The 144,179-nt window shown below is 44.2% G+C and overlaps 1 protein-coding gene across 2 annotated transcripts; it reads left to right on the top strand.

The window, feature by feature from the left end:
• Positions 1–60,703: 60,703 nt before the first annotated feature.
• Positions 60,704–138,877, top strand: ST3GAL1 (ST3 beta-galactoside alpha-2,3-sialyltransferase 1). Of its 2 annotated transcripts, none has more exons than XM_009088263.4 (7): positions 60,704–60,920; positions 113,083–113,879; positions 123,590–123,786; positions 126,989–127,168; positions 131,813–131,858; positions 134,105–134,224; positions 135,654–138,877. In XM_009088263.4, exons 2-7 carry the CDS (start codon positions 113,568–113,570, stop codon positions 135,825–135,827), a joined length of 1,029 nt encoding a protein of 342 aa, XP_009086511.1. In that variant the 5' UTR covers positions 60,704–60,920; positions 113,083–113,567; the 3' UTR covers positions 135,828–138,877. The 2 variants fall into 2 exon arrangements, with proteins under 2 accessions (XP_009086511.1, XP_050826842.1); XM_050970885.1 differs by lacking the exon at positions 60,704–60,920 and adding an exon at positions 84,019–84,302.
• Positions 138,878–144,179: the final 5,302 nt, after the last annotated feature.

Raw genomic sequence — 144,179 nt, 5'->3', positions numbered from 1 at the left:
CGTCCTGTAAATACCAATATCTTCCAGCTGACTGAGGATGACCCCAATGAGCTCTGATGGATGCATTCATATGGTACATACAACACCTCTAAGGCAATATAGTTTTTGCTGTTGACCCACAGTTTCACAAGAAAAATGTTCTCAAGAACTGACCCCAGACTCACAGAGAGTGCAACTTTCTCAAGTCTGTTTTTTGTTCTCCCACAAAAGAAGGTCTTTTCGTAAGGAACTGATTATGTGAATTTGATAGTTTCTGAATAAATAGTTCACAGTTTGATATTTTGGAGACATTTAATCCCACCAAGTGAACCCTTTATTGCTCATTCACAATAGCAGGCTGGGAGACTTTCCCATCCAAAGACTCTACACCATTTAAAATATGTATGTATCCTATGGAAGAAGAGAACAGTACTCATATTTTACTGGTAAGGTGTGTGAAACAGAAAACAGTAACAGTTATACAATTTAAACAGTGTCACAATGTCAGCAATGAGTTGGCAGAGATAAGCAGGCACTAGAACCCTCTGGCATTTATGAACTCAAAACTTCTTCCTCCTGTTGATCTAGGAGGTCAGGGGTTTTATCATTGTAACTGAGTTCTTTTAAATGCTTTGCAAGACAGGAGTAGAGAAGCAATTCCTCAGAAACATTTCTCTATTTCTTTTCTGTTTTGAAAAATCTACCCACATTCTTCAGAAGCAGGACAATTGTCCAATAGTGTTTGCATCACCATGGAGTGCTTGGCAGCCATCAGCACTTTGGAAGCACCTCAGCAATGTACATTTGGGAATACTTTCCCCACAGGTTTCTCTTTCATGTACATTCTTTTCAGTTGATATATACTGGAACATTAAAAGATGTGAAATAACCCATCCAAAGATGATACTGCTACCTTTAATTTATCCTTTACACTGAATCCCAGAAGAGCAACTTGAAGAAAAAATGTGGAGGTGTCAGGTTATTAAACCATATTGTCTTTTAAACTGTTTTTCCTCTCCTTTGCAATTTGCAAATCCTGTTCATAAAGGAGGTATTAAAAGCAATCAGTCTGGTTTCCTGAAAGAGTACAATATTAATCATTCAGATCAAGCTCCTTGAAGAACAGATGAGGTCAGACAGCAACAAGTGCAAGGGGAAGGGGAACTAAATGTGTCCAGGCACCGTGCAGAAAATGAGGATGTCTGCATTTCTGAAGGCAAACAGAACAGTGATGTCTCCAGTAAGAGATGTGGGACATTGACCCCACAAACGTGGCCCTACACCCACGTTATCTGATGGGCTTTCTTGCCTGGAATTTTGGGAAGTGACACATATAATACACATTGAATTCCTGCTTTATGTACCAAGCCTATTTGAAGTAATTTGATACATGCCATCAACTCTAATAGCCTGAGAAATCTGGGTTTCATTGTCCTATAAGTGCTCTGCCTTTTCTACCTTTTTTTATGATGCTTCTTTTTAAAGCATCTCAAATAGTCTATGAATTAAGCAAACTCATCTTATTAGAGGAGTCCCCAGGGTGCCTTCAGTACTTCAGTTTCCAACTTCAGACCCTGGACACAATCAATGAATGAATCAATAATAATCAATGCACAGAGCATTTCAGCAGGATTAATGACTGGCTGGGAGGTGCTGATGGGCAGAAATTAAGTCAAGGGCCATTAATCCCAGCTGGTCATTTGCCTCAAGGCAGTGCTTTGTGCCAAGGTCATTACTGCTATTCTAAGACAAAAATAAAAGGAAGCTGACATCGGCACATGGATATTTTTAACCTGGCTTTTGCAGAGTCAGTGGCTCTGTATGACTCTTTCTATTAAATGTGAACCCAATTCCAGCAGGCATTTCCCTTGCATAAGGTGTCCCAGCAGCATTTTCTCCATTCAGTGAATCAGCAGGTGTTTTCAACCACCTGCAGGTTGCACAGAGATGTCCTAGGGTTTATGAAGCCTGGCAGACCACCATCTCCTGCAGTGAGGATTTACTCACTCCCTCTCTACACTCAGCTGTGGGTAGGATAACACTTCTGCATGGACCAAATTCTAAGGATTTTGTCAACCATATATCATGTCTACTTGGGCCTCAAAAATCCTGTCAGCTCAAGACAGAGAAGGATCACAGAAGGACAAGGACTTCTAAAGTTCTTGGATAAGCCCCAGGATGTTCATCTATCCATACAGACACACACACACACAAACAGATGGGGTGACATTAGAACTATAAACTTAGACTCATAGAATGCTTTGGGTTGGCAGAGATTAAAGATCATTGAGTCCCAACATTCCTGCCGTGGGCAGGGACACCTTCTGCTAGACCAGGTCGCTCCAAAGCTCCACCCAAAATGGCCTTGAATACTTCCAGAGATGGGGCTCTGATAAACCTGTTTCAGTTCCTTACCACCCTCAAAGTAAAGAAATTTCTTCCTGACTTTTAATCCAAACCTACATTCTTTCGGTTCAAAGCCATTACCCCTTCTTCTATCATTGAGTGCCCTTCTTAAAAGTTGTTCTCCAGTTCTCCAAAGCATTCCAAAACTTTCCAGTGTGTATCCTGAGTGTGCATTCCTAAGGCTCAAGGCTGTCCCTCATTCCCTGTGCTTGCAGACTGTGTAAATGGAGCTATAACAAGACCAGAAGTGAGGGGACAATCCAAGTCAAGCTCCTTCACATCAGGATGCAGCTGTTTCTTTTTGCAAGGCACACATATTATGGATGGCTCTATATTGCTCTTGGTTGCTTGCCATGAGAAAGGAGCTAGGCAGTCCTGATCATGCTAAATCATAACGTTACAGCGGCCAGGAGATTGCCTTGTTTTACTTGCTGTAAATTGCACTGAGGTGCATTCAGAACACTGCTTGAAATTTCTCCCCATTTCAGGCTGTTCATGTCATTCAAACAGGAAACTGATTAAATTGAAGTGCCCCTCTGTTCCATGCAAAAGCAACATTAAGCTAAAACGATAGTCTGAGCCTTCCCATGTGCTGTACAACACCACAGGTGGACTAATTTTCCTCTCAAAATGCAAAAGTTCTAAAAAGTGTTTAAATTGACATGGATCTTTTGAAGGTAAAGATGCTAGATGAAAATACCTGAGACAGCAGCTTCTACTTTCTGATAATTGGGCAAGTTTACCAGAGGTGTTGCTTGTTTTCCAGGAATTTTGGAAAACTTGTATCCCAGGGAACACAGTCCAGAAAAAAAAAAAAAAAAAAAAAAAAGAAAGGATAGAGAGCATTTGGCTCAAGAGACAATGTGAAAAATCTCATGAGGGAAGGAATTTTTGTTTGTTTCATTTGGGCAGAAGAAGTAAAAAACAGATGAAGTTTGTATTCAGTACAAACATGGTGTCAGTAGCAGTAGTCTACAGATTGGAATCCCTCCATGTGCTGTGTGAATAGTAGTTACTTTCTGTGTGTTATTTGATGTAATCCAGGTTTTGCTAAACAAAAACCACCTGGACAAACTGGTTCCTGTTCACATTCTGTAGGCATTTAATGTTTTATAGATATTGCCTACACCCCTCTTATGGTCTGTCATAGAATGGATGTCAGAAAGAACTATATATATATGTGTATTTTTCTCTCTAGCAGAGCAAATTTTCTGTTGAAACATTAACAAGGCAGGCTGTGTGTTGCAAGAGAAGCTGATCAGTGCTATTTTAATGCTTGAAAAAATTAATGGTTGGCAAATAAAGCAGTTTTCTGCACACAGTTTGTGTCATATTGTTTAATGAAAGTAAGAGAAAAAAATGGTTCACTTAATGACTTGAAATCCTGAGGAAATTATGCAGAACTAGGTAGAAATCTGGATACTGTGGGCTGGAAAATGTAACCTCTGTAGCTTCAAGAGAAGCAATGACAGTCTAGTGTTGGCCTAATTATCTTCACTAATAACTGAATCATTCTCAGCCTATGGCTACAGACATGCTGTAAGATGTTTCTGGTGTGACTTGGAAGTTGTTGTTAACACCATTCAATTAGCAAATTGCTACCTCAGCCAGTACAGACCCATACTAAGTACAATGTGTAACTGCAGCAGTACCCTGGGTTTTCTCCCAGATCCACCTCCAGGGCTGAAGGCCAAGGTGTGTATCTAGACAGTCATATTCAATGAGATGGGGTGTTTTGGGGGCTTTCTGGAGTGCCAGCTGCACTGCAGGTCCCTCTCTTGTTGCCCCTGCCAGCTCACACCGACCCAGGCAGTACTGCAAGCAGCATCCTGTTCCAGAGGAACTCCAGTTGCTTCCAGGGGATATGTGTCTGGAGTCAGAGAGAGACTGTGGAGAAGCTAAATGAGAAAGGGACCCCAAGAACATGGTTCAAGAATGTGGTGTCATGGTGGGTGGGTGTCCAGAGTGCTGCAACCCTCCCAAAAAAGCACCTTGAGAAAGACATCTTGGGGGCACAGGCACATTTGGGCTCACACCACGTGAATTCAGCTCTACTGGGATCGGGGGGAACACAGAAGGAGAGATGGGGTTTCTGTGTTGGGTTTCAAGGAGAGCTTTATTGAGCTTCTTCCTCAAAGAGATCCATGGACAAGAGCCACTAAAGCTGGGAAATCAGGGTTTTTATATGGATTTTGAGGGGCAGGAAAAAACACCAGGGCCAATGGGAGGAGGGCACAGGGGTGGAGAGAGGAGAAAGAGCCAATGGGATACATTAAATCTGCATGTCACAACAAGGCTTGCTGGGAGAAGCATTTTTCCTCACCCTTACCTTGTGGTTATGGCTTGAGGGGTTTTCCTTCCAGGGGAGGGCAGTGGCTTCTCTCCCTGTCGGCCCAGTGGCCTCCATGAAGAGGTGCAGGGGTGACTCTGCAGCTGCCATTGGAGGAGTTCCCGTGGGGAATTCTGTGCCAGTGTTGTCATTTACCTCAGCAGTACATCTGCGGGCTCAGGAAGCTTTGAGTCCAGGAGGGGAGCAGTGCCCAAGCCCAAGCTCCCTTGCCATCATTGCAGTCACTCCTGGGAGCTGGGGTGTCCTTAACCAGGCTGCAGAGGGTGGAAGGAGAGGTGGCCAAGCTAGATTAGATGGCATTGAAGCAGGGCTTGGCAACAAGGAAGGAGAAGATGAAACAGTCAGGCAGGAAGCAAAGTCTAGCAGCTCAAAGTGCAGTTAAAACATCAGCCTGGAATGATTTCTTACCTCACAAATATTTGAAATCGCTTCCCAGGAGGGAAGATATGAGATATCTTATGTTGTTTCTGATGAGAGAGGAACTCTGTTCCTGGTTGACTAAACTGTGTTTGCTTAGAGACAGGGAGAAAAGAGACTTTTAAAGCTAAAGCTGTAATTAAATGTGCAGCAATTCTGAGAGTATTCATACTGGTAAATGTTATTGACATTTCCTTTCTGCTTTTTCCAGCGGAAACAAATTATTAATACCCTATTGTTGCAATAATGAGTTCTTGATAGACATGGAATTTATTTTTTCTTGTACGGCTTTAGCCCTGGATCTGTTCTCACAAGTAAAAAATAGAGATAATTTTGTTTTAGCATCATTGGTAGTGACAGAAAGAGAAGCACAATGTGGGAACACCATGAAATGTATGGCAAGGCTGTTCTGGAATCAAGGAATAAAAGGCACCTGTGCAACTTGTCACCTTCCTGTCCCTGGAATGGGATGGGATGATCTGGGTGAGCTGTGAAAGCAGTAACTAAAAACCTGACCCAAATCAGTCATGATATAGAAACCAGATTTTAAAATATTTCCTTTCCTACTCCAGGTAGTTGGTTAGACTTGGAGTTCCAGTTGTTAACTTGGAGTTCCTGGATCTACTGCCTCCATGGTGCTTTGGTATCTGAGCTGTTCTACCACAACTACTACACCTGTCCCCTGAGCAATTACAGGCTTGCTTTCTCCTTTAGGTCAGTTGGTTTTCTTTCTTTCAATTTTCTAGGTACAGATACTTTAGAACATTTAGCAATGAACTCTAGAAATCTGGATAACTACTAAATTATACTGCTCAGCCTCTCTCCAGTTTACCACTAATTAAATGTTCTTATGATGCACTGGGACAATTATAATAATTGATGGGTTTTTAAAAGGAGCTGAGTCAAAAATACTTTTCTGCTGGAACATGCCTCATTGTGGAGCTGGAAAATAATAAAAAAAAAAAGTGATAATATTTTATCATGCAAGAATATAGAAAATAAAACTGTCTAAATTAAAAAATACAAAATTCAGCAGTTTGATCTGAGCAGCACAAATCACATCAGTAATGAAATGGGGTTGTTGTTGTTATTTGTTTTGAAAAATATTTTATGGATTTGCATGAAGAATTAATGTCTTTTATTACATGGAATGATGCAAGTGGAAAACAATATTTTCATAGGCCATGCAGTATTTCCTTTTCTTATAAAAATTCTAACAAAGCAGAAGAGATGTTATGTCAAAATCCAAACAGATTGTTTCCACTTTTTTGGAAACAAGACATTCAAAATCATCTGAATACTCCTTTAGCCTGGTTGCCTTCATTGCTGGTTTGGAATGGAAATAAGTGTTACCTGGGAGAAAAAAGGGTTTTCAATTCAGCCATACCAGTACATTAGGGATGAAAAAATTCCAGACACCAGCTTTAGATCAAACTGGAACCCTCTGCCTGGGCACTGAGGTGTCTGCCAGCAGAGCAGCATCCCCAAGCTTCGATCCATTGATTGGGAAGTTGGCAGCCATGGCCAAAGGACCCGACTGAAGGAGTGCCATGAACAGCCCAGGAGTGCCATTAACATGGTGGCTGTGCCCTGCTGGGGGCTGATGGACAGGGTGCTAAGTGTGCCTTGGCACAACACCCACCCTGACAGCTTCCCAGGCTGCTCACATCACTGCCTCCTTCCTTCTGCCCTGGAGCAGGGCTCTCCTGGGCTGCTTGGGAGTGTTTACACTTCCCTGCGAACACAGGCCCCCAGTGTTTATCCACACAGCCAGAAATAAAGGCAAGCAAATAAAAAAGAGGCTGGGACTGTTTCCATCTGCTGTGCCCCAGAGCACTGAGCATCCTGCATGCAGCACAGCTGAGACCTGCTGCTCCTGCTCCTCTCTGCTGGGAACAGCCTGCCTTGCAGGGGCTTCAAGCTGTTTCAGGAGCTGGTACCCACACCACACAGAAATACAAAGTCCTTTGTGCCTAATTTACCACTGTGCCTGGCTTTGAAGAAACGTGGGATGTGGAGATTTTTGCACAAGGCACTGTTTTCTTTCATAATTTTCTTTATTCTGTGCAGGTTGATTTGAGGCATTTCTGGAACTTAAAAATTCCAAGAAGGAACTTTTTGCTCATTTGCACTATCTCTAATTACTAACTTCCTAATGGGAAAAAAAAAAAAAAAAGAAAAGAAGCTTGGAAACTTTATTTTTCTGTGCATAGAGATTTGTTTGACACAGGTAGACATCACTACCTGGCTACTATAAAGCTGCATTTATTGACTCTTATTTCCTCTCTAGTCCAGGTTTTTTTAGGGCACCTTGGGAATAGCTGGGGCTCTGCAAATCACTCAGAGCTACTTGCAAAATGACTTGTTGGCCATGCTGCCCTAATGGCCACTCCCCAGGCTGATCTTCCTGCTTTTCCAGGTCCTTGTCCATTGCTCTCCTGATGCCGTGGGAAGCACGAAATAACAGCACAAACTTGCCCTGACTTGAAACCCTTTGGGTTGAAGGCAAATTGAAACGATTTTTGTTCCGTGGCTCCTTTGGATGGGCCATCTCTTACTGTGTTTCTTTTCATGTGCTTTGAAAGCTTTCCCCAGAGATGCCAGTATAGAACAGAAATAATTACTAATTTTAAAGTGATGTATATTTTGGATGTGAGCAGTGCAATTCAAACTGTATCCCACAGCTTTCCCCCAGAAGCAGATGACAAAATACTATGTGCAAAATGGAGCATGAAAGCACTGCCAGAATCCTTTTCCAATGGGTCTGGTGGGCCTCCTAATTAGCAAGGAAAACTGCTGAGAATGAGGGTTTGATAGGTGAGCCTGTCTTAGTGCTGGTGAGTATCTGTGCAGAGTGCCCTGTTGTGCAGAGGTGCTGTTACATTTGCATGCACTCTGCAATGTTATCTACATCTAAAAACTCAACTGCAAATTATTTCTGGCTGCCCTCTCTGCTTCAGGGGAGCACATGGATGCCCTTCCTTACCCAGTATTAAACCATAGTCAGGGAGTGGGCAGTGCAAATGTGTTTGGCTCTCATTTTGAGGTCCCCATGATTGATGGCCTCTGAAGTGTCATGATGAGCCCCCCAGCCATTGGGAATGCAGCAGATATTGTTTGACCAACCTAGAGGCTTGGAAAGAGAACAAAGTAGCTGTGATGGGAAGAAGGGAAGAGGAGAGACATGAGGAAACACAGATTATTTCTGTGTAGAAGAGATGGGGAATGTGCTTGAAGAAAAAGCCAGTACATACAGGAAAGGAAATTATGGCACAGTTTTGAAGAATTGAAGACATATTGGTCCATTCAGGGAGGTGCATTTGAGACCCTCCTCTTATTCTGCTATAGGGTGGCAATATGAAGGAAGACAAATGTTACAAATGTGGGTGCTAATATTTCTACTGCTCTGTGGAAATATGCACCTTCTTGTTCTCTGAGACAACTGGTGAGGACAGCACTCAGAAGTTTTTCCTGGAGCAGACCCACCACACTCATGGGCAGAGCCAGAAAATTTCTCTATTCCCAGTCCAAGCTTCAAATCAGAAGACACTGGAGAGAACACAGGTGTGTGATATCCTCTCATCCATAACACATCAGAAATTTTAATGCTTAACCTAAGGTACCTGCTATGTGTTAGAGAGAAAAACAGTGTTGGTTATGCTTTACTGAAAAAAACCCACACTTTTAAAATGTTTGTTCTGTTTATTTTTACTTAAAAAGAATAAAACCTCAGGGGTAATGGGGACTGCCTGCCTCTACAGAGTATTTTGTGCCTAATTAATTTTATGTATGGACATGAGCTGCTTTATCTGCTAGATTAGGCATCAGTTCTAATGTAACATTTCTTGCTTGTAGTTTGGGGCACAGGGCACCATTTTATTAGCTATTTTAGATTGCTTGTTTCATTTTTTTATACTTCAATAAAACTTCTGGCATAGTTGCCATTTTCCCTTTTCTCATAGTTGAACAGACAACAATGTAAAGTTTTCAGACAAAAACCCTGGAGGTTTTACTGAGCTCCCAAAGATGAACAAAAGCAATGAGCACAGTCAGACCTGTCAGCAGAAGTTGTTTTGTTTCAATGATCACTCCACCATGTAGAATTCTTGCCGCATAACAAACTGAAAAGCAGCATCTCTCAGAGACTCTCTCTGACTCCACCAAGATGTACCCAAGGAGAGGTGGAACAAGATTAATGGTTTGTACCTTACCCCTAAAGAGAGACTGGTGATTGCCTGGAAGGGACCACAGAAGGCACTGCCAGTCAAAAAAATCTTCCTTCCTGCAGCCATCCCACAATCTCTGTGCCAATGCCCTTGTGAGGATAAGACAAACTCTGTCACTCACTGAAAGGACTGAATAGCTCAATAACAGCTTTTACTTAAACTCCAATATATGGAAAAAATGTTCATCAGGAAAACCTGATGCACAGCATCACACAGAGCAGGAGCAGAAGAGTCCAAAAAGGATGAGACCATGGCAGGCCAGAGGAGGCACTCCTTGCATCCAAGCTCAGCAACAATCTTCTCAGAGACATACTCAAACCACTCTGCAAAGAGCTTTGACATCAGTAGAGCTTAAGGGTTTAGGCTGAAACTGAGCTGCAAGTGCTCATCTCTGAACTGAGGACAATGGAGTAGTTTAGGAAGCAATAGGAGCTTGAATATGATACACAATATGATATAGACTTCACCTAAGAAAACCAGAGGAGCAGCAGAACTCCCACTGTATACAAATTACTGGCTCTATATATGCCAAAGTATGACCTCCAGCTAGGATATAATAACCAGCTTTCATGAACAGCACTCATTATATGGTGTCCATTATAAAAGTGCAGCTACATGACAGTGCCAAAGGCTATAATGTTCTCACTTAGAAGAATTTCAATTTTCTTCCAAGAGACAACGTCTCCCTTTTGCAGGCTTGTTTTGTGCATCCTGTGCTCATTTTTATTTTATAGGATGGGATGTGGGGTACATTTTTTGAGGTTTTTTTCTCCTAAAGAAACAAAGGAACTGCACACAAAAAAATCTGTCTGGATTTGGGAGGCACAGCAAGGCAAGGATTCAACCAGCGTAAATCAGCATGATGAACACCAGCTGAGGACTTTTGCCAGACAACTATAAATCTGCTGCATCAAAGTGTTTGTCAGTGACCAAAAGCACCTCACAGAAATGCCCTGGCTGACCCTCTGTTGACACAACAGAAATATATTGCTAAATCAGCAAGAAACCTTGGATTTGTTTGTGATGACTTCAAAGAGCTTTTCTCAATTATTCTCTCAGCTCTTCTTCCTAAGTGTGAGATAACTCAAGGAGCAGAAGTATCTGGCTAAGGAGTGGGAGAAACACCTGTGGGATTTTGGATAAAATACTGAATGGCATAGGCAGATCCTGGCAGTCTGGCAGAATTTATCAGCTGTGAGTTACTGCACTTCATCTGCTCCAACACACCCAGGAAGCCACAAAGATGCCTCCACATGCTTCTAGGCCTGTCTTAAGAGAACCCACAGATCTCTACCATACAGAAAGCTACATCTGACAGTCTTCCTCAGCACCCTCCATTCAATGGTGTGGAGATGAGATAAGGGAGAGCAGGATGCCACTCTTCTAATCCTGCAATACCTAAAAACAACTGGGGAGAACAGCATCTCCCCACTGCCTAGTTCCTTCTTAGTAGCCAAAAAGGAAGTGGAAAGGAACAAACTCCAATGGTTTTGGTGGTTTATAGTTATAGTTTTCATAAAGGCCTGAGACTTGGCACTTTCCCTAAAGAGATGCCAGTCTAGGTGAGTTCATGGCCCAGGTTTTCACAGAGTGTGGGGAAAAGCATGGGAAAGTCTGCCCCCAGAGAGACAGGACGAGCAGGTTTCCACTCCAGCTGCAGCAGCTGTTATCTCTTAGCCCAGGCAGACACAAATATTCTGTGATACATCCTGCACTGAAGGCAAAGAGCCCTCCTGAGGACTCTCTCTAGGATACTCAAGTTCTCCACACAGCCAGGAAATATTGTCCAAGGCTGCCTTGAGGGCACATTCCTGTGAAACCCAAGGCGGAGTTCACACCAGTCCCTGTCTTCCATATCACAGCAGGGAGCAAGTACTCCCCAAAGCCTTGGCAGGGATGGCAGCTGGGTTAAATCTGAGGAACATTTCCCAGACCAGCTCACTGTAGAGGCACCCCTGATCAGCCTGGCTTTTCTGTGGGGCCGTGGTGGGTCTGTCTGGGCTGGAATTAACTTTCCCCACAGCAGCCCTGCTAGTGCTGTGCTCTGTGTTTGTGACTGCCACAGAGCTGAGAACACACTGGTTGCTGTTGCAGATCCCACAGCATCAAATCTTTCTTTCAGTTCCTCCCTCAAGGACCCACAGGCTGGCTGTGGACAAGACCCAGGGCAGTGATACAGCCAGGACAGATGACCAAGATGACCAAAAGGCTGTCCCGTACCATTCCATGTTCAACAAAAAGATCCTATAGAAAGGGTAAGGGCAGGGCATATGTTATTAAGGTGTTTGTGTTCCAAAGCAACCACTACACATATTAAAATCTACTTTCCAGAAAGCAGCTGAACATCATATGGGATGTAGTGAATTTATATTTTTTTATGGCCTTTGCTTTCTTTCATAAAACTGTACTGACCAACAAGTTTTTCAGCTTATTTTCTCGCTCTGTCCTGTTGAAGAGAGGATCAGAGAGAGGAATTGGGTGGGCACCTGACAGACAGACAAGAGCAACACACCACACAGAGGACCTTATCAATCAATGGTGCCAGATCTAGACATAAAAAAGAGGTTGTAAAAGTTAAATGGCCAGTGGTAAATGAACCTGGCAAAGAATCAAAAAATCACTACACAGGAAGGAGGAAAGACTGGGGAAGGCAGACTCATGTCTAAATCATCAGTAGGAAAGCCATTAATGGAGAGTTTGTGATTTCCTGGGTCATTGCTGATTGGAGAGCTTCAAACAGGCATGTTAACAGAGACATCACACTGTTGTCTTCTCCTCTCCAGGATGAGAGCCCTGCTCTGCCTGCTTGGTGGTCCTACTGTCCTCTCTCTGCCTGGCTTGTGGGACACATCCCTAGATCAGATTTCTCTGCTCTGTCCAATGCTAGCAGCCCTTGCCAAAGTATCCCAGCAACAACCATACAAACTTTGGGGAGTGATGGGAAGACCACAGAAATTGTCTCACACTCCCTGAGTAATACCAGTCCTTACTTGCAGTCCCAATTTCCAGCTAAACCTTTTTTGCCAGTCTCGACTTTTCTTTAAAGCCCACTGTTACCAATGCAGTTCAGTTTTTCTGATTAGGCTCTGTGTGTCTGTGTGGTTTGTACTGACAACCTCTGAACCCGCTGGCCAAAAATATTGACAGATGTCAGAGCTATGAAGTTCTAACACTTTATGAAACCCTGTCAATCCTTCCAGTGAGAAAATCTTGGCATGAGGCTAACTTTAATGAGTAAATGCTTCAAAAAGCTTTGCTGGGCCACTGGTGGGTTTTTATTTCACTCAAGTCATCTCCGTCTTTGCAGCACGTTTGGGTAAGATTTTTTTTTCCCACTGAGCTAAGAATTTGCTTGTGCAAGTAACCCTGTGAAAACATTAGGAAATTTTCATGATGGCAAGCTTTGGAGGAAGGATACCCCAAAGACACCCCATACTCTGTACAGGTGGTGTCGGAGACATAGAGGTTTATATTATCATTTTTGGCTGGTTTACTCATCTCCTTCACACAGGAGCATTTTATTTACAGACTGGGTGAGATGGCAGACCTTTAGCATATGGCTGACCATTAGGATTCATGGTTGATTCATGACACAAGATGAAATTAAAAACTGTTTCCAGAGTCCCTGAGCTCTTCCTCTCCCACATTTGCCATGATGGTTGTTACAGCAGTGCCTGCCCTAGTGAAAAAGCATCAGCTGGGGATTCACTAAAAAGTTCAAGTGTCCAGGAGAGGTGTGGGAGGATGTGCTTGTTGCAGGTATCTCCTGTCTCCAGGAGGAAACACACCAAATGCATTTTAGAAAAGGTCTTTCCATGCATTAATTAGAGCAACACTGAGTCACCCATCTCATTAAACTTCTGATAGAGATCAGCAAATACTTCCTTCACAAGATTTTGACATCTTCCAGGGCCTGCAGGAAACAGTACAAAGAGACATATATACACCCCCTGTTTTACTGAGAACTTCTGTGAACTGTTTTATGATGGATCCAAATGTTTGCTATCAGCTTCTGCAGGATTAAACACGGAGGCTGGATCCTCTTCCCTGTATCCAGGACAGATTTTTGGGAGTTGTAAGCTTGATGCCCTCCCCATCTGGCCTGGTGGCACAAGGATGTGAGTGCAGTGGCATGTTCAGTTGGTAATGTCCAGTTCCTGTAGATTGTTTCAAGCCAGTGGGAGGAGGAAAAAAAAAAAGAGGAGAAAAAAAGGCCATCAACATCAAACCCTCAGCTCTCTTTAGGTGATAGTGTTTCTCCATATTTAAATTCTAGGAGAGGTGAAATGGCAGTTTTGTGAGTCTCAGGCCTTACTGATTAATTAACCCCACTAAATCTTCCAGGCTGGCCAGAGGGTGAGAATGCTCCTTCTTCACACCTCCTCTTGCTGCTGGAAGGGGAGCAAAGGAAGGAGATTCACTGTCCCTTCTGTAATCCTAGGCTGTCTGCAGTTTCCTTAGCTGGAATTCTCATGAGAGGTTTGACGTCCTCTTTGACTGCTGGGAGATTGTAAAACAGCTTTTCCTGGTGAAACATCAAACTGTCTTGAAAAACTTACATTTTTCAGTGGAAAAAAAATCATTTGCCCATGTCCATTAGAAGTTTTTTTAAACAAGTCTAACAAAAAAGAAGCTGGAGTTGGTGATTTCATTTCTTATAAATTTTTAAATCAAATTTCTGCTTAATTTATAGAATATGTGATATGCTGTTATGCAGAAACTGAGGACCATGTCATAGCTCATTTAAGATTTAGTTTAGTATCTTAGGAATCATGAAGTTGTCTGTGTTAAAAAAGAGTATTTTCATAATGGGCAGTAATGTGCACTTGAGTCTTATAGGACAGCACTTGTGTGTGTGTCCCCCACCCTTTTTTTCTTCTTATAAGTCAAAGCACAAGCTAGCCTAAGTAATATTTCAGAACATCACAAAACTCCCTTTGGCAGACAACTTACTCACACTGGAGAAAAAGCAATTTGCCAGGTTCAAAAATTAATTAAAAATGCCTAATGTGACTCAAGAACTCACACACTGAACCCCTGTGATACATTTTTAATGAAAAAATACTCCTGAAATTCATTCAATGTTATAGATTTATACCCTCCAAATAATTCAAAGCAACATCTCCAGAACTACCAATGATCTAATCTCCCAAACTGAAAATTATATGAAGTAAGGCATTTGACATTCAGTAAATTCTCCGAGATATTGTTCAAAAAAAAAAAAAAAAAACAAACCCAGGGAATAATAAAAAATACTGGCAATTAGGAAGACTGAAGGGGAATATGTTATTTGATCTAAATCAGAAGTGACAGTTCACAAATAATTCAGTGCTTCCATTCTTACACTTTAAGGGTTTTGTAGGGCGTGCAGTGCTGCTTGCTACCAAATAACTCCACCCCAGATGCAGTTATTTGGGATAGCAGGTGTGGAGTTTCTGTATTGATTTGGTACAGGATGACAGCAGCTATTTAGAAACAGTAAAAGATCTGTGAAGTGACTTGTGCTCCAAATTGACTGTATTTTTGATGGGTGTCTTGAGACACCTTGGAGGGACTTGGGTTTTTAGGATTCACCATGCTCAGTGCTCTCTCAAGTGTGTCTGATAAAAGAAGTTGTGTACCCAGAATTACTAATGAGGCTTTGAAGATTTGGAATAGAAATGTGCATATTAATCCTTAAAAGGGCTCCATTTTTAAGTCTACCATTGCTGCCTCCTTCTAGAAAAACATCAGTTTCTCACCCTGAAAAATCATGTCATGTTTTTTTCATGATTCATGTTCTTTAAAAAATTAAATTTAGCACTTCGATCCCAGCGTCATTGAGGGGTTAGATGTGTCTTTTAAGTCATCCTTTAAAAATTTGGATCCTGGTTTTGTTTGGGCAACCACAGAAGCAATGAACCTCTACAGGAATGAATTGAACTCCCCTCACTGAACTTCAGGGGATTCCTTCCATGAAACCCTGCTCCCCAGCAGGGAAAGGATGGATGCATAAATGAGACTTTATCACAGGAGAAGACAATATTTGTAAAATGTGGCCAAGATGACAATATTTGGGAGTTACATGCTGGCTGTGGATGAGTTACTGGCATCACACTCAGGATAAATGGTCTCTGGTTAAACAGGGTTTTGCAGCATCTGTCAGGGCTGCACCTGCACATTCCTGGGCAAAGCAGGGCAATGAGAAGGGGATTGAACATATTGTTTCCTCAGACAGAATTAGTGCTACCCACTGCCCTGTTCTTGCTGCCCATGCACTTTTATCCATCAGTCTTACTCTCCAGTTAAAAACAATCCAGTAGAAAATTCAGAATTCTCAGGAATGTTGTCTATGTGTGTGGTGTTCCTTTTCCTTTCATGCATATTCTTCTTCTTTTTAAAATGTTGATAATATACAATTGAGGCCATATCGTAAAGATGACTTTGTGTTCGTCATTGCTACTGCTAAGGAAGTCCAGGGTTTTGAGTGATTTTAAGTTCTCCTGTGTAAAAGATGACCTATCTGGCATTTAATAGAAAATCAAAATTTTTATGAGCCATTATGAGTCAGGGAAGTGAGAAAGGGAGAAACAGATACATATACACAGTGGCTTGTAGCATGTGACATGGGTTGCAGTCAGGCTGGTGGAACATCCTGACCTCAATGATGTAAGTGAGGCCACAGAATTCAACCCTTGAAATGCCTAAGATGAAAATGATTAAGAGAGAAAAAAATTAAAAAAAAATTTAAAAAAAAGAAAAAAAGAAAAACGAAAGAAAAATGAAGAAAAAAAAAAAAAAGAAGAAAACCCCCAAACACTTCCCTTCTCAGAAATGAGGCAACAGGAAACTAGTGGGTAAAATTTCACCTTTCACTGTAGCAGATGCAGCCTTGCTGAAGATGGTGAAACCATGCACAGGGTGCATGAAGAGCAATATGTGCACTTAGCTGGTGCAAGGTAAATCCAGGCAGAAGAGAGAGGTAAGAGGAGGGGAGAGAAGAAAATAGAAATACAATTCCCATATCTCTGGAAGTAAAAATTTTTAACATTTCTTTTTGAATAGCAACATTAAAAAAAAAAAAATCACCCTAAATCTTCCATATTGAGTCAAAAGAGCAATCCTCAGCTTTTTCTGCAAGGAGATTAAAGAACCATCTCCAAGAAGGCAGAGCTGTTGTTTTTGGCCTCCCACAGAGTGTGAAGCAACTTCTCAGCACTGGCAGGGCACGAGCAAAGCCCAACTCACCTGGCCTGAGGTTCTGTCCCTGCTCCCCCCAGGGATCTGGACAACCTTCCTTCCCACCTCACAGTAAATCCCAGGCAGAGCTGAGCCTGCCCCATGGCAAGCAGTGGGCATTAAAACTCCAAAGATCTCAGCTGGCTCTGCTGTGTGTTTGTTTGTGCCAGCTGGAGATCATTTCTCCATAGCTTCCTGATCCAGAAATATTCAACGTTGTAACTTCTTGAAATCCCCCTCCTCATGTTGAAATATGGCATTTTAAAAACCATTTCCTTTATCTGGAGACCTCTGTGGGTTTTGAAAACATGCCATGCGTTTAAAATATTTCTTTTAATGGTTATTCTTTTTTTACTGAAACAAAAGTCAATTTTCACAAAACCACAAATGTCTGTGGTCACTCAGGCTTACTAATACTTTCCACAAATATCTCAGACAGTAGTTAAAATAAAGGAATTTGTTTTAAATCCTGGCACTTGAAAACAGCTGCCGTGATTTTTTGATATTTTTCATTAATTGCTTGGGAAAAAGAAATTGGGTGCACTCTTGCAGTATTTCTTGAAGGTTCCATCAGCCTACCAAGTGATAGCAGATTAATAATTGTGGGAAATTCAGTGCAAATTGACAGACAAAATTTAATTATCTCAGAAGGTCACCTCCTAGAGTCAGGCATTAGACAAATACATTGTTTATGCTACCTGAGCAGGACAATGAATGAATGCTTGTTGCTTTACTGGTAAACAAATGTCATTTCTGGGATGAAAAAGCAAAAATCTCTACATGGAATGGGGTGGGCTGTGCAACAAAGGATGCTGGCACAGCCTGGCCCTGCTGAGCAGGTGGGAGGACAGTGAGCATCAGTCCAGGCACTGTGGGAAGTGTGGTGGTGGCAGAGGACACTCCCAAAAAAGGCGTCACCTGAGAGCCCATGGTGAAACCCTCCTGGCTTCTCCTGCACCCCAGCTGCCTTAGGGAGCAGGGAAATGCACTTCCCAAGAAAACAGGACTTGACACAGATAATTGACTCTGGGCTGTAAATCCTGGGAACCCTGCACTGCTCTGTTGCTTCACCTTGAGCACTAAGCTTGACATTCAAGTGATTTATGGCAGTTTCCTGCACAAGGCAGGGACCAGGGGCTGAGGAGCCCCTCTCGAAGGAAGCTGGGCTGAATGCAAAGCTGCTGGGGGTGCTGACTTGTTCAGAGCAGATGTTCATAATGCTCTCTCACAGAACTACTGATCCTCAAGCTTTTGTTCACACATCATGTGGTCTTCATGACATTTTTACTTTGTGTTATCCCTTCCTGGAAAACTGAGCTCTAAAAGCCTCTCTTGTTGTCAGCAGCTGCCCTGGGTTACTGTGGGGAGAACCCTTGAGAGTGAGCAGCACATGATCCCTACTCTGGGCAGATGTGAAGGTCCCCAATCTGTGCCTGTTGCCACCACAGCTGTGCTGCAGCTGCTGCCACCAGCACCCAGCACTGCTGTCTGCAGCACACCAAAAGGGATTTGTCAGGTGGGACAGAGTGAGGCTCGATTTGAGCTGACAGCAACATCTTGGACAGGCTGAGAGGGTGCTTTGCTTCAAACATTCCTGTTGAAGAAACTTGCTATTCCCTTCACTACCTGTGCAATCAGTTCTCATGCTTCTATTTCCAGCAGGCAGCTCCCACTGCCAGCCCAGTGCTGCTGAGCCCAGCCTGCCACTCCACAGAACCAGAGCTGCAAAGTCTCTTAGAGAGGAGCCAGGGCCTGGCTGGCCATGAAAATTGAATTGTTTCATCCTGCCTGAAGCATGGAGAGCTCTCTCAAAGGCATGGTATGGGGAAGAAGGTCTCTGCCTCTGGGAATCTATGGCTGCTGCCTATTCATAAGGAATCTTTTTTCTTTTTTTTTCTTCTAAAAAGGAAAAAGTACAGAGCAGCATATGCATTTCTACAGTATAAATCACAGAACCACACAAAGGCTGAGGATGCAGGAGACTTTGGGAGGTCATCCAGCCCAAACCCCTTGCTCAGGCAAGGCCACCCACAGCCAGTTCCTGAGGACCATGTCCAGATGACTCTTGAGTATCTCCAATGAGGAAAACTGCCAGATCAGCCCGGGTAATCTGTGTCAGCATTCAGTCAGCCTTGCAGTAAAGAACTGTTTCCTGGTGTTCACAGGGAACCTCCACTGTTTCAGTCTTTGCCCATTGCCTCTGGTCCTAGCACTGGGCAGCACGAAAAGAATCTGGCTCCATCTAATTTGCACCCTACATTCAGGTATTTATCTGTATTTATAAGATCCTTTCAAGCCTTCCCTTCTCCAGGCTGAAGAGTCCCAGTTCTCTCAGCCTTTCTGTATTGTATTTGTGGGGAGTGTCCCGACAAAAGCAGGAATGATGCATCTGACTCCATGTTCTCAGAAGGCTAATTTATTACTTTATGATACTTTATTATATATTAAAGAATACTAAACTATACTATACTACACTAAAGAATACAGAAAGGATACTCACTGAATGCTAAAAGGATAATAATGAAGACTTGTGACTCTTTCAAGTCCTGACACAGCTTGGCCCCAGTTGGCCAATGAGTCAAAACAATCACACCAGAATCCAATCAGGCAATCACCTGTGGCTAAACAATCTCCAAACACATCCCACATGAGCAAAACAGAGGAGAAGCAAATGAGATAAGAATTGTTTTCGTTTTCTCTGAGGCTTCTTAGCTTCCCAGGAGAAAAATCACGGGTGAAGGGCTTTTTCCAGAGAATGTGAATGCCAAATTTCTGCATATCAAAAATGCTACATTGCTTTAATCATCTTCATGGTCTTTTGTTTGACTCTCTTGAATATGTCCATGTTTGGCAGCTCAGCTCTGGATACAACATTGCGGATGTGTCTCACCCAGTGCTCAGTAGAAAAGAAGGGTCACATCCCTCATCCTGCTGGCAGTGCTCTGCCTGACCAGGCCCAGGACACCATTGCCCTCTCTGTTGCAAGCACACTTTGCTGGCTCATGTTCAACTTGGAAATCACCTGTGCACTACAGGACCCCCCTGTAGTGCACAGGTGATTTCCATCTGTGGTTTCCACCATGCATTGGTGCAGGAGGTTGTTCCTTCCCAGGTACAGGAATTTTTCCTTCCTTTTCTAGAATAACTGATCCCATCTTTCAGAAATTAGTCCTTTAAGTAACCTTAAAACAGAGAAGAAACTCAACAAGAGGCAGAAATACATGCCAAAGCATGGGAATAAATGGAGCATCACTGAGGGCATCCCTGCAGGGGAACAGAGAGTGAGGAGCACAGAGGAAGAGGAGCTGTGTCCCTTTCCCTGCCCTGCCTGGGTCTGTTCCAGTGTGCTGTGTTAAGGCTGCAGCCAGACCACACCCTCACAAGAAATGACACGAGGTTTGCTCCAGGACAAAAAACTTGACCACAATGAAAGTTGTTGAGGGCCCTTCTGCTACTTGCTGGGAATTGCAGGGGAAGAGCTGCCACCAGGCATGCAGCCAGATGGAAAAATCCAGGGAGAGCCATGAATGCTGTCATGGCTATTTCTGCCCAGGAAAGTCCCCCTTGGAGCTGACTCTGGAGGAGTTGTGACAGTATAACTTCCCTGGCAGAAAAGGTCTTGCTTTTCCAATAAAAAATTTCACAAGTGGTCATCAGTTTACCATATTACCAATTTTGAAGGCATTTTTAATGTGAGAGAAATAGAAACAACTTTCAACTTTCCCATACTTAGTCATCCAGTGTTGACAGATTAGATGAGTTTATGTCATATTTTATTGTGCTGTGTATGTGTTAGAGCAATATTGCAGTAATCTGGACTATAAACTCCTTGCTTTATCTTGTTTAATGTCCTAAATCTTTGGGAGTAGAACTGTCATTTTAGACCAGTCCAGAACATTTCCCATTAGTCTCAGTCCATCCTCTGGGAATGTTAAATGGAGTCAAGGGAGAGAGAGGGAAAAGAGCACAGACCCAGTTATAAATATAGGACATTCTTTTTTTCTTTAACTGCAAACTTTTACACAATAAATGATGTCTTCTGAGTCTGGTGTGGTTTATATTGGGCACATATATTGTCAGTAAGAGGAACTCTGGAGTTTTCTGCAGGGAGTTCCTCTGCTTTTATTAAGATTAAAAGAAATTCACTTATAACTATGCTTAATTGCCTGCTGTCTTGACATAGCCTTTGAGAAGAATGAGGGTTCCTCTTGCTTTCCAACAGCAGAGCATCCCCAGAGACCCCACTACCACGTTTTCCTTCATCTGCAGAGGTGCACTGAAAATTGAGGATAAGAGCTTTCAGAGTCAAGCTATGCTATAAAGAAGGTGAAAGCTGAAGACTAATGAGGCTTAGGGAGAAAACCCTGTGCCTTGGTCCATAGATCTGAAGGGCTAAAAATATCTACATTTCTTCACTAAGGGGGAAAATTATGTCTGATCTATCTGGTGACATTATATGATGGAGTGACTGCAGCAGGTAAGAAGGGAAGTCTGATTGATGCCACCTGCCAAGAGTACTGTGAGGTCTTTGACGCAGCATGACATGATTATCTCCAGATGGAGACACATGGATTTGATGTGGATATGGAATTGTCTGGATGGAGGCAGCCAGAGAGTTGTGGTGAATGGCTCCTGTGTCCAGGTAGAGTCTGGTGAGGAGTGGTGTCCCTCAGGCTGTGTCTTGGGACTCTTCCATACCTTCCACACCTTCATCAGTGGCACAGAAAGGGAAATAGGGTGTACCTTCAGTAAATTTGCAGGTGACACCAAGCTGAGCAGGGCAGTTGACACAACAGAAGGATGGGGTGAACATCCAAAGGCACCTGGACAAAGCTGAGATATGGGCCCACAAGAACCTCATGAGGTTCAACAAGTCCAAGTGCAAAGTGCTGCAACTTTATAGGGGCAATCCAAGAGTCAAGTTCAGACTGGGAAGAGAACTCATTGAAAGCAGTCCTGCAGAGAGGTTTTGGGTTCCGTTCAGGTGAAAAGCTGGACATGACTTGGAAATGTGTGCTGGTAGTCCAGAAAGCCAAGCACATCCTGGGCTGCATCCAAAGCACCAAGGGAGGGGATTCTGTCCCTCTCCTCTGCTCTTGTGAGACCTTCCTCTGGACCTGCTCTTACAGGTGCTGTTAGAGCAGGTCCAGAGGAGGGCTGCAGCACCTCCCCTGTGAAGACAGGCTGGGAGAGCTGAGGTTGTTCAGCTTGGTGAAGAGAAGGGTCAAGGAAGACCTTATGGAAGCTTTCCAGTGCCTAAAGGAAACTACTAGAAAAGATGGAGAGAAACTCTTTACATGAGCAGATAGAGACATGACAAGGGGAAATAATTTTAGACTTAAAAATGGGGAGATTTAGATTGGATGTTAGGGAAAAATTGTTTACTGTGAGGCTGATGAGACACTGGATCAGGTTGCTCGGAGAAGTGGGCATCCCTGGAAGTGTTTAAGACCAGGTTGGACTGGGCTCTGAGCAACCTGGTGTGGTGTCCTTGCCCTTGGCAAAGAGGTTGGAAGGAGCTGATCTTTAACTTTCCTTCCAACCCATTCTATGATTGTAGCTGAGCAGGCAGATGAGGCTCACCTGGAGAGGCAGAAGGCTAAGGGATGCCTGAGAAACACAAAGCAGTTGTAATTTCATCAGTTTTCCTCCAATCTAATAAATGCACTGCCTCAGTAGCTTTCTGTAAATGTTGTAGCACTTGGTCTCCTGCAGAGACTTTTCCCCAGAGTTTTCTGCCAGTGCATGCCCTTCATGTAAGGCCACAGGGCGAAATGTTGATTTTCCAGGACACCTGCTGCTCAGGAAAGCTCTTTGCCATGCCCAGGTATTCTTCTGCAGCATGCCCCTCTCAGGTGAATGACCTCACAGAGAGCCAGGCAGACTAAAACTCCCTTCAGATGTCTCCTTTTCCTCCTGATGATCCAGGTGTTGAAGGAAGTAGGCTGCTCACACCCACAACTCACAGGGAAAGAGAGAACAGGCTAAATCTTTGGGAGTAGAACTGTCATTTTAGACCAGTCCAGAACATTTCCCATTAGTCTCAGTCCATCCTAAAAAATCTGAAGCTATAGTTCAGACAAAGAGAACTGCAGTAGTTAACTGGATACCTCTGGTGACATCTTAAGTGACCCAGAGAGACAGGTCTCCAGAGGCAGTTGAAGTGCCTGCTGTCACAAGTGAAACATCTAAGTCTTAAGATGTCTCTTGCACCAAACTTGGATCTCTGGTTCCTCTGTGGAGAGGTCAGCTGTGTTTCAAGCCACCAGAGAAGCTGCAGCAGCAGACAGTGATCTGCACCAGGGGAGGCTGGGAACAGTGAACAAGGAAAGAAGAGGTGAAGGGGATTGTGCAGAAGACAAAGCTGATAAAGAGAGATGGAAGATCAAAGTGAGATGACAGAGGGAGGAGGACAGCAAACCATGGCAAGAGACAAAGAGGCAGAAAATGGGAGGAGACTGAAAGAAGATAGAAACTGGGGCAAGAGAGAGGGGTAGGGAAATTAATTCAAAAAGAGTATGGAAAAGTGCTGCCTGAAAAAGGAGATGGAGAGAGGAGCAGAACACAGTGGACCAGAGGAGAAAACAAACAATACTTCCAAAACAGCAAATGCTTCCATGGAAATAAGATGTAATTGGAACATGGTATGGACCTTACTTCTCCCCAAATTGAATTAATAGAAAGCTATGCCCTCCCCAGCAGCAGTCCATCAGCAGCAAAATGATATCTCAGACCAAATCATCATAAATGCTTCTCTTGTTCCCTTGTGCTATGGGAGAGGCACTGCCTCTCCTGAGAATAAAATAGTCAAAGCAGTCTCTTTGAGACTTGAGAACGTGTTTCAGCCTCATATTTCTAAGGATTCGAGAAGGACAGAATGAAATTAAAGCCCCTTCTGCCCTCAGCAGGAACTAACAGACAATTTTTCCTGTAGGGGCTTGGTTTCCTTCTAGCTCTTACACCCAGCTGTCATCATAGTGGCAGCAGGACGATTACAGTTGATTGAACCCATTGCTATTCTGTGTCAGAGATGGTTAAAGGTCTTGCAATCATTTTACTCAGCTCAGTTAGGAGGTGAATTACTCCAGGGCAGGATTCCTTGATAGCTTCAGTAGTTTGAGTTTTAGTAAGAACCTCTCTTCCCTATGACAGATGCTATTTCTGTTCTTTCTTCTTGGGAGCAAACCCTTGCCATCTTCTTACCCCTCCCCCTTTTTTGTAGTCCCGATCAGAAAGTTGAAATAAAAACCTCCCTCTGTGGCTCTGGTTGCATTTGTCCAATCCTTCCTTGCTCCTGTCAAAACATACAGCATCCCAAAGCTTGTTTCTCTCTGTCTAACAAATCTCACACATCAGTCAAGCGTGTCCACCTCCCATCTCCATTTCCTGTTGACTTTATGTCCTTTTGCTTCTCTTCCCTTTGAACTTTGCTGCCAGGTACAGGAACCAAGTCATGACTGGTACAGCTTGGAGCCCAGAGCTTGGCAGATCTCTCTTCTTCCCTGTGGTGCCCAGCTCTGTGGCTTGAGGCAGAGCACATCACTGCAGCAGAAGTCAAGAAACATCCTCCACAGTAAATTATCTAGTTAGAACTGCCCTGCACCAAGAAACAGAGCAGTGATGGCTTCTCAATTCTTAGTTCAGAGTCTCCCATACCAATTCTTTTTCAGGCTGTCTAATTATGTGGTGTTTTCCATTTTCTGAGTCCATTCCCTTCACCTCAAAACTGCAGTAGCAGATTGAGACACCCATGAGCTAAGCACCACATCATCTCCCAGTAAAAGTAATTCCTCAGCTCTATTGTCCTCTTTCATACTGCATCACTGTAGTCCAGAAATCCACCTTGCTCATATCATATATCAAATGCACATATCATCCAACAGAGTAGATCCTACAGAAAAAATGTCAGTCTGTCATTACAGTCTAATTGAGGAATAAATTAAAATTTGGATGACAGCTGCAAGGAGCAAAGAACACTGCTCAAAACTCCACCTGCAAACAAGGCTGAGCTAGAGCATGTCCTACGAGTTGTATGGCTCATCTCAGGCCTGGTACAGCAAATGCAGATGCAATAAACGTACTGCAGAGCAATAAAGCCTTTAGTCCTAAATGCTATCAAGAAAGATGGCAACACAGTGAGGCCACAAAGAAGGAGGGAATTTCAGGATGAACAATGGGACCACAATGAGCTACTGCTTTCTTGCTGACTCCCCCAAGTCAGTTAAAACCAAGCAGAAATGCCTACCTGCACAAACACCTTGGCCATTAGGTTTAGCTTTTTGATCCACCTCTCTTATTTGCTGGATTTAGTGTCAGACCCTGACAATTTCTCAGCCAGGTTTCCCCTCTCCATCTCTACAATTATTCAGGCTACAGGGTGTATGTGGTATAGATATACTTAGTCTTGTAATTATTAAAAATACTTAAATATATTCTCTTCGCTGTTCCTATTTTTCTTTTCTGCAAAGGATTGACATATAGAACTTCTTGAAATTTAAATTTACAATCAGTTTAGATTCAGGGGCTTTAATATGAAAACTCTAAAGTACATTGAAAATCCTGTCCTTCCATCTCTCTACAACTACAGTTATCAGGACTGTTTACTGATAGAAAGGAATCCACATGAATCCTGGAATGTGCAACAATAGAAATTAAATTAAATACATCTCAAAAGAGGTCATTCAGGAAGTGGCCCTTATTTTATTTTAAACAATCAAACAAACACCACTGCCCCACAAAAGGCAAGTTAACAACAACCACACCAAAAATCAAAATACAACAACAACAAAAACCCAAACTACTAAAAAGTGTGCAGATCCTAAATAGAATTCTTTGTTTTGCTGCCTGTTCAGAGTAGCTGGGTGGCAATAACCAGTGCATCCAGCTTGCTGCAGCCGACAACACTCGACCCATTTTCTATGTGAGGACACTGAAGAATACATCAGATTTATAGTGCTTTGAAAGCACACACAGGAGACCTTTAATTACCAAGGCCCCAAAAGAGATATAATTGGTTTCAGAATTTATGGGCAACAAATCCTTCAGCTTGGTTATTTGTTTGTAAGTTCTGTTGATAATACTTTGCAGTGCCTTTAGTGCCTCCCCTGTGTGTTGTGGTGATGGAAGTCTGAGTTTTGTGTGTTGGACAGCTGGGGCATCAGTAACCCTGCAATCCTAGGTATGAAAAGGGTGATGTCTCATGCTGAGGCCAGAAAATAGTGGTCTGGGGGGGGTCAGGAAGAGTCCTGCATCTCTGCACCTTTCTGCTGAGCTGTGGTCTGTACAAATGGTGAGGCAAAGGATCAGGTGTTTCTTATTTTGGGAAGGCACATGAGTAGGCAGTGTTGGAAACATCCAGCTGTAGGAGGAATGGCTTGTTTTTGTAATTTGCTAGTATTTCTGCTGACTAGCAAAGTAGATCTGTAAAACAAGTCCCAGTTTTGCCCCCCTATATCTGTTCTACCATTCGGTCTGCATGAAATCTCCAAGCAAGTTCATCTCACAAGCAACAGCTCTCCATGAACTGTGGCAAGGTGAGTCCATCCCACAGGCAGCACTGGGTACCTTAAGTGTCTTAACACCTTGGTGTCTCTCAGACACTGATAGTGTGTCCAAGCACACCTGATCCCTCCCAAAGACATTCTGAACCCCAGGAGAACAAACAGTGATGTTCACATGTCACTGAGCCCCCCAGGTGAGGTGAAGAGCACACAGGTCATTCTCTGGCTGCTCTCTCTGTAAGGATTAGACAGAGCCACTATCACAGAACAAAACCATAGCAATCACAGGTAATTTCCAGGTGAAGAATGCTCTGGTTCATCATCATCATTACATCAGCAGGGAATCCCTTGGGGATCAGACGTGAGCAGAACAGAATTAGATGACAAGGAAATCCTTTACCAAAAAAAGGGTTTGGTTTAGTGTTGGTTTAAAAAAGAAGGTGCAATGAATTGTAGGGTTACATTCAAGAATGTTTTCCTGAAAGCTGATTCCACAGAGGTTTTGATTATTGTCTGTTACCAAATCACTTCTTATTTGTAACCTTTTATGTCTATAGCATGCCCTTGCCAAATTTAGACTGGAAGATCACTTATATTTTATAAGAAGATATGTCAGGGCAGGAAAAAACTGGATTTTTATGGTGAGTTACAGCCTTAAAACATTGGAAAATAAATGGATGATAAAACCCTACCACTGCACATTTATCACAGCCACCCAGCCTAGGAAAAGGATCTCACTGCCTTGACATTGTTCCCTGCAGCTCTCTTTCTCCAACCAGCCCTTTGTGCAACAGGAACCATACCCACTGATAAAACAGCAAGAATTTGACTTCTCAGAATCTAATTTATGGCTGCCAGTAGTGCTCTTTCACTAGTGAGTCTTTTGTTTCATTTATGTTGGAAAGGGAAAAATAATCCTCATCTTCCTGTGCTGCTGGCTACATCTGTGAAAGAGGGAAGGGAAGGGAAGGGAAGGGAAGGGAAGGGAAGGGAAGGGAAGGGAAGGGAAGGGAAGGGAAGGGAAGGGAAGGGAAGGGAAGGGAAGGGAAGGGAAGGGAAGGGAAGGGAAGGGAAGGGAAGGGAAGGGAAGGGAAGGGAAGGGAAGGGAAGGGAAGGGAAGGGAAGGGAAGGGAAGGGAAGGGAAGGGAAGGGAAGGGAAGGGAAGGGAAGGGAAGGGAAGGGAAATCAGCAGAAATTTCATCTTTGTGGAAAGTATATTAGGGAAATAGTCCCTCCAAATAAAACCTGTGAGACCTTATTGGAGTATTATGAAAGACATGCCCTCTCTCATTGCCCAGCTGTGTGGGGTCCCTTAGTCTCCTTTGCCTATCCATTTTTAGAAGTGACATATGGTAGCAGTCACAGACTCTCTTTCAGTATCAAATGTTGCTTTTCCTTTGGTCCTAGAGACACATATTTTGAATTTGTTTCCCATATATAACTGAAATGACTGAAATGTCCTCTGTCACTTCAGTGTGAATTGGGCTGGAAAGACAGCCTTCAATCACACCAGTGCCAGTGAAAAGGGAAGGAGGAAGTGCACAAGGCTCCCCTTAAAAGACTCTCATACCATTCCTTGTAGTGCAGTTTTGCAATACATTTGGAGGTGAGCTGGAGATGAGACAGAAAGATCCTGACAGGATTTAACTTCAGCCCAGAGAGGAGTCAGTCTCAGAGACCTGTTTCTGAGCTGGCAACAAGAGAGCCTTGTTGTCATAGGTGTGAACACTAGCAATGGCAAAGGCTCACAAGGGCCTAAGCCAGATCCAGTAATCAGGTTGTTCAGCTGTATCCGCTGATTTCAAACAAAACCTAAGCCACCTCCAATACTTGGTCAAAAGAGGGCACAGGAAGAAGATAAAATGAGTCTTGATTAAGTAGAATGTAAAGAAAACAAACCCTGAAAGTTTAGTCAAACAGAGAGGAGAGGGGCTTTTTCTGGACAGCTGTCAAATCCTGATCCTCTTTCACATCTACAGCAGCAAAGGAATAGCCAGGTGCTCTGACCTGTGCCCTGAATCACATCAGTGGGCATCACTTGCAGCTTGTGCCTCCAGCACCTGGACCAAGCTGATCTGCTGGAAGGTGAAGCTTAATCCTCTGTCTAATGAGCTGAAACAGCAGAGTGCTCCATTTCCTTCAGCCATAATCCAATTTCCACATATGGAATAATCCACTTTACCTTCAGACAATAGTTTTATCCGTCAAGGGTGAAAGAATGAAGCAGATCATCACTTTACTGAATGAAACAACCTCTTGGTCCTTAAAAAAGCCCATGTCCACATGTGGCTCTAGCTGCTAACAGAGGATGACTCTTTGTCACTGTTCTTGTCCTCTAATGCATGTCTGTATTCCTGCTCCACTGTGATGTCACTGTCACCTATTTCCCAGACTCCCTTTTAATCTGATTGTCAAGAAAGAAGCTTGATCACAACCCCTTAAAGTAGATTCTGGCTCCTCACTCAGCAGAGATCAGGGTTGCTTTGTCTAGTTTTGCTCAGACAACTGGCAGAACTTTGCTTACATATTGGCTAAGAAGCTCACAACCCCCTGGATGTCCGAGGTTAAGGATGGAGTGAGTCAGTGCTCACCACGAACAAGATTATTTTATCCACCTGCCTTTCTGAAGGTGCAGACAATGAGAAGACCAGATTGCTGTGTGTCCTGGAGTTTATGTACTGCCATGGTATAGAATTTCTACTGTGCATCAGAGACTACTTAGAATAAAATAGAGGCACTCCTGTCCTCCTTTTGCAGAACAGGATATGTCACTAGGGTGTGGGGAGTGATCCAGGACCTTCACAGGACCTGCCAGGACCTTCCCTTTCACAGAGTGACAATGGTTTTACAACTTCAAAGAACTGTCTCCAAGAGGCTTTGCTACAATTGCTACAGCAATTAAGACAAGGGGCTGCACCACAGCTTTCTTCTTAGAAACAAACATGGACACATTTGTGGGGTGTTCTTTAAGGTGTCCCGGGAGAACTACATCTAGGCTGGTTCAGGCATTGCTTCTAGTTATCTGGATGTATACCACGGTTTTAAAATCCATACAATACTTCTCCTTTGTGTATAACAACATGAGTGCAAGAAACTGGTCACTGAACTTTGATTAAAAGGGAGCATAAAACACATCAAACTTGGTTTGGGGAGCTTTGGCAAAGTCTGTCACACAGTTGTTCAGATGCTTGCACCAAGTCTCAGCTGTTGATCAGAAAGTCACTGTGTTATTTTAAAACAGTTAATCTATGTCCTTTGAAGGAAGGGAATGATTCATAAGCTTGGTCTGGCCTCTGATGCTACCTACTATGAATTTTTTTAATATTGAAATAACCCATAGGTTCTAGACAGGATGGCTGGAGATAGACTGAATCATGAACAGATATACAGATATGAGCTGCCTATACGCACACATACTGGTTTTTTTTCTTCCATAATGCTCATTACTTCAGTATCAAAGCATGCATTTGCTTAGCAGCAATTCAAAGACCTGGAAGATCTTTGAAGGAGGCAGGGAGGAGAAAATTTAAGAAACTCCATTGCTGGAGGACATGGAGAGAGTTGGTAACAGTCACCTACTTCTCACAGGAAGGAGCAGGAGGAGCATCATCTTAATAATGAACCTATACAGTTTGCATTTTATATTAGTGAAATTACACTGCAGTTGGAGTAACTTAACCCTGTCCTGACCCAGTGTTGGTATGTATGAGCAGTGTGGCACACCAACTTAAATAGCAGGTGAGAAACTTCCTCCTCAGTCCATGTGCCTTTTCCTTTTCCCACAGGAGCCTGGTCCACACAGAGTGAGCTGGTCCAAAGCAGCAGTGGAGGAAACCCTGGCAAGAGTTGCAAGCTGAAGATTAGATTTAATTGAACGACATTTTGATTTGTAAAGATCACACAGATGGAGAAGCCCGATTTAAAAGAAAACTAAAGGTCATGCACTACTTAGGCAGCAGTGGAATTTGTCCATCCTGCTAACTCTAAAAATAAACTTTTAAGAATGTAATAAAATTGGACTTAGGACCAGAGGCATTTTGTATATTTTGAAATGCTTATGTACGAGCCATGTGGGACAGATGTGCCTAATGAAGGGAAGTGGGAATTTGCATAATGATTAAAAACATGGGCATGAACACTGTAAGTCTGCAAGATGGAAACCACATTGCTGTCCCAAGTTCACCCATACATTAAGCCAATTATTTCACTGCCCTTGATTTGAGACCTCTCAGCACCAGATCAGCAGCAATGTTTGTAACCTTTGAGCAGTGGGTATATATGATCCAATCACTGAGACTGGAAAGGGCTATAGGACCTTATCCATCGACTTCAGAGGGCTTAGGAAAAACCCTTTTACCCTTTTTCAGCTTGTTTATTATTTTTTTTCCTAATTAAATTCCATGATAGATAAAATTTGGGATAATGAAAAAACTCAGTCTTCCACCCGCAAAGGATGATATATGGCCCCACATCAGTTTCAATTAGTGTTACCAGGAAAGGCAAGCCCTTCTGAAAACCTGGCTCAGGAATACTGATTTCTCTATAATGGGTAATGACCATGAAAGGGTGGGAATACAGCTGGAGAGCAGACTCAGAGCACTGCTCAGCTCGTGACTGAGGTGGATGTGTTAAATCTAGGGAGCCACAAGCCCTGGCAAGTCAAGGCAGAACCCTGAATGAGAAAGCAAAATGTGTGCTTGGTATGCTTTGAAGAAATGTGATTGTTGCTAATTTTATCTATAGCTGAAGAGGTATATATTGAGCTTTTGGAATCAATGAAATTGGCTTCATGCGTCCAAACCATGGAGTCCATGTCTCTATCAACCACCATCATGGAAGAGCTCAGAGCTCACAAAAATTAAACCAGCTCTTTTTCTAAGAGAAATATTTACAAAGTTTCTGCAGCTTTCAAGCCGTGCATGCATTGAGTGATAGTATGGATATCTCTATTTCTCATGCCTACTAATCTTGCTTACCTCCTTCTGAGCCCCAAGATTATTACCAAAGGCACCAATGACACAAGATTTGGTGGGAGATTTGCCTGAGCCACCAGTGCAGGTGACACATAAGTGCCACATAAGTAGGTCCTGTAGGGGATGAAAAAGAAGGAGAGCTTAAAGCAATTCTCACTGTCATGATAAAATATGAAGCAGTCATCACATGCAGTACAAGCCTTCCTTGAAGGTTATCAATCCAATGTGATATTTTGAGAAGACCAGCTGCTACAGAGAAACATTAGATATATTATATCATCTGAACAGACTTCCACCCTAAGGGAGGCATATTGTTACCAGTTGTTTGAGGAAAGCATAGCTTAATGCAAAAATAAATACTCTAAGGCCTTTTAATATACAAGCATGAAATGAGGCTTCATCCTACAATGCTCCAAGCAAACACCAAACCATTTTTATTGCCTGTGCCCTCCAGTGAGAGCTGAGGGCCTCAATTTCCTTGAGGAGCTTAGTGTGCATACAGAGGAAGGTTGCCAGTGTGAGGATGGACACGTATTCAAAACTGAATTTTGTTTCACAGAAGCAGAAGGACTTTTCCTACACAAATAGGATTTACCCTGATCATGATTTGAAACCCAGAAAGCAAATGCCAGTGAGATAAACTGGCAAGTTCTGTCTTTCAGTGGGACTTGCACACATCACTGTGGGAAGAAGGGTGATATTTTGAGAGGCAAAACTGCCTACATACCTCAAATATACTTCTTTTTTATTGCATTATAATTTGTCTATAACTGTTTGATTCAAGGAGTCACTTCACCATGTATGAGAACAGAGTGGTATAAATCAGGCTGCTTCAGGAGCAGGTTTGGTGTGAAACTATGCTTGAGATCTGTGCAACAGAAAAGATGGCTTCTTAAAGCAATTGCAAATACTTAGAAGCTATCCAAAGAAAAAAAATTTACACTGGTGATTGTGGGTTTCCTGCGTAACCATCTCATTGCAGGTCTTTCCATACAGAGCCCAGACATTCAGTGAAATTTGGAAGTTCATGAACACATCTGCCATCTGAGAAGAAAGCTGCAGTAATCCAAGGCAGGGCATCAGCACAGTGGGTCTTCCCTCTGCCCCTGTGACTCTGAACACACAGAGCTCCCTTTCACTGCATCTGATCTTTGCTGTGAACCACACAAGGACATCAGTCTGGTGGCAAGCAGAGATTGGAAAGCTTCCAGATTCAGAAATCATGGTTTTCATCCTGGCAGGAGCCAAACACAGTAAAAGCAGACCCAAAGAAATGATAGCCAACAGGAAATTCCAATCATCCTTTGGCTATATCCATCAGTTCCTCAGAGTCATAACCCAAACCCTTGTATGTATGTAGCAACTCTAGTTGTCATCTTCTAAATAATTAGCACAGACAGAATTTATGTGTTTGCTGATTATGGGGACTTGCATTTCATGATAAGCTTTTTGTAGGCTCTTAGACTTCTAACTAGCAAATTCAGAACTGAATTTAAGTTACTTCAAGACTGAAGGTTCCTTATATGGTCAAATTGGCTTAGAGTCTGTCTCTGATTTAAATACAAATGACTCCCTTTGGACTTTGCTCTCAGTGAGACTTTTAGAGACAGAATCAGAACAAAGTCTAAGGAATTCAGAGACTGAACTCCTCAGTCTGTTCTGTTAACAGTATCCCTACATACATACAAAAGGAATGTAGAATGGAAAAGTAAGATGCATTCCTGTCTTCACCACTCATTAGTGCTGCTTTGGGGTGAGAATAGCACCTCACTTGTGCTATGCCAGAGCAAGGTGTGAAGCAATTACCAAAAGAAAGATCTTCCTGCAATTCCATCTCCTTGCTAACAGCTCCCCAAAAATCTCTTCCCCTGGTCTCACTGCTTGGGAGCATGTGCTGCATACAAGCACACCAACCAGCAGCCTATTTACTTGGGACTGGCCACTAAATCCTCTTTTCCCTCTATTTTCCCACCTTTGTTCCTTTCTAAACCAGTTATACCCTTCCCTTTTCCTGCCTTTGCTTTCTCCCCCAGCCTATCCCATACCAGGTCTTGTGGAATCCCCAACTGATCTTCCTCCACATCCTCTCATGTGTCCCATTCCCAGGCAGGATGCCTCTCCCGGCTGTGAGATGAGCTGGGCAGCTGTTTCCCCTGGGAAGGCTGTTACTTCCTGCCCATGAGGCTCTCCTGGAACAGCCCCTGCCCAGTTTAGAGTCTTGTGTCTCTGACTGGGATATTGTGGTTCCATGGCTTGTCCTTCTGTCTGTGTGTGTGGAGATGAGCCTTCAATCACACACCATAATAGAGTTCTTCCAAAATACATCACATCAGATGAAAGAAGATCCTGAGGACAACCCTCTGGCTCTGCATCTGTAGGTGCAACTTTTCTGCATGGCTTTGAACAAAACACTTTCTTGGTCTGTACCATGGGACATAACACACTGGGTGAAGTGGAGGAGGGTGATGATGTTGGGCACTTTTTTAATTGGTTGTGAGATACTGCCAAAGACTTGGTTGAGAAAAAGTTTAAAGAAGGGAACACAGAGGGCTGTGCTTATCTGGATCATGTAAGAAACACAAAGGGAAGAGAGAAACTGTTCTGTTCTCAGAAAAGAAACTGTTCTCAGAAACTACTGTTCTGAGAGAAGGATACTTTGTGGGCACTTGGACATCCGTATTAATTTAAAGAGCACTGGAAAATCTTGGCTGTATGGAAGTGATCTGCACTCTCTGCATCGTGGAATAAGCCTCCATGGGGACATGGGACAGGACAAAACCAGAACTCTGGACCTGTGCTACCTTGTGCTACCACACATCCTTCATCCCCTGCTGCACAACTTCCAATGCCAGCCTTGCTGCCCTGGAGGGCTGTACTCTTCCTCATTTGGGGCATTAAATGCAGGTATTGATGCTTATTTCCTCTTCTCCCTTGAGGCCAAGGTAAAGCACTACTACACTTGCTGAATTCATCACTTCGTGCAAACTACATTTATATGACAGCAAATCTATATAACTTTCCTGTGTCCATTTACTCTGTTGTTCAGCTGTCAAGAAAAGGCAGCCCATCAGGTCCTTGCCAAAGGGCACAGCAGCTGCATCCTTCTCCTGCCTCAGTAGGATCCTCTGCCCTACATGAAGCCAGACCCTAGAGCAGAAGCCTCCTTGGGATTTTCCTCAGAGATGGAAAAAAAAAATTAAAATAAAATTTAAAAACATTTTTTAAAAATCCAAAGCCCAAAGCCCCAGATCTCTGTTCTAATAAATTATTTAGGTTATTTCCTCCCAGTAGTTAATCTTTAACTTTTGGCAATCAGTCTGGTTCCCCTTTATATTTTCTGTTTTCCATAAGCCATAAACATTACTTAAACCAGGAAAATAAAAGGAATGGAAGATAAGTCCCAAGAACAGACACCAGTGTGAGGGAGGGAAAATCTTTGTCTATCTGTGCCTTGTTATCAGTCATGAGATGATGAAAAAACATCCCTGTGAAAACAGGCTTTGAGTCTAATGTACTCTTTATAGGGCAATGGAAATAAAAGTTGCCCCAGAAGAGAAATCTGAGATTGCCTGATAGGTTCAGATTGAAAAGAGGTCTGGTAGATCTCATATTACACTGAATACACTTCTCGTCCTAGGGGATTCAAAATACCCTAGAAGATTTTCTAATTTCTGTTGCTGTTTGTCACTTTGGTCTTTCCACACCATAACAGAAGAAAAATATAGTTTAGTGTTTTAAATTGAGTACAACCAGAAGAACATAAAGATGATGCTGTTTGTAGAACTGAGTTTTGTTAGAAAATGCTGATTTGAAATATCCATGGAAATGGATTGCATGGATAATATTGAAATATTCACTGCAGCAATCTTCCATTAAAGTCTAAACTTGCATGGTACCTTTGAATTTGGAGGCCATAGTGGGTCCCAATGCTCTCCCCTCTACTCTTAGGTATTAGGGTATTATAACCAAGTATCAGTTACCAAGTAGTCCCAAATCCTTAAAAACTTCATCCTGGATTTTGGTGCCACTCCCAGTTCTATCATAAAGTTTGGAAATCATGGGCATTCCTGGCTGACAGGGGATTTTCAGACATTCTGTGTTATCTGAGGTGGATGGAGGAATCTGAAAACTAAGAGACAATATTCCAATGGGAAAGATCAGCAGCAAAATCCAATCAGGCTGAAGTTGATTAACTTGAGCATTACCCTAATAATTACATTTTTTATGAGACATAGCATCTCTGGACCCTGCATTGCTAAATCCACCCTATGCACAGATTGGAGTTATTTGAAACAGTTCATTTTAATTAGAATTCAGTAAGCATTTCTTCACAATTTTTCTAGTACCACTTTAGGAAAGAAGATGCTGGCAGGACAGTAGATGTTTGGTTGTGGATTGAAAACCAACAGATGTGACCCAGCAGGCTGCTGATCCCTTTTTCCGCTCCTTGTTATCTTGCCCATGTCTCACAGCTCAGCAAACAAATCCCACATGGATGGAATGAGGCAGAATTTTACTGGTGGCCAAATCTCTTCTTATGCTGTGAAGAAGACTCAGAGACAGCTTTTTTAAGTCATTTTTTTCAGTGAAAGTTTAATATCTAAACATCCTGAAAATTTGTCCTATGCTAGTGTGAAAAATGAGCCTTAGTCAAGCCAAGTGTTAACTTGGGCTTGCTGCAGCATACAAGGGAGTAGTTGTAGGCTCCAGTTTTAAACAAAACAATACAGGAGTCCCCAAATCTCAGCTCTGCTCACAGTGTCCTTTTTACTCCTGGGATTCCCATTCCACCCACTCTCATGATTAATTTTCTCCACCCACCTCGCTGCAGCAACACTGTCAGGTGTTGGGAGGAAGCACATTTGCACAAAGGCTACACAGCACAGTAGGATGACAGCCCTTGTCACCTGAGACCAAGCAGGAGTGTGGAGACTCAGTGGGTTGGGATAGTCAGACCCTTCACTAAAGCCCTTATGATTAATAAAAAAATATTAGAAGTGTGCAAGCATGTTTTATCATTATTGCTGTTGTTGTTGTTGCTCGTTTTGTTTGGTTTTTTTTAGAGGTTTTGGTTCTTTGTACTTAACCTTGGATTTGCTATTATGGTGCCCCATGAGCAGTGCAGAACCCCCATGCTAGGACATTCCATTCTTGCCTTCTTCCATCCCCTCCTTGCAACTGTTCATCACAAAAAGCTCATCTCCACACCCACAGGGGGCACAAGGGATGTGGGGGAGCCCCAGTGCCCCAGCCGAGGCACAAACACCTACCAGGGCTGTCCAAAAGGAGCTTTGGCTCCAAAGGTTGGCACCCCTGCTGTGGGCAGCACCTCTCTGAGTCTCCTCATTGATTGAGGAGGGTCTCTGCACAGAGATGCGTGGGAACAACATCTTTGGATTGTGCAAGGCTTGTTAAGGGGTGCTGAGGGGGGAAACCAAGGCAGGGAAAAGAAAGCTTTGCAAGGATTAGGGAGGAACAAGCATTGGAAAATAGATGGATATGTGGATAAAGTGGCAGGCCAAGTGTAAACAGGCTGCTGGACACTATGCTTGCCTGGCCATGCTCTGCGCCTCATGAATGCTATCTGTCCTGTCTTCTCCACTTCAAACTTAATTGAAATCCCTTTTCTTTGTGAGAGACTCTGCCTGTATATGGGGACAGCAGCAACTGGAATGGGGCCAGGAGCCAAGGGATCCCTGTGTAGGTGGTGCAGGGGTTGGAGTCTGTGGTCACCAGGGAAACTGGAGCTGGACCAGCCAGGGAGTAGGTGACATGGCCTGGGAACAAGGGGGTCAGAAAGCCTCTGAGGTCAAGACCAAAGGAGTCTGGAGAGACCAGAGGAGTCCCAGGGAGTTTCTGTGTGAGCAAACTGGTCTGTGATAGCAACTGAGCTGGGGCTGTGATCCCAGGGACTGGCATCTCCAAGTGCCAGTACTGGTGCTTACTGTGTCATGTGTGCTCTCTGTGTCTGTAACCTGGGTGTCCAGGATTTATGTACATGTGTAAATGTGTGGTGTGAAGGTGTGCCCTGTGTGTGTGCCTGCAGGGAGTGCGTGCCCAGGGATGCTGCTGGGACCTGGGGCACGGAGCTGGGCCAGACTCTCCTCCCCCTGACTGCTGGAGCCAGCCTCCCCCAGCAGCAGCCACTGCCCCTGCCATGACACCTCCAGGCATAGATGGGAAAGGATTTCCAACTCTGCCAGCCCAACATCACTGCCTCAGCAGAAAAGCCACAGAAAGAAGGAAATGGAGAGCACAGCTATAAGCCCCAGGATGCTGTAGAAGCTGTATCCATCAGTCCTGAGTCTGATCTGTGGATTCCATAGCCCCTCTTCCCTTTCTCTCTCCTCCATTTGCATCCCACCAATCTCCTCTCTTCTGAAGGGAGCATGTGTAATTACTCCTCAAATCTAGCCAACGTTTTGCTGCCTCCCTCCTTCTTGCCTTCTCAAACCCAACCTGTGATCAAATCCACCCACCAAAGCCAAATGTCCTTCCAGGGATGAACTTTCACACAATCTCAGGAGCAGTTTCTACTTTTGTGGTTGGTGAGAATAAAAAATTAATGTGTTTTTTTCCTGTGTAGAAGCATCAGTCACGCATTGTGTGTACACTAAATTCACAGGGTCATAGAAATTAGAGACTGGAGAGCCCAGGGGAGAGAACTGCTCCAGCTAAGGAGCTGTGCAAAATTGTACTCTGCATTGCATTAAGGTGAGGAAGGTCTTTGAGCATTCCTGAAATGTCATGTCATCCTTGTTTTCTTGTCACCTTCTTCCTTAAACACAGGTGTGGGCATTGTCTTTCCATGAGAAAGTAGCCTATTAATTTTAATGAGCAAGGAAGATGTGTGCTGTTGAGGAACAAGCTCAAATTAAAATATTATTATTATGTAATCAAATATGGGCCTTTCACAGTGACATTTAAAGAGCCATGTCCTTATTTTTAGTTAAAACCTGCACTAAACTGGCTTATGATCCATCAACATCCCTGTCTGAGGATCTGACCCAGATTAGATTTATTTGATTCTATTCTCAGGCTATTATATACTCTCCCATTATGGATCGAGTCTTAATGCCAATCAAATGGCATTGGAAAACCTCCAAATGGCTTCAGCTGAGTGGCAATGGCCCTGTTCAGACCATGTGCTTAAGGTCAGTGTCTGCTCTCAGGTATAAATCCAGCAGAATGTCACTGAAATCAATTGAGATATAGCTGATTTACAGAGATGACATTGGCAGTAGCAACTGACTGCCTCCAAGAACCTGTCTGTGGCCTCAACTCAGCCCTGAGCTCCCAGGATGCTCACACAGGTGCTGAAGTCAATGCACTAGAGGACCTGCAGTCTAGTTATCTTCTGACTCTCCTTTGAGCTCTTTTGGTTTAATTTTCTGAAAAAACAGACATTGGGTGTGCAGAATCTGGGGTGGAACATCATGATGTGATTGAAAAATGCCAGGCTTGCTATAAACTCGTTGTCATACGTTTGCCTATCTCTGCACAAGTGGGAGCAACAGGAAGAAAGTTTCCTCCTTTCCTTTGGCACATCAGCTGAGGGGCAGCCAAAACATCCCCAAATTTCTGTGTTTGGAAATGGGGACTTGCCCTGTGCTGTGCTGCTGCCACCATCCCACATCCTTATCCAGCCCCTGCAGAGATCCTGAGATGCCCTCAGAAATTCCTTCTCTTTCATGATGCCTCCTCCAGACTTCCCAGCATGGGGTGTGACTTTGCAGCTCACCTTGTTCACGTCCTGAATTCACCCCCACCTTGTGGATTTAAAAGTTCAGCAAAAGGGCAGCCCCATGCAAAGATTTAGAGGGTTCCTAAGATACAGCTGCAACAAATCTTTTACTCCCACTCCAAGCAGCAGAGGTCTGGACATAAGAAGAAATGCACAAGGAGGAAGAAAAAACCATTTTCATTAGCAGTGACTTGCTGACAATGTGGTTTCTCTGTCAAAACCTGTGACCTGAATTATCACTGCCTGTGCTGCTGGAGGGTTTATTGGAAAATGGATAGCTTTGCAGGGAAAAGAAATCAGGCTGGTGCACATGACATTTTTCTAAATAAAAGGAAAAAACCCCACTTCCTTATATTGCATATAAGCAAAGGGGACATGATCAGAATACTCTCAATGATGAATAAAGTTGCAGAGTTCATCTGGTCCATGTGAATCACAGGTCAGGGATGTTCCAAACTACCTTCGTGCCCTCTGCAGCTAAAGCCCCCAAAATGCATTCTCCAACCCGTAGTTATTTAGATGCTTCCGGAGTTTCCAGTAACCTGAAAAAAACCAACATTCAAAGGAATGTCATGTCTGAGGGCTGTCCTCACACCATTTCCCATTTTGTATGAACATTATCCCAGTGGAGTTCTGCAGCTAGCAGAGGCTTAAGGCTTCTGGCAGTCTAGAGCCCTCATGCAGATGATGTTCCCAAGTCACTGCCAAAATATCAGGGGTGGAGGAACTTCTTGAGCAGCTGTGAGCATGATAGGTGTGTCCTGCCCCACTTCTGGGTGAATGCACTGCCAGGAGGACAATGAACAGGCTCAGCTATATAATCCTTTTGGAGGTCTGAAGGACAGAGCTCCTGGAAAAACTCAAACCAAAAAAGACAACACAGGGTGGGCAGCAAGGCCAAGTGCAAGGTCCTGCACGTGAGTCAAGGTGCACATGACATTTTTTTCCCAAGCACAAACACAGGCTGGGAAAAGCATGGATTGAGAGCAGCCCTGAGGAGAACAGCTTGGGTGTGTTAGAAAGCTTGACATGGCCTGGCAATGTGCTCTGGCAGCCCAGGAAACCAACTGTGCCCTGGTCTGCATCCCAAGCAGCGTGGGCAACAGGTCCACAAAGGGATAATTTTCCCCTTCTACTCTGCTCCAGTGAGACTCCCCTGCAGTGCTGCATCCAGCTCTGGGACCCTAGCAGAAGAAGGGTGGGGACTTCTTGGAATGAGTCCTGAGGGTGAAGAGCAGGGGCTAAAGTACCTCTGTTATGGATAAAGGCTGATATAATTGGGGCTGTTCAGCCTGGATATTAGAAGGCTCTCAAGGGACATTAAAACACCTACCAGTAACTAAAGGAGGCCTACAAGAGAGCTGGAGAGGGACTTTTTTCCATGGGTAGATGGAGACAGGACAAGTAGCAATGTCTGTAAACTAAAGGAGAATAGGTTAAATTAGATCTTATAAAGAAATTCCTCCCTGTGAGGGTGGTAAGGCACTGGAACAAGTTGCCCAGAGAACTTGTGGATGCCCCATCTCTGGAACATCTGCCATCTTCAGAATATTTATTATTTATGCCAATAGTTCTGCTCATCTTCATTCTTTTCAATGTTGTGGTGGGTTGACTTTGGCTGAACACCAGATGCCCACTCTATCACTCCTCCTTCTCAGCAGAGGGAAAATAAGATGGAAAATAACTTACAGGTTGAGATAAGACAATTTACCAAAGCAAAAGTAAAAGTTTACATGCACTGAAGCAAAGAGAAAAAAAAAAAAATTATATTCTCTACTTCCCACCAGCAAGTGATGTTCAGCCACTTTCCAGGAAGCCAGACTTCTGCATGGGTGGCAGTTTTTTCCAGACAGCAAATATTGTAAATAACAAAAGCACCCTGTTTGTCCTCCTTTTCTTAGCTTTTATATCAGAGCTGATTTTGTACAGTATGGAATATTCCTGTGGTTAATTTGGGTCAACTGGCCTGCTCATGTTCCTTCCTGGGATCTTGCCCACTCCCAGCCCCTTGATGGGGGGATTCTGGGGAGACAATGCTGATGCTGTGCCAGCTCTGCTCTGCAGGAATCAAACACTGCTGTCTTACCAACACCTTTCCAGCTATCAATGCCCAGCAGAGCACCAGGAGGGCTGCCATGGGAAAATGAGCTCAACCTCAGACAGACCCAATAAAAATGCTTTTCTTCCTTCTGACTCCAGCGTTCCTGGATTAGTCAGATTCTCCTTTTTTATGACTTCTGCAAACATGTGACTAAAGGGGAAGTCAACAACCTGCACACACAGATGAGTTTAGGCAGTCAGAGTGGCCAACAAGCCGAGTGCTGCTTGTTGCTCCCCTCCCAGCCAGGCTGTCTTTAAGTCAGCTTGGATGAACCAGAACTTTGTACCTGTGTTTGCCCCTGGTGAGTATTTTTTTTTTCATTTTCTAAAGAATGGTGGGTGGGCTTTTGGCAACAAAATGAGGATCCTAGCCCTAAGTTCTTGCTTTCTTCATAAACAACTCATTCCATCTTTTTCAATATGTAAAAGCTCCTAAGCAAACATCACCAGTCAGAAGGGAAATACTCAAACCTGCTAAATTTTTCTACAGCAACTTCAGGTTTTGAAAATGTGCACATTACTGTGGGAGCTTTTTCATACTTCTGGTTGGTCCTACATGGTTCAGTGTTGTGCTGTGTAGATACACCCAGGTCGTGTCTGAAAACACCACATCAAATACAGAAAGCAGGCTGATCATATTGATGGAATCTTCTAACCAGACAATCAGTCCTCCTGCAAAGCAGGATGAAGAAGCCAGGGAAGCCTGGCTGCCTCATTCAGGACTGTTGGCAGTTTCTGTGTGTGCTCCTGCACTGCTCTGTATAAACACCCCTTGACTTACAAGCTTCATTTATTTGCTGAAATTAATGCAACAGCATGCAGTTACTATGGTGATGTGGGCTCCCTGACTATCTTAGGCTAAATCCATACCCATGTGTGAGCTGGTTCTTGCAGTGCCTGAAGTTTGCTGGCTCTGGAGTACAACCAGACTGGAAGCCAACACGTAGGAAAGGCTGGGTGATCAGGGAATGTGGATATCACTGACACAGAGACATTGGCTCTGCAGTAGCTGCGGACTTTGTTTGGGTGTCTCCATGTCCTACATGCTCTATGCATGGAGGGGATAAGCACAGACGACCTTTAATCTTTATGAAGAAAGCGATGACACAATTTGTGTCTCCCAGCCTTGTTGCTCGTACTCTGCATGATGCTTTCCTTTTGCCAGGCTCCTGCCTTGAGAGACAGGAGATAAGGATAGTTCTGCCTTATTCTCTTGACTGTAAAAGGCAAGACTTCAAAAGTAGGTTGAATTCATGCACTGACAAGGTCCTCAAAGTCTCTGAAACACCTTGAATGCTGTGACATCCTCTGTTTCCAGGGCTTCAGGGCATTTCACTGATGCACAGATTTTTCACTGGTCTTCTGCATAAAGGGCTCCATTTGTAGTTACTAGAAGCAAGCAGGGAACTTCCAAGAGCTTCAACAATTTCTCTGTGGTTGGGAAAAGAGTGCACTTAATCAAAGCTGTGGTTTGCTGTGAATTACCCACTCAGCTGTTGATGGTGACTGGCTTTACCCTGCAGCTTGCTCGTGTTCCCTGGAGCCTCAGATACCTCTATGCTGCCATGAGGACTTTATCTTGTTCAACCTTTTCTTCAGGAATAAATCTGTGTCCAGTGGTGTCTCAGTCAGCAGGTTTGTCTGCCTGGTGCAGCTCTCCATGGCACACAAAGATGTGCTGTAGCATATTCTGGAAAAGAGCAAAGTTGCTCAGATGTGCTATAACAAAGATGGTTTCCCTGCTAGGGTGGCACAGAAATGTTTGCTCTGTTGAGAGATTAAAGAGCATCTGCAGAGTTTTCCTCTGACAGGAATGTGTCACTTCACAGCTGGCTGTTTGCAGAAGTACCCTGTCATTACCCAAGCACCCTGCCTGCAGCTGTGTGCTGCCCAGGGAAGGAAAGAGAAGTGGGCTCATGCTGCACAGTCTCCCTGGCAGATGACTTACCTGCTGCTTGCAGCACTAATCAGTGTCAGAACAACAGGGACTACCAGGCTGGAAACATATTTATGGGTAGATTTTGCACTGTCTGTAGATGTAGAAATTTTGGTTAAATTAGGGAAGAAAAAGAAAAGGGGATAAAAAAAGGAAGACTCAGGGATAAAGAGAATTTATTTGACTGAGAAATTGGGAATCTTAAAGTTCCCTTTTTTTTTAAGTAACTTTAAAAACCACAATTGAGATCCATGGATGTATTTGAGCTCTTTATCTATGGAGGGTTATATCTTTGGATGTTCTCTCTGTTCCCACTGAGTCTGAAGCTCTCCAGGTGGTCTCCAACACCTGATGCAGAGAGAGGAGGGGGCTGTGAGCTGCAGGGATAGCTCTTCATGGAGACCTGTGAGGCTGACAAAACGCTCATCCATGGGTATTGTGGAGGAGAATGAGTGTCTCAAGCTGTTTTGATGCCTTGAGAGGCTACCTGGAACAGAGGCTAGACAGTGTTAAAGGAATAAAGTAGGTATTTATTAAAAGGCCTTCAAAGGATACACCCTGGGCAGTACAAGAGCCCAGCCAAGGCTCCACCCAAGATGGACCCCAGGTCATGAGTTTTCACACTTTTATAAGTTTTGGTCCATTTACATATTGGGTTAATTGTCCAATTACAGCTTCAGGTCATGAAGTCCCATCTTCCCAGATTTCTCTCCTCAATTCACTGTTGTTTCTACTTTTTGGGCCTGAAGCTGCAATGGTGTCCCTGGTTCTCAGGCTGGAAAAGGATTGTTTTGTCTGACAAAACTGTGAAGAGAACTTGCTAAGACTTTATATGAAGTTCAGAGTTCTATACTAATGCAGTACAGAATCTGGAAAACATGAAAGCTAAAACTTAAGGCATCAGTTTCAAAGGTCTTTCCTGGCAATGGGAGATTCATAAGAAAGGGGAAAGACTGCAAAAAGAGAGGTTTCAACATATCAAGTTCTCTAGCAACATCAAGGCAACAACTTTAGAATAAATTTGCAGATTGTTTTAACCAGTCTACAGCAGCACAGCTATCATGCAACAACAAGCCCACTGGGACAGGCACTGATGCATCTGAGCTTTCAGCTCTGTCACACCTCTGCATTTTGAAGAGAACTGTCTCCCATGAAACTTCCCTTTGCAGAGGACAGAACAGACCCAGCTGGTTAACATGCCATGCTCCCTCACCCAGGCTTTCCTCTTAGCCTTCCTTGTTCTGTTTTTCTTGCAAGGAAAGAATTATTTTAATGCCATTTAAGCTGAAGGAATCTGGTTGCTGTTACTGTGCACTGTAATTCTGCTGCCTTTCTGGCACAGCACAGCCTTTCCCAGGCCATGGCAGCCAAAGGAAAAGGAGAGGGGAATGAGATCTGGGCTACACTGAGGTGATTACTTTAAAAAGCTCATTGAACAGATCATTTGGCAGTACAGATGTCAGCTGCCATTAAAATGGGAATTGAATTTGCTATTTTCTCTAGCACACAGCAGTGGGTTTTGTTTCATTGAAATGTAACAAAGGTAACTGCCCCACCCAGGATGTACTTCCAACCCTGCAGTTTGGGAGTTACAGCTCTCTTTGACTCCTTAGGTAAACAAAGACAGTGAACTGTTCCCCAAAATAAGTAGGAAGCAGAAGACTTGACCTCAAAGCTAAAGAACATCCTGTGTAACCACGCAATGCCTCTTCCCTTATCTCTGTCTGTATGTCCACATTGTCTCTGTGTGACGTGCACAGCTCACCCCACCAGCACAGGGAGATGGGTGGGTGTGGGCTTTGTGCTCACTGGCCAGTCCAGCTCACCCCACTTCATAGCCATGGCAGTCAGCAATTAACTGGGAATGCTCTTTTCTTTCAGGTGTTGGAACTAGACTACAGCTAGCAAGAAAAGTAATTAAACCCCAGATGCAGGAACTAGTAAGACTTTTCAAGGGTGTGATGCTGGAGAATTAAGGTCAGAGTCAGTGAAGGCTTAGATGCTAGCAGGCACTCTGCAGGCCACAGGAGAGGCGCTTCCTCCCTCTAACAATTTTGGTGCCTCCTTTGGACTTGCTCCAACAGATCAATGTTCTTCCTCTGCTGGGGCCCCAGAGATGGATGCAGTGCTTATGAGTGTGAATACAGGATCCTTAGGTTGTTCTTAGGGTAATATAACTGCATTTGTACTGAATTTTAAAAATTTCTCTTATATCAGAGAATCACAGAACAATTTAGGTTGGAAAAGATGCCCAAGATCAAGGTCAAGAGGGTAAATAGTGGCTGTAAGGCCAGCAGGAGCCTTTGTGGTCATCTCTGCTGAACTCCTGCAGGAGGCACAGCAGCGTTTCCTCAGCGCTTCCCACGCCAAGCCCACGGCTCCTGCCTGAGCAGGAATCCTTTCCAAGGGCACAGAGCCAGCCTGAACTCTGGGGTAAAGGACCAAGGGATGGAGAGCACCCCACTGCCCTCAAGGAGGAGATGTTAGAGGAGGAGCTTCGATTTGGCCTGGAAAACCTCTCGTCCCACTGCTCTCACGTCCTAGCTAGGACTAACACCCTCTAGGACCAAAAATTGTCAGGGCAGATATGAGGCCTTGAGCTTGTTCAGAATTTAAGCTGTTAGTTGATGTCTCTCAGCTGAGAGAAAAGGCTCCAGACACATCACAAACCCCAGCCCTAAGGAGCCAATCCTCTTGGAGGAGAATGTTCCAGAGGTGGTCTCCATCCCTCAGCAGCTCATGGCCCCCTCTCACAGCTGCAAGGAGCTGAGTGTTTGTGTGGGTCACTGTCAGCATCAGAGCTGGGACAAAACCTCCTTGGTGTTCACTTTGACCCTCTGGCAAAGCTCTGTTCTCCTTTTCCTGAAAAGTTTCCAAGTCTCACCGGGGTGACACAGTGTTAAAACCAGCATTCAGAGATGCTTAAGCACTGAGTGAAATATGAATCAGGACCCACCCTCTGTCCCAAAGGCAGGTTTAGCTGGCAGCACACCTCCCCTCTTTGTGCTGCTTATTCATTGGCCTTGTTGTGATGAACTTTCACCTTACAAATATATTTAGATTCACTTTTCAGACACTGTTTCTCACTGGATACAGTGAACCTGGAGCTGTACATGGAAGTATAAAGCAAGTTGTAACTCCAAAATACCCCACACCTGCATAAGGAATCATGCAAACAGGTTGGTTAAAGGTGAATTCAAGAGCTCAAGGCAAAATCTGTTTGGGCTGCAGATGTGTGAGGCATTTAGAACCCCGTGCTTTGCCTGATTTCTGTTTCTTGACTTCTAACTGAGCATCTGAAGCCTCTCCTTAGATCTTCAATATGCTGTGATCTGCAGGCACAGAACCCTGCTTGCTCCATGGGAACTCCCTGCAGGGCTCCCAGTCTGCCACATGGCTCCCAAATGCACCCAAGAGATCCTCATTGATTTTAACATTAATGCAAAATTCAAACCAGGTGAATCATTCCCAAATCTCCAAGTCAATACTAAAATAGCATTCAGTATTGTAATAAATTTTGGAATGCTTTGAGTTGCATTCTGGTTTCTGAACCTTCAGGGCGCATTCAGTACATGTTCCTAGCAAAATTAGAAATAGTGTATATATAAATTAAAATACAATTAAAATACATTTACATTATATTTAAGTATTACTTGATAAACATTTAAATACATAAATGTTAATATAATTCATCAAACCTAGAAATATTATTTTTCTAAATTGTAAGATATTCCTTGCCTATTTTTTTCCTGTGATAGTGTTAATTTTCTTTATAGCAGCTCATATGGTGCTGCTGTGTTTTGGATTTATTCTGAAAGCCAATGTTTTCATTGCTGCTGAGCAGAGCCTACACAGAGTCCAGGGCTTTTCTGCTCCCCACCCCACCAGTGAGGAGGCTGGGGGGGAACAAGGAGCTGGGAGGGGACACAGCAGGGACAGCTGACCCCAAGTGACCCAAGGGGTGTCACAGACCATTTGGGGTCACACTCAGTGTATAAATCTGGGGAAGAAGAAGGAAGAAGGTACATTCCTTGTGATGGTGTTTGTCTTCCCAGGTAGGCAGATGAATCCCAGCTTTCCTGGGGATGGCTGAACACCTGCCTGCCAATGGGAAGTGGGGAATGAATTCCTTTCCTTGGGCATGCAGCTTTTGCTTTACCTGTTAAACTGTTTTTAACTCAACCCACGAATCTTCTCACTTTTACCCTTCCCCTTCTCTCCCCTATCCCACATGAGGGGATGAGCTGACTATCAGGGTTAAACCACAACACCCTCAAAAAAGCTATTTCCAGAAATGGGGGATTTCAGTGAAACAGCAACACTTCTGTGCACTGTGTTTGCTCAAATAGTGACAGTGATTTTTCTCCCCTTCAGATTTTGTTAGGGATGAAGCCTTAGCACAGATCAGTTTTAGAATTGCCACACAAATATTGCTTTTTACATCCATAATTTAAATGCTGGGTCTTCAGAAATGACAATTCAGCTTTCTAAAACTGAGGACTAAAAAGTAAATGCTATTTCCAAAAGTCCATGAATAACTTGCTTATGCAATAACATCCCCAAATCCAGTGTCAGAGTTAAACTTTGAATTCCACAGAATTTAACTTGCAGAAACACACTCAGCCTCTGCATATGCTACCTTGGGAGACGAAGATCCATCTGAAAAAGTCTATAAATTTGAAAAATAACTCTCATAAAAACGAATGTGATTTATGTAAGCACATTAAGGGGAAAATACCCTGAACAGTTGGTTTAAGTGCTTAGACTTCTTTAACTTAATATTTCCATATGGTTCCATTGTAATTTTAGAAATTTTTTTGTTGCTTCATACTCTTCTTTGTTAAATTTGAGAAACAAATCAAGGTACTGGCACAAAGAAATTAAGCAGCAAAGATGCCTCCAAAGAGTGCTTGATTGTTCCCACATGAAGCAATGATTCTTTCTACAAATTCCCCTAATCCTCCAGGAAACATCATTCCAATTGTCACAGGGTTGTTTGTATGATTGTCTGTGAACAGACAATCATCAAAATTTTCTGATATAAAAAGCAGGAAAATAGTGAAGAAATGAACAAACTACTTTTTTTTTTTTTTAAAGCAGGATTACATTAGCTAAGTAAAGATTAGTTTCAAAATGCCAGACATGGTTTGAATTCTTAGTGAATTGTTTCATGTTTTTAACACTTTCACATTTATCCCACAAGATTTTCACTTTTGCCTAGACTTTACTACCCCTGCAATGATCCACCACTAAAAATACTCAGTTTATCTGGAGCTCTCAAACTGGCTTCTGTGCTGTTTTTTAGCTACAGCTTCCAAAGATCTTGAAAATGATTATTTAAACCAGCACAACACATTGTGTCAACCTTCTCAAACCAATGCAAGCCCGCATTATATTGATTTAACTGAAGTTGATTCCCACCAACTAAAACTAAAAGGATACAAATCACTTTTAGAGCAATGTGGAGCTGCAGGGGAGTGGTGTGATCTCACCTGCACATCTCAGCTCGCTGACTGCAATAGTGTACAGCAAAATTCAACAAGAAATATCTTTTTTGAGGGGAATTTCTTCTCTGCTGCAATTCATTCTTCCTGTCCCAAAAGAATGTGGTAAGAGCAAGTGCTAAGACAAAGTAATAAATGCCATCATGAATTTGCTTTCATTATCTGTATCAGACCAGTTTATGGGTGAAGAGGAGGCTGATGCTCAGATGCTAGAGCAAGTGTCAGCTGAAACTTGGCTCTAGGATGGCCTGAACATCTGTGGGGACACAGAGCTAAGTAAAAATGGCAACACTTGTCCAAAAGTGCTGTTCATTTTCCTGGAAGTATCTGCAATCAGATCTAGTAAGTGAATGGGGGGAAGACAGGGATGGAGAGAGAATGGGCAAAACAGAGGGATGAGAGAGACAGATGGGAATAGGACTCACCTGAACTGCTCCTGCAGCTTGTGGTGGGAGACCTCCATAAGGAACAGCAGGATTCTCTTTGGAAAACTCCTTACTTCTCCCAGCCTGAAAGACTGGAAGATCCCCCTTAGCCCTACATGCCACCCATGCAAGTAGGCAATATATAAACACATCAATCATATTTATCATGTGTGAACATTCCAACCAATCTTTCTTAACACAGAGATAAGATGCTGGGCAGGAGAAAGGATTTTCATTACATTTCTTTCCTTCAGACCTAATAAGCCACAATGGGTTGATGGTCAACACCCCAACACTTAACACACTTTGTACAAATTAAGGGGAACCTGCTGAGATACACAAATGTTTGAGTGTGTAATTCTTAGCATGTCTTATTCAAGTGACAGCCAAAATAAAAAGCTATCAAGAATGGATTCATTGCTTTCTGCTTTATAACTGGACAGATGTAAGAATTTATTTAACAATAAAACACCTGGCAGCTGTCTGGCAGGGCTAGTGGCTGAGCCTGGTACAAGTAGATACAGCTGAATGGCTAATGCTGGAAACCAAGCTGGATGGAAAGAGCTGAAACCTGTGATGTAGCAATGCTTTTTAGTATCAGAAAAAGGGAAAACACTTATGGAACAAAAATATCAAGATCAATAGTTACATAATCTGCTCTTTTTCCAGGGGACCATAATTACTAAGGCATTTTCTCATCTGAGACACATGCAACTCATTAAAAAGGTACAATCAATAGCAAGCACAGACTGTGGACAGCATAAGTATTGAAATCCAGCTCTATCTCCCTAACCAGCTTTTCAGTGAGCTGCCCCTGTGTGCACCCCCAGCACTTGAGACTGAGTCCTCTCTCATACATAGGCAATAACACCATGCATCTGCTGGAGATCTGCAAAGCCTCATCAGTGTGATGTGCAGAGGAGGATGCCAAGGAAATGATTCAAACCTGGGAAAATGCCTCAGTCCAAAAGTCAGACTCATCTTGCCTAAATACAGAAGTCTATAATGCAGGCTGTGATATGAGAGATAGCCAGCACAGGGTTCCTTCACTGTTGCTAGAGAGAAATAGGAATGCTGTGAGGGACATTTATCCAGTCTGGTTTAAAGACTCACTCTGGGATGAGATGAACTTCACTGTGAAAGGGCTCATTGCTCTGAGCTGACTCCAAGGGGAGGGTGACTAGTGCTATACAGCCATCTGTTGGGTAGAGGTGCACATCTGGCCAGATATATCCATGTGAGAGACCAGAAAAGTTCCATCTACCTAATTTGTCAGAAGCAGATCTCAGTGCTAACATATCAAGGAGACCTTCATGTAAAGACAGTTTTGTTTCCAATGGGCATTGTTAACAGCAGACAGAAACAGGAATCAACAGGTGTAGGCTGAAGCCAGATATATGCAAGGAAAATACAAAGTGAAGGGCTTTGTACAATGAATAAAGCCACTGCTCAACAGTAGAAGAGGTGGCTTCTTGATCTCTGGGAGCCTCCAATGTCTTTATGAAACATCAGAGCTCCAGTTCCACTTAATGTAGGCTAAATGAATAAACCTATTAACCTGAATATTAACCTGTGTTGTTCCATAAATCAGACCAAATCAAATTACTGCAGAACGTCTGGCTGGTCCCTCTCTTAAATTTGTTTTAAAACCTGCATACTTTTCTGTAACTAACAGTCTTCTCCTCTGTTCTGCAGGGGAAATAAATAAACACAAAGAAATACAATCTTTCTTCTTTAGAAGAGAGATAATACTTTTCAAAAATAACTGCATTCTACACAGTCACAGCAGTGAGCACAAGGATTTCATCTGCAAAGGCAGGAACAATTTTGCAAGCCAAACAGAGTAAGTCACCTGAGCTGCTGCCCCCAGAATCAATGGTTCTTCAGTCTTATACTTACTCCAAGTGACAAATGTAGGTTAGAGGGGTTGGGCTTGTTCAGCCCCCTCCAGGTGGTACTGGTGTCCATAACCACCTGGTTTCTGAGATAACGAGAAATATTTGCCCTGAGCTCTGCATTGCTGGCTCAGTTTAGATCTCGGAGAATTCAGTAGAACATGTTCTATTGCCTCACATGAACTGCTGCCAGCTCCTCTGACTCCTTTGTGAAGCAGAGTTAGAGCATCACAGGGGCAGCTGGGAGGTGATGCATGCACTGTGCTATGTCCTCATTTCTTTACATGTGTTGTTTCTTGCTTTGCACATTTTCCTTGATGTAAAACGAGAAATAGTTTTGTAGAAACATCAAGCTAGCCTTCTTTATATAAGGAAATGTGGGTCTAATGTATTAAGGCAGGTTATTTTCTCAAACAGGACACCATACAATATATTTGTCAGGAATGCATCAAACCCCATATGCAAACTTCGGAGAATTTGTTCATCCTTGCATCTTTTTGACTTTTGATATGGTGGTTACCAACATTATTTTAATTTACAGCCTGAATACCTTCACTTGCACATGATACTCTTTTCTCCTTCATCTGCTATACATCCTCCCTTCCCTGACATTTACTTCCCTATCAATCAGCAGCAATAGGATCCTACCTCAGCTTTCCTTTTACAAGGCTGAGCAAATCTCCTTCTCCCATTTCAGGGCTGCATCCTGCCAGCAGCTTGAAGTCATCATGTGCATCACAATCTTTCTCCTCCTACACTGGAAGTAAGCAAAGGGTTCTTATCCCAGGGCAGATTGTTTTAAAAATTTCTAAGGATGAGGTTCACTCGGTTGCCTTGCCCTAAAGGACATCTTGACAGCCCCTCAAATGTGCTGACTATTTTCCAGCAGTTAATCTCTCAGCCAGGTAACTCTTTCTACACAAATCTTGGAGAGAATTTCCAGTATGAATGTTTCCAAGGCTCTGTTCTGTGCTTTATTTGGATACCTTCTCTTCCCAAGCAGTGGGCTTACCTGTTCTCTTGGGTGACGTTGCAGCCTGCCTCATGGAGGTGTGCTGTGCAGCACTTTGAGCTCCACTGGCCATGAGCCTTGCTCCAGGGGCCTGTTTCTGCACCCTGGCTGCAGGCACAGCCTTGTACATCAGCTGAGCTGCTGCAGCAGTGAAGGTGAACACCTCAACATCAGGAAAAAGCCAGTACATGCAATGGGATCCTGGGAGATTGGGAAATGTTCCCATGTATCCTTAGGAAGATATTTTGAATCCGCTTTCACTAAAAGCTCCAAAGGCTCTGTCTGCACCTTCACAGAACCATAGTTTGATTTGGGCTGGAAAGGACCATAAAGATCATCTAATTCCAACCCACCTGACATGAGCAGGGAGACCTCTCACTACTTTAGGTTGCTCAGATTCCCATCCAGCCTGGACTTGAAGACTTCCAGGGATGGGGCATCCACAACTTCTCTGGACAACCTATTCCAGTGCTCCACCATCCTCACAGGGTGGTTTATTTATAATACATAATATAGATCTACTTTGCCTTAACTCAAAGCCATTTTCCCTTGTCCTATCACTACATGACTTTAGAAAAAGTCCCTCTCCAGCTCCCTTGTAGCTCCTTGAGGTCCCCAAAGGTGCCTAAGTTCTTTTCATTGACTTTTCTTATTTGGGCTGAACAACTCCAACTCTCTCAGCCTGTCTTGATAGGAATGGTGCTCCAATTCTCTGATCATCTTCAAGGCCTCATTTGGAATTCCAGTAAGTCCACATCCCTTTCATGTTGGGGACCCCAGAGCTGGATGCAGTACCCCAAGTGGGACCTCACCAGAGCAGAGCAGAGGGGCAGAATCCCCTCCCTCACCTGCTGCCCACGGGGCTTTAGATGCAGCCCAGGACATGTTTGGTTCCTGGGCTGCAGCCAGAGCACATTGCTGGGTCATGTTCAGCTTCCCCTCCATGAGCACCCCAAGCCCTTCTCCCCAGGGCTGCTCTCAATCTGCTCATCCTGCAGTCTGTGTTTGTGCTTGGGACAGACCATGCTTAGCACACACAGACTCTGCACCACCACTCTGGTTTCTTTGCCCCCAAGAAAACAGCCAATTATCTGGGTATCTCTTTTTCTGCTAAAGTCCAGGTAAACACAAGATATTATATTAATCTTTTCCTGATAATAATTTCTTGTCTCAATAAATGTACAAGGTAATCTGGTTTATTGAATCTCCAGTAAATACAGATTTGTATTTTATCCAACTTTGCATTTATTTCCGGATGGTAAATTTTTTTTCCCTTCTAGATTTACTCTAAGAAATCACACTGTATTAAACTCAGATTAACTGCTCCTTGGTTTTTGAAATCTTTTAAATATCCTATTTCTTAGATGTAGGCTATACTCTGAATGCAGCACCTGTCTGGTTTACAATAAGACCATTTTCAAGTCTTTGAAATCTTTTGTCCAGGTTTTGTATCTAATCATTAAATTCCTTAGTCTACTCAACTTCACTCTTCTGCCGTCAGGGAAGTGTTCTCCAAAGTGACCTCTGATGACAAGATTTTCTCTAAACATTGATTTGTTAATATCAGATCTAAAACAGCATTGCAGGTGACTTAGTGCTGCTTTAATGAAACATTCTACTAGCTTTTGCACGCAGAAATAATGTGACATAGGTATTTTCTAGGCAACAACTGGGCAATTGATTTCTAAACATTTTTAGGGTTTTTTTTCTTTATCAGCATTTCAGCTGGTCTGTCCTGCACTGAGCTCCAAGCTGTGGGTTAACAGCAGAATTTCAGAATTATCCTTGCACAAGCACTCACCATCCCTCCTTGAAGGGATTCTGCTCAGACCATTTATCCCTTCCCAGCCTATCTCAGTAGCTGGAATGGACTGAAAAGTTATTTTAACCTATATATCTGGCAAGAAAGCAAAAACACACAAACTTTTCTATCCTACCTGTGTTATCAAATTGCTTTTCTACCATTCAAAATAAATGCCTATCCATACTAAATTTAAATGTGTGGCTAACATCTGCCAGATGTGCCTCAGTGTTTTATTCACAATCTTCCCTGGGGATGAAGTCCACCTGCAATTGCCATTTTGTGTAATTTGTGTTTAAGTGAATACAGAATGTACGGCCCCTGGTATGTGTGTGATGTCCTTTGAGGAAAAGAATATGAGAACTGCATGGTGGCACAGCTCGTGTGCTTCTGTGACATTCAGGAGAGATGAAACTGGTAGCTGGTGCTGATCAGACAAGCACATAAGCCTGACTTTTAAAAGGTTCATCTGTGTTACTATATTTATTTTGTTGGAGCCACAGAAAACTGCGTTCTTGTCAAAATGTCTTTAACAGGCTTTGCTTGCCATTCTTCTTGTGGGCTGGAAACTCAAACAGAAGCCTAATAAACACTTCAACCTAATCAACAACATTTATTTTCTGGATCTAATTTCACCTTCTAGTTTATTCCTGACTTTCCTGGGGACAAGTGAAATAAAATAAAATTACATTATGCTAATAACTTCCCAATCACTTAACACACATATTTTCAAGTCTGTGCTTGGGAATAGACAGTACTCAAGGCATTGTGAGATCCAGATGGCCAGAGGTAAATTAGGTTTATTTTACTTCAGTGATGTTCTGTAGGTGACATCTGAACTGCAAAGAAGGGTCATTTGTATTGGAGAGATTGAATGTGCTACATGTTCAATCTGTGAAACACACAAAGTACACATGGCTGCCTCTCTTTGCCATGTAGTTACTTACCTTTATCCTCATTGTAGGTCCTTAAGCCATTTCTTCCTTCTGCAGTAAAATATTTATGGCAAATTGTTTTTATATTGTTTCAATCTTCCTGTATCCTGACAGGAGCAGAATTATGGAATCATTAAGGTTGGAAAAGACCTCCAGGATCGTCAAGTCCAACCTTTGGCCCTGCCCACTAAGCCATACCATGAAGTGCTATATAACCTTGTTTTTTGAACACTTTCAAAGATGGTGATTCCACCCCTACCTGTGTTATGATTTTTTTCTATTTTCATATCCCATCAGTGCCTTTTAAATTTTTTTAATAAGTGTTTATTATTCCTCTCAGGCTTTGTACTGTCTTATAGCAAAACTTGCATTTATCTAAGAGTACAAAAGTGAAGAAGTATTTCATAGCACAGAGAGGTTTTTATCTGAGTTTTTGGGAGCTCCAGATTTGCTGAATAATTCTTTAAATCCAGCTTTTGGTGTTTACTGTGTGTTTTTATGTGCTGCAATACTGAAAGGTTTCCCTGACTTTCACAGACATTTATTGAGAGCAGATTGTACCAAATCACAACCTTTACCCATAGCCAGTGCTCCCATATACAGCACTAATGAGTCCTGGCAGGTAAAAACATGTCTGTGCAATAGTTTAGCCTCACAAGAAATCTTCCTCTGATGTCACAGCTGTCTCTGATGTGGGCCTGCACCCTGGTCCTGTGAAGCAGAGGCTGACACCACTGACTGTGTGTCAGTACCACTGAGCTCTTGCAACTCCTCACCATTTGAATTCCAAGAGCAAGCAGGGAAGGATGTTGTTTATTGTTTCTCTTTTCTTTTCTCCTAATGCACCTCACTGCCAGAGCCTGGCCGTGTGAAGTGTGGAGGCTGAGGATGTGATCTAAAAGCCTGCTTTAAGCCTGCACTCTTACCACTTGCTTTTAGAAGACTCTGGAACAGGAAAGGCTGTTACAGTCCTGTGACATCTGTCAGAAGTGTGGGATGTGGTTTGCAAAAAAAAACAGCAAGAAGACCAAGCCAGACATGATAAAGCTTTGTGTCATTTATGGCAAAGTCTACAGCCACCAAAAAGACTTATCAAGTTTGTTAGCACAGTGTATCAAGTGCCACTGTTGCAAGTTATACAGAATAAGGGCAGTGACTCTTCCACATTTGAATACAGAACACGATGTACCTCTACACTGGAGGTAAGGTAGGTATACATATATCACCTGTCTTATGTTCATGGACTATCTGTCTCTTCTGCCAGTCAGAACAAATAAGTTGTTCACAGTCCATCTGTGGTCAATCTTCTTATATTGATATCTGTACATTTTGGGAGTATTTAATCTCTTTCACATCTAGTCATACTGCTCCACAGGTGTGTTCTGTATGGTGTAAAATAATACAAATCATTAGCTAATATAAATGTATTGATTACCACTTTTAAAGGGAACCACATGTGGATCTTGGTCCTGACCTGGGGGCATGAGCAGCAAGGTCAGTAATCACTCCTGCCCTGTTCACTGAGACAGGAACTGTCCAATGGCATTTTGGCCTGTGCAAAGAACAGTCCCATTCAACAGATCGAGTGGGAGATGCTGGGGATGGGGCACCAGCTGGCCACACTCCTGGATCCTCTCCTCTTTCCTCCCACTGGGAGCACAGTACAGTACTTAGCACATCTTTTAGAGCAAGCCAACCATTTTTGAATGACAATTTATTTACATAGGCAAGGAGAAATAGCTTCTTGGCAACTGTGTACATGCCAAATGCTGATTTTCTATTTTAACTTCTAGACACAATGGCAACTGACTTGTTTGAAAGATGATGGATTGTGAACTGAAGGGAGAGCTAATGAGGGGGGAGCACACATGAGCCCAAACTTGCACTTCCCCAGTGCACTGCCTCAATTTACAGCTTGGTGAAACACTTGAAATTGGGTTTGGGCCCAAGAAGCTTCTGAAATAACCAAATCAATTTATTTTTAGCTGCAAATATGGAGTAACTTTAAAATAGAAATGAAAAGCTGGACAATCCAGGAAAACAAGGAAGAGTGTGGGAACCAGACAATAAGGTTGAAAGCCAGGCTGTCTTTGAGCATCTGCAAGGTAGATGCCTCCTCCCTTTCTTGCTGCAGGCAGTCAGGAAGGGACAAGAAATGAAATCCATAAAAGGTTGTTATTCACCATCTATTAGCTTTGCCTATTCAAACTGTCAAGAATTACTCAGATGGCGTTCCTAGCACAATATTTAGGGAGTTAACAGGAGGTTGGCAAAAAAATACTCCAGCCATCAAGCCATTTAAAAAATAAACAACATGTTTCATGGCTCCTTCTCCAGCATCACCTAGGTCCATCCCTTTTGGAGCCTTAGAGCAAACAAATCACAGCTCCTCTACCTCTGCCTTGGGATGAGGTTTCTCAAGATGGGAGAGCCATAGTTCTGTTTTAGCAGTGTGTGTAAGAGGAAAAAAGTTCTGCAATTGCTTCATTTCTTCCCTTTTCTGATCAGTGCTGGTGATAATGGTTTCCTTGTTATGACTTGTGGACTCCAGCACACTGCTGTGTTGAAGCATAGGCGGGCTCAAATCTAACTCTTAAATAAAAAAGGTTTTGGTTCCAGCACAGCATGTTTGTAAAATATCTACTGACAAGTCAAAAAAGTGTTCCACATGGCCTGTAAAACATATGTTAAAAATTACGCCTCATAGACCAGCTTTAAATTATTCATTTTTAATTCCTTCAGCCTTGAAGGGCCTTTAAACATTGACTACTGAGAAACAATCCTGCCACTGAGGGAACATCTATAAAATAAAAAACTGGCTACTTAAAAATATAGAGAAAAATGCTTTACCTAGGCACAGTTTCTGAATTTTAAAATATGAATAAAGGTCTGGATCCCCACTTGGTAAAAGCTGATACAGCTCCTTTGAAGTCTGCATAACTATCCCCCATCAGCAGTTGAAAGCCCTGGCCCAGTCTTTGGAATAGTTTCCCTACATAAGATTACAAGCAAGATTTGCATGGTTAGTTCAAACTATTCTATATTCACTGAGCTGTTGAGGAAATACTGTATGTGAAACAAATCCTGGATTCTTTCCCAAAACCATCTAAATGACACTTGCTAGTGAAATGCTACAGCATGAGGGGATCAGATCCAGCACACTGGGCTGGACCCTGCTGTAATTCCGATGGCATTATCAGAGAGCACTTGTTACCTCCACGCTCCTTGGGGTGCATCAGGGAACTTGAAAGCATCTAAAGGAATTAAGTGAGTGTAACAGTGATATAAAAAGGAGAAATAGGCTCCAGGCTTGCTGTTTCAGGTGGATTTGGTCTTGTTCTCTGCTCTTGGCTCAGCCGTGTGCTGGCAGAGACCTGCAGATCTTCTCCATGCTCTGCACTCCTCCATGCTACACCCCTGTCACTGTGTCATGCCTCCCTGAAACACCTCTGGGGCAAACACACTCCTCTTCTGCCTTGCTTTACAGAAAGGAGCCTTTCTGAGCAAACCTGACCACTGCAGAGCTCTCCTCCATATCTGCTCCTTGCAGCTTGTGACCAAGCTTGGTGTGGCTGGAGGGAAGCACCATATCCTATCTTGTGTGCTCCAGAGAAATGGCACAGAGATGGGACTGAAAACACAGAAAAAAAAATCTCTCACTCCCTGTCTTCAGTCACAGAATCCTAGAGTAGTTTGGGTTGGAAGGGAACTTAAAGACCATCTCATCTCAACCCTCCTGCCATGGTCGGGGACATTTTCCCCTATCCCAGGTTGCTCAAAGCCCCACCCAGCCCAGTCTTGAGCAGTTCCAGGGATGGGGCATCCACAGCTTCTCTGGGCAACCTGTGCCAGCGTCAACTTGATTAGCTATTAACAATTAGGACATTCTTGGCTGCTGGGTTAAGCTTTCCTTGATACAACCTAGTGAAACTTTATACATTGTATGATGAGAAATCAGCTGTTTTACTAGATACTTTTTTTTTCTTTTGAACTCATGGACAGCCCAGGTGTCGTACAACAAGTAGTGAAATGCAGAGTTCTCAGGCTCTTCTTTCTCATCACTCTCTCACTCCCTCCCTCTCCCCAGAAATGCTTGGCAGAAATCCCCAAACCTGATGCACAGCCCTATTACTGGTGAGCTGTTCCCCAGAGGTTCTTTTTTGTAAACAGTCCCAGTCACTCACTATTATTGTGAAGCAAATGAAGCACCAAATTCAACCAATTTGCCTGAAAGTAGGAGAGTGTCAAGGCAAAAAGGTAGCAGAGACATTAAAAGATGATCAAATTGGAGCTCCTCATCCCACCTCCAGAAAAGTGTCAAGCAGCTCCTGGGAAAAAGCACTGAACAGCTCTTTAATAGACTGTTTCCACCACACAGTAATTCCTTGTGTTGATACATTCCTCGTAAAAGAAGACTAATGTGCTTTTTTTTTTTTTTTAATGCTCATTACTGTAGATTAAATCCCTTCCAAACCCTGTTTATGAAGGATATAACACTATGCTGCTCTTCAGGATCCAGAGGCAGGATTTAGTGATGGGGTGAGTCCCTTGAAGGGCTTGTTTGGGCTTATGCTCCCTAAGCAGAAAGCTCAGGCTGTCACAGGTGCTCTCAGCTGCATGCAAATGTCTGCAGAGCGCAGTACATGATGTGACACTGGTCTAAATCCACACTCAAGCTTTTACTAACACAACTCTATGGAAACAAGCTCAGTGGTGATTGATGAATTACAGCTCCTACATAGCACGTTACAGTTTCCACTGGAAGTAACTGGTGCTGGATTTAATAACCCAACAATATGGGCAGTTTCAGTAACTAGATTAATCACCTGTAAACTCATCTGCTTTACAAAGCGAGTTGTGCACCGGCTGTCCAGTGTTACAGAACATGTTTTTCAGAGCTCAGGAATGCACTCTCCCCTCTGATATGTGCTGTGCATGTTCACTGTGCATACTCGCCTGCCTACGGAAGGGTGGAGGAGAGAAGATCAGAGATCATTTGCTTCTTTGGAGGTGCCATAATCCCCCCACTTCTAGTCATGGCCCCAGCCTTTACACATCAGCACAAAAAAAGGCAGCATTATGTTGTTAAATAGTTTTAGCAGACACTTTATCATTTCACTGTATCTGCCTGGGGAATTCTTTAATGATGCTGCTTTCTTTTTAATTCTACAGTTTTTTATAGTCACCTTAAAAATGTCTGATGCTGGACAGAAAGAAGAGGGCTGAAGTACCTCTCCTATAAAAACAGGCTAGTGGGGATTGTTCAGCCCAGAGAAGAGAAGTCACAGGGGAGACCTTATAGCACCTTTCAGTATCTACAGGGGCTTCAAGAGAGCTGGAAATGTTTGTTTGTTTGTTTGTTTTCCCAAGAGAATTTAGTGATAGGACAAGGGGGAATGGCTTTAAAATGAAAGAGATTAGGTTAGATTAGATATTTGGAAGACATTCTTTCCTGTGAGGGTGGTGAGACATGGGACCAGGCTGCCCAGACCAGCTGCAGATGATCCATCCGTCAAAGTGCTCAAGCCCAGGCTGGATGGAGCTCTGAGCAACCTGGTCTAATACAAGGTACCCTGTCCATAGCAGGGGGGTCCAAACCAGATTATCTTTAAGGTCCCTTCCAACCTAAACCATTTTATGACTCTGTGAATATATAATCTGTGAATATCTGGTTTTTTTATTAGCGATACCACATAGATTTTCTGCCCTGAAAAGCGCCAAATTTCTTTCCACTTTCCCTGCTGCGATCACGCAGCACCTTTGTGGTCACGCAGCCCAATTTCAGAGCCAGCAGTTTGGCGAACACAGACATTCCTGGGAGGTGACTCTCTAGGGAGGACCCGACGAGAGCCGGATTTCATCCCGAGGGCGCTCGGGGTGAGTCCGGGTTCGCATCGCACCTCTCCGCTGCGCAGCCCCGCTCAGCGACCGTGGGGAGGCGACGGGAGGGGAACTGGGGTGAGATGGGGGCGATGGGGGAGTGATGGGGGAGGGGGGTGATTGGGGAGTAAGATGGGGGCAATGATGGGGGAGTGATGAGGGGGTGCTTGGGGAGTGAGATGGGGTTGATGGGGGGCTGAGATGGAGGTGATGGGGACAGTGAGGCTTGAGGAGATGGGGTTGATGGGGGGTGATAGGGGTGATGGGGTGATGACGGGGGGATGATGAGGGCAGGTGATGAGGGGGTGGTGATGGTGGGGGGTCCGCCCCTCCCAGCCCGGCCCCGAGGAGGAGCCGGCGGGGCCCCGATCCGTCCACGTGGCCGAGGGCGCGCTATATGAGCGGGCAGGAGGCGCCGGGGAGGGAGCGAGGGGAGGGACGGGGCGCCCGGAGCGGTTCGGCGGGGAGGGCTGGCAGACAGACGGACAGACCCACAGACAGCAAGACACACACACACAGAGCGCGGCGGCAGCCACCAGAGCAGCGACCGCCCGCCCGTCCATCCGTCCGTCCCCCCGGCCATGGGGCTCGGCCGCCCGCCGGCCCCCCGCAGCCCTCCGTGAGTACCGCGGGACCCCGTCCCTCTCTCCCTTCCTTCCTCCCCGCTTACCTGCAAATCCCCGCTGCTGCAGAAGGCACGGTGGGAGCCCGCCAGCCTCCTGCCGCCTTACTCGGCTGTTGAGTTGTTGGGGTTTTTGAAAAAATTATTTCTATGGTTTAGAAGCAGGGGCGGCCCCGGCGCTGCTCGCAGCATCCCCCGGCACTCCGGAGCGGGGAGGCTTCTCCCCATCCATCCAGCCGGGATTTCCCCACTGGAGGGAGGCAGAGGGGAGGCGGCGGGTGCCGGGGTGGGCTCGGGAGGAAGGGGCCACCTTCGGGCGATGCTCGGGGGGCGACAGCGCCGGGAACCCCCCTCCAGCTGCCCCACGGGGACCGGTCCTGCCCAGCCCCGCCGCCGGCCGGGAGCAGCGGGAGGGACCAGCCCTGCACCCCGGCTGTTCTGTGCCTGCTCTTTCTCCCCTGGGTCGGCTGTGTGCCGAAGGAGTAAAGCCGGTGCTACTCCGTTAGAGGGCAAAAAGCAGAGTAGCTGTCTTAGCTATCCGCTCTCACATTCCTCCTTGCAGAATTAATTTCTAGAGGAGCATAAATAACTACTCTTCGAGGTCAGCCGTGTGTTTTTATTGTACTTGGTATATTTATCTCAGTAGCGAACATCTATCCCAGATCCTTAGTGTGATTGTGTGTAGTCTTGGCACAAATGAAAACAAGCAGTTAAAAAAAAAGCCTTGATGTATATTTACTCATTTGAGGCACACAAGATTTTCCGACTCTTTCTAACGGTTGGGCTTGTGTGTATCCAATATACTGAAATAACTCTTTCATGCAATTGTAAGTCTGAATTATATATTTGTCTGCTGGGCACATATGTTGAAGGAAAAACCTCCCTAATTATGGTTCTTTCAGAGAGATTGGAAGGGTGACAAAGCCCTTGTAATCTTTTGGGTCAATTTTCATAAGCTCCAAAACCTCTCTTTGAAAAGGAAATTAAATTTCAGTGTACAAAAGGGACAGGAGATTCGAGGATATAAAAAAAAGTCTCTGATTCTACTTTGATCTTGTCCTCAGGAGTTCATTTACTTTAGTGCTCTTCAGTGACACAAGTTAAAATGAAGAGTTGCCTTTAACTGGAGTCTTCCTGCCTCTTGGCATTTCGGGTGGCACTCAATTAGCAGCACACTTCTCCGTATATTATTTACACAGCTTCAGCTGGAGGGGTGGCTCTGTGTGAAGCATCTGCTTGGAAACACTTGGCTTGTTACACCCGCAGCATCCTGTGCCACCCGTGCCAGCCAGCACCTTCCTCAGCACAGCGTGTTCAGCCCTCCTCAGTTTTTCTGTCCCAGCCCAGAGCCAGCAGTGCCTTGCCCGCTGTGCTCAATGCCTCGGCAGAGCTGCTCTGGTGTCAGAAGAAGTTGGGGTGGCCCTGGGCTCCCTTCCCTGCTTTCAGCAGAGGCAGGATGTTATCTGCAGGACGTGGCTGTGCTCAAGGTCCTTTCTGGACCTCTCTGGGAACCTGATAGTTTCTAATCTGCTCGAGCACATGAGGGAGTGGTTGGATGTGAGTAAAAAGAATGAATTTGTTCATTAGTTAATAGCACGTGTTTTCTTGATTATCCTGGAAACAGCAAAGCCCCAGCACAGTTCTGTGGTGAACTTGGTGTTCTGTTCCTCTGCTGATTTCTCACTTCACTTACTCTGTTTTGGTGCTGCTATAGAGTAACATTTCCGTGTCAGGAGGTTTAAGTCCTGTGCCTCACCAAAGTCCCAGTCTATGGTTCTGCCAAACCAGCTTTTGATTTACCATTAAGTTTTTAAACTACAGTTCTGCTAGTGCACGTTTGTTTTATCTTTTTGCTTAGTAGTGTGTAGAAGCATTGTCTCTGAAAGTGCAAAGTAAGAGAGAAATTGTGTTACTTACTCTTTTGGCTCATTCACTTGGTGCACAACCTGATTCTGCAGGGGAGACAGCAAGTTGCCCTGTGTGTATGAATTTGTCCCACATCTCAGCCAGAAACAAACTTGAGACCTTCTTTACAGTTTTTCTTTCAAACTTGATTATACTGCTAATGGTAATGGCCTCACAATTGAGGAAGGTCGCTTTTCAAACTAAACATAATTTTATGTAAGACTTGGTATGTGCTTATCAATTTTCTTTTTTTGTTTATGTAAAACTAGGAGCAGCTTGAGAGGAAATTAAGGTCATGCAGATGGCATTCCATCTTCTAGGTTATAAAAGCATCTTTTATGTCAAGTGAGTTGCAAATGCTGCCATTAAATGATAGTAGAAATAAATTTTTACTTGGAACATCTTTTGCACCTATTTTCAAAAGCGTAGTGAAGCAGAAACCTGCTTTTAAAAAGCAAAGGAGAGAGAGCAAACTCAGCTCCACAGCATATTTCAAGTGCTGTTAATCCCACCACCTGGTGGAGCTTTTCATGGCTCTGGCTGAGAGAACTCTGAAAAGGAAGCATTTTTTGTCTTGTTTCAACACTCACATGCCACATGTAGTTTCTTCAACTTTTTTCTTTTTCATAGAAGACATAATTAATTTTCTGTTCTTCTGTATCTTTTATACTTTGCAGAAGGCAGCATAGGACTATTGGTGTCCCATCTGAAGCAGCAGATAGATGAACTGGTGCAGTAGGGGGTAAAGTTTTCACCTATGAGCACTTCTTAAGTGAAAGAATTATTTTTAATAACCAGCCCCTCTGCCAAGATACTGTGGTGTAACCTTTCAGTGCAAGCCCCATTAGCTTTATACTAATAATTTTTATATTTTTATATAAATATTACTACAAAAGTTTTTATTTACTATAAAATATTTGCTAAACAGCCTGTGTTCAGTCAAGCTTGCAAGGAGCAGAGAGGCAGATATATTTTGAACTGATCTGACATTCCTGATATAGGTTATTAAAACATGGGAATGAGTTCCAGGAATTAAGGTGAAGTATGGCAGAGATAGTTCACCCCCTCTGCTGCAGTCTTGCCTGACTGCATCAAAGCCTGTCTGTTATGTTTATGGTCTGCCTCCTAACTGATAAATGAAAATCTAACTCATAGGTATGCAAGCTGAAAGTAAACTCTGGGGTTATCTGTCACAATTCAGAGGAATTGCTTAAAACAGGCAGAAAGCCCCTTGACCCATGCAGACATTTCCTGTGCAGGACATGCAGCCTTGCAGGCAAAATGCTCTTGTAAGTGTTTGTATGGCTCTTTTTGCCACAGTGCCCGTGGCAGCAGCCAGCAGAGCAGATGAGGCCATGGCTAGCCTAGGGATGTGGCAGCTCCCATCTGCCCTGCTGCTCCTGGCAGGAGTGGGGTGCCTGGTGCCACTGTGGGATGGACAACCCATCCAGAGCATGTCTGCATCCCTCTCTGGGCTAGCATGGGATTCACTGTCCAGTAGGCACCTGCTCTGTATCACCTGGCATGTGCCTGTTCCAGGGAGCTGGGAATCTCCTACCAGGCTCCAGGGACCTTGGCTTCTCAACTGTGGGCTCTTAGTGCTGTTTGAGCTGCCCTGGACTATCTGTCCTTGTCTTCTGAAAACTGGTGTTGTATTTGAGACTTCAGGAGGGTGGGTTTGATCTACAAGGTATCTTCAATGGCACCTGAAATGTGTTGGGCAACTGAATTGACCCTGTGGGAGCTGTGAGTGTTTTCTGGGCACAAACTTCTATATTATGAAATAGATAGCCTTATCAACATAAGTGGTCTCTGTTCAGGATGTATGTCTGTTAGTTGTTCAAAGATGTCTCTTCTTGTGACTCCTCTTGTCCTGATAACTGCTCTGGGCTGACCTGGCACTAATTCACAATAGCCACAGAGGAACTGCTGCCACCCTTCTGGTCCCCTTTCCCACTCTTACCCAACCTCCTCTTCCCAGTGGTGCCAAGCGTCCCATGCTCGGGTTTGTAAATAGCAAGCTCAAGTTGCTTTGTGTAAAATGTCCCATAAAACTTTGAAAAGCTCTTTTAAGTCAGGGTTGCACAGCCCCTCAAGCTGTGAAATATCTGTGGAATGTAGGAAATGGGGGGCCTTGACAGACAGGGGGCTCTTTTTAAAAGAAACTCACCCATAGTATTGGTAGAAGGTTGCTCTGAAGCATGAGTTAAGATTAGGAATGTCATCAATTGTAAAGACTGTAGTAATTGTTAAAATGCAGTTCTAGGGGGAAGGAGGGTGGAAAGCAATTGTTTCCTGGCTTTGTTTCACTCTGAAGTGCCTGTGAGTAAGTTGCTTTGTCTGGACTGACGTGCATGTCCCTTCTTGGGGACAGGAAGATTTGTGCCCTGTGTATGAGGTGACCAAACCTTTGAGCAGACAGGAGTTGAGCTATTTCTGGAAACCTGTTAACCTCATCAAGCCACATCTGTTTCTCTGGGCCAGTCCCACAGCTATTTCTGCCAAGCAATTGCAAGGTATCCTAGAATGCAACAGAGACACAACAAAAGTGGTTGAAACCTGCACCTGGTGACAAATGTTTGAAGTGGAGCTGTCTTTCTCTGAGGACATCATCCCAACAGAACTTTTTTGGTTTGTTTTTTATAGTAACTTTTCGGGTTTTCCATGCAGGCTCAGCACTCTGTAGCTTCCCATCCCAAAAGATTTGAGAGGAGGACAAGGAGAAATGGGTGACAGGTTAGAGCCCACGGGGTCCAAGCATAACATTTTCCACCTTGCTGGTGCCTGGCTGAGGACTGCTGCTGGCATGGAGGTGACCACACATACTCCTGGTGTCCCCAAAACTCCTGCAGTGGACTCCTTAGCCACCCTCTTTGAGGATTGTTCTGCAGAGTAAAAACTGGCACAGTGACACTGAGGTATTAAGTCTGATGCAATTTTAAAATGTCTCTGGACTCTATAATTGCTGCTGACATTTTTCCTGGAGCCATGAAGTTCTGTATTATTTTTTATTTTTGTCTTTAGAGCTTTGGTACACCAAAGCAAAGCAAATGTTTTCCTTTTAAAGGACACTGCATTATTTCTAGAGGCTGGATCTTCAATCAGGAACTTAATCTTACTTATCTGAAATACTTTGTGTGCTGACACATCACAGTGTTGTAACAGCTCGAAAAAGAAATCTAATTCTATCAAATCTGCCAGCTCAGTTAATGTGACCCTGCCAGGGAAGCACCTCCAGTTCTTTCAGGAAGGTATCAGATTCCCACTGCCAGCTCAAATTCAAAGCACAGTGCCTCTGGCCAGGTTTGGATTTAAAAAATTTTCTAAAGTACTTCTTGCATCCTGGCACGCAAAACCACAGATCAAATTGGAAGATGTCATCTGAATATCTGGGTTGAAACTTAGCAGTTTGAGTCCTACAGTGCTTTGGGATTAGTGCAGAAGCAGAGACCTGTGTTACTCCACCCTAAGACTTCTACAAACTCCTGTGTAAAGAGGTGTAGGGCTACCTGCAACCTGAATCAGAGCTGACCTGACAGTTTTTGTCTCTTTTTGACACTCTGGAGTGCATCCAAAGCTGCCAGGGTGTGATAAGGACATCTGTGTCTGTATCTGAATTCCTTTAGCCTGATGGGATGTGGTGATGCCTTCTATGGAACCTGCAGCCTGCATTACTGCAAGACTTTGCCTCTAAATGCTGTTGCTCTGTGCATCTAATCCTGCTTTTTCTAGAGCTTCACTTAAATCAGTTTGTGCAAATTATCTGACTTAGGTTTTCTTGATGACAACACTGAGAAAAATTCTCATTTACATTGAATTGAAGCAATTTTTAGTTAAGGAAAGGCAGGTCAAAATAGTTATAGTTTTGGAAGGTGATGCCTTGTTGCTTTTAGATTTACTTTGTCTTAATTCTAGGTCTATTTCAAACCTCTCAGGTAGTCAAAATCCCTCATTTTGAAAGAACCAAGTTTGTCTCCAGAGATGTCAGAATGATTCCTCTGAATTTGATGTGACCTGCATTGTCACAGTTTGTCAGCCAATGGCAATACTGATGTTATAGCTGATTCTGGGGTTTTGTCTCTTTTCTTTGAAACTATTTTTGTAGGGAAGTTATTATTCTTTGGAAGGTTTACTCTGTTTCTCTCTTCAGGGACAATTCTATATATTTCAAGTAAGAAAAGGATCTCTCCTGTTGCTCAGTCTAGTGCTTATTAGAAGAATTAAAGCTCTTCCTTCTTGATCTCTCTTCTCTTTTCAGCTCCTGTATCCTCTGCTTTCCCCCTTCAGTTAAAATCTGCCTTTATTGAGAAGCATTGACTTTATGATCAGGTCTCCTGTGGCTTCTCTCTGCCTGCTAAAACAGATCTGCTGCTGTTCTCAAGCAGCTGACTTGATTCTAGCCTAAAAATTTAACCTGGGAAGTGAAAATCAACTTCTGCTTGCCCACTATCAAATGTTCAGCTTCATCTTTCAGACTCTAATACTGAGGGCTGCCTGATATCTCCAGGGGATCAAGCAGTAGCACTGGTGAGAACACAAAGCAGGTAGAAACCAAATTTGCAGGCAGGACATTGATGCATGTACAGCAACTGAGAATGCCACAGCCACTGGAACTGTGCAAGTTATCCTGGAATCACAGGGCAGCCTTGCTTGGAAGGGACCCACAGGGATCATTGAACTGGCCCTGGGCAGGACATCCCAAGAATCCCCCCTGTGCCTGAGAGTGTGCTCCAGATGCCTCTTGAGCTCTGTGAGGTTGGTGTTGCAATGACTGCCCTGGGGAGCCTGTTCCAGTGCCCAGCCACCCTCTGGGGGGGAGAACCTTTCCCTGGTGTCCAACCTGAACCTCCCCTGATGCAGCTTCAGCCATTCCCTCCAGTGCTGGCACTGATCACCTGAGAGAAGAGCTCAGTGCCAGCCCTTCCTCTTCCCCTCCTGAGGGAGCTGGAATTGCACTGAGGTCTCCTCAAGGCTGAGCAAACCAAGTGAGCTCAGCTGCTCCTCATGGCCACCCCTCAGGGCCCTTCACTGCTTCATTGCTCTCCTTTGGACACTTCCTAATATTTTTCTCTATTTCTTGTGTTATGTTGCTGTTGTGATGTTATGATGAAGTTCTCTCCTGTGCTCTGGAGACTGTGCTGTAATGGCAACACAGAAATGCAAGTGGAAACTGCATTACCCTTTGTAAAATGTCAGGAGTTAAGCAGACCCTTGCAAAAACGACTCTTGCTTAAAAAGGCAATATTGAAATGTAAACTGGCTCTTACAAAATATCATATGGAAACCAAAATTGTCTTTTCTGGTGCTAAGAGGAAGAAAACAATTTGGGAGGGCGATGAAAGGCAGCTCCCTTCTCTTGGGCTGCCAGAAATGCCTAAGGTTGGCTTGTTGGTGTAAGTGGAGACTCTGCAGTGGATTCATGGAGAAAATCTGGGTGGAGGACAGAGCTGTGGGGTCAGGATATGGCTTTGCTTCAAGATTACAGCTATAGGCAACAAGATATCAGCTCCTCTGAGGTTATTCTGATGTCTGCCATGTGGTGATGTGAGGTGCCCATGAAAGTACCAAGTGGCTGTGGGATACTGAGAGCTTCCCCAGAGCTTCAGGAGAGTTTTTTCTAGTTTCTTCTCCATTTCTCTCCTTCCTGAGTAGGTACTGAGATGTTCTTTAGTCGTGCTCTTCAGCATTTTTTCCCTGTCATGCTTTAGTCCCCCAGACAGCAGCTAAACCCCACACAGCCACTCTCTCCCATTCCCTGCAGTGGGAGAGCACTGGAAGGGTAAAAGTGAAAAACTCGTGGGTTGAGACAAATTGAATATATAAAGCATAAGGTGCACATGGCCAGCAGAGCAAACTGAAGAATTCATTCATCACCTCCATGGGCAGGCAGCTGCTCAGCCCTCCCCAGGATAGCAGGGCTCCATCCCACATCATGGTGAATGGGAAGGTAAATTCCATCCCTCTGAACATGTCTCCCTTTCTTCTTCTGCTCCCACCTTCCTTTGCTGCCCCTGGTGCTGGATGGCCTTGGGTCAGCTGGGCTCAGCTGTCCTGGCTGTGCCCTCTGTCAGATCCTTGTGCACCCCCAGCCTCCTTGCTGGTGGGGTGGGCTGAGGAGCAGAAAAGACCTTGGCTTTGTGTAAGCTCTGCTCAGCAATAATGAAAACATCCCTGTGTTATCAACAGTGCACCCAGCACAAAGCTAAAACACAGCCCCATTCCAGCTACTGTGAAGAAAATTACCTATCCCAGCCAAAACCAGCAGAGTCCTTCTGCACATTCTGCCTCTCACCCATTCTTTTTCCACAAATTCTCCTTGTTTGAAGAAGACAGACTGTTCCTGCAGCTTCCACCAACCCCCTTCCCCCCAGGCTTTGTTCTCTGTGTGCCAGGATCAGAGTGAACCAAGACAGCAGGAGAGCCAGGGACACTTAACCTCTGCATCTGAGGACAAGTGTGTGGCGTGGTAGGACACTTACAGCTGAGAACTTGGAGTGTGAAGGCCTGCCCCCTCTCAGCTCCCTGCTCCAGGCTTTCTGGCTGCAAAGGACAGTATTTCAGCTTCCTGGAGGTTCAGTTCAGCCTGTAAAGTGGTTGGAGATTCCAGTAAAGAGGTAAACACTGCCCTTCGGACCAACAGCTTGATTTTTGAACTTTGAAAGTAAAGGGAAATCTACCACATGGAGAAAAGAGCTTTAGAGAAGGGATGCACTCTCTCCCACTCCATTGAATGGTGCAGTCATCAAAGATGTGCAAAAGCACAGCTGATGCCATGTAAATCATCTGTATTTCTGTTTTGTTTACTACAATGAGGTTATCACCATAGTGCTACAAGGATTTTTGCAGTTTGGTGCTTTATCCATGTGGCTGTTCATGAACTGCTTTGGCTTGCCTGGATCCTAAGAGCTTACAGCAGAACAGTGTCATTGACTCTCTGTGCCTGTCACAGCAGATTTTCTGTTAAAAAGTATCCAAAACTAGACATGCAAAAGTACAAACTGCTTCAGACCTGGAGTTACAGAGAAAAAGCCTGTATTGTGGTGGCAGGATGTGTGAAACAGCAGCAGCTTTACAACTTTGTGATAAAACTCTGAGGATGCAGGAGCACAGCTGTCCTGCATCCTGCAGTTAAATCCATATCTCTCCAGTTCAAAGACGAGGATGTTGTGTGGGACAGTGTGTTAAATGCTGTGTACAAGTTCATGTAGGTGATGCCAGTGGCTCTTCCCTCATCCCATAGCATTGTGACACCCTTGTATGCCCATTGCAGAAGGCCACCAGATTAGTCAGGAACAATTTGACATAATGCTCACAATTCAGAGAGTTAATTACACCAAGAAAAGTTGTGTGTTAATGCTCAGGTAAGACATTGACTTGTGTTTCTCCAAAAGCTTTGTAACTCTCTTGTGTAAAATAGCCAATGCTTCCAACAGAAATTACCTCAAGCAACTACATAGCTGGTTGTGAGGGCAAAGAGCAGAGGAGCAGGAGATGGAAACTGGCTGTTGAAAAAGACAAGGTTATTGAAAAACAAACAGTAGTTGCAGAAGTGGCTGAAACATTTGGAAGTAGCAGTGAAGCAAAGGAGTTTAGGATAAGCTGCTTCTCCCCAAAGGCCAAAGTCTCCTGTTGATGCTGAGTTGAGTATTGGCAGAGGATGTTGCTATGGAATTGCAATTAATTTTGGAATGTTTTCAATAAAGGAAAATGATGAAGGTCTGTATAGAAAAGAATCAGTAGGTTGGAATTACCAATCAAACTCCTTTGGAGGGGGATGTCTCTGTTTCACAGAGCGCCAGAAGAGGCTGCTTGTTTCTTCCCCTGTTGCCACCTGACCTGCTGCTGCTGTAGGAGAGTGACTCATTTGCTGAGCTTTGTTTCTGCTGTCTTAGGAGGATGCTCACTTTTCCTTTGCCTGTAAGTGGTCTGGATGAAGAATTCTGTCATAGAATCAATTAAGTTGGAAAAGATGTCTAGGATCATCAAGTCCAACCGTCACACTAGCACCAACATCGTGTTCACCATTAAACCATGTCCTCAAGTGCCACATCCAAAACTTTTTTGAACAGTTGCAGGGATGGTGACTCCACCACTCCCCTGGGCAGCCAGTTCCAGTGTTTTACAACCCATTTCATTTAAAAAAAAAAAGTCCCAATGTTAAATTTAACCTGATGCAACTCGAGGCTATTTCCTCTCATCTTGTCACTTTTTGCTTGGGAGAACAGCCCAGCCTTCACCTGGCTACAACCTCCTTTCATGTAGTTGCAGAGAGAGGGAAGGTCTGCCCCCAGCCTCCTTTTCTCCGGATTAAACAACCCCATCTCCCTCAACAGGTCCTCATAGGACTTGGATTCCAGCCCCTTCACCAGCTACATAAAGCTAAAATTCTACCAGGTCAAGGCTGGAGTGCTCAGTGTGGTTACTGTCTGTACTGTTCCTTGGAGAAAAGCTTCCCACACTCCAGTGACAGTAGCCCTTTATCCCTTTGGCTTAAAATACCCAAGTCCTGTCTGTGGTGACTGTCATCACACTAATTGAGAAACAATCCTAAGAAATTTGCCCCATTTTCAAGTTATTATTTTGGAAAAAGGACAGTTGTCTTGTGGGAACAAGCTGGACCAAGAGTTAAATCTTAGTGCAGTAGAAAGCAGTCCTTAGATCCTCCTCAGGCAAGCTGTCAGAGACACACCCAGCTTTTCTTCTTTTGTGTGTGCTTGTGAATTTTTAAAGAAGCTTTGCTCAAAATGCATTTTTTCTGACTTATCTTACCCCATGCAAACTTAGAAGTTCTCTGTATTTTATGAAATAAACCCAGCAGGCACAGCTCCATTTTGGAAAACAGCTTTTCTTTAGGGTGTAGCTCTCCCCTGCCTTGCTCTCAGAGCCACTAACCTCACATTTGGTGTGTCTCTGAATTTGGAACATAGTATTATGAGTCTGGCTGTTGTCTGCCAGTGCACTTTTTACACCTTTACTGCCTTGCTTGGCAATTTAGCGGCTCTGATGTGCAGAAGATATCCATGAGGAGTTTCTCATGGAACAGACTGGAGCTGGAACAAGACCCCAAGAGAACTTGATGCACTTGCTGTGGGAGTCTCAGGCTTGCTTGGCAGAGGGGCACACACTGAGGGTGGGATTCACAGGGTGGCATTTAACCCTCTCCACTCCAGGAAGGGACCAGCTGGCTTTACCAAGGTGAAATGTGCTGCCATTGGGACTGGTGCCACCTGCTGTGCTGCTGCCACCCTCCTCACTTAAACACTGAGATGTGGCACTCTGCCACCTGTGCCCAAGGGTTAAGTTAAGGGCAAAACTGGGAGAGATTTGCTTGTTTTGAAAAGTATCTCTTTCACAGTCCCTCGTCTCTGCCAAGGGAGCCCACCCAAATTTGCCATTGTTACTTTTGTATCTGATCAGACTTCAGTTGACAGCTCTGGTTCTTGGGGCTGGAAATTCCGTTATTAGGGCACTGGCATTTTTCTGAATATTAAAAATCTCTTGCTTTTATAGCTGTCAGAACCAATCTGAAAGATCAGATCTCCCCCTCCAGCTGCTGTGCTCTCTTGTGAGCTGATTGCTACTCCTGGGCAGGTGAGTGTCAGCATTGTTTTGCCTGGCACCAGCAATATTGAGTTCCAAGGAAAGGAGGGTGTTTCTGCATCTCAGATCTAGTCCTGTGTTTTGTTTATGATACTCTCTTCTGTCAGGAAAAAATGCTGCATACCACTTTGCCCTGTCTCCAAGAGAGAAAAGGGTCGTGCTCAGTAACCTCGAGTGTGGACTTGTCGTGTCTGGTGAGCTCATTAGAGCTTGATCTGCTCATTACCTGGAGACTGTTGAAGGCAAAACCAAAATATTTCAGAAGTCAGCGAGGGCAGCATGCTTCCCTCTGAGTGAGCATGGGAATGTTGTTCAGCACATGTATTTGAATTGATTGCTGAAGCTGACATCTGCTTACTGAGGTTTACAAAGCTTGTGGCTTCTCATAGTCTGTAAAACACATGGCATTTGTATGAACAGGCTTGTCAATGACAATTCCCTTACCCAAAGCCAACAGGACTCCTCCATCTGTGTAGCAGAGCCCTTTCCTCAGAGCCATCAGTCATCACTGCCTAAGAGTTTAGCTGAAAGTGAGTAAAAACAAAATTTTCTTTCTTGCTCTTCCCTTCCCCAAAGAAATTCAATTTCACTGGTGTGACAGCCCTTCCCAGTCTACTTATAACTCCTGTTGAACTTCCTGTCCAAAATTGCTGGGACATGAGATGGTTAACAAGATATTGTTCCTGAAAGGCCACAGGATAAGGGATCCTTGTCAACAGTACATGGTGAAAGATTTCAGACCTGATGAGTGATCTTTAGGGTGTGCAGCAGGCACCCAGAGAGTGTCTTGGGTGTTGAGAGAGTTAAAATTGGTTCAGATTTTTTTCAGGAGGTGCAGAATAAAGCCACAGCACTGGCATTATCATGAAAGATGTCCTTCAGCCTGCCCAGTTGGCTATTTTAGGAGGCATTTAGTGATGTAAACATCATGGCAGAGAGACTGAAACACTTGTTGTGGTTTAACCCCAGCCAGCAACTAAACACCACTCTCTCACTCCCCCACCAGTGGGACTGGGGGGAGAATCAGAAGGGTAAAAGCTGGAAAACTCATGGGCTGTGATAAGGACAGTTTAATAGGGAGAGCAAAAGCCATGCACACAAACAAAACAAGGAAATTCCTGCTTTCCATGGCCAGGCAAGTGTTCAGCCATCTCCAGGAGAGCAGGGCCCAGTCACAGGTAATGGTGACTTACGGAGACAATTGACATCACCCCAAATTTCCCTCTTCCTCCTTGTCCCCCCCACTTTATACACTGAGCATGATGTCACATGGTCTGGAATATCCCTCTTATCACTTGGGGTCACCTGTCCTGGCTGTGTCTCCTCCCAGCTTCCCATGGACTCCCCAGAACACAGCCCCATACTGGCCCTAATCAGCCACCACTCCACAGCAAATGCAGTGTTTGGTGCAGGCTCATGCTCTCCTTCTCAGTGGGAAACTTCCCATCACTTGTGGGATTTGTATCTTTATCCAAGCAGGATGGAGATTGTCCCTTGTCTTCTTTCACCAGGATTCTCTAGGTGCTAGCAGGGTGCACCACACCATGGTGAGTGGCAGAAGTTCCATCCATTTGGTTTAGCTGAACAGAGGTGAACTTTTCATTAGGGTGGTGAAAAGGTGGTTCCTGAGTTTACCTAAAAATAAACAAGGTGCTGACTGGTGTGGTTATATTTTCATTGCTTGACCTATCAAAGGAGACAGTGCCATGGAAAGGACACAAGTAACTTTCAGATGACATTGCATTAATTTGAGCAATGCTGGAATTTCTGTTGAGATGCTTTCTAAGGATGTTGCAGGCATCTGGCAAAGGCTCAGCTTGTTCTTTCCTTTGATATATGCCCAGAACCAGAGACAGATGCTGTAAAATTGAGTAATTAAATGTGTTGATTTCTTGTAAAAATGGTTACTGTAGTTCATTTCATAGTTTGGGGGTAAGGGGGATCTTTAAACATATCTTCACTCTGCTTGTGTAATTTGAAGGTGGCCTTTTTTCTCCTTTTTTTTTTTGGTGTCAGTTTGTGAAGGTTTTTTGAGTTGGGTTTTGGTTTTTTTTCTTTTTAAAGCACAAGGCTTATTTAAGAACGTTGTAGACAAAAATATTTTGCAATACCAAAAATCTTCTGCAGTGTGTTCAGAGCAGGACTTTCTTTGCTCTTCAGCTCAGAGTGCTTTAGACAGAATGGGAGAAGGACATGAAAGAGAATTGTGTTGTACTAAGCAGAATTAGAATAAGCCCACAAGCACATGGTTTGTACTTTTTAATTCCAAGAGCCTGAATCTGATCTCACTCCTACTAATCTCTGAAGGGATTATTCCTGATTTACACCATCCTGAATGAAATCAGAATCTGGCCCTGAAAGCCTGTTTGTACTTCAGACATTGTCTCAAGGCAGCTGACCTGCAAATATGAAAAGGAGACCTGAGTTCCTGTGGGTTAACTGTTTAAATTTGTCAAGCTAAGTCGACTACAGCTTGTTTAGCAGGGAAATGGCACTGCAAAACCTCAGGCTAGAATCCATTTACCTCTGTTGGACTGATAGGAGGTAATCAGAGGATCCTCTTTGGTGCAACACAGTGCTCTGCATTTGCATAGCATCTTTCATCTGAGGATATTAAATAACTACTTCATTGCACTTCTGGAAGCTGTTCAGCCAGACAAATCTCTTTAATGACCTGCCACGACTCTGGTTGCTAGCAGTGAAGCAAAAATAAGTTAGTACATTGAGTCTCTGGTCATGAGTGGCATCTGTGAGAAGAGGTCTGCAACCTAGAACAGTGTGAAGCTGTTAGCTGAAAATACTGGGGTTTCTGGAAAAAGGCTATGTCATACTTAGCTGCTGAGAAGAAAATTGATTTTTATTAGCACAGGTGCAGTTATTGTTCACTGAGACAGGTACCAAAAGCAAATGTACAGGTTCAGGGTGGGAAAGCACAGGTTCCTTTAAGTCATGATGCCAACTTCTTTATGGCCTCAAATGAATATTTTTCTGTTCATGTTTTGGTTGTCTACAAGCTCATTTTTAAGGCTGTGTTTACACTGAGATTAAGGGGAAGTTGAAAACACCTTTTCATGGGGCTGCTCTAAAGGAAACTGGTATATTTTTATATACCTGTGCATATTCTTAAATGAGCAGGTCATGTTTGTCATTCTGCAAAGCACAATTTTGGTGTGGTGACATGTATGCACAGTGTTTAAACACTTAAATGCAGCCACACAGTGGGAACCAGATGGGCAGCCTCAAGCAGTGGCCCACCTATTTCCTTTTAGATTTTGTTCTTGAATTCTGTTATCAGCTCAAATTTCTTAGTAGCTGTCTCTTTGCCATGTCAATTTGAGATGCTCCAAGCTTTAGACTACAGTAGTTAGATGACTGTGGAGGGTGCTGTCTTTATGGACTGTAGGATGCCTGCATCCCATGATTCACCCAGAACAATGGAAAAAAACACTGAACCTCTGGGACACTTATCAAAAAGGCTCAGTACAGGAAGATTTTGCTTACCCTGGTTCAGTCACCCTGTGCAAACATCTGGTCCTGCTCTGGAGCTGAGCTGCTTTTTCCTTTCCAACCTGAAAGCGTGGTTATAACATTAAATATGTTGAACCAAATTTGACATGCACAGTCACTTGTGTGAAAAATATCCTTAATTTTCCTTACAATCAGTAAGGAAGTCTGCTCCTTCCTCAAAGGTGTATTTAGTTTTGTTGCTAGTCACTCCAAGTTGTTAGTCATGGCTGAAGTAAACCCTGTCTATCAGCAGAGACTGGAGGAACTAATGACTGTTCCTGGAGGTGAGAGTTCATTGATTCCAGCTGAAACAGCTGGTGAGCACTGCCCTGAGGAGTTGGCATTAGAATAAAAAACAGTTGGCTTTGTGTCTATAGTTCATATGAGTAACCCAGAAAATGCTGTGGTGAGATCTCTGCATTTTTCTGTTTTCTATAAAATAGTCATCATCTCAGGTCCATATCTCTCCACTTTTCTATATTTACCTGATATAAACCAGAGGAAGTGCCATGGAAGCAAATGTGGGATTTACTGGGGGAATGAGAACTGGTTAATCCCACACTCTTCAGCAAAGCTCTCCCTTCCTTCAATCCTGTCTGTGCAGCAATGTGTGCATCAACCTGGGTCCTCTTCAGTGAAAAAGAGTGATACTGGACCTTCCTTTGAAGCTTTTGCTGTTTGATTGAATCAAATTCTCTAAAAATTCTCTCTGTATATCCACTGTAGGAGAAGAGACATTTTTCCCTGTTTGTCTCTGCTCTCAGCTGGTCCCACAAAGTCTGTTGCCACAGCAGATGTAAAGGTGGAGAAATTTTAAAATACATCACAAAGCAGATATAAAATCTACTGCCTTGCTGAACTGGTTAATGTTGCTTAGCTGACATTTTGCAGTGTAGGAAAAGCTGCATATTACTGGCCAAGCACTTTGTAATTTTCTGTTATTTCTAAAATGGATGCCAGCAATTGGAAATATTGAGTAATTTTTAATTGAAGTGATATGATCAGTGGGTGATTAGTTTTTGGAGTGCCTTGGATGTATGCTATGCTGTAGAGACCAGCCATCTGGAGCAGGGCTGTGGTTTAGCTGCTGTAATGAGTACCCATGGACTGCAGTGCCAAAATGACCAGGTTTATTACATCAATGAAGATCTTGAGTAATTTTATTCATTTTCACAGATCTAAATGAACTAAAATGAGAACATAATTTGGCCTGAAGTTTTAGTTTGATGCTCTCAATTATTAAACCAAGGATCATCGATGCATTTTCTACTATGCTTAAAATAACCCAGCCACAGCAAATCAGGCTGTTGAGTTTCTTCCTTTGCCTGCAGCTTTTACCAAATTTACCACAGCCAGAATTTCAGGACATTTTGCCTGGATGGCCAGTGTGACTTCATTGGGTGCTTCTTGTATTTGCTGCTCCTCTGACCTACAAGCATCACACTCTGCCTCTGACCTTGGGGATAGGCTGGGGAGAAGAATCCTAGAACCACAGAATGAGTTGTGTTGGAAAGGCCCTTTAGAAATCATCTAGTCCCACCCCCTGCAAGGTGCAGGGACACCTTCCACTAGGTTACTCAGAGCCCAGTCTGTGCTGACCTTGAACATTTCCAGGTGTGGAGCACCCACCACTGCTCTGTGGCAGTAATGCTCCCAGTGCTGGGGGCTGCTGGGCAGAGTCCCACCATCAATCTGTGCCAGTCACAAAGCTTGCAGCTCACATTGCTGCAGAGTACCTGTAGCAGCCCTGGGTGTGTGGCCAGGCTTGTAGCTGCTCCACTTAATTACTCCAAAGGGAAGACTGATTTGTGGTATCACACCAAAGTTAATGCTCTCTCTCCCTGAAATTTTCATTACACAGTTGTTTTGCTGAAGTCTGATCAGTCATGGTGATGTACAGCCCTGGAACTTGAATGTGAAGTGCTGCCCTGTATTCAGTGTATCAAGGGGTGTTTGGAGCAGTGAGGGTTACTGGAGGAAGTGGCTGGAAGAAAAAAAAAAAGCAAACAACTTTGAGAATGCTTTGATCTGAAATCAAATATCTGCACCAAGGAGGCAGTGTATTTTTAGGAAGAGGGCACAGGCTGCATGTAAGTAGATGCATTCTATTTGATGTGCTGAGATCAAGGTGTTGGAGTCTTTAACTGTTCATCTGGCCATCTTATCTTGTGTTTTCCCTCTTAATTTTTCCCTTGTGTTTTAAAATTGTTTTTCCCACTTGTTCTGTGAAACATTCTTATGCAAAGCCAAGTCTCCTGCAACTCAAGCAAGTTGTTTGTAGCACAAGAGCGAAGAGGTGTCGTAGAGTTTTGGTTTTGCATAAAAACACACCATTTATTTCCTTTTTTTTGCTTCCCAAGCTTGTTATTAAATGAGTAGTACTTTAATGAAGCATTTAATGGAGAAAACAAAAGAAAACAACTTCTATTCCTCTAGATTGTTCCCAATCCCTGAATGAAAAATTATTTAGAGATTTAAACCCTTGCTGTTTCCTGTGTCATTGCAAAGCAATAATGAGCAGAACTTGAAAAGCTCTTCTCTCTCCTGGTTTGGAGTACCAGCCTCTATCACAGCATCAAACAGCCATGCCAGCACTTTCTCATGGTACCAGCTGATTAGGTTTCATAGCAGATTCTCCCCTAATTTAATGCTGCTAATGACTGTGTGAATGAAACTTACAATATAAGCACAAGTTTGAAATCTCAGCTTCAGCATTGGAGTTTAAACAATCTGTACAGGAAGAGGCTGTTGAGAATGTAAGCATCAGTTTAAAATTGTCAAGTTTTCCAGTTTTCATTGCGATTTCCCAAAGCCACAAATCCACAGCAGACCTAGGAATAAATTGCAGGAATTGGGTTCTTGCTGTAAGCAGGGACAAGTGGCATGCCCTGAGCACTGGCACATGATGAAAAAGCCAGTGGTCTCTCCCTCCCTCTCAGCAAGATGTGAGTCACTTGGGTAATTCCTATTTTAAACAGCAGAACTGGATTCATGCTTCAAGTAGCCTCAGCCAAAGAGGAATCAACTTCAGGTTAAAACCTTGTGTTTTGTGTCATTACCTTCTTCTCCATCCTTTTTGCCCCTGCAGTGACAGTGTGTCAGAGGGTAACAGTGGGAAGGGGAGCTTTGCTGCGTGTGGGAACAATAAAAACCAGCTAGGTCTGCACTGAGAGGTCCCAGTCTGCAACAAGAGACATAGAGCACTTGTCCTCTGATGTACAGGAAAGAAAAACAGAGGCAGGGTCAGATGCAATTTTAGCTAAATGGTTTAGGTTTTGCAAATTGCAACCCTGTAGCCTTTAATGTACTGGATGAGAAGAATGAGTGGCTTATTTGCTGTGAGGGAGGTGAGACACTGGAACAGGCTGCCCAGAGAAGCTGTGGCTGTCACATTCCTGGAAGAGTTCAAGGCCAGGTTGGATGGGGCTGTGACTAACTCACTCTAATGGAAGGTGTCCCTGCCCCTGGCAGGGGTTTGGTACAAGAAATCTCAAAAGTCCCTTCCACCCCAAGCCATTCTGTGGTTAATCCTGGTACATAGCAGATGTGGTTACAGGTGACAGGATTTGATTGACAGCATGCTGAGAGTAGATGTCCCTCAGCAGGATTTGCTATCAGTGTGGCAAAGATGTGGGACACTGTTGGAGGCATTATCCAAGTGGGAGGCTGCTGCCTGCCTGCCAGGAAAGCAGAGGTGAGACCCAGCCATGATGACCCTTGAGCAGAGAAGGGTGCAGGAGTGAATCAGGTGCAGGAGTGAATCAACCCAGGTGCACAGCTTTGCCCCATGGGATGGGAGTTTGGAGAGCTTCCAGGTCCAGAGTAACTGCAAAGGTGTCACCCTTTTAAGCAGAAAAGTCCTTGGTGGCCTGAGGAATTTCTGCTGCCCAGGCAGGTCCATAAGCTGAGGTGCTGTACAGTCTGCAGTGACTCTGGTGACCACTCAGATGTTCCTCTCCTACTGTACTTGACAGGCAGTGATGGAGAGTGAAGGAATCTGCCACCATGGGATTCCTCTTCTCTGGCAGGATGAAGCCTGTCGCTGTTTTCTCTCTCTCTCCTCTTGGTCCCAGTGCTGGGAAGGGAGGGTTGAAATGTGGCACTTTTACCCATGCCAGGGAAGGTGGTTTTAGGTTTTCAGGGCTTCTTGAACATTCCAGCTCCAGTACATTTTGTTCCCAGACATGTTCCCTTTATTCTTCATTTCTATGGCTCTTCAGGCAAGGCTACTCAGAGCGCTGTTCCCCTGGGTGTCCTGGGTTCATGGTGAGGACAGAAAGGGAAAAGAGAAAGCTGTCAATAGGAGCCAGGGATCAGAGGAGCCAAGAAAACAAACAGCTAGGAAAAACACCTGGCTTCTGGGACTTATTTCCTTAAGAAGCAAAGTGGAGAGCAAAAACATGTGGGATGACTAAGATAGGAAGGAAAACCATGCTCATGTTTGGTGACAAGCCCTGCCTTTCAGCACTGAAGGTAGGGATTGGTTTCTCCATCTTGCTCCAGTGCTGTGTGGGCACATGTGTGGCTCTCATGGACAAGACTCCCGCTCCTTCTGCCCCTTCTCCTCACTGCTGGCTGACAGAGCCATTGGAAGAATCAGTACTGGGAATAATACCCTGCTGCAACCCCATAATGTACAAGCAATCTTGTGGGAACGAGTCTCGGAGTGAATTGGATCTTCATTTTCCTTTAAGAATACTCCAGTTTCTCTCAATCACGGGAAGACTGCTCTCCTTATGAAAGGGAAGGCAGTGAGTGCATGGAGGACAGGCATGGTACAAGGCTGTCCCAGTTTAGGGCAGATTTGGGAGAAAACCTCCAAAGGGTCCCCTCCAGAAAGGAAACCCACACGGCCCTTCCCCCCAACCAGTTTGGGAAGAATTCCTCGGAGAGAGGTGGAAAGAACCTGTTTATTTAACAGGCACAGCACCCCCAGCACACACAATGAACAATGCTGGATGACAGCACTCTGAAAAAGATGACAAATTCAGAATGTCTCTCCTGGGGGATTGCTCTGTTATCAGTCCCTCCGGTGCTGGGGCAGCTGCTGTAGCCACATGGTGCAAACTCTGGGTGTTTCCCAAGTCCCAGTCTGGAGCAGGTTTGAATGGTTCCAAGAAAGGGAAAGAAAGACAGTCCAGGGAAATTCGGACTGCCTAGCTAAACTAACTAACAAGCAGAAGCAAAAAGCAGGAGCAAGAGCAAAAAGCAAAAGCAGCGCTAAGCACTGCCCCGTCTGTGTCCTGCCGACTGCGGGGGAGTGAGCAGGGCAGTAACAAAACAAAACTTCACTTTTCAGAGCCAGTCTGGAAGGTACAGGACATAATACCCAGCATAAACAGAACACACAAATGGGGATACAAGCATCATAATGTCAACCTAGGACAGAGGTGAAAACAGCTCATGTTCCTTATGGAACAAGGAGAGTTTTCCTGTGCTGGAGCTTCCTCAGAGTGCGGATACTCCAGAGTGCAGATGTTGGGCACATCTGACAGAGTACAAGCATCTGCAGAGCATGTGCTGCTGTCAGACCTGGTAATCTGTCCTCCTTTTATGGGTCACAATGAGAAATAGGTACTTGACTGTCATTTGTCTCGTTTAGAGGAGGCATTGGAAAAAGAGGCTCTGGAGGTGGGACTTCCTCTGTGCTGACAGTTAAAGAAGCCTTGATGACCTGCTGGGGCATTGAGGTGTGAGTGAGATCAGCTGGGTCCTGCCCCAGCACAGCTGGGACTGAGATCCTGTTAACCTCTTAGCTGGGGAGGCAGGGGCCAGAGGGCAGAGGCTGGGGTGTCTAAATGAGGGAGCTGGTGCTGGGTCTGTGGTTACCTTCTTCTGTGGAGAACTGAAGCACCAAGGTAGTGCCCATCCAGTAACCTGAGGGGAGACTTTCAGAGCCCAAAGAGCGCTGAGTTTTCTGCACCTTAGTGAAAGGCAGTGAGGGCCATGTTGCCTTGCTTCTTTTATGTCATTAAAAGAACACAAACTAACAAAAAACATATATATGTGTATGTGTGTGTGTATGTTATCTTCTGAAAAATATCTAACATGTAGGTGTTCCTTTTAGATGAATGTGGAAGAGATGAAAAATCTTCCTTATGGTCCAAAAATGAACAGGATCTGTTCCTCTTTCTGTAGGAAGAAAAAAAAAATAAAATCACTGGCCTAGTTGACTGAAATGTGTCCTGCAGAACTGAGGACCCAGACTCTTTTCCATAAAACCTGAACACATGAAACAGAGTCAAAGCCCAAATGCTCAAGTGTGCTTAGATCCATGGCTCAGCTGAAAGCTGATTGGTGCCTTCCTGCTGCCTGCACCCCCTGTACACTGCCATGGATAGGTGGTCCAGACTGACCCATCCCAAGTGCCCACATGTGCAGTGAGTAAACCCTTTTCAAAGTGGTTTTTTTTTCCACATGAGGAAACAGCTTTCTCAAGTATTTATTACTTTGCCATGTCCCCTGATTGAAAGGATGCTATGAGCCCTCTGCACAAATGTTAGGGTGTTCATTTTTTTCCTCAAATGAAAGAATAGCAACATTCAGTTTCCAGTGGAGTGGTGATGCTTCATGAGAGTCTCGTTGACCCTGAAACTTGCACTGTGCTGTAGTCTTGAGTAAACCAGGAGAGCAGTGTTTCTGATATACCAGGTGCTGTCTCATGTTTGGGTTGTATTGATTGCTACCTCTGGCTCTTCCTGTCTGAAAGAGCCTCTCATAATGTTCTGATGGTCTTTTGGAACACCAGCTGCTGGTGATAGCCCAAGGATGGAAATTGTCCTGTACAACCATCTGAACAGTTGCAATTTCAGTGGCAATTTCCCTTTGTTCACAGTGTTCAAATGCACTTTTCTGATGGTTTGTAGCAGAGGATTCATTAGCTCCTTTTCCAGCAGTACAGCTTTGCTGTGCATGCAAGCCAGTGTTGATGTAATAACACATTTGTCTTTAATTTGATAGCCCATTGCTCTTACACACGTTCACTGTCATTGCAAAAGTGTGCTTTTTGTTGGCTTTTCTCAGGAAGGGATGAGGGGATGCACAAGTAAAATTTGTTTAGTAGAGAAACATTATTTCTGTTCTCTGTTAACAGCTAATTATGTAAAAGAAAAAAGCAAAAAATACTGGTCAGTCATAGAGGAGTAAAAGGAGCAATGCTTTGCAAATGCAGCTGAGGGATGTGAAAACACGATTCACTTTCAGAAGATTTTGTATTGTAATTCTGCATCACACCTCTGGCTCTCAACACTCTGCTGTCTGTCTCTCTGTGTGTTCAACTCGTAATATTCTGATTATCTATCACTAGCTGGGCAGCTATAGCCTTAGTTGTGATGTGATCTAAAATCCCCCAAGACACCAAAATACTTGAAGACAAGGAAAGATGTTGCTAAATAGCACATGATATAGCTGGAAAATCTGACCACAGAAAGCCCAGATGTCTGCTAGAGGCACTATTTTCTTAATTGCCTAATTTTAGATACTTAAGGAAGTGTGTTAAAAAGAAACAAAACTAAGTTGTGGGCAGTTCTTTTGAGGTCTAACACGACTGTTATGGATGATCCTTAGATTTTCCTAGATGCTTCCAGAAAAAACCAAGCAAAGAAACCTCTACTGTATGCTGTTTTAGCATGTTGATTATTTTATTTTATTTTATTTTATTTTATTTTATTTTATTTTATTTTATTTTATTTTATTTATTTTATTTATTTTATTTTATTTTATTTTATTTTATTTTATTTTATTTTATTTTATTTTATTTTTCTAATTCTGGAAGCTTTTGAATCAAAAGTTGCATTTCAGATTGAGGAATGCTAAGTCTGTTTCGGAATGATGCTTTCCTTATTTGCAAGGTTTTTTCTGAACCTTTTATGAGTATTTGACTTTGCAGAAATCCCCAAATTACCATCCACCCACGTGCAGCTTTGCTCTGAGGTGCGTCTCTGGTGCTCTGGCTGCCCTTTCTCAGTGCCAGGCCTCAGGGAGTCACAACTTCCCAGCACAAAGCCCTTGCCCTGTAATTCTGCTTTTACTTTCTCGTATTCCAATTTTTTTAACCTTTTTTTCAGCCCTCTGACCTGCTGCTGCTGACCTTGCTGAACCTCTTGCTGACCTGTATCTTATGCCACCCTGAAATATCATGCACAGGAAGCATCTGGCTGTTCTCCTGCTGTATGGGGCATTCTTTCAGCGGATTATCTCTGTTTCATTCTGCTCCGTTCTGGCACAAAGCCTGCAGAAGTCATTTGACAGACCTAAGCTCTCTGCAGATCCAGATCATCCATCTCTCAGCACTCCTGAGGCACCCGCGGTTCCCGCCGTGTCCACTTGCCCGGAGCTGCCTGCTGTGGGGACAGGGGCATTTCTCAGGTTTGCTTTTCCCCCTTCTCATTGCTTTGTCAGTCACACCCCCTAGAAAAGGAACTGCAAGTTGCTAGGAGAAGGTGAAGCAAAGTGTGCTCGGCTTTGGGAAGTGAAGTGTGTGATGGAGATGGGATTTTTAAACATCCTCTGGGAATATTCCTGGTGGCAAGAAGGGGGGGGTCTCTTTCTCACAAGCTTCTGCACTTGCAGTTTTCCCATTGAGAGGGGAGTTAGCTCTGGTTTTCCAGGTGCAAGAGGAAACAACTGTCTGTTGCTTCCTTCCAATTTTACACTGGCTTTTCCTTTTTTAAAATAAATTTGGCTCAACTTTGCACAGCCCTGGCAGGTACCCAACCCCTGTCGAGTTTCTTTGTTGAGTCAACAATAAATCCAGACAGAGGAGAGCAGCTTAATAGTCTGTAGTAATCATCCATCCAAAATCCTGCCTAAAATCTTCGTCTCTCCAACCTGTGTAGCTCCTTTCCTCCCAAAGGGGAACCATTAGTGTGTGTGGTGGGTTGCCAGAGGGTCCTTGTTGTGCCTTGGTGTATGTTCAAAGCTAGGTTGGATGAGGCTTGGAACAACCTGCTCTAGTGGAAAGTGCTCCTGCTCACAGCAGGGGGTGGAACTGGATGATCTTTAAGTGTCCTTCCACCCCAAACCTCTCTGATTGTTTGTCATGAGCAGTGCATAAAATGGCTGGGACCCCTGGGATCCCCACATCCCTGGTGAAGTATGTGCCTAACGTGTCCCTTTTGGAGAACCAGGAGAACCTTCAATTGGGATGTAATACCTTTTTCCAGGCTAAAACATAATCTGCTCAGTTCCAGATAAATGGGTTTCACTTTGATGCTGCAGGTTTTAGTCTTGTGCGTTATTGCTGTGTTGATAAGATTAATGATGTAGTCATGGTCATCTTAATGGTGTTTCACTAAAATGCCTCCTTTTCAGGTTGGGTAGCAATGTGGGAATCTCTCCCTTCACGTTTTAGGGTTTTTTTCTAACTTTCCTATTAGCAGGATAAGCATTGAAGTGATTCCCAATGCTGACACCAGAAGGTCTATTCAAAGAATTCAAAACCTCATGGTTCCTGAGGGCCTACTGAGGGATATTTAATATTTGGGACTGCACCAAGCCCCTCAGAATTCAGTTGCAAGGAACAAAAGCCTCTGAGAGATGTACTGATTCATTACTGTGTACAGTCATACATTATAAAGTTTAATGCTTGCTTGCAGACTGGGTGACAGGGACTCCATTTGTGCTGTGTTTGCCTCTTAATCATTGCCATAATTGCTTCTACATCATCTCTAAAAGGCAGATTAAGTCCAAGCACGACAAAACCTCCCATGGTATTGCTGCCGAGATCTGCCCAATAAAAGCAGCCCTGGGCTTATTTTAAATCTGTTTTTTCAGGCAAGGTTCTTATTTACCTGTTATCAAACCATGCAATTACTTAAAGACATTATTCTTCTGTTCAGTGATGAAAAAAGCCCCAAAGTCTCACCAGTGAGGTCACCAGGTACCTGCAGATGAGGTGCCCGAGCTTAGCAGCAGTTTGTAGGTGCAGCTGATGCAGTGCCCTGGAAGCAGCATTCCTTAGCAAGATGCTGTTTGGCTGTGGCAGTTGCCAGCCAGGCTGCATGGCTTGCTGGTGGCTGTGTTGCTCTCAGCAGCGTGGAAATCCTGGAGTGAGTGATAACTCTCTGGTCAGCACATGAGCAGAAGCAGGGCAGACATCCTGACAGAGACCAGACAGTGCTGCTTGGTTCACAGCACAGTCCTTGCAGTGAACTGCAAGAATTCATTTTCCCTTTCAGGGCCCCTGAGCTTGAGTTTCAAAATGAGAACCATATTTTGAGCTCTTTGTTCCGGCAGAAAATCAGCTCCTCTTTCCTGCTGAAACTCTCTCAGTGCTGCAAAGGTGTAAAAACAAGCCAGGCTCTGGCCCATGCCTTAAACTGAGTGTTTTGTGTTTGCCAGATTGGCTCTTTTGGTGGTGCCCGTGCAGGCTGTGGCTGAGCAGGGGAGGTCCCACAGTCCTGTCACACTGTGCTGAGAGTGGCTGCTCTCACTGCCTACAGCTCCTTCAGCTCATTTCGTGTCTCTCTTCCAAGTGAGTAAACCACAGAAGCAACTTTCTGCAATATCACCAATTTAACAGAGCACTTATGGCTCCCTGCAAGGTCTCCTCCACTCCCACTGTGCTGCTGCTTTTCTGAGGGCAAATTAAACAGATCTATTCCAATCTGACTGAAGCCATTGAGTTACTTAAACAGATTGACCTGACTTGGGCTTATCAATTTCTTTAATGAGGTGTCCTCTGCAACTTCTGCTTGGCTTTTCTCCATCCTTCTCATTAAAAAATTTATTTTAGAATCTCTTTGTTCCAGGTGGAGTCTTTGCCAAATAGTTGCCTGCGTATATACCTGACCCTCAGCCCCTAATAATGCTTTAATTTTCATTTTTAAATGTAGCAAAGGCACTGAGAAATCACCCTGCTTAAAAATGTAGGATTTGGAAAGTGTTTTAACTCTAAGTGAGAAGCAGAAGTGAAGAGGGTACTTCTTCCCTCCTGGCTCCATGGAAATAACCCTGCATAACAGGAGTTTCAAGATTAAAATGCTGGTTTTCGTAGCCTGGATGAGATGTCTCTTTATGGTCACCTTCCAAAACAACAACAGAGACAGATTCCACCCAGGCTGGAGGGATAACAACTTCCCATTGCAACTTCTTCATGAAATTGAATCTTTAGGATCAAATAGTTGATATCTGAAAGGTTTACCCAAATTGTAGGGAAAAAAAAATCATTGTTGATGTATAGAAAAACTGGTGTGCTTCTTTGGGATGAATGTCCATCAAAACCAGTTGGATTAATCCAGATTTACTCTGATAAAACTGTACTCTGTCCTTGAGTATCTCTCCCTGGGCACGTCTTTCTTGATGCTGATGGTCCTTCCCCTAAAGCTGTTGAATTGGCTGATGTTAGGAGATTGTTTTGGTCTGTTTTCCTGAGCCATTAAGGTCATTTATGTCTTGTACATCAGTCAAGGCCAGATCCTCCACATGTGCATGAAGTCACATCTGTTGGAAGGCCTTCCTCAGGCTACAAGGTGAATGCCTGTTTTGTACTCCAGATCCTTCAGCTCAAGCCTTCACCCAAAAGTGCCTCCCAAGTTCTTCCTCCTCTCCAAAAGAATAACAGCCATTGCTGGTTGTCTTCCTTCAGCTCACAGGTTATTAATCCTTCAGGTGTAAGCCTGAGCAGAGCCCTCAGTGGTGGGAAGGGAGGATGTCCTTCAGTCTTCCTCTCAACAAGGTACCTCTGGGAACATTTCCACTACTGCTACTTTGTTTTTTTCTTTTCTGACAAAGCTCTGTAGAGTTTAGGTGCCAGTGTGGGAAGAGGGACACTGACCAGGAAGGGTTTAAGGCACAGGTTTGCAGTCAGGCATCCTCCTGTTGTTGTCTCTCTGACTCTTTCTCTGAGCAGAGTCCAGAGCTCCATCTGAGCTGACCAGGTTTAGCAGGAACTGGTTTTACCTTCATGTTCTGCACGGTCTGTCTATACTCAGTGGGGGCAGGTTCCCAACTCCACTGAAGTGTTTTGTTCTTTCATCCTGGTAGAAATAAATCAAATTTCATGCAAAGCTGCTGCAGAAGAAAAGCCTTCTGCTGTGGCTAATAAACCACCACTGCTCCAGTCCCTCCTGCTTCAGCCACCCAGCCTTGCTGCTGACAGTATTTCCATCTCAAATTTTAGAAAAGCTGGGCAGGGAAACCCAAGATATATCTTGCAAAGTAGATACCTTCTATGTAAAACTACATCTCATTCCCAGACAGAGAGGAGGAGGAGTGTGTGGCTGTGGGCCCTGGACCTGAGTGGGATGCAGGGCAGTGGGGACAGCCCTGGGGCATTAGTGGGAACGCTGTGTTTGAGATCCAGCAGCGTGCTCCAGCCTGCAGAGCTCAGTCACAGGGTTTATTATTGACTGCTGCTAGAACTTTATAAAACTGATTCAGCAGAGCATTGGTATCTGAACTATTTAAGGGAGGGAGGAATGATCCCGTGGTTACAAAGTGAGATGTGTGCTGAAGTGTCTTGCTGAGCTGGTATTAATGTAGAGAAAATAAAGAGGTGCTTCCTGGCTTGAGTCTGGGGCCAGTGTGTGCCACCTGATCAGATTTAGGATGTTTCAGTTCTGAGTACCTCAACACACAAGTTAATAAAAAAACCCCAAGCGCTCACCAGAAGAGCAGAGCGTTAATGGCACTGAACCACATACAACACTCATTTACTGGGGCTTTTCCAAGGTGAGCTGTCCAAGCAGCTGGATAATAAATGTAAAGGTGTCCAGAGGATCATGTATATTGGATTTGCAGACAGTATTGTTGAGCTGTGGTCAGACTTGACCACAGGTAGACCCCCTCTGACTCAATAATCAGGCAGCACTCTGCATGGAAGCCACAAGAGTTTGGAGAAGGTGTTTTTTGTGTCCTGGGTGTGCCCAGTGGGCCTGATCCTGCATTCCTGTGCTGGTTCTGAGAAACTGATCATTAAAATCAAAGAGGTTTTTGACTGACTGAGGAGTTCAGACTGTATTGCTGTGGATTTTAGTTCCTGCCATTCATTTTCCTTTGATTACCAGTACAATGCTTTATTTTTGCACAGTGTAATATTTTAATAAAGGCGCATTTGTAGCTAATAACATTTATGAAGAGGCAGCTTTGACTGAAACTGCATCTGAATGTCACTTGAATAATGAATGGGAATACCATATATCCATTAAAGTTTGAACAATGATAACTGTATGTGTGTTAGAGTCCCCTTTTTGATGGATATGGCCAGCAGCCATTAAAATACAGTGAGAATTCTTGTTCACAGTCCCACAGTGGCTGATAATAACACTCTTGATAAGAATTTGCAGCTCAAGACACCAATTTTACAAAAGGGATTTATTGCAGCTAACAGCAGCTCTGAAGATTAAAATGTAACCATCATTCAGTTCTACATTTATTTTATTATTTTTTTAAGTCTTTTTTTTAAGTATGTAAAGAAAGGATTTTACTCCCCATCACTCTCTGGAGTTGGTTTCCTGCTGGCCCTTATTAAAAGTTACTCACTTTTTGAATATAAAATATTAGCCAATATCCCCACTGGTTTAAAAGAAAAAAACCCAAAACTTTTCATCCTATTTTTAACACAGAGGGTTTGTAGAATTTGGAAATAGATGTGGCCTACTGGGTCATCTAGTCAATTTTCTACAGCCCTCCATTATTTCTTGCAAGCCTTCATGTTTCTGGGCTTTTTAATGTTTATAGATGCATTGCTGCTGCAGCTGTACTCCAGCTCAGTGATGTGTGGATGTCACTGGGCTCTAACAAGGAGACTCGCATGGCACTTTGAAGTTGGAGGAAAATAGGGAAAAATCTTCTTAATAGAATCTATCCCAGAAAGTGACTTTGCTTAGCTTACAGTTAATATGGGGTGCTTCAGAAAATGTATTCACTGTAGAGTCTTGTAACTGTTTTCTTGGACCTACAAAGCTGATTCAAGAGGCAGTGTAGTACAGTGGCTGAGATGACTGACAGATTTATATTCTGCTTTTTGACCTTCAAAAAGTCACTTAATCGAGCTTTTCCTGTCCCCCCTTATCCCTTCTGCAGAGCAGGGTTTATCTGAGCAGAAAGTGCTTACTAAGCACCAATTGATCACCTACTGTGCCAGGACCCTGAGCTTTATCTCTCAAGCCTGGTCAAATGCAAAATATTAAGTTGGTCTTCTGTAGAAATAGGTTGTTGAAAGAATCATGTAGGCTTTGGTTTTCAACTGGCACAAAAAGCTGGATTTCTTAAGGATTTGGCGAGCTGAGTTTAGCTTTTCTTCTATAATTATGAATACAGTTTGTTGACTTTGCTGATTCTTTACCCCCATTCCTGTGTTCAGGTCTGATCTGGCAGCAGGAGTTTGAAAGCTCACATCCTTGTGCATTAAACAGGATGCAGTGCCTAATTATTATCTTGATTAAAGTTGGTGATTAAGTGATCTGTAATTGTGTGTAAATTCAGACATCCCAAGATATTGCTCAAAGCCATGGTGACTGATCATCTGGTCAGGGTTGGGGTGGCACTGCATTGATTAAATCTTACTTTGAGGAGAAGTTGGTGCACATCTCTGCAAGCACTTAAAGCTCTGTGGAATTTTGCTGCATTTCTCTTTGCTGAGCAATATGTGAAAATACATCAAGTGCGAGTCAAGATAAGTAATAAATGTCAAGAAAGTATCTACAGAAGGATGTATTTGTGAAATATATTAATGGCTCCTTTTTTAATTTAAGAAAACAGAAAAATACCACATTCCTGATACATTTCTGAAGTAAGTACAAAAACATGAGAAAATAAATATATGCCAGCATCATAACTTCCTCTTGATGACTAAAGCTATGGCATTTTTAAAGCCAGGGATGAAGCAATTTTTTAGGCATGATTCAGTTGAAATCTCTGCCTTTCTCTGTCCTCTCAGAATAAACCACCCATGCATTTTAAATTTTGCTCCTTTCATATGTCATGGGATATTGATAAATAGTGATAATAATAAAAAAAGCAATGCCCCTTATAGCAAAGAAAAGGCAGTCTGGTTGTCAAGTGTTTTCCAAGCTTGGTGCAGCTTGGACTGAAAGACTGGAATATCACCCAGTAATAAGTTTGTGGAGATGAAATCCACTTGGATAAAAAGTACAGAGCTATGCAGCTTGACAGGCTGAGTCCTAAAGGGCAGCACTCTTGGATCCAATAGTCTCTCTCATTTTGAATAATTGCTGTGCAACACAGAATCAAACATTTATTGCTGAGTACAGGTGCATCTGCTCTCCCTGGTGACCCTCTATAAGCAAATGTGCAGGACGATTTTATTACCAGGACTGCAATTCACACAAACTGTTTGCTTCAGAGAATTAAATAAACCCAGACGAAGGACAGTCAATACTGTTGTTTTACCCTCTTGCATTTAAATGCTGCCTCCTGGATGGTTCAATAGCAAGCTGGAAGACAGAGATGATATAATGATTCATGTGAAGAAATTTACCTTTGGGGAAAAGCCACAAGAGCACCAAAACCAAGGGGTTACTTTGCTGTAGACAAATTCAGAGTATCACCTTCATCTGAGCAGGCTGCTGTGATTGATGACTAGTGGGAATTTGGTTGATTGGAGAAATCTTGGCTAAAAAATTTGTTTCCAAACTGGAATGGCCAAGCAGTGGCAAAGCTTTGATTTTGCTGCCAATGCAGCATTTGAAGAGAGAAACCATATTTGTGGCTGTGGTTGAAAGAGCTCCTAGGAGACATTTGAACCCATGCCATGAATTTTTGAACTAGGAGCATTTCTCAGTGCAAGGGAAAATGATATGTCAGAGCAGCCCTTGCCTGGAAAGGGGCTGTGATCATTCTTGCCTTTGGGCAAAGCCTTCCCTGAGACCAGTATCTCCTCAGTGCAACTAAAAACAAAGGAAATAAAGGCCTCTGGTGCCTGGCTGTAGTGATGACAGCACATTGCACGGCTGTGGGGGGACATGAGGAGCCATTTAAAGTGCCAACTAATGCCTTATTTGTTTTTCTACTGTATTTGGGCAGTGTTGACCATCCCTTGCTAGGACCAAATTAAACTAAGCAGAGCTGGAAAGGCGAATGCCTTTGGTCTCCTTTTTATCAGCTTTGTGACCACAGCAGGGCTAAGGCATCCCAAGTCTTTGTTGTCTTCATAAACCCCTGAGAACTCCATTCAGAGACACAGATCCACCACAACAGCCTGGGCTCTCACACCTGTAATTGCTTCCATTCAGATACAGGCTGGTGTTCTCTCCCCAGCTCTGAGTTTTGGACAGTGATAAGGCAAAGGAAAAGAGAAGCACTATAGAATATATATTGGATGTGATTGAGAGCACCTCATGGAAGCAAGAGTAAATACTGAAATGCTGATTTATCTTTCTAAGACAAACACCTGGGCTTTTTATGAGGCTTGGACTAAGGAATATAAACACTGGGTGACAGCCACAGTAGGACTGACTATTCAGGCTGTACCTCCAGTCTATCCAGATATTAAGAGCCAGCACAGAGCAGTGCAGAGGAGCCATCAGAACACTGCAGGAAGTCCTCAGCTGCTGCAGATCTGTTTGTGGGGCAGGGATGAGATCTCCTAGGGCTCAGTCCCAGCCAGGATATTCTGGGGTGTTCATTCTCTGCAGGGTTCAGGATCAGTCCTTCAGCCCCATGGAGCGCAAACATCACAGGCATGGGGTGAAAGCCATCATGGACCATTTTCTGTGTCTGGCCCTGGGTTTGGAGCAACAAGCTTTGTCCTGAGCAAAGACAGGTGGAAGGAGAGGTGTCTTCTCAGCACTCTTGAGAGTGATCTGGCAGAAGAGTCTTTACCAAAATTTTCTTTGTAATCATTTCTGAGATAAATAAAGTGCAGGCATCACACACAGCCAAATGAAATGGAAGCTATGGCAAAGCTGGTCAAGGGAACTTTCTCCTTCAAAACCTCTTGTAATGGGTGACCCAGACTTTCAAGACAAAATATTTGGCAAGTGAGTTCAAACTGAACAAATTCTCTTATTCACTCAAAAGCTCGTGCTTCTTGCCAACACAGTAATGTGCTGTTGGGACAGGTAGAAAGGGCTGCTTTCCAAAAATAAGCAGATCTTATGCAACAAGCTTAGTTATATTAATAACTGAAAAACGGATGTACTATTCATTATCTGCTTTCAAATCCAAGTAGACAGTCATACTGGTGATTACTGATTATTTTTTTATTCTTACACAGAGAAATCTTTGAGGAAAGGCAGAACTCAGTCTTTAACATTCTTTTGATTTCACATTGGAGCTTGGTAATTGATGAAAGATGTTCCATGTGTTACTTGAAACTTTCCTGTTGGCTTTGTGATCTGAACTAGGTCTGACAAGTTACATCAAGAGTCCTTCACAGGACACTCCCTCTAGCAAGAGTAATACCCTTCTTGCTCCCTGCTTCTGGAGTTCTCATTGAAGTGAATGGACTTGATATGGATAGACAGTATTTGTCTCTATTCTGTTATTTTGGGGGGTTTTGTCCTGATTCTGTTGAATATTGGAGCTGTTCTGCTTGTAATGTCCACTGTTATAAATAGCAGCAATACTAAAATTCATCCTTAATTGTTTTTAAAAAGGGATTTTGGATAAAACAGTTGGTGGAAATCATTTGAAAGACTCAGCTGGCTTTGCATGAAGTTGGAGCAGGCTCAAAACACACTGACAAGTCCAGCAGTGAAAAAAATCTCTGTTGTCAGCTGATGTATCTCCTTCCTCTGCACTCTGGGCTGTTCTACTGGCTCTCCTTAGGCACTGATTTTCAGTGTCTAGACTGGGAGGCCAGTAAATGAGAATGCAAGTCTGTTGGGTTTGCATGGCAGGGTTTTGGCCATGGGGGGACTGCAGCGGTGGCTTCTGTGAGAAGGTTCTGGAAGCTCCCCCCATGTCCAGCTGAGCCAATGCCAACTGGCTCCAAAATGGACCAAGTCCATCTGCAGTGCTGGTAGTGCCTCTGGGATAATGTGCATAAGAAGGGGAAAAAGTTGCTTCTCAGCAGCAGCTGGAGGAGGGAGGGAGTGTATGAGAGCAGCAGCTCAGCACACCCTGAGGTCACAGATCCTGGAGGATTGCACCTGTGGAGGGGTCCCACCTGGGGCAGTTCCTGCAGCTCATGGGGAGGACTCACATTGGAGGAGTCCATGGAGGTTTGGCTCCCTGAGGAGGAAGGAGCAGCAGAGACAGTGTGAACTGACCACAGCCCACATTCCCTGTCTCCCTGCACTGCTGGTGGGGTGGTAGGAAGAGAAACCAGGAGTGAAGTTGAGTCTCAGAATAAGGGAGGAACGGGGGGAATGTTTTGAGATTTGGTTTTATTTCCCATTGTCCTGCTCTGATTGCCAAGTTGAGTCTGTTTTGCCTGTGATGGTAATTGGTGAGTGATCTCTCCCTGTCCTTACCTCAGCCCACACGTTTTTCATTATATTTTTCTCCCCTGTCAAGCTTAGGAGGGGAGTGACTGAGGTGCTTTGGTGGGCACCTGGCATCCAGCCAGGGTCAAACCAGCACAGTGAGGCTCCCCCCATCTCCAGTGGTGGCAGTGAGTCTCTGCACTGTGATCACTCAGGGAAGAATTTAACTCCAAAATTACAAGTGTGCATTGAAAGCATGAGACTGAGGCTTCTGTCTCAGGAATGGGCTGGAAGTGCACATCCTGGCTCTTATCCTGGGTGCTCATGGGGAGAGAGTGACTCAAGACCTTGAACACCTCTCTTCACCTGCTCCACCATGACAAGGATATTTACATTACCCTCTGCAGGAGTACTACTCTCTGCATAAGCAGCCTGCTGTGCATATCACACTAAGATATCACCCAGATTCATGTCTTTGCAAGCCCAGGGGCTGAAAGGGGTTGTGCAAATGTGGATAGCTGCATGTGGCTTCTCTGACCCAGACAGAGAAAGGCAGTCTGTGAAATTTGGGCTTGTACACCTACATGGACATCCATAGCTAGAGGAAAACAAAGAAACGATTTGTTAATATATGCCTGTGTCACACTTAGAAATGCTCTTGAACAGGGTGCCTGACAATAGCATGGAGTCTTCTAGGTGCAGGTGGAGGCAGCAGATAACTGTGGTGGTGGTGCCAGGCAAAGCAGCTCCTGCTGCCAGGGCCCAGCATGGAGCCCTGTGGCTCCTTTGTAGGCATTGCCATGGGTCATGGAATCACAGCCAGGGAACCAGCTGGTAGCTCTGCCTCCAGCTTTCTTTATCCCATAAAGAGTTTCAAATGCTGCCCCCTGCTCCTTGCTTTTTAACAGATGACATTGAAGGACTTCCTCCTTTTTCCCCCCAGTTTTTTTAAGGTTCTCCCTGCTTCATTATGTCATGGGTGACTCCCCTGACACCAGACCACTGACTTCAGCACCAGCAAGATTTTCATGGAATCATAGAAGCGTTAAGGTTGGAAAAGACCTCCAAGATTACCAGGGCAGTGATGTCTTGGTAATCTTGGAGACATCTTGATTTCTTTTTCCTTGTCCAGAAATGTCTTTTTTCTTGTCCAGAAACCAGTCTGTGGCAGGGCTGCCTACAACCCCCTCCCACTGCAGGCACTAATTCCAAACCCAGCCCAGGTGGCTGCTCCATTCTCCTGCCAGAGCACCAGGGATGGGGCACATCCTGACCCTGGGAACTGCCACCCTGCCTCCCTGCTCAGCTGCCCTTGCCAAGCAGTGCTGCAATCTGGGCTCAGTTCCTGGAGCAAAAAGCAGCTGAAGCAGCTCAGTGTTCCCCTCTCCAGAGACCAGCTGCTCTCACCTGGCGCCTCGCAGCTAATCATAGTGACAGCAGCCATTGTTTATTTCCCTCCATCCTTGTCTTCCTTGTTTTATGGAAAATTAGAGCAGGCAGGCAAGCCATCCATCAGCCTATAAATGCTGTGGAGTCTTTTGGCTTTGTGCTAAATAATTGTGCATTTTATTGCTATTTACACATTTATTTTCTGAGGCAATAAAATACAAACTGCAGTCCTCAAGACTTTATATTTTGCATCTGTATCGCAGCAGCCACACAGGCTTCAGCAGCAGCATGCAACCTGCTGCCATAAATTCACTTTCTTATTTTAGTAGGTCTAACATTTATTTATAATTAATGTCAGAGACCTTACACAGGAATGCCAATTATTGATTTTTTCTTTTTTTAAGAAAAAGAAATTACTTTTTTCTTATTACTGCCATAGCGGCACAATCAAATTGCAGAGGCTAATCTTGTTCACAACAGTGGAAGAAAAGGCTCTTAAAAACTGAGTTGGTGGTAAAGTTATAAAAAGCATCATGCAACTCCTTAACTCTGGAGTTTGTATATATGGAAATTATTGTGTGGGGGGCAGGGGACAGTAATTCAAATTAGGAGCTCTGCTGGTGTCAGTGTGGGAACAGGGAAGGTCTCCAGCAGGAGCCATTGCAACCAGTGCAAAATGAGAGCCTTTGCAAGTGGGGGCTCAGTGTCCCAGTGCAGCTGGGGATGGGGGCACCCAGGGTCTCAGGGGGACCCCAGACTCCATTGCTGTGACTGAGCAGTGGCTGCTGTGCCTGCAGGTTTGCACTGCCAGCAGTGCCCTTGGGGTGCAGCCCTTTCCATGCAATGGGTGTCCATGGAACTCAGCTGCACTTGCCACAATCCCATGCACAGGGATGTGAGTTGGGCCAAAGAAGCCTTGATATTTTTATGGCTTGAATCCCCAATTACCTGCTTAGTGCTAAGATATCTACCCATGCATTTGTAAACTAAATGGCCCTTATCAGTAGCCTTTGCACAGCTGGTGCTTCTCCTTCAGTCCAGCTATGCCAGGAAATCTGCTGAGGGAGACATCAGACTTGGCAAAGAGCGATGGGAACAGCAGCCAGCTCCATCTCAAACTAATATTTACCCCTGGCAGGGATGGCTGCCTAACAAGTGTTCAGAGGCTGAAACACAGCCTTGAAAAAGCTGCAGGTTGGAGGTGTGAAGGGGCTGCAGAGGGCAAAGAAAGGAGTCTGCTACTGCACCAGCTTCCCATTCCTGATGGTTTACTGTCAAAATGCTGAGCAGCTCTGGGAGGGGGAATAAGTGGAGTTAGGAGCGGAGTTGGGAGCCAGGGGTGGATGTTACATTCCTACCTCAAGCTCTGTAATTGTGAGAATAAGATGGATGCCTGCAGGCTCACTCACCCCTTCCACATCTGCAGAGCAGAGCTGGCACCAGCATGTCTTGTGTATGGTGGTATTTGGAGGGATTACCAAAAAAAAGGGCTTGTCATGAACAGTTGTCATGGGGGTTGAATAACCTGCTTGTTTTGTGCCACCTTCCCCTCCAAGGGGTTCTCCTCCCACAGCAAGTGACCCTCAGTGGGTCAGGAAATGAAGCCAGAGGTGATCAGTCCATCTCTGTGACCTGCCAAAAGAGCTCCATAGACCGTAAGGGAGCCAGGCCTGTGTCAGCTGGGAGGGGTGTGATCTCTGTGCATCCATGTGGCCAGAGATGCTGTCAGAGCAAAGCTGGATGTTGCTGAACTGTGTGATTCAGTCTGAGGAACAGCAAACAACAGCAAACCAATCCTGCAGGATTCTGCTCTGCCTGCCTGGGGGCACTGAGTGTCAAAAGTTGTGGAAAACAGTGAGGTGTGGGTTCTCAGTGTCTCTGGAAACTCAAACCCCAAACATCTCATGTGGAGTACCACAAATGGAAGCAATGAGTGCTTTGGCTGTTACTTGTTTGTCATTGCACAGCCACAAATGCCACCTGGATTATTCTGTCACTCCAATTCTGACTTTTTTGTCTAGCACTATTAGGATTTTTCTTTCTTTGCTTGCTCATCAGGAAGATAACTCTATTTCATTTCTTAATTAGCTGGTATTTCTTCACCCATTCAAAGATGCCTGGCCAAATTAAATTAACGTGCAACACTTGTCAAACCAAAGGCTTTGCACACCAGGGCTAGACAGCCTGGGGACAGGAGAAATGTGCTCTCACAGAGCTGTACTGTGTGGGCTTGGGGCAGGTATCACCCACAGGAACCTCACTTGCACAGGGGGGATGTTGCTGACAGGCATCTGGGCATGAAGGAGCTTTATTCTGCTCAGTAGCACTGGTGGGGCTGCAAAAACTTCTTGATTTGCTCTGTCTGCTATGAGAGTGCTGGGGAGCCTGGCCACCAAATGTGCAGCTCACCTCCATGGGTTTTGTAAAATTGTTTCTGAAATCAAATCCTGTTTTTGTTTTGCCTGTGTTAAACAAGTTTAGCTGTAACTCATGTTTCACCATGATGATGCTATTGCAGACCCAGCCCTTCTTTTTTGAGTTGGAGAAGGCACCAAACACATCCAAGGGCCTGTAGGAATGGGACAAGAGGCAATGGTTTAAACTAAAAGTGTTTAGATTCAGACTAAGGAAGATATAAGGAAGAAGGTTTTTTGAGGAGGGTGGTGAAACACTGGCACAGGTTGTTGAGAGAGGTTGTAGATGCCCCATCCCTGGAAACATTCATGGCTGGGTTGGATGGGGCTCTGAGGAAGCTGATCTTGTTGAAGATCCCCCTGCTCATTGCAGTGCCGTTGGACTAGATGACCTTTAAAGGTCCTTTAGAACCCAAACCATTCCATAATTCTAATAAAGCTGTGGGGAGGAAGAGGGGCCATGTCTCTCTCATTTTTTATCCTTTGCCGTAGAAGAGGGTTTTTATTTTATCCCAGTGGGAGGTTGTTTTGGTTCACACCAGCAGAAGTTTGGACATCCCTGTGTCCCTCCTGTCCTCCTTGCACGCAGCAGCATGACCCATATAGGGGTTAATTCCAGCAGTAAGCCCTGTCAGCAGGTCACTAAACCTGCTCCCACCCCTTCCTGCTCCTGCTAATCCAGGCAAATCCTCTCTGGGTACCTTCTCCTGTTTCTTCCATTACCTTGAAGTAAAAAGGTGAGGATGAAGGAAAGGAAGGAAAGTTGTGGAAACACACTTTGGCCATTTTGGTGCATGAGAGCAAAATCAGCCTCCCTGGAGTGCAGCCTGGCCCCTGCTGTCTCTGTGGGCTCTGTGCAGGTGTCTGTGTGCACTCTGTGTGCACTCTGCCCGCTCCACCTGCTCCTTCCCCCACGACTGCCTGGACCATGGCATCCCAGGACTTTCCCTGGCCTTCCCAGCACACAGTCATGTCCTGTAAATAAGGCTGAGCTTATTTCCCAGGCTGCCTGTATCTAAAATCAGGGACATTTCCTTCTGGGTTCATTTAGTCAGGAGGAAAGGAGGCTGAGGGGAGACTTTGTCCAGCTCCCTGAAAGGAGGTGGTAACCTGGTGGGGGTCAGTCTCCTCACCCAAGGAACAAGAGACCGAATGGGAAGGAGCAGCCTCACACTGTGCCAGGGAATGTTTACAGGTGTGCTTGGATTGGATATTAAGAAAAATTTCTTCACTGCAAAGGCTGTTGAGCATGGGAAAAGGCTGCCCAGAGAAGGAAATCACCATCCCTGAAAATATTCAAACAACATATGGGTGTGGCACCTGGGGACATGGTTTAGTGATGACTTGTTGGTGCTGGGTTAACTGTTGGACTCAGTGATCTCAGAGGTCTTTTCCAACCTGAGTGATTCTGGGGTTCTTGCCCCCTGCACTGCTGTGGATGAAGCTTCAGCTCATAGACTCTGCAGGGTATGATGCTCTGAGGTGATCCCAAAGAGTTTGGTTTTTATTCAGGACTGAGAGGATGGCAGCTCAGTGTTTCATCTGCAGGCTGGGCTTCTTTCAGTTTCTGCTTTCAGTCCTTTGAGACTGTTCAATAACAGTTTGGGGAAACACATTTTATGCTGCTATTTTATGATCTGGTAGTGATAACAAATCACGTAAGGGAGGCAAGAGAACTTCCTGTACTGGTTGTTTGTGGAGAAGGAGTTAAAAAGTCCTCTATTAGTTATGTGTGACTGGTTGGTACTGCTTTGCATGGGAGGAAACCTCTCAGCACCTCACCCAGCTGAGCCTCCCACGAGTCTATGAACAAATGTCCAGGATGAAAGCCAAACTGTCTCAGTTTCGGGTGTCAGCCAGGAGCTGCACCTCTCCAGGGGGCTCTGGGGGGTGAGCAGTCTTGTCCTTGGCTGCAGTTCTGGCTGGTAGCTCTGTGAACAGAAATGACTGCAGATATTTGTAAAACTCAGGAAAGATCACTTTGTCTCCATGTGCTGGGTGCAGTCACTGTGAGCTCACTGCCCTGTGTCTCTGCACTCTGCTCTCTGAGGAGATGAGAGATGCACCAGATCTGCCACGCTCATCAGCCAGGGCAGGGGCAGTGAAATTCAGGAGCAAGAAATACAGGAGGCTGCAAAATGAGAACAGTTTCCATCAGCTGCAAGTTTGGGAACATCCTGGCAGCAGTGATGCTGGGAACTGGAAACTTGGAAATTTCATCTTTCAAACCAAGATCTAGCAATCCACTGTGGGACAGCAACCCCTGGTATCCATCCTCTTCTCCTGAGGATGGAAACTCCCCAGCAACAGCAATTACCAAGTATGGATCATCCCCCTGTAGCTGAGTGTGACCACACTTCTGGGGCTGGGAAGTCACATCTCATTTTAGAGAAAATGAAAAACAATGGTCCCCTTCAGCTGATGCATCTCCTCCATAAGTCATAGGTCAGTTCTCCTCTGGGAATGCCTAAGTTCTGTTTGGAATGACTTCCCTTTGAATGCTGTCATTATTTTTCAGCATTCACTTTTTATTTTTGAGCAAGAAAGGTGTGGTATAAAAAGAGTAAAAACTCATATTACTCTGTTTAAAACCAAGCCAAACAGAACAGCATATTTCCCAGAGTTTCTTGGTATACATTTCCTTGCAAATCTTAGAGAGATTTTAATTAAAAGTTTCTTTTCCCTTTCCTTAATAAAGGCAAAATACAAATAAAAATCTTGTAGCTGCCACTTTTAAAGCAAGCTTTTGGACTCAAATTGGTAGCTCATTTAAGAGAAAACCCAAAACCCCAGGGCTCTACTGCCTGTGGTCACTGGAGACTGTTATTTTTTAACAGTGTGCCCATTAAAACTTTCCAGGAGCTTTATTTGTAGAGCAAGGGGTGACATTTTCATGAACTCCATTTTTAAAGTTACCATGAAATTTTTCATTGGAGTGAGAGCAGGATCCCACATTCATTGCAATAGTCACATGCACAAAACCTTGCACTCCCAAAGGAAAGCTTCCCTGTCCCACTGAAAATGGAGGGATGGTTTAGGTGGGGAAGGGATATTGCAGTGAGTGTGGGATCCTGTTCCCAGTGTTTGAGTGGGAGATGTGATCTTGAACCCAAGGACAGAATTTAGCTTTTGATGTTGCCCTGCTGTAGGTTTTGTGCTGACAAAGGGCTCTTACATTTATGGTCACTTCAGGACAGTGACACTGAGGCTAAAGCTGAGGTTTCTGACCAGCCCATGTAGGACTGGTGTTTGTCTTCTGTTGATGCACAAGAAGTTGTTCTTGGTTTTTTAATGTGTCACTAACTGGAAAGTATTACTGGGGAAAAGTCAGCAGCTGGGGCTTCCCCATCCTGAAGGAAAGGAAGGAAACTCCTCAATAAACAGGAGCCCAAAGGACAGCGATCTCCTCTCTGCCACTCTGTCATAGGTAAAAGGGTAAATTCAGGCTGATGTTTCCACAGCATCTGGCCTGCTACAGCTTGATTTCTAGGTAGAGTGCTGGCAGCACTGCAGAGAGCAAGAACAAAGCAATATTGAATTGGTCACCATTTTCTTGTGTTAAAATTTCTCCTTTTACAAAATCAATGATACCATTTTGGAATTGTAAAATTAAGTTCTAATTTAATTGAAGCTTCCTCTGCTACTTATTTCTGTATGGCTAAGTGATACTTTGAATTTCTCTTTGAATGAGGATGCCCTTAAATATTCAACGCTGCTGGTTGCCTTAGCAGACTCCTTGTTTATGTTTTAGCCATCCAAATAAGACAAGTGGAAAAGATGCCATAGTTGTGTGCATGTCTGTGTGTGTTTCTCCAGCATTCAATTATCAGCATCCAAAACCTCAGTATTACCATTTTTAATGCAGTTCAGGATGCCCAGCTGAGTGCTGTATGTGCAGCTCTGATGTATGCAAATCCATTTTGCATGCAGCTCCTGACATATTTTCATATTCAGGATTATGGGAAGCTTTTTGTGTGCCACTTTGATGTATGCTAATCTTTGTTTCTCTAAAAACACTTTTAAAAAGTCCAGACAAATAGACACTCCTTCTTCTTCACTGAAGCTCTGTGTTTTTTCTGTACCCAGGCTCTCACATGGTTCAGAGCAAAGCTTCCACCAGTGGTGTGCTGAAGGGCCATATGCATGTGCCCTGCTCTGAGCAGCTGCTTGTATCCATCAGGGATCAGAGACAGCCTGAGATCTAGCAGTCCTCTGGATGAAAGGCAGCCTGAATCATTCATTTCTTTCTTGACTGTCACCTCTGTTGTAGATGCAGTGCAAAGCTGGAATGGGAACCTCACACACAGAGGCTGGGTGATGCCTGGGCTGGTGGGAAGTGCAGCTGGATCCAAATAGGTCAAGTACACCTATTAGGGACATAAATGATCAGTCAATTAAAGTGGTTGCCTAATGGCTTTGTAACTCTGCCTTGTAACACAGGATATGAGTTACCAAATGTGTTACTTATATCTCTAATATATTTTATTGTATTATTTATGGACTTCTTGTAAACTTTCTGTGGCTACCAGACTTATCATAGTGTGCACAGCAATACAAAAAAGTCTTGAAAGTATTATTTTGTTCTTGCAAGGTTTGCAGTGGGTGCCAGGTCCAGACTGTGCACAGATGCTAAAACACCTCTGAATTTAATTGTGGGTAGTTTGACACCTTTGTAGCACCATAAAGACTAAATGTAAATCCCAGGTTAATGAATGAGAAAATCCCTGTGGTGTCATTAAATCTTCCCCAGAGGGAGCTCAGTGTGCGCCATGAATAAATGTTTAATGCAGTGCTGTGTCAGATGGAGCCATCCATCGGAGAGAAACTCTTGGTCTAACGAGGATCCATCAGCTGAGCCCCACTCAACAGCCCCACAGTGCCAGCAGCTGCTGGGTATTGCTTCAGGGCAGGAATCCCAGCAAGGAGAGTCAGAGGTGCTCACATGGGCACAGAAACATTTCTCCCAGATTTTCCCAGAGTTTTGGGATTATTGACAATATCATCAATATTATCATCATTACCAACTAATCTTCCTTGGCATTCAGAATTGCAATGCCATGACATCCCCTGCAGTGCATTAATCACTTTCTTAATATCAGGAATTAATGTTTCTTACAACACATTTTCTGAAGCCACAAACAACTGTATTTATAGCCACATACATTTCCCTACACCTTTAACCAAGGAAAAGGTTGGTGAATATTTTTGAGCTGGTTCCTCAGAGATGGTGCAGCAAAACACCTGTGGTGTTGGGTTCTATTTTGTACTGGGATTGCATGGCCAGGTTTGGGTAGTGGGATTGGGGTTGGGGCTGCAGGGTTGGCTACTGTGAGAAGCTGCCAGAAGCTGCCCCCATGTCCACCATGGGCAGCTGGCACCCAGACAGGGTCAACCCACTACACACCTCTAGTTCAGAGCATTCAGCAGTCTGAAATAATCCTATATCCTCACCTGTAATCCGATAAAATTAGAACAAATGCAGCTTCAGGATTCACTTTTCAGTAGTTTTAGTTTGCATCTCTTTGTACTACTGCTGCAATTGTTAATTAGTCACTGTGTACTTGAATTACATGGAAGTAGTTTTCTTACTGTCTTTGGTGAATTAGCAACACTTTAAAAACAATCCATAGTCATCCCAACATTAAGCTAAAAGTAAAAAGAAGAGGTGATTTTATTTTCCTGTCTCAGACAAGGAGTAAAAGGAGTCCTTTGTATTTGGACAGTGATGGAGGTAGTGTTTTTGTTTTATTTTGAATTTCAAAATGTGTTGCTTTCCTTTAATTACCAAAAGTAATTAAAGGAAATTTTCCAGAAAAAAACTTTTGCATAATGAAAAGTAGATTTCTTCATTTAAAATGTCAAAGATCCTTCTTTTTGAAAATTTCTTAATACAGCAAATCAAGATGAAAAATAGATTTAATTTTGACAAACTGATTTGAAACAAGACAAAAATAAATATAAATTGTGCTTGAGAAACTCCTTACCAGCTCTAATTCTAGACTTGTCATATCATGAACCACTTGAAAATTCTTCTGGGTGCAAACACACATAGGTGTCCTGGAAATCCCTTTGCTAACTCTTCTTTTCCAAGCAAAGAGTAGCAGAACTTTGATCACAGCCTACAAATCACGGAATGGCATGGGAAGGATGTGGAAGCACCTGGGCAGTCTGTCCACCATGGACTTTGCTATCAAAGTTTGTCAACAGGAATCAAACAGCAATTTTTATGTGTCCAGTTGTCTGCTTGGATGTTTTTAAAGAACTCTTTGAAGTAGAGCAATTCACAGACATAGAGTGAATAAATTTTAGTGAGTGAGTGAATTTTAGTTTAGGATTTTCACCACAGAGTTATTCTTTTCATTGTCCCACCTTTGGACTCTTGGCATGCAGCCCAAAAAAATCCCATCCCTACCCATGGTGAATATTGGCCCAACACAGAAAAGTTCTCATCCAGCAGATTAAACCTGTGTGTCTGTCCAGCATTGCAAACTACAGGATAAGGAAAAGAGTATTTTTAAAGAACCTATAACAATATATTTGCTATTTAAAACATCAATGTGTCTGTGGGGAAGGGGATTTGGAATTTATAAAAGAAAATGAAGTAGCCCCAGGGAAGCGGAGGTGCCATTTTGTGATTAATGGAGTGTGTGCAAAGTGGTAGGGCTCCTCCAAAATCACCTTCTAGCAAGACAGGTGCTGTGGAAGACATTCTGACCAGCAGCTTATTTTTCCACTGCTGTTTTTCAACACATCCCTGGTTGACCTGGCAGACTGCAACCTCTTGGCCATAAATGCCACTGTTCACAGCTTGGCTGGACAGTTCTGTCATTCCAGTGCTCCTGTTTTGTCCTGAAAATACTTGAACAGAAGATTGAGCCAGAGGAATGGACCATGAACAGGTCAGCAGTGGAGCTGCATGTTAGGTTTGAATTCATCAACAAATTCAGGCCTTTTCCCTGGCCTCTCCCAGTTTATCTCATGGTTGTTTCCTGGTGTGAGGATGAGGCTGAGTGCTCCCTTGGCACGATAATGACCTGCAAAACTTAAGACCAAGCTCCCACTGGCAAGCTGTGGTGCATTACCAGTGTGCTTTTCTTCACTGAACCTGGCATGATACCAAGCCTGGCTGCATTAACAAAAGGCCATTTTATAAACAGTGACTTACTCACATTATGGTTCCCAGTGGAAATAAATTGATCAGGAGTTTATCTCCATGGTCCCAGACATTCATGTGTTTCTGAGTGATAAGTGATACCCAGGTGAATGCCATCCTTGCAGAGCTGGTGCCACCAGGGGAGGGAGCTGGGCTCTCCCCACCCTTTCCCTTCACCACAAACCTTCCTTTCACCTCCTCTCTCAAGGCTGGAAGTCAGGTGCTGTGTGAAGAGATGGTGGTAGGGGACATGATGTTTATGAAGCAGGAGGAATTTACTGGGATCATAGAATGGATCATCAGCATTTTTATTCTTAAAGTCGCAGATGCACAGAATCATAGAATTGGAGTTTGGGTTGGAAAGGACCTTTAAAGATCATCTAGGCCAACAGGGTTCCTCTGCCAAGGGCAGGGACGTCTTCAATCAGATCAGTTTGTTCAGAGTCCCATCCAGCCTGGTCTCCAACACTTTCAGAGATGGGCACCCTTCTGCAAAACCTGTTCCAGTGTTCCACCACTCTCACTGTAAAAAATTATATATTGTATCTTGTATAAATCTTCTATCTTTTAGTTTAAAATCATTTTGCCTTATCTTATCACTACAGGCTCTACTAAAGAGTCTCTCCCTACCTTTCTTAAGCCCCCTTTAAGCACTGGGAAACTGCTCAGAGGTTTCCCCAGAGGTTTCTCTTTTCGAGGCTGAACAAGCCCAGATGTCTCAGCCTGTTCTTCATAGGAGAGGTCCTTCTCAGATCTGCTCTCAGTCTTTTCATCCTGTGTTGACACCTGGGGTTGCCCTTGTTGAACCTCATGAAGGAGATTTTGTAGCCAGATAATCTTCCATGGCATTTGCAGTCCCATTCAAAGCAAAATTTCCTACTTGGCCTGAAGTCATGAGTACACAGTGTAGCCCATGAGGACAGCACAATTAATCCTGGGTATTAGCAGTGTTTTCTCCAGCCTTTGCAGGAGTGAACTGTTGGAATGCAAGGGAGGAGGATGTGGTGAAGAAATGTCTTCACCATGGTGGGAGGTGGCAGGGATGGCAGCTCTCCACACCCAAGGATAAGAGCAGACTCACGACCTTTTCCAAGCCAGATCCTCCAGCTCCTTCTTCAAACACTGCGAGGGAGGTTTCATTTCCAGACCACTCAGCAACAAGCCTGATAAAGTCTGCCAAGATAAATATTTATTTTGAGGCAGCAGAACGAAAATTCCCCACCCAAGTTCCTGTTGATCCCATACATATCTAGCACAAAAAGGTTCTTGCTTACCTGATCTCACAGACCTGTTATGCCTGTAGGCAGGGTGGGCTGTGTCAGAGCACCAGGGAGATTCCCTTTTGACCTGGCCAGCCCCAGCCTGCTGCCAAACTGCTCACTGATAAGGCACAAGTGGGTAATGATTTTTTTTCAGATCACTGGCACCTAAAATGCTGTTCAGGTTACGCTCCATAAACCATCTCCAGTTTTCCTTCTATTCACTGTGATGGATGAAACTCTGCCCAATAGCTGGCTTCACATTCAAGAAGCACAGGGGAGCTGCTGCATTCAAATTTTTCTGAAGCTACTTTTTCTCATGGCTTAAATGCTCCTGAATGCTTTTGTTTTCCAGGCAGTGTTGATGTGATTAGTTTGAGTTGCTCGGAGTGGACATTTTAATAAATCTGAGAGCAATATACCAACTACCTTGCCTGATTTCAGTGCTGCCATGCCATTTGACAGTGGCAATCAAACAGATTTATGCCTCTCAGCATGGTCAGTGATGGGGCAGAAGAGTTACAGATCATTTTCTCCCTGATTAAATGGCAGGTGAGACTTGGGTCTGCCTTTCTGTCTGTGGGCACACAGGACAGCAGCACACATGCCATCTCTGTGGGGATGTAATGATGGACAGGAGAAGAGAGACAGTGAGCTCTGGGAGACAAAACACAATCTGACTTTAATTAATCATAGAATGGTTTGTGTTGGGGGGAGTTTAGAGATCACCTGTTTTCAACCCCCCTCTGCTGTGGGCAGAGACACCTTCCACTAGACCAGGCTGCTCAGGACCCCAGTCAGACTGGCCTTGAACACTCCAGGGATGAGGAATTAAATGGAATCCGTAAAGTAAATAAGGGATGGATGGATGGATGGATGGATGGATGGATGGATGGATGGATGGATGGATGGATGGATGGATGGATGGATGGATGGATGGATGGATGGATGGATGGATGGATGGAAGAAGGGAAAGGGATGTTGCACGTTGTGCTTTTCCAAAATTGTGTCACGTGGTGGCTTTTGGTGCTGTATAAGGGCAGGGCTCACCTTTGCCTGCCATGGATAAGGCTGAAGTGGCAGAGGCTGTGCTGGGGCACAGGCAGCACCTCCTCATGTCTCCCTGGGGCCTTCAGTGCTTGGTGGGACTGACCTGCTGGAGCTGAAGGACATGGAGCAGAGGTCTGACAGGAGTCCCAGCATCATCTGGTTAAGATTCAGGCTCACTCCCTGTGCTCAGCTCTGCCTGCCAGGCTGTCCTGTAACTCACATTCTGTCTCACAGAGCAGGAGCTCAGAGGTCTCTGGTGAGGTGTCAGACCAATGAAATGTTCCTTTCTAAATGTCAGCCAGCTCTGGTCAGGGGAGGCAGGCAGTGATGAGCCTGGGCAGAGCAAACAAGCCTGTGGTTTGGAGTGAAACAGTTCCCTCCATTGTTTCTCTCCAGGCCTAGCACAGACCTGGGGTGTGAATTTATGTGTGTTTTTCCAGGGATGTGTTTTCTGTTGTTCTAGAATGAGATTTTTCATGGCTGCTCTGGGCCCTTGTGGGTTCAGTAGGGCAAGATTTAACCTCCCAGTCCAGGGCTTTGAGACCAAGGGTTGCTCAAGTAGTTGCTCACAAGAAGTGTGGACAGGAAAAAAGTCCCCAAATGACAGAAAGGATGCTCAGGGACATACTGTTGGTGGTGTCAAATTTATAACATCATAGCTGTCAGTGGCTTAGCACTGAAACTACTTAATCTCTGTAGGTTTTACAGGGCAGGAATCTGAGCTGTGTTTCTGAAAATGGGCACTTGCAGTTCTGCTGCTGAGGCCTTTCTAGCACAGCACATCCTCTTGAAGCCAAAATTGCAGCAAGTCTTGAACTTACTCCTTCAAGTGTAGAGTTTCCAGCTGTAAAATACTGTGGGATGTCCAAAGGTTGTGTGGTGGCCACCATCAGTCAAGAGAGAGCTGCAGCAGGTCACACTGTCCTTTCCCAGATTCCCACAGGGCAGGTGGATATGTGAGGTTTGAGTCTAAAGGATTTGGGGACCTTTGAGCAGTTCAAGCCCTGCATGGAACACTGGCAGTATCTCTGTGCTGGGATGCTGCTGTTCCCTGCTGCCTTTGTGCTCTTCTGCCTGACACACTGGGTCTGGAAAGTGCTGGCAACTTCAGACTAAAGAGTGCATGTCACACCAGGGTCTTAATGTGAGTTACAGACCACAAAAGCTGGATCCTGAACCACCAGCATCTAACATGGGCTGAAAAACTCCTCAACATGGTGCTGGTACAAAGCACTTCTTTGCCAGGAAAGTGGGCATCAAAAAAGGGCCAAACACCAATGTACTGGGACATTTACAGTGTGGGGGGTGAGAGGCAGTACTATGGTGATTTTTTCTCAATTATTTCATTATTACTTTCTTCATGAATTTTGTCTAAGGCCCACCCATTAAAAGAAAAACAAATTAACCATTACACAATGATTACTATTAACCATTAACCATTAATATTGTGTGGCTGACCACAGGGGTGTTGTGTAATGCCCAGATGCCCTTCCCCTGCACCCCATAAGCTGTTCCATGCCCAAGGCAGCAGCATATCTCAGTCCCAGGGGCAGAGTTGACTCACCTGGGTGAGTTTCATGCCTGAGGCTGAGGCTGTGCAGGGCCAGCCCTGGGAGGGATGCAGGCATGGTGCCCCTTCTTTGAGTTCTTGTGTCAGGTTCCCCCCTGCCCTTGTGCCCCAGGCTCTTTTGGGCTGGTGCAGTTGATGGCTCCTGGGATGGGCCTGGGAGCAGCTCCAGGGCGTTATTTAGGTTCCCCTTTTCTTTCTGTGCTCCTTTGTGGGTGTGCAGATGAGCTTTTGTCAAAGCACCTGACAAGTGCAGTGAGAATACATTGCATTTGTAGGTGGATTTGTAAAAAAAAAAATATTTCCTTAAGGTGTTAAGAATTGCTTTGCATTAGTCCATTGAAGGGATGGGTTTTTATCTTTGTTGATTACCAGATTGGCAGGGGGCCAGGAACATTCTTCAGATTGTGAGTTTACAGTGCAAATAAAGCCTGTCTTGGAGGAGGAAAAAAGAAAAAAGCTCTTCTTTCTCAAAGATGAGAAGACAATGAAGACAATCCCAGTTGATTGATCCTGGTATCTTTTACAATGCTAAATGTAGACAGAAGATTAAGCTCGACTCTGGACTCTGGCAACCATTTAATGGCCCTGGAACCACTTCTACACTCGGAACAGAGTCTGGAGGAACCTTTTGGAAGAGACAGAGAAAGAGGAACCTTGTCTCAGTCTCTTTTTCTGAATCTGCCTCTCTGCTCTCCCTGGGACGTGACCCTTTGCATTTTCCCTGCACTGCCCATCACGGGGTATTATCAGCATAAATAAACCGCCCTGGGGTGCACAGAGGTGCCTTACATGGGGACAGTGACATGGTTAAAAGAGGAGGGAGTGGGAAGGTAGCAGGGAAAATCCAGCCCAGAAATAAGACCTTAAGCACTCAATCACTTAAGGTAGCTTACCCTGCTGCTTGCCTGGGCTGAGCTGGGATCTCTGAGCACAGGCACAGCTGCAGGCAGGCACTGTGGAGCCCTGCTTATCTCTCAGGGGACTGCAGCTGGGAGAGGGCTGGGCACTAAATCTCCCTACCTTAAGTCCCCAGAAATTGTTTCTGGGTCTGAGGCCAAAATATCCTGTTCACTGATGTGCTAATGCCGAGGTCATGCCGGGGATGGTGATAAGGACTGTGGCTGGTATCATGCTACTTGTGATGGCTTAATTTAACTATCACAAGTAGTGTCCAGAAGTGAAACATTCCCAGCAGCTGGGGTTGGCATCCCTGCATGGTTTCCCACACCAGTCCCTGACCTTGCACTTCCACTGCCTTGGTGAATCCTGTGGAAACACTTTTGCAAAGATTTATGCATCTCATGTGAGCAGAGGGAGGGAGACAGACACAGGGATAGGCTGAGATGTGGTACAAGATATTGTGAAGAATAAAAATAATGATATCTGGGTTGGACCTTCCACATGTTTTAAGAAAAAAAAAATAATTAGAAAGCTCCAAGTCACACTGAACTAAAAAAAAAAAAGGTTTTACATTCATTTCAGTCGCCCTTTTCCTCAGGCCCTAAATCAAATATATAGTCTCTGGAGCCTTTCTGTCAGCATATATATATATGTGTGTGTGTGTGTGTGTGTGTGTATATATATACATATATATTTCTATCATAAGTATCCATAGGAAGCATGAACATTCAGAGGAAACTGTAAGTAGTAAGAATTAAAATAGAGTTTTCAGTGCTTATAACCACAAGGAAAAAGGGCCTTAGGAACTCTGGCTTCTTACCTTCCCATTATATGCTAAAAAAGACAGGATGATTAAGAATTTGAAGACATTGTAGCCCACTGTGTAAACACTGGTTTGGGTTTGGATTTGGGTTTCTTCCTCCTGGTGTTATAAATATAAATTTAACCTTAGCTGAGTTACAATAAATAAATAAATAAATCTGGTGAAATGGGTGCTTGTTTTGGAGGCCAGAACTGTTTTATCAACTCTACTCCATTTTATAGGCTTTTCCAGGAAAGGCTGGATAATCCCTCTCCCTTCTCCTCCTGAAAACACCCGAGCAGGGCAGGAGCTGTTTGCAAATACCCCTTGGTCCAGCGCTGACAGCACTGGGGGTTTGACCTGCCAGCATCACAGCTCTTGAATTACCCACTCCATAAATGGAAAATCAATTTGCCTCTGGGTTTGGGCATGTTTTCGGGGTTGTTAGAGGCTCTGTTTTTGTTTAGACTCACAACTACAGACAGGAAAGCAAATGTGTTTGTGGCTGTTCTGCAGCTCAGAGAGGAGCTGGCGTGGGTGGGGCTGGGCACTGGGGCTGTTCTCGGAGCTCCCTCACTCTCCAAGGCACAGTGGCAGCATCCCCATCGTGTCTCTAAGGCTGGGATTCCTGCATTTTACTCAGGAATGCTTCAGAAGATTTCTGGTTGGTGTAAAAACTTCCCTCCACAACATTAAAGTGAATGCAGGATGGCTCCCTGATGTACTGGTGCAAGAGCCCAAGCAGATGGGGTTAATGCAGCTCTTTGTTATCCTGCCTGGCCCCCTTGTCAGCCCTTGAGCTCCTATAAATGCTTGTGGAGGGGCCAGACTTAAAATAAATCTCGAGGCATTTGGCAAGCAGCAGCTAATTGAAGGGCATGTGCTGCCCATGGTGTGCTGGGGAGGAGAATCCTGGGGCAAAGGCTGAAAAGCGAGGTCTGAGGTTCCTGTTTTCAGTGTGGGACTCTGTAAATATTTACAGAGCACCTCTATAATCCAAGCTGTTTCCAAGGTGGTGGAGAAGTGGTTTGGCCTGGGGCAGCTCCTGGCAGATGCCCAGGAGAGGAGGCAGCTGGAAAGCTGGGGATGCTGCAGCTGCACTTCCCTCCTGCCTGGATAAACAGCACCTGTGGGTGAGGCAGGGAGGGGGGTCCCGCCTCAATGCCATGCACAGAAATGGGTTCAAATAGTGAGGTTTGGTGGGGACAGTTGCAGTTCTGCTGGCTCTTTGCTGGGGTGAAGGCTGCAGCTGAGCAGTGAACGAGACTGCTCTCCCTGGGCTTTCATCTGATCATAACTTGCACATATTCTCACATGCTTGCTTCTCTGATTTTTTTTCCTACCTTAAAAAAAAAAAACCAAACAAAAAAAACCCAACAAAACAAAGAGTGTTATTTAAGCAATGGCACTTTGGGGACTTTTTGTAAACATCTGAACTTTTATAAACAATGTGATTTTTTTTTTTTTTCCCACAAAACAATGTCTGTCCCACAATGGCATTCCCACAAAACACTGTGGGATGAAGGGGTTCATGTTATGACTTTTAAAAACTTGTTTAAATCACTGCTGCCAGACAGGGAATGCCAGGAAGGGAAGGGAGAGCAGCTCTGGGTCCCTCTGTACCTCCAAAGCAGCTTGGTGCCTCTCTGCCTCGGCTGGAATCAAGCTGATATTACCTAACTTTCCTTGACAAAAAAAGAGGAATTTTCCACGTGAAACAAAGGCCATTTATACTTTGATTTCCCCTGTTTGTCCCAGGACATAGGAGCTATTTTTTTTCTTGGCTTTCTCTAATCTCAAATCTAATCCCAATCCTTAAGGAATTAAGCTGGCTGAAAGACAAAATAACTGATTCAACTCGCTCCCCATCCTGCTCCCCCCTCCTTTGCCGGATGCTTGCTCTTCAGCTGCTCTGAGTTTTGAATACTTTGCTGCCTATCTTGTGGCTGTCAAGGTCAGCCTAAAGGAAGGAGGTGACTCATTGTCATTCAAATAGCTACAAACTGTAATACAAATAAGGCCAGAGGAGAGCCAGGAGGCTGATTCAATACAAAGAGACTGTCCACAGGTCTATGCTCTGCTCTTTCCAAAATTTCACCCTCACACTCCTCAGTGTGCAAATACCAGAGCAGAGCTTGAAACCAGGGCTGCTGTTTTGAGGACTCTGACCTGATCAGAAAACAGGGACAGAAAAGCAGAGAAATTAGTTTAAAAGAAATGAAGAAAAAAAAAATCTGACCATTATTATTCTTTCTTTTTTTTGCCTGTGTGTCCCTAGGTTGCAAACTTCTCTCCATGGCTTGAATGGACATTGGAGCATGTCTGTCTGATGGAATGTACAACCCCAGATGATCCAATCCTTCAAGAACTAAATTCCAAGAAAAAGAATACAATCCTTTCTACACTTGCTTGTTTTAATGGATGGCTTGCTCTCACACACAGAACCTGAGTTTTAATTTCTGTATGCAGAAAGACAAGGGTCTGCCTTCAGTAAACCCTCACCAGGAGGGGTTAGCAACAGGACACAGAGAGGTGGAAGGAACTTGGAAGCACTGTGAGAAGGTGAAAGGAAATACCCAGCTTGTCCTATTTTAAGCCCATCTGGGGAAGATGAAGCTTCTCCCTTATGGCTGGAAGTAGTGGAGTCAGTCAGTTCAGCCTGGGGCTGGGGTGGTGACTGGCAGGTCCCTGCTGCAGCCTTTCCTTTTTGCCTGACTCTGTGCTGCTCTGGGCCAGCGTGGGGCCGCAACCCCCGGGGCAAAGATGGTTGTGGTGAGGAGGAGGAATGTGAAAGTGTTCACCTTCGCCTTCCTGCTGATCACAGTCACCTCCTTCCTGCTGAACTACACTCACCAGGTGACCTCCACCACCTGGGACCCCCGGCACCTGGTGGTGCAGTTCTCAGAGCACGTCCAGAAGCTCTTCAAGTACCCCAGGAGACCCTGCAGCTGTCACTCGTGCATTTCGGAGCTGGGACGTTCCCTCTGGTTCGACCAGAGGTTTAACTCAACTATGCAACCTTTCCTGACCTCACAGAATGCCTTGATCCCAGAAGACAGCTACAGGTGGTGGCTGGTAAGTGGGGGGTGTGGATAGAGCCCAGGCTTTGGGGGGTGGTGGTGGTGTCAGGCTTCCAGAGGTGCCAGGCACATGGAAGGAGATGTTTTCTGCCCAAAGCATTTGCTGTCTCAGCTGACAAGGCAGAGGGGGAAGGAAGTGGGTGTTTGTGCTGCTGTCTAGCCTAGAGGGGCTTGGAGTGCACATTCACTTGCTCCCAGCTAGAGAAGTCCCTGACAGAGTTAGGTGGTAAATCCAGAACTTGCAGATGTCAATACTGTCATTTTTCTCCCTTCTCTTCCAAAGAACAGGCTTTGTAACCCTCTGTTTCTGCTTCAGATGGGCTTTTTGCCATTCATCATGGTGGATAATCAAACTAATTGTGGTGTGTGATTCCCCCAGGGGCTCTCCCTACCATAAGATATGTAAATAATTAGCAGGATTAAATGGGAAATTATTTATTCCATGTGTATGAGAACATTCTCTGTGGTGGCTGATGGTGTAAAACAGATCCAGAAAGTTCATGGATGTCTGTGGGTGACTGGGAAGGAGCAGCCCCAGGTGTATCCTTGAGCAGGGTGGTCCAGCTACCCCTTGAAGCCTGATCCAAGCATCATGAAAGCAAGGAGATGCTTTGTTCTTAAAGCACAGAAGGGAAAAAGACATATCCTGTTGTTTTGCTTAACAAAAGCCCCTTTTATGTGCTCTAGAAGCAAGACATCAGCTGTTTGATTTACTCCTGGCTGTGCTGCTGAGGTGCTAAAGTGCAGGTTCTGCTGCAACAACCCCAGTGAAATCGCAGTTTCTTTGCACTTGTTTCCCCCCTCTTCTGGAAAAATAGTGCCCTGTGCCTTTCTTTGAACCCACAGCAGCCTGCAACTTGGTGTCTGCTGCAAGCACAACCCTTGTTGTGGGATTCTGGACTTTCAGGCCTTCCCTGGCATCCTGAGGGGGCCTCTCCAGCAGGCACCCACTATTGCAGCAGGGACATTTGGGTTTTGGAGGGCATGTCAGGTGCTGTGGGAATGAGGCTGTATCAGATTTATCACTTCTCACTCCACTGGCTGCTGCATTTGGTACTGAAAAAGAAATGCCACTGAACTCTGCCATCTTTAGTTGTTGTGTAAATGATATAATTGCTTTATGATGAGGCCCTCCTCTTTGCAATGAGTCTCAAGTACTCACCTGCCCTTGGCCATGACTTTGATTTCCCATGGATTGTGGTTTTTCTTGCAGCTTCCAGACACTTTTTCTTCTGGTCCCCATGTTTACTGTCTGGGCTTTGCTGGAGCCTTGAGCAGGGAAGATGGCAAGTTCAGGTCCTTGCCCTTGCCCTGGCCTGAGGTTTCACCAGGGAGCTGGGCTGATCTGACAGCTGGCAGTTTTCAGAGGAGTGGACATAGCCCAGACTGAGCTCAGTAATGAGAGGATGAGGTTACTCCTGGACACCATGAGCAAAGCCACTCTGCATTCTGCACTCAGAACTCACTGACTTAAGCATGAGGTTTGAATGCATTCTCTCTTAGGAAAAAAAAATTAAAAATAAAAACCTTGGGACTCAGTACAGAAGTCTGAATATGTAATGCTCCTTCTTGTAGTGAAACAGGGAAAAAAAAAAAGCAGTGCTTCCTCAGCTTACAGAATCAGTTGGAAAAGACCTCTGAGATGGAGTCAACCTGTGACTGAACACCACCTTGTCAACCAGACCAGGGTACCAAGTGCCACATCCAGTCTTTCCTTAAACACCTCCAGGGATGGTAACTCCACCATCTCCCTGGGCAGCCCATCCAGTGTCTAATCACCCCTTCTGTGAGGAAATTCCTTCTAATGTCCAACTAAAACCTTCCAACCATAGTTTTGGACTATGTCCTCTCATCCTGTTGCCAGTTCCCTGGGAGAAGAGACTGGCCCCCACCTGGCCACAACCTCAGGTGATTGTAGAGAGTGACAAGGTCATTCCTGAGCCTCCTTTTCTCCAGGCTAAACAACCCCAGCTCCCTCAGCCTCAGTCACCTTCTAGGACTTGTGCTCCAGACCCTTCTCCAGCTTTTTTGCCTTTTCTGGACTTGCTCCAGCACCTCAATGTCCTTCCTGAAGTGAGTGGCCCAGAACTGGACACAGCCCTCAAGGTGTGGTCTCACCAGTGTGTTAAAAGTTCAGCTCAACCTGAAACAGATTCTTTCAGAGAAAGTTTGTTTCTTTTTCAGCAAAATGAAAAAAACAGATTTTCAGAACAGCCTAAAGTCTTCCCTCCCCATCCCGAACAAAAGCTGTGCATTCATTTTCAGGGCTGTCTAACCATCTCTTAGTGTTTTCATTCTTTTATTATTCAGATCATGTTCAAAGGGAATACACCACTTCAGAATACGAAATCAAAGCAAGTTTTTTTCAGATGGTAAAAATAAATCTTCTAAGATTCCTAGACTTTTTCAATCTTCAACCTGGATGTGTGAAATATTTTGATGTCCCCCATAAGTGCATTGTGTATTGGAAGTTTTTACTCACTGAAAGTCTTTGCCCTGATGTATAGTAGATGAAGAAAGTGCCCTGACTCCTCTGAAAGATGGTTTTGGGTAAACCCCAGGCATGATGTGGCCTCACCTCCTCATTGCAACTGATTCCTTATGTACATGTTGCTTTGGGTAAGCTTTTCCAAGAGAGTGTCATTTCTTCAGTAAATAATTCCCAGGTGCATCCTGAGGGCAGCTCCCTTTCTGCTGTTCATTTTTAGGCTCATCTTCAAAGCAACCCGGAGATTTCAGCCAGTCTTTAGGAAAACATTGCTCATGGCCGTGTTTCACTCTTGTGTGCCTTGCCAACTCAGTAATTTGTGACTTTTTGCTATATTTGTACATAAAATGAGGTATGAGGAAACCTGAGATTGCTCCAGCTTCTTTTTGGGGCGGGGGGGATGACTGTGTGTTCACTCTCAGGAGCTGATTTCAGACAGTGTGGTGGTTTTGTTGAGCTGTAACTGAGGCTCTGAGATGCACTGGAGCTCTTTATTACACAGCTGTGACTTCCCTCCCATGGGGAGACCCGTGTGATGTGCTGCCCTAAAAGCAGGCACAGCCCTTGCCTGTCCACCAAACTCAGTCTGCCCTCCCTCCCCCTTAACCCTGCTGCTGTAGGTGTGAATAAGTGCTATTCATCCCAACAGTCCTGCAGCATTAGTATCCCTCCACACTAGGACAGTGAGGACTGATTTCAGAGGTTAATGGCCAAATTTGACATTTGGGACCAAAGAATGGAGTGGTTTCCCTTGCTTACAGCTCTTCCCATGGCTGCCAGGCTGCTTCATGGTTTATTTGGAGAATATATGGTTTCAGCCTGGTAGCATGTGACCTTCTGTAGGAAATATTCATGCTTGCTCTGGATTAAACTGTTTGTGTGTAGTGGATTTAGTGCTGCCACCTGTGCAGGTGGGAAGGAGCAGGGGGGAGAAGTCAGTGCCACCATCCCTGCAGTGGCTCACCCTGCTGCATGGGGCAGGGCTGCTCCAGAGAAGGCCCCTGGAAATGTACCTGGCTTTCCTTTGTTCATGGAAACAAAGGGGATGTTGTCAGGATGGCTCCCTGCTTCTCATTTGCTTAAATATACACAGCTGATAAACTGTCCCTTCGTTATTTTAGTCAGGTATTTGGGCAAATAATGGCCCAAATTCTGCCACCTACACCCCTGCAGCTGCTCTGTACTTTTTGTGACTTAAAGTTGGATTGGAATCCCCTACTCTCAGGGAGGATCTGGGCATTAATAACACTTCAGGCTGTGAACATTTTGTTAGAAATTCCTCCCTCCCTCCCTTTTCTCCCTCTCACCCTTCCTGTCTCCCACCTCCTCTCTCGCTCTCTCTCTCTCTCTCTTTCTCCTCTGCCTTCTCTCATCTCATGCTCAGGGACTGTGAGAGTGTTTTTGCAAGGTGGCACCTGGTGTTACATGATACATTCCTTTCTGTTTACATTTTGTTTCCCACCTTCCTGAGCTGGTTCACCTGCAAGCTTTCCATTGTTTTACCATGACACAAATGCTGTGGATGTTCTCACTAAATTTCTCATTAAATTTCACGAAATGTTCTCACTAAATCTCCTAACCCATATATAAGGAAACATGGCAAGAATTACATGCTGTGACAAAGCACAGCATTTATTTTTAGTTTTCTTATTTTGTTCTAAAGGCTGGATACATTGTTCTTGGTGGTTAGAAAGTATTAAAAATAGGAGATCAGAACCTGCTGTTCTAAGCCCAAATGTTGAGGCTGATGGATTGAAGTTGTGATAAGTAACTTTAGGCTCAGAGTTTCCTGGCAATCTTCTCTTTAGCACATTGTTCATAAACCATCATGTTATAAGAACTTTTATCTGGAGTCTTACAATGTCTGAGGATCTTGCATTTTCTTTGGAAGAAAGCTCAGATCTTGGGGCCATGTTATTAGTGTATCAAAAAGAAAATATTAGTTTAAACTCATTATGTTTGTAGGAAAAATGTAATAGATGGCTTAAAAATTTGCTTTCAGCTGGTGAACAAAGGGACATCCCCACCCAACACGTGCTGGGCAAGCTGGGGCAGCTGCACTGATTTTTAAGGCAGCAGCAGAGCTGCTTGGCACCTGAGTCATGCATTTTGAATGCTCTCTGAGGAACACGTGTCCAAATATTTTGATCAGCAGAAGTTTCCTTTGAAACTGGGATGCTGTCTGTGACACATACCAGCCCTCTGCAGGTAGCATGCAGCTACCACATCACTGCAGAAAGGGGTACCAAATCCCAAATCCAGGCCAGGCTCTAGGCTCTGGTCCCAGTGCCTGGCCCAGTCCCACCCAGCCCCATCTGCAGTTGAGCTGTTTGGTTGTGACATTTAGACCAGATTTGGACATATGGGAAGAACCTGACCCTGGGCCACCTCTCACCTTCAATGGCAGCCCCCACATAAGTCCAGCTGTGCTGGAGCTGCTCCTCCTATGGTGAGGACAGATGGATGTGGAGGTGGTCCAAGCTCACAGGTCTCTCTCAGCACAAGGGTCAGAGTAGTGCAGAGGTGACCCATACCAATCATACCATGGAAGTCAGAAATTGTACAACTCAGCATATTATTGTGTACTATTTACAGAATATGTGCATGTATGTGTTTATATTTGAGAATGTAAATTTTTTGACTACACACATCAATAAACAAAGCCCAGACTCTTGGCAGTTCCTCTGTTCTTCCCCTTCAACTCTTAGATGCATAGGAATTGAAGGACATTAACTATAACAAGAATAAAGCCATATTTTCCAGACCAAGGAGGCATTTTTAAAATTGATGATATCCTTTTGGGCTCTCCTTGAGTCTGTAGAACAGAGATTACCTGGATTTGCCCCAGCTGACTCTTGCTAGGATTAATCTTGTAGCTGGAAAGTGTTGCATGAGTGTTAATACCTAAAAACTGCAGCAGTGAGGCAATTAGTAGCTGGGCAAAAGAGATTCTCACGGGGCTTTATTTGCTCTTTAACTTTTAAATACAGTTTTAAAACATTAAAAAAGCCACAAACCCCAGTATTGCTACCCCAGCTTGCCCCAGGCTGCCTGGCTGTGTTTTGGCAGGGCTGCCCCACCAGTGCTGGCTGCTGCCACATCCACAGCTGTACCTGTCTGTGCACCACCAGGGTTCTGCCTTGCTCCATTTCTGTCTGCATCTACATCACACCCACGATTGCAGGCTCATCTATTCTACCTGCTCATCATTTGGGGTTTTGGAGCTGTGGTTAATACACTGCCAGACTTGGCTGTGGGTGCAGGGTGCACACCAGGAGAGCTTTCCTAGGAGGTTCTCCTGACTCCTTGGAGGCCCCAAGAGAAGAAGGACGTGGATGGAGCAAGTCCAGAGGGGGCCTGGAACAGCTTTCTTGTAAAGGCAGAGAATTGGGGTTGTTTAACCTGACAAAGAGAAGGCTCTGGGGAACCTTTATGGCCAGCTTTCAATAGCTGGAGGTATTGAAAGGAGATATTGAAAGGATAAAGATATTGAAAGGAGAGCTGGGCAGGGACTTTTCACAAGGGCGTGTACTGATAGGACAAAGGGGAATGGCTTTAACCTGGAAGAGGACAGGTTTAAGATTAGTTATTAGGACGAAATTCTTTCCTTTGAGGATGGTGAGGCACTGGCACAGGTTGCCCAAAGAAGTGGATGCCCCATCCCTGGTTGTTTTCAAGGCCAGTTTGGATGGGGCTTGGAGAAGTTTTCAAGGCCAGTTTGGATGGGGCTTGGAGCTGCCCATGGTAGGGGCGTTGGAATGAGTTGATCTTTAAGGCCTCTTCCAACCCAAACCATTCTGTGATCCATGACTGTAGCTGTGTCCTCACCACTCCAAGCCATTATCCCTGAGCAGCCTTGGCTGAATTCACACTCTCCTTTGCAACCCCTTAGCCAAGTTTTGGGTATTGCTGCTTGGTAGTGCTGTCAGTGTGCTGCTGTTGGAGAGCCCAGTGAAACCTCCTGAGAAGTTTAAAAAAGCAGCAACTCCCTTGTCATCCGTAGTGGGAGCGTGCACAGTGGTGAGGAGAGAACAACAGGATCTTCCTTGGAGAGCCATTCATGGGTGAAGAAAGGGAGTGCGTGAACTCTGAGGGTTCTTTTTTCTTTTTTTTTTTTTTTTTTTTTTCCTTGCTTTTTTAAAATGAGAAGATGCAAAACCAGCTAGTTCTGTGTGTGAAATGGAGAGTTTCTAAGGCTGGGAGATGATTTAGGAAACTTCTCAATCTGAACTCCCAAATACAGTTTATAACAACCTGAGGTGGAGAGTTGAGTCTCAAGTGACACACAAATATCTTATGGAGGGAAGCTGGACTGTTGAGTGATATTTCATATGTGGACACAAGATGGGTTAAGATGCTTTATGATCTTGGACAAAAAGTTGAACTGCTTCTTTAGACACATATTTCTTACACAGACTTCTGAGAAGAGCAGCCACTTCACTCAGGACACAGGGGTCAGGTATTTCAGTGTAGTTAAGGCCACCTGTAGCAGCTATATCCATACACATGTCCCTGTCACATCTACTGCACCTGGAGGGAGGATGCTGTCCTAGCAGAGCCACATGGCACTGCTGTGGCTATGCCTTGCACAGCATGGACAGACTTCCACTCTGTGCTTTTGTTCATTCTCTTATGGGAAAGGCCAGACTGGTGGGAGTTTGATAAGGAGGAGGGAAAAAAAAAAAAAAAAAAAAAGGAAAGACAACAATACTTAAAAAAAAAAAAAAAAAAGGACAAAAATTTGGTGTGGGAAAGTGAATTATAATCGGCTTGTAATTGTAATGCTATTAAAGTGGTCTTTTTTCAATAAGCCAAGCAAACATTGTGCAATAAGGAACTGGTTGCATGTTAAGTCTGAACATTTATAAGCTGAATATGCCTTGGAGTTAACCAGCTTTGTTGCTTCCTCTTCTCTGTCTTGCTGAAATGTCAAAGAGTAACCAGTGTTGATAGAAGATTAGACCTGAGACATATAGTTCAGTCAGATAATCATTGGGAAATCAAAACAAAGCACTTCAAATGAGCTAAGGACAGATTGTATGGATGTTCCTTAGCACTTCAAATGAGCTAAGGACATCCATTGTATGGATGTTCAGCACACACTGCAATGAGGTCATCACCGTGTTTGAGGTCTCTGAGAGAATTTCCAGCATAAGTAATTGTCTTTCCCATGGAAGTTGTGTACAACAAAGGGATTTTAGGACAATTGTGTCCTGCTTTCAGGTTGGTGTTGGTTGGCATGTTTCAGGTTGGGTGCAGTAGAGTTACTCTAGACAGAAACATAAAAGAATGGTAGATGCCTGAGCTCTGTAAATGGAGGTGACCATCCAGGATGTTTCTTACTATCTCTATGCAGCAAAAATGCATCACTACTCCAAGTCTTTCCCTTTGCTGATGCTGTCAATCTGGACAAAAAGAAAATGTCACTTAAAAAGGGCACTCAGGTACTTGGAATTTTCTGAAAATTGCCTTCCTATTCTTGAATTTTCTCAGGCAAAATCAGTTCAAGAATAAGGTTTTGGTGGGTTTCCTTTTTATTTCTTAAAGACACTTAAGAGTCAGCTCATTTTTACAGAGAAAGAGAGTATATATGGTATATGCAAATGTGTGTTCAAATTATTCCAAATAAGTTCCTTTTTCAAAAAAGTTTGTATTTTACTACATTCTAGACCTGTACTAGATTCTGTGACAGCTATGAAGTCTCAAATTATTTTGAAGGCTACAAGTTTTCTAACATTGTTTTTCTCATATTCAAGGTAAGATGAGGTTAGATTCGATTCATAAAGAACACACAAGAGTTTAGATATGTGGCTACGTGTTGGTTGGATCACACACAAATTTAGAACATGACCTTTTTTATTTATGTAACTGAGCCTTGCACTGAGTGGTGACATACACAGCATAATTACAGTGCTTGTCTGGTCACCCTAATTACTTTGCATCCTAATCACCTTGTGCAGTCCATATAGGTGTATACAGATTAGGAAGGATTAGTGGAAGGTTAAGTCTGTGTATGCATTTCTTTGTCTTCTTTGTTTCAAGTTCTTAATGTCATCTTCTAGCTCTGAGCTGCAGAGACCTGTTGTTTGTTTCAGTGCAAATAAGGTCCTGCAAAAAGCACAGAATTTAAACAAAGATTACAGTGCTGCACCTGTTTTGTGTTTGTGTAAGAGAGGGAGATAGCAGGACAAATTAACAGTTCCTGGTGCAGTCAAGGGAAACACATTGGAAGCTAAAGCCAAATTAGCCCAGGCCATTCCTGGGAGTCGTGGGAAAGGGTGTTTCTCTTCTCTCCCTCCCTGTCTTTCCATGCCTTGGGCTGGCAGAGCCAGACAGAGCCTTTTTGGCCTTGTGCTGGAGCCGTCTCCTTTTGTGAGCTTGGAAGGAAGTGGCACCACGAGAGTGAGTGATGCTGTTTGTGAGCATGCCAGTACTGCCAGCCTCTTCAGTAAATCTCAGAGAGCTGAGCCCCAGAAGGGGAGTGTCTGACCATCATCTGGCCTGCACCTGCCTGTGCCCTCCCATTGCAGCCATTGTTTCCACCATGCACCACAGAGCTGCTGCAGAGCATTCCCCTCCATGGCAACAGACACAATGACCAAGGTCCGGGTGGTTTTCTTCATCCTGGAGGCTTTTTTTATATGATCATACATCTCCAGCCCTCAGGGCTAGCTCTAGTAGGGTTTCTTATTGCATGAGCAGTTGGTTCCTCCACAGTTCACTTCCCATTTCCCTCTTCTACTCCTGGCATATGCCAAAATTTGTGGCAGGGATATCGGCCACTTCTGTCTTCCATCAGCTCCCCTGGGACTGTTCTGTCATTTATAGCAGAGTTAAAAGAAATCTTACACATATCCTAACAGAAAATAGCTGACCCAGAGTGGGTTTAGGCTTAGAGAACACCAGAGGAACATTTATTCTGCTAAGGCCAGCCTCGGGGAAAATACTTGATCTGTTCTGTCATAGCTAGATAGAGGAAGTGTGGGAATCTGATGACGAGGAGGAGAAAAAGGAAGCCAAGTTTAAGAAGTTGAGGAGTTTTTCGCTTGGTTTTTTTCACACTTTGGCTCCCAACACGAAGCCTTGTACTGCAGAATCCTTGTACTGTATCTGTGGGTAGCTGCAGGGTTGCTCTTTGAGGAGACGTTTCAAGCCATCTCTAGCTCACAGAAAAGCTGCCTGTGGTGCTAACCTGGAGTGCTTTTTCTCCCTAACAGAAGCTGCAGGGAGAGAAAGCTCCAAAGAGCTTGAATGCCACTCTGGCAGAGCTGTTTGGGGTGATCCCTGGGGACGGGGATCCTCTGCAGGAGCGCGGCTCCGACTCCTGCCGGCGCTGCGCCGTCGTGGGCAACTCGGGCAACCTGCGGCAGTCCCAGTACGGCCAGGACATCGACTCCCACGACTTCGTGCTCAGGTGAGGGGAAACCACTCAGCTACAGCTGCCTTTGCTGGCTAAAATTCACTGGTATTTGGGGGGACAGGTGAGTAAACAAGGTTGCAGGATCTGTCTAGAGAAACCTGGTACTTAAGTCCAGTCTAAGTTTCAGGGGCATAAATTATGTGTGTTGGAGATAGCGCCTTGTGTTTTAGCTTGGGTGAAAAAACATTAATAGGTGTTGATGCTGTAGCTTGTTCTGCACAGTCCATGATTGCCTGTGTTAAAAAATATAGGAGTAAAAAAAGATTTGCACTTGTGGGTAAGAGTTATTTCTGCAGCCAGTGCTCAGGAGTGATCTTTTAGACATTTAGCTGACTGTATAAGATTTGACTTTCTTGCACTAGTTCATTCTTAAGCAGTGATAGGGTGGGGAAGCCAAAGACACTTCTCAGTGGATCAGGAGTCACCTATTTGGCTGCAGGTAACTTGTAAAGGATGGCATTGTTTCTCCCTTTCGAGGCAGCAAGGTTGGCTACTTTATTCCACTGAAAGGCAAGCAGGAGCCAGTTGAGCAGAGCTTATCAGCCAGAGGGCAGCCAAAATATGTGGACTAAGTTAATCTCTAACGTGTCATCTGCCTTTCACACCACAGCTGCCAGCACAGTACAATTTGCAGAGCAATTGTACTGTACAGGAAGGGAGGGATTGCTCTTGAAATGCCACGTGTGGGATTACTCTCTCAAAAGCAACAAAAGCCTTAGTAGGAAACTGTGCACTGAAGTCAAGAACAAATCAACAGAAGATCAACACTGTTTGAACTGTTAAGCCACCTTGGCTTCTGATGTGGCTTGAGCGTGGCACAGAGTCTTCAGGTGACATCTACCTCTTCACAAATCATATCAGGATTTGCTTCCTGCAGTTCCATGTCTTGCTCCCTGCCAAAAGTTCCTCCCCAAAGGCAGAGGCACCAACCTGGTCTTCAGATCCATGAAGGGAAAGGGAGAGCCCTCTACATTATTCCTCCAGGTTGTAAATGTGGGACAGCTGCAGGTGTGGGAAGCTGGGGTGCATTATACTTAATTCTGTGTCCTTCCATATGGAGACAGCCCCACTCCTGTGTGGACTTGCTTATATTGCCTGTCCTACGTTTCCAGTTTCTTGCAGAAAAGACCTTGCTGGACTCAAAAGTTGGTAGTAATAACTAAAGAGTAACACACCCAGGTGCATGTTTCTGCTCTGAGGCCTTGCCCATCCCATAGCCAGCCATCCCTGGCAAGGGCAAAACTCTGGGTGACTTAGTAAACCTTGCAGTCTCAGATTTATATTTCAGCAATCTTAATCCAGATCTGAAAGGACTGCACAAGGTTTTAGGATTCACCGTGGGAATTTGTGCAGAGAAGGTGACCCCTCTATGCATCAAACACAAAATCTCTGGTGACCTGAAATTCACTTCCACATGCTCTGGCAATACAGGCAAGTGCAGGGGAGAGCCAAGGAGTCTGAGGGGGCACCTCTCCTTCCAAACAATTTTATTGTATAAATAAATTTTATTTGTATAACTTATCTACTTTCCAACAGAAGGAAGTTCCTGCTTGGTCCTTCCTGCTGAGCTCTGCCGTCTGCCATATGGCACCAACAGCCCCACCATGGTGCCAGGAGAGGCACATGGACCCAAGGGCAGACTGTAAGATGGCCAACATGTCACCCTTGTTTGTGTCTTGATGGAAAGCAAGACCCATATTTGATCCCTTTGACTGACTAATCTCAAGGCAAAGCCCAGGAAGTCCTGTGCTTTTCCAGTGTTTCTGCACAGTGTGGTGTGGGTCTCTGGCAGGGAAGGCAGTAAAAGAGAACTCAGTAACAAATCCACGAGCTGGCAGGATATTCTAACTACACTAATAACTCCCTTGAAGGGAGTTAGAAGAAACTTAAGTAATTCACCTGGGGGAGAGCTGCAATAACACAGCCTGGCATAGACTTGATAAACAGATTTTGCCTCTCCTGTTATCATTAACCAGGGCAGCATGTTGTCTGGCAGTGTATGATGCTCCTCATTACCTCGTCAGCTACATCCTTCCTTGTCCTCCCTGTGCTTCTGCCAGGAGCTGAGATAATGTTATTGCAAGAAAAAAAAAAAACATTTTGCTCAGACACAACTGAGGGGTTTCTCCATGGTTTTGTGCAGAACCATGGATCTGTACAAGTCGCTTCAGGGATCTCTAATGTGCTCAGTGCTGCACCACAGGAATATGCAAATCTCTGCCACTGAGGAGCTAAAGCATCAGGGAGAGAATTGTTGATGTGTTCCCAGAGTGGCTTTCAGAAGTGAACACAGTCATAGAGGCATTTCTGCAGTGCTGAGTTCAGAAATCCCCTCTCTGTTCCCTGTATGGGCCACTCATTTCAGAGTTGGATTCTATCCTCGTGGATCTCTTCCAACTCAGAATATCCCCTGATTCTGTGAATCTCTGACACATCCAACATAAGGTAGGGTGGCCCTGTTTGGCCAACACATCTTAACTGAGCCCTGGAGGCCCTGGGCAGATTTCCATGCACTGACCCCAGGGTTCCCTAAAGCACCCCATGTGTGTGCAGAGTGACCCATTTGGAGTACATGCTGCAAAGTAAAAGTAAGGTTTGAGTAAATGAAGGGCCAGCAGCAGGTCCTGTATTTGTCACTGTCTTTGTGTCTGTTTGGCACTGACTTTTGTGCCTTTTTGTGGGAGAACCACAAGGAATGTCTGCTGCTTCTCATCACACGTAGCATATTTTATTAGCTTGACCTTAAGACATTCAAATACACTTGGATGGATAAGGGGGAAATGGAAGTGCAAGAAGTCAGGCTGATGTACTTCAGGGCAATGTTTTTCTCACCAGCTGGAGGATGCTGCTTTAGGATGAAGTGAGATAAGTCCTCATGGACTCACCACTCTTTTGATGACTGTAAAGTGAACACAGGGATGTGCTCAGAGATACACTTGGTACACTCCTGTTCAGTCCAAGGAATTCCCCACTAAAGCTGAGCTTTCATTTACTGTTCAGTCACATGGGTTATGATCATTCCATCTTGCCTGAGGACCCCTACACCTCTCAAGGCTGTCTGAAGACCCTGTATATAGCACTCCCCTTAGCCATGGAAGCATATTCCTGACCTCAAGCAAATGACTTGATGAAAACTCACATGGACTTGTACTTACCCAATTCCTCTTCTGTCTCAATTCTTGTTTTCGGGCTGCAGAATGAACCGTGCCCCCACTGCTGGCTACGAATCAGATGTTGGGAGCAAGACCACTCACCACTTTGTTTATCCTGAGAGCTACAGAGAGCTGGCAGCAAATGTGAGCATGATCCTGATCCCCTTCAAAACCCTGGATCTGCGCTGGGTCGTCACAGCTCTCACCACAGGCACCATCAACTTGTGAGTAAGGGCAGGCACAAGGGGTAGGAGCTCCATACTTCATGTTGCTGTAGGAGATGGTAGCCTATGTGGGGCAAATCCCTGCTTCTGGTAAGGCCTAGGGCTACTTTACAGACCCTCTCAATTCAGACTTCAGCCCTAAACACTTGATTTCTAGGAAAAGCTAATGTTGTGACTGTTGTTGGCAAGGATCGAGATCCAGTCCCTTACATCCCCAGGGTCTCAGAGAAATAAAAAGGGAGTTTTTTGCTGGTGGAGATGACCAGTTTGGTCAGAAGGCTTGTGAGCTTTGGGGTTCAGTGCCTCAATTTGGGCTTTTCTGCTCATCCTTCCTCCTCTCTGGTTCTTTGGGAGTCAGTACATTTGCAGAAGAGGATGAGGAGGCAGTGAGGGCTGTGCAGGCTGCTCACCTGAGGCAGGGAGAGCAGATGCAGACTGCAGTACTTGGTGTCCCATCCAGAGGATGAGCTCCCCTGGGCAGGTTGGTCAGGAATTTGGTCTGTCTTTCCTGGTGGAATGTGACTGAGAACTGTGCAGAGGAAACAATGTTTTATGTGTCACCTGCATGTCTTAGCCTTAAATTCATGAGTTCTACTTGGCAATAATGTGGCACACTGGAATTTATTCCCCAGTTCTTTTCTGAGTGCTGTCAGAAGTAAAGGTTGTCTCCTGCTAGATTTATGGCAGCACTAGAATTAGAAATGTGATCAAAATGCATGTTTCTTCTGGAAGCCTGCTAGCAGATTCTTTTCCTCCCTCTAAGCTGGCTTTTCCTAATCCAGAGAATGAAATACGTGACATTTGTACTGTGTGTGAGGTTATCTGCTGGATGTGAGACCACAGCCCTGTGGGGTTGCTTGGTGACACTCTGCTACACACAGACAGCAAGAGCAGATCACATTGCTTTACTCCAGAGAGAAATATTTCAAGACATTGAAACTTTTTTCCCAGTTTCAAAGTCTCAGAAGATTTAAACTTGGAAAAGTGTGTCTTGGGTTTGCTGACTGGACATAAGACCCACTTCACAATTTTAAGACTCTTTGATGGAAAAACAAATGAAGATTTATTTCTACTCTTCTTTTTTTTTTCTCTCTTTGTAGATACATTTTAGATTATTTTCATTTATTATTAAGATTCCCTTAACTTGTAAAAAATCTGTGTTAGCTTCCTTTTACCTTTTTTATCACCAGCATTTAATACATACAGTCATAAACTGGCTTGAAAAAAAAAACACCTTCAAGACACACTCATAACTTGGAAAAATCAGTTCACTTAGAAAAGTCTACCACTCACTACAAGTCATTGGGGTGCTGAAACCTGACCAGGGAAGGGTCATGGAACTGGGGAAGGGTCTGCAGGACAAGTCTGATGAGGAGCAGCTGAGAGAGCTGGGGGTGCTCTGCTTGCCCAAAAGGATGCTCAGGGGAGTTCTTACCATTCTCTCCAACTCCCTGACAGGAGGCTGTAGCCAGGTGGGGGTTTGGTCTCTTCCCTCTGTAAGGAAAAGAGGAAATGCCTATAGTTTCACCTGGGGAGATTTTGATTGAATATCAAAAACAATTTCTTCACCAGAAGAGCTGTCCAGCCCTGGAGCAGGGTGTCCATGGGAGTGGTGGTGTCACCATCCCTGAAGGAATTAAAAAAATACAGGTGTGGCACTTAAGCACATGGTTTAGTGATGACTTGCCAATGGTGGATTAACTTTTGGACTCAATGATCTTTGAGAACTTTCCAACCTAAATGATTCTATTGTTTTATTGTTTTATAATTTGCAGGGCTCATGTTTTTCAGGCAGGTCCACTGCCTGTCCCTGCCCCAGGAGAAAGCTCTTGGTGCTTCCTGAGCTCTGAGCCCTGCACTGAGTGAGCCCTTAGCCTGTTAGGAAGATATAACTGACCACAATGCAGTCACAGCACATAAAAGGGAAAACACCTTTGCTTAATAAATTACAGGATATATTATATATTTATAATTAGATTGTATACATGGGCTTGGTAAGCATCTGGTATAAATTAGTGTGCAATTATTTAACCACATGAAAGAAATACCACTATTTTAAGATATTTGCCATACTCAAAACAGGGAAATTGCATAATTAATAAGCTGGACTAATAAAAGCAGAAAATAATAAGGATACAAATCATAGCAATGTACAAAGCATAATTCCAGCCTTGTAGAATTAACCCACGAGCATGCATTAAACACACAGTGTCAGATAATGGGTATAAGGAAATTGTTGAGTGCACATTTTTAAAGGGGAGAAAGCATGAAATAAAAATAAAACACATTTGAAAGTCAGTATTTTAGAAAGGAAGAAGTACTTATCTCCTTATCCTGGTCTGCTTGGGCATTGTTCCACGTGCACAGCCTGCAGCTGAGTTTAGGCTAGCAAGAACCCAAGTGTACTCACAGCTAAAACAGATAAGCATCCTCTATTGTTGAACTTTTACACAGTGTTTAATTTTCTGTATTTCAACCAAATGAAAGAATTTCCTAAAACTCAAAACCTGTGAGTTAAATATATTCTTCTCTTAGTATTATCATAATTCTTGCAGTTCTTTATCATTCAAAACAAAAGCCAAACTTGAGATTGCCTTAATCGTAGCTTCAATTGACAGCTGAGTGATTCTCTCAGACATTCTCAGACTGATGTATTTCCATCTAAAAACATCTCTCTAAGACTAAGCATTGTTCCAGAAAAGACTAAGAAATGCCTTTTCTGGGATAGGAAACTTTCAGGCCCACATCAGCCATATATTTTCCCTGGTTGTCTTCACCTGCAAGTCTTTTAGGAATCTGTATGGTGAAAAAACTCCACTTTGTTTGCAAAAACAGTTACTGTATTCCTCAAAATGTTACACATCTTGGCTCAAGGGTTCAGTAAATGTTTTGTACAATGAAATGAATGTTTTGTACAGGGACAATGACAGATTCCCCTGGAGCCCTGCTAAGTGGCCCATGGAAGATGTTTCCCAGGTGATGTTCCACTGCCTGTAGCCACCTTCATCACAGGTGTCACTGTCCCACTCCTGTTTGGTACCTCCTGGGTCACTCATTCCCTGGCTGCCCTGCAGCCCAGGTTTTACATGAACATAAGACAGAGGTTTTAATCAGTGTGCCAATATTTTCTGTGTCATTTTATGTAATTCTGCAGTCACATGACAGCAGGACTTGAGTATTCTGAAAGAATGAAGTAGTCCTTGGTTAAATTGACTAATATGTCACCTGGCAGGAGCTCCAGCAGTCTCCTGGTTAGATCAGAGATGTCCATGAGTACTGTCATAGCACTGCACACTCATCTCTTTGGTCTTCTGCTGTTATCTATCCATGAAATACAGCCCCCTTGTTTCTTCCACATCACCTTTTTAGAAAACATTAACTTTATTTAGATGATACTAAGGAGATTCTACCAGCAAAGAAGCCTTTTTTGTCTTCATGAGCACAAAAAGGGCGTGGGATCACCAAGACTATGTTGATTTGCTGATCAAGGCCGGGCATGGGCTGCAGCTGCAAGGGCACATTTGCTGAGACCAGGGCCAGAAGTCTGCAGGAGTGTCCCTTTCCCCAGCAGCATCATCTCCTGGGAGCATTGGAACCTCCCATCTCCTCTCTCACTGCCTCCAGCCCAGAGCACAGCTGGCAGGTCAGGAGAACATTGCCAGGTCACCCCTGGTTTGGGAAGATTCAGACTAAGTTTTAGAAGTGATGATGTTCCGTGGTTCAAAGAAAATAAAACCGTAATGGCAGGAAGCTTGTCACCAAAACCCGAGTGAAACCATTTAGACTGAACTAATGGCAGACTTTGGTGCTTTACCCCAACCCATCTAAAAGGTGTGCAGGATATATTTTGGGATACACTCCAATTACAAGGCCAGCTCACCCGCATTTTTTCCCTTGAAACAAACTCAGGATAATTTTTTTCTTACAGCACTCATGATGAGCTGTGCAATGCCAGCACACACTGTGCATGAGATATGGGGAATAAAAGTTTTTTTTCATTTTCAAGACATGACTCATGATTTCAACCCAGTCATAAGGTGTACCTTGGAAGTTTTATGCTGGAAACTGCAGGAAGCCTTCAGCATCACCCTGGGGAGGAGGGAAATAGCTTTCTGAGAGGGGCTGTGTCCTGGGAATGCCCGTTCCACATAACCCCAGAACTGGTGAACTCTGCTGCCACGACTATGAAAATCATGTGGTAGCTCCAAGTATTAGGAGAGGAAAAGTCTCCCCCTGGTGGGAGAAGGATTTTCTGCCATGAAGTTAAGTGGAAAGTCTTTCCCATCATCAGAGAGCAAGGACTGCAACAATACTGGCCCAAGAATCAGAAGTCTCGAGCTCCACATAGTATTGACTCTACAGTATAGTCTCAGCTGAATCTTCCATGTCCTACTGTCAATAATTAACTTGAATATTTTAAAACATAATAGTTTCCTTTCACATTTCTTCCATGACAGCTCAGGTTTTCTTGCTGTGTTACTTAATTCCAGCCCCATTTTACAACAACTTCTTGAATTTACTACTTTAGAATAATTTGAATTTATCACTGTATGTGAAGAATATTCTTTCTTTGGAATTACATGAAAATATTACTAAGTTGGGCTTTTATTTATCATGGTGCTGTCTTTCTTTTTTCTTTAACAGCACATATGTTCCAGTTCCAAGGAAAATCAAAGTCAAAAAAGAAAAGGTGAGCAGTGCTGGTTTGGGGATTTGTTCTGTTCATTTATTTGTAGGTCTTTTGCCTGTTTGGGAGACTGCAAGAATCCAAGCAAGCCCTTGACATTCATAAAAAGTTGCAGCCAAAATGCAGACGCTTTAAAAGGCTCAGCTAAGCTAAAGATTTGGCTCCTGTGTGCCTTTTAGGCCATAGATCAACCACTAAATAACTGTGGTTGGAAAGAAATTGCTTTTGTGGCTATGCCATTGCATGAGCTCTGTTCTGAAGGTTGCATCACTTCCTCTGGTGCTGCTCAGGAACATTAAAAGTGCAGCATTGTCCTCCACAGTAACTGCTCTGTTCCTACCCATTGCAGCCATTTGTATGTAATGATGCTGAGGAGAGACTTCAGAGGTTTTCTTAAACAATTTTAATATTTGTGCACCAAGGATGTTTCTGACTCCCAGGTCAGTTCCTTGTAATAAGGAGCTAAGTGAACTCTGAACAAATAGAGCTGTGTGTTTCCAGGTCAGTAGAGAATTCCTGGTGGTAGGCTCTTAGCCCACAGCTGCAGTAATTACCTGTACCCAATTAAACAATCTTGGCGGCTGAGCTCAGGCCAAGTGTAGGAAGGTTTTGCTCCAGGTGGGTTACAGGTCTCACAGGCAATGTTCAAACACAGTTTGCATGAGAGCACAGGCTGGAGGCAGGATTTTCCATGGGGCAGGATGTTAATTCCCATGGAGGAGCTTTGGCCACTGTGCAAAGACTTCTGTTGTTGTAGCTGCATGGTTGGAGAGTATAACCAAGGCAGGCTGTGTGGGAGAGGAAGAACCTCTTCCATGGAGCTTCCAGAACAATAGAGATCTCATTCTCTCAGCCTTTGGAGAGACTGATTTTCCAAAGAAGTACAGGTGTCTAGTCCATCAAGGGCTGTTAAAGTATGACATTAGTTCCAGAACATTGAAATTACAAATTAAAGCACACACCTTTCGTTCAAGAGGCCAGGTTTTGCCAAAGCCTTCAGGTGAGTCCCTGAGCTAGTATCAGTTTATTTTCCTTTTCTTCAAACCATGGACCTCTAGGGTGCAGTAAATAATCCCTTAGCTCATCCTGACCTGTTGTGAGGTGCATGATAACCTCTGCAAAACCCATGTGAGAAGCACCAGGGCAGGTTGTTAAACTCACAGCACAGCTGAGAGGCAGCAGCCCAGGGTACAGTGATATGCAGCAGCTTCCTGAGCATGAGAGGAGAACTCTCTCTTTCTTCCCACACTGTGCAATGCAAAACAGCCTGTGAGAAGAGATTACACACAGATGCAATATCAGCAATTAACCTCTGACTTTGTAAAAGGAAAAGCCTTGCAGCTAACACATACCACTGAAATGCTGTCACTCCGATAGCAAACACACCGTGCAGGGGAAAGTCTCTGTTTGCCTCACTCAGGGGAGGGGGTTCAAACCAAGGGCTCCTGCCAGTCCTTGGATTTACTGTACTCTCAGGTCTTAAGTGCTCTGTCTCTGGGAGATGACCTTTGTGAGATAAACAAATGCATTTTATGTCTTGTAAGAAAAAAAAATACAGCATAGAAAAATGGCATGTTTGAAAAACAGGATAAAAGAAGCATACATGACCTGATAGGCTTCCTGATAGTTTGCATTTGGCCCTTGGTTTCCTTAGATCTGTACCTATAGAGATACCAAGACTTGGCTGGCACATTGTGCAGAAGAGGCAGTTCTTATGTTCCCACTCAAGCTGATGGGAACTGGTGATTTTAGGAACCTTTCCCAACCTGAATTAATCTCTGGTTTTGTGAAATGTGTCATGGCATCTCATGTTTCCCTTGTTCAGGACTCCACTCCCCAGAGCTCACCTGCAGGGTGCTGCAGGGAGAGTTGAATGGCTAATACCTAATTTCCATCTCACTTGTGCTGTTTCATTCCCATTGGTTTCAGTAGGAATCTCCAGGATTTACATTACTGTAAACAAGACCATTACATTACAAGACCAAGGAAGGGCTATTGATATGTAATTGCACATGGGAAATATTCCTGAATGCACTGAATATGGGACTTATTTTTGCCTTTTATTTGCCTTCAAGGAATAACTATTACTCCTTTCTTACCCCGTCCCCTACCCTGGTGTCCTACCATTGGAATGATGTGCTACCATTGTTTTTTCCCCAGGAAAATGTGCTACCATTGGAATGATGTGCTACCATTGTTTTTTCCCCAGGATATGTTACTAATGAGTCTTTCTCTCCAACTTTGCCTAGATCCTGGTTTATAATCCAGCTTTTATGAAATACATCTATGAAAACTGGCTTGAGCATCATGGGAGATACCCCTCCACAGGCCTTCTGTCTCTGATGTTTGCTCTCCATGTATGTGATGAGGTAAAGTCTGTCTGTGTTTGGATATATGGGGAAAAATCAGGACATTTCACACTGAAGAGCCAGGAACAACCCCTGGCCACTCACTCAGCCTATGTTTCCCCCCTCCACCTTCTCTTCAAACATGTGCAGACTCCTCAGAAGCATGCAGACACGCTCCAGTGCCAGTGATGGATTTTTTTAATGTCAGCAAATCGCAGGGTTTACTGTGTACTCCAGGAGAATATAATTAAACATAAACAGAGATTCCAGCTGGTATCAAAAGATATCTAAACATGAATGGTATCTGTGCCCCTCTTGCTAGTGAAATTTGAATCATGTTTTGTCTCCTATTTTCAAACTCAGGCTTGTGGGTTTATACTGTAGGTTATTAGTAAATGCCTTTGCTCCAGCAATCACTTGGGGAGATTCCCTTGTTTGAGTGATGTGAGGTGCTCCAAGGTGTCTGGAGACTCAGCTAGTTAGAATAAGGCCAGGTCAGCTCTACAAAATCCTGCAAGTATGGGCTTGTCAGCATGGGCCATCAAAAGCACTTTGCTGGCGAAATCCCTATCCTGGACACACATTTGCTGGGGAGAGTTTTGGTCCCCCAGGCCTATTTTGCTTGGAGAGGTGATGGAAATACTCCTAAAGATCCTGGAAGAAACTCTATCATAGTCACAGCAGGTTGGCTGGAGCCTGTTTTCTGGTAAGCAGGCAATGAACAGGGCTCTGACATTACCAAAAACAATTTAAAAATAGCTCATATTTGAATGTATCTGGGTGTGGTTGGTTTAGGGAGCTGGTTTAGGGCTATGACCCATTCTAATCCAGTCAGACATACCACCACTCTCAGTTTAAATAAATCAGTGGTGATGTTTGGACTGTTACCATCAGAGGAGACAGGCATAGCCATCAACAAATGAGACTTTGGGAGGGGAGAGGCTGTAGCTGGGTGGACATGCAAAGAACATAAAATCCACCTTTCTCTGAAGTAACTGCAAATATCATATAGTCAAGCATATAAGTGTGGTGACCATGGGTCATTATTTGAAAGACCAGGACAAAACCAAATTTTTTTCACTTTTTGTGGCTTAAATCATCTGAAGAGGAGATTCCCATCCCAAGCCACAGGTCTCCTGAGGTCAGTCATGCTTGAGGGATAGGAATGCATTTTTGTGTTGCTAAACAAGAATTAATGGATAGAAATCTCCTTTTCCCTCTGAGTTGAGGTCTGGTGGTGTCTCAGCATAGCTTAGGATGTGACATGGCCTGGGTTGGCCTTGGGCTGTTTCTCTGTGGTCATGTCATGCAGCAGAAGAGCTCGCAACACCACTGAGCACCTCAGGTGCTGCTGCCTGTAAATACACTGAGAAGAAAGAGTTTCTTCAGCATTTCAGATGAAGAGCAATTGCTTTCCAGGCCATAACACTAGTTCTCCCTTCCCTCCTAGGTGAATGTGTACGGCTTTGGAGCAGACAGCAAAGGACACTGGCACCATTACTGGGAAAACAACACTTCAGGTGGGGCTTTCCGGAAGACTGGCGTCCATGACGGGGATTTTGAGTTCAATATAACTTTGACTCTTGCCTCCATTGAAAAAATAAAATTTTTCAAGGGCAGATGACCCTGGTCATGGGGACAAGTGGGGGCTGCAATTTCCAGCATGCAGCAGAACGAAGCTCAGTGAAGATGATCTGGGCACCAGCCAGGTTTGAATGCGTGGATCTGCGGTGGGTTTGGAGCATCTCACGCCGCAGGGACGAGGCCGAGGCTTCCAAGCTGCACATGATTTCCCATCTTGGGATAGCTGGGAGCTGCCAATCAGCTGGAATAAATTAATCTCTGCTTAGGCTCTATGGCTCAATTCTTGAATTACTGATGAAAGATCTGCCTGTTGCAATTAGAGGAAGCCTGAGCACAGGAACTGCTGTCTGTGTGTCTGTTCTCTCCTCGAGCAAGGCAGCAGATCCTTGAAGAAGAGTGAAAATGACTTCTGGGACTTGAAATCTGCTAAGGCAGCTGTGAACATCGTAGTAAGGATTACCTCAAAGAAATTAACTCACTTCTGCTGTTGATCTTCTTTTGGAACCACCTCTTCTCTGTTCTCTTATTACTTCTGTTTTCATGCTGTATTACGGAAAAACATGATGAAGTTGCCTGGAGGAGTAAATATTTCAACCATTGCCTCATTTTGCATTGATAGTGTCTAGAAAATTTGAATCAAATCATCTCATGTATTATTTAATATTGCTTCCTACACAGCCATAATGATGGAGAAAATGATACTGAAACTCCAGGGGGGAAAAAAACGGCCTTTTTAGCCACTTGCTTGTCTCATTTGGTTATATATAATTTTTGGGGTGTTTTGGTGAAAAATAATCTGGAAATTTTTTTTAAATTTTTTTATTTAATCAGTTTAAAATTGGAAAGTGGACTTTCTTCAAGTCATTTATATGTGCCTTTTATAATTGTGCAACAAATGTGATTTTTTTTTTAAGATGACAAACCCTAAATTCAACATTTTTATAAAAGGGGGAAAAATTAACCAAAGTTTAGCTTCTGTCTAGTATGCTTTTGTAGTCAAAACCAATAGTAACAATTCCTATATTGTATTTGAACAAACACAAACAAGACAATTTTTGAGGTAGATTTTACCTTTTTTATGGGAAAATATTCAAAAGTCCCAAGGAAAAATTTCTTCTTAATTTTTTTTTTACAAGTTTAAAAATGCAGTATCTCTTTACAAGATCTCTATCCGAAATGGAAAAAAAATCATGGTTTGGGATATTAACTAATTATATACTAAAAATCTCCTGCTCTGTAGCAGCACCTACAAAGACACAATCTGTACAAGCTGATCTTAGAGCATGAGACAGATTTCAAAATCATGTATATCTCTGGAGAAATGAGTAGATTGATGTCAGTACCCCCAGGCAGTGAGAGGAGGGAAGTTACAGTGGAGGTTTTATACTCACAGATTTTTGCTGGAATCAGTGCATTAAAGCTTCAAGGACAGATAAAGTGTAAATCCAAGTTCAGTCAGTGAAGAACAGAAAACTGTGGTCTTTTCTTCTCAATATGATGAAAACAGGACTCGTGCATTATGGATCCACTTTCAGCCTTGGTGAAACCAGAGGAGTTCTTGCCACAGACTTCAAGGGACTTTTGATCAGGCTTGGGAAAAAATGGCATATTTAGTTTTTAATGTATCACATTGGTTGGAATTTCTGGCAAAAGAAATCATCATCTAAATGTCCTCTCTTCTATGCACCAGTTGTGGCAGAATGTCCAAGCAGATGAGTATCTGGGTCAGTGAAAGCCCTTCAACAGTGATGTGTTCATCCAAGATTTATCCCCTTGTCTTTCTGTACCTGTTGGTACCAGTGAGGTGCCCTGCAAGGCAGCAGCACATGGCACAGTGTCATGGGCACTGGAATTTTGGGCCACAGCACTGCTCACCAACATGAATTGCTTTACCCACGTGAGTGTTACTGGACTTGTGGCCCATAAAAAGCCAAGAATGCCAAATGTCTCTGTGGGAATTGATCCCTCAGCTTGACCCTTCATTGCAGCAATATGGGAAGGGCAGGATTTTCAAATCCTCAAATCCTCATGATGAGACCTGTTCACAGTCCTCCTGTCAAGAAGCCATTTCCCAGCATGAACTGCATGTCACAGGCACAGCAGATTGGATGGGCTCACTGTCTTCTGCAAGTCCTTTGTGAAGGAATGAAGCATTATGCCTGAACCATGTTTGTTTGCTTTAAGGATTCCAGGTTGTTTAGGTTGCTGTTAATCAATATGGCTCTTGTGAGGTGCTGCAGTAATACAAACAAAGCACGTTGAAGAGGTAAAAGGCTTTGGGTGAGATGGCAGTCATAGCTTCACAGTGTGGCTGGATTTTGGAGCTTCAAGTACTTTTGTTTTTTTCCTCATGGACAAGTATTAGTAATGCAGAAACATTGACTGTTCTTCCAGTCATTTTTAGAAAGACTTGGGAAAAAACTCATGGTGGTTAAATGCCCTTGATATTTTGTTGTTGGGTTTTTTTTTTGTTGTTGGTTTTTTTTTTTATTTTATCACAGGGGTCAATTTGGAATCAATAACAGTGGGAAAAGAAGCCAGCTATATTCTAGCCTGTGTTGTTTGAAAGTTTCCTTTTTCTGTTCTAATAAAATTTCCACTTTCCCCTGAACATTCTGCTTCTGACAGCACATATAAATCCTCATGGCTCATACATGCAGGTAGATTTAGTGTCTTCATCATGGAACAAGCTGCAATTCCCATTTAATTTTGTTGCCAACAGCAAGCAGTAACTGTACCACTGATGTCCAGAGTGCAGGGAGAGCAGAATGTGGATCTCTCCAGGTGTAGGATGAGGAATAGTCTGTGCCATCATGTTTCTATTCCAGGGGAACTTTTTCTAGAGTTGTTTAGGCAGCTGACTGTTGTGTTAGATTCTTGTCTCAGTTTCTCCACTACTTTGCTGCTCTTTCAATTGCCTTCAGAATCAGGAGATACCAACAGATGATGCTGAGGGAAGAATAATTAATTCCCACTGGCATTGTTGAACACTGTTTTCCTGTTTAAAACTTTTTGGGTTTATTTAGTTTAAAAGAACCGAGGAAAACATTTAACAACATGTCAAGGCTTCAAACTCTTGGACTGTATTTGCCACCACTGCAAAATCTCGGAAGCACTCCTTGAGTGTGTGTTATGTTTTTTACCAAAGCCAATTCTCTTGAGCACTTTTTTCCTCCCATGTCCAGGTTTTCTTTGTACTTTTCTCTGACTACACAATCAATTATGATTTTTTTCTCTAATGGTGGGAGTCTCACACAATCATTTGTTGACATTTTATTTATTTAATTTTTCAGTATGATATGAATCAAAATAAATTTTTTTATTGTAATCAAATCAAAGTGTTTCTGTGCACACTTCTTTTTCCATAGTATTTTGATTAACTCCTAGAACCTCCTCTGTCACATAACAGTGTAATGAAGTTTATTCCATTTCCTCACACCCATCTAGCCATACTCAGTGATCTTAGAGGTCTTTTCCAGCCTTTATGATTCTATGATCCCTTGGGTGACATTGGCATGTTTCAGGCTGCTTGTGGTCATCACACTGCTCCCATGGCAGCTCTGGGCCTCTCTGGAGAAAAGAAATTGACCTTAATATGCATGTGGTCTCCTGATGGATCTATGCTCTATTTAAGGGATAAAGAAAGGAAAATAATGAGACTCAGAAATCAGTGACTTGAGAAGAAATTCAACTTGTTCTGACCTGGCTGAGATCTGAGGATCCACCCCAGGTCCCTGTTTTCAGCCCTGCTGAGGTCACACAAGCACTGGGGTCATGGCTGGCTGAGCTGTCCATTAGAAGAACCCTCCAGGAGTTGGATCCCTGTGGTCAGGTGTCACCTCAGCAGGTGACACCCACATCTGCATGACCATGACATGTGGAAACACCACCTTGGCTGCTTCTCATGGACCTCATCAACTGCTCACTTTCCTTATCTGTCCTTTCCTTTTCATTGTTTCAGGGACTGGGCAGGGTAGATGGTCTGGCAGTGATGCAAGGTGCCCTTTGGAATGGAACCATCCTGGTGGTTGGAGCTCAGGGAGTCACCAGAGGTCAGCTCAGGGAGCTCCTGCTCAGACACAGGCAGGGGTGAGTTGGTCACAGTAAGAGCTGCTGTCTAGTGTGACCTTCAGAGGATCAGGTTCTCACAAACTGCTTGGTACTTTGCTTTTCAACCCAGGCTCTAGACATGCTGCATCAGTGAGATATGAATGGATACAGCCCAGCCAGAATCACACTTGCTGAAAGTAGGTGGGAAGTAGAGACACACAGGCCTGAGGAGCCATTCCAGTCACTTCAGGTGCAGAGGAGATGCAAAGCATTTGCTCCTCTGTTATTCTCAGCAAAGCAAAATAACACAAGGAACAGCTTTCTTACAGCTCATTTTGTATTTTGCTTCACATCCACTCACAAGAGGTGCAAGGCAATGCAGCTTCCAGATCTGAAATTATTTTGTCAGGAAAGTAATTTGCATAAAATTACAATCTGGAAACCACTTGAGACGAGTAAGACATGCAGCAACAACAGCAGCAGCATGCAGACAGATGGACCAGCCACAGGACTTGGACAGAGGACTTTGCTTATACCACCAAATGAAGAACAAAAGGAGCCACAGGGGAGCTGTGTGGCTTCAGTCCACGGCATGGGTTCCTTTGATGGCTCACAGTCAGAATAGCAATTAAACCCAATGAATGAAAAGGCAAAGGAGTCCCTTGCCACCCTTAAAAATCTAATTTCCCTTGTCTTTTGTATAGAATTTGAGGGAGTTGATCTCAGTACATTTATTATCTTCAGGCAATATGAAATAAAATAGGGTTCACACAGGGGAAAGTTCTTCATGGTCAGGTACTTGCATGCAGATGTAAATCTCTGTGTTTCCAGTTAAATTTTCTCCTGTAGGAAATTTACTCTGTTGGTCTACTCCTTAGTTTGTAGTTTCTAAGGTAACCTTTGGCTGGCAGAATATAAATATATCCTTGTGGGAGTTTGTCTGTCCCCACGACATTAACACTCCTACTAAGACAGGACATTTCCCACAGTAGTTTCCACATAATCAGAGATTCCAGAGTTACACAGCCACTGCCAGCTGGCCTCCCTGTCCCCCTTGCCCCCAGATCAGTGGGGAAAGCCTCCTAAGCTGTGCCACAAACACTGCATCCTGCAGCACCATGGCTTCCCCAAGGGTGCCCCCATCAAGTGTTACATCAAGGAGCCCTTATGGACTTTTCTCCCATGTGCATTTTTGTGTTCCTCTCCTTGCTTGAGCTGCCACCACCCAGGGAAGCTGCACATTGCCCCCCAGCCCCACCCCAAACCCACAGTCTGGGGCTGGGGCTGGGAATGGACTGGCCACGCTTGAGCTGTGCTTTGAAGTGTTTTTTCCAGTGGTTTTTCAGGTTTGCAGCCACATCCCATGTTCAGCCTGTGCAAAGACCAGAGTGGGTTTCACATGGTACAAAACAGCAGAGTGATTTCATAGCATCAGTCACAGAACCAATCATAGAATCATTGTGTCCTGGGGTGGCTTGATGGTGCTGAATTGTATCCCCATTCATCTCCTTAGCCCAGAAATAAGTTTTGTGCCTTTAAGGCTAGATCCAAGAGAGAAGTGGGGGATAAAGAAAAGTGAAATTTTTTTGCTGCTGTATTCAAAAGCATGGAGATGGTTGGATAGAATGGTTGCTTTGGAAGGGACCTTCAAGATCATCCAGTTCCAACCCTGCTGCCATGAGCAGGGACACCTTGGATGGATCTGAGATCCATCCAGCCTGGCCTGGAACACTGCCAGGGATGGGGCATCCACAGCTTCTCTGGGCAGCCTGTGCCAGTGCCTCACCACCCTCACTGTAAATAATTTCTTAATAACATCTAATCTAAATCTCTGGTCTGTTAATTTAAAACTGTTCCCCCTTGTCCCACCACTATTTTAACTCCTCTTTCTCCTTTAAATGTGGAAGGATTCAAGTATCAGAGGGTGGGTAAGTGTGGGTAATTGTGAGCAAGTTCCCCAAGATGCTGATGAGACAGAGTTCCTGCCTGCAGAGGCAGAGCCACAGGAAAGAGACATGGGAGGAACTGATGACTGATGGTTCTTCACTGGGACACCAAAGAGCTGGCTGCAGGGAGAAATTCTGCAAGCTGACAGGGTATCATCTGAGGGTTTGACTTTAATAGGTAGGTAAGGAAATAAACAGATTAAAAGGTGAAGACAGGATGCATAAAAATGAAGCAAATGGATCTTTTGGAGAACCTTTTGAAGAAAAGTAGATAGTAAATAGTTTCACCCATTTGTTTGGTTCATCAAAGTAGGTGGGCCAGGAGTGAATTAGGCTGGTGATGGTTTTGGGCACACAGGTGATTTGACCCTGGCCAGTAGCCAAGCACCCACACAACTGCTCACTCCCTTCCCACAGCCACCAATTCAAAGCAGAGCACTGGATGGGTGCTGGGAATAAAACTAACTCCATTCCAGGCAGATTAAAATAATCTAGATACTGGAGGAATTTTGTGGATTCCAGGATCTCTGGAAGTCTGCAAACATGTATTGCCAACAACACCTGAAATAAATCTAGGTGAAATTTGCACCTAACTACCTCAATTGCTGGATGCTTCTCATTACCCATCCATCCCAGGGACATCCCACTGGAATCAGGTGAGATTAATACTCATCACTAGCAGTAAAGACAGGAAACTAGCTGAAAAAACTACAAACTGCTTCAGGGGGAATGCACCTGGGGTAGCTCTTCACTTCTTGTTTCTTGTCAGGGCTGGAATAACATTTTAGACCAAAAGCCAGGGGCAGTGACAAATCACTGTTATGTGGCTGTGGGAATGGTGTTTGCTTCCCTCCTTGAATGTGGGTGCCATTCCACCTCTGTGGTGGCTTCCTGTGGGCCAAGGAATGTCACTGCTTGTCACCAGCTGCAGGTTTTGCAACATGGCTTTACAGCTTAGCACAGAGATGCAGCAGATGCACACAAATGGAGCCAGAGCAGTGTTTTTTATTTCCTGTAATAAGCAAAAGAATGGGAAACATCAGCATGCACACAGATTAATGGGCCTTTGAGCAGTGAGATGTGATTAACTCATTTCAGTCAGCGCTGGGGATCTCAGCACCTCATTAGCTCCTTCCTTAATGGTTACAACTAATATCTGATTAGTGTCTGTTTTGCCAGTAATGACTTCTCCTTCCTAATGGAGACAGAGTTTTCCACTGTGTGACAGTGAAAGGAAGAGGGAAGGAGCTTGCTAATCGCTGTGCTGAGGGGGCACTTTGCCATCAAGGTCTGACCCAACCCACACCCCTCTTACTGGCCCTGCCACCCTGGCACAGGCAAACGTGCCCTGTGCCAAGTGCCCCCAGCCAGGCAAAGGGAGAAAACCCAGTTCTGGCTCCCTGAATCAGCCCAAGCTGTGTGTCAGTAGGTGGGACAGCCTTGGAAGGAATGTCCCCCTGCCCAGGCTCAGGGGTACCAGGGGCACCAAAGGCAGGAGATGCACTCCTGTGGTGGGAGAAGTAACACTGGGCAGAGAGAGGGAGCAGCAGCTGCTCTCACACACCGTATTCAGTGCAGTGATTTGTTTTCTAATAGATTTTTCCAACAGACTTTAATAATTTCCCCACTAGAGCGTGCTCTTTTCCCATTCCCATGAGTTATCCATGGCTTCTGGAGTGTGTGTCACATCACAGGCTCAGAGGCTGTTCCCTCCTGACACTTCTATCTTCACAGCTGTGAGGCTTGGGATTTATTTGCTGAATCTATCTGTTCTGGCCTCTGGGTAACAACTAAATGCAAGAGCCCACAGGCCATGAGGGATAACAAGACAGGAGAAGTTCTGCAAGGCTTCACACCCTAAGGGTTTTTATCAGCGCTGCTTCTGTGCAGTTTTCCTTTCTGTTTGAAAGGGGACAGCACTCCCAGATATGTTGTGAATTTTTTTTTTTTTACTGACCCTATAGAAATGTTCATCATTGAAAAAAAAAAGAAATAAAAAAATTCTTCCCTTGTAACCTTATTTCCTGATAAGGAACACATATTTGGAAGTCCTGGCTATGTTGTAGTGGTACAAATCTTTTATTTGGGGATGTAAAAGGCTTTAGTTATAGCAGACAAAATGTCCTTTGTGAGCCATAGAGGCAACTCAGTTATTTCTAGAAGGACTTTCATGTTAAGCTACCAATACCATCAGCTTGTGTAGTTTTGGATTTATTTGTTCTCAGCTGTAGTACCCAATGTTAAATGAGGCACAGATATATTGTAAAAAACAATCAATGCTGCAAATTAATTATCTGGGCTCAATGAAAACAGAAGGTCTATCTGGCTGCTGGCTGCCAGCAGTGTGTGAGCTCTTTGCCCAGTGTTTTCTTCATGATAATGGAAAGCACAGTTAG

This window comes from Serinus canaria, chromosome 2 (genome assembly GCF_022539315.1).
Source record: "Serinus canaria isolate serCan28SL12 chromosome 2, serCan2020, whole genome shotgun sequence".
In the NCBI taxonomy this organism is placed as follows: domain Eukaryota; kingdom Metazoa; phylum Chordata; class Aves; order Passeriformes; family Fringillidae; genus Serinus; species Serinus canaria.
The sequence above is the reverse complement of the archived record's forward strand: the minus strand, read 5'-3'. Positions and strand labels throughout refer to the sequence as shown.

What these genes read in the sequence shown, in the direction of transcription:
- ST3GAL1 (XM_009088263.4), top strand. Translation starts at nt 113,568, where the DNA reads ATGGTTGTGGTGAGGAGGAGGAATGTGAAAGTGTTCACCTTCGCCTTC. An exon ending in ACAGCTACAGGTGGTGGCTG is followed by an intron (nt 113,880 to 123,589) that starts GTAAGTGGGGGG and finishes TCTCCCTAACAG; the next exon opens with AAGCTGCAGGGAGAGAAAGC. An exon ending in TCAAAGTCAAAAAAGAAAAG is followed by an intron (nt 131,859 to 134,104) that starts GTGAGCAGTGCT and finishes AACTTTGCCTAG; the next exon opens with ATCCTGGTTTATAATCCAGC.